Genomic DNA, 144,179 nt, shown 5'->3' on the forward strand with positions numbered 1-144,179 from the left:
CCTGAATCCATCTGTGAGAAGGACGTCACAGTATCTCTTGTAGGTGAGATGCTGGGATTCTTTCTACACTGATTAACAGAAACTTGCTCAGATTACTAAAAGTCCAGAGCAAATTATGGTAACCCACAAAATCTTTCTCAAATAAGTAAAGGTAAGAGGCTTGATGATATACAAAAAAACAAAGGAGTTTGGGCTTCTGAAAATAATGGCAAAATGTCAGCGGCATTCTTACAAAAACAAAGACTATTAAACATAATTTGCCAATCTCTTTGGTTTCAACCTTTTACTCCACTAAAAAACTTCTTTTCAGAGTAAAACATTTTCTTTTACCATTTTCATGGGTTGGAAAGTCAAAACACCTCATGAATGAAGAACAGAGGCAGAAAAATAAACACCAGCAGTTAACATTAGATTTTAACAACTGTTTGCTGCTACTGGGTCATCATAATGTCTTCCTTGAAGTCCACTGAGACTCTGTGAAGTGCTGCTCACTTCTACACCTTATGCCTATTTGAGTAGCTGACAAATAGGCATAAGTAAAAATAATTATTATAATAAATCTACCTGGTCTAGTTTCCTGACCTACTGGTGAGGAAAACAAAACAAAAAGAAGCAGACAAACAAAAGTGAAACTCTAGGTGATAACTTCATCTCTTGAAGTTTTAGGTTAGAAGTAGACTTATCCAACACTGTAAGGATCTAATTACTAGTCAACACAAATATCTGTCTGCAAATAGTTGAGTAGTAAAGTTACTTCATTTAAAATATTATAAGTAACTATAATATACTATTCATACACTACATATTTTAATTAAAATATTTAAAGCAACATATATATGCCTAAAACATTAAACAAAGCAAATTAGCTTGGCTGCCTCCTGAAATAAAAGGCTAGCTGAGTCTCTTGAGTTTACTCGTATTTATTTGTAATGTAGCAATTTGGTGACCAGCTTCAGTCTGCCCCTCTATGTTATTCTTCTGTACTGAGTATTTCCTAACATCCAACATCCACATGGACAATCCACCCTATATTCCGATCACTGGGTAGCACAGACACAGAATCATATTCTCTTATGTTAGCTATTCCTTACAGCCTTCTACCTGCTTCTTAAATTGTGAATGGCTACTCAACAGTCATAAAGCAGTTTTCCTAGGCCAGACTTCAGTACATCTCCTTCTCTTAGCTGTCCCCTGGTATTTTGTACCAGGGAACAAGTGGCACCTGGGGACAACACCTCAATTTCCTACTTCTGCTGCCTGTTTCTGTGTAGGGTCACCTAGGTCCCGCTCCTCCCGACCAAAAGTCTTCTGCATAAGGCCAAGTTCTAGAAGGCTTTCCAAACTTCAAAGAATAACTTGAAAAATCCCAGAGGCACTGCACATAAACAAAAAACTTAAAAAAAAATTTCATTAACTACATGATCAAAGGTAGTATCCAGAAATGTAACTGAGGGCAGAATTTGCAAGTGATATTTACATATTCATACTCACAACAGCATTATTCACAATTTGTCAAATGTTAAAAACAATCCAAGTGCTTCTCCCTGGACAAATAAGACATGCTATCTACATACCATAGAATATCATTCTGCTTTAAAGTAGAATGAAATCCTGTAAATTAGGTCAAGGAAAATAAGCCAGTCACAAAACAGAAAAAAACTGCATGAAGCATTTAACATAGCCAAATTCAGAAAAATAGAATGATGATTTCAGGAGCTTGGAAGAAAGGGAAATGGGAATTTATTGTTTCGAAAACATGGAGCTTTTACTTTTGCAACACAAAAAATTGCTAGAGATCTGCAGTAGAAAAGCATGAATATATGAATATGTAACACTGTTGAACTGCTTACTTACACATGGATAACAACACAATTTGAAGTTTTTTGTCCTTTAGTACAATTCAGAGTTCCTAGACCTGGCAGCGTCTCCTATATGCAACTTTTCAGAACTTTCTATATATACTGCCATCTTTGTCTCCTATGCCCTCTTTACCCCATGCCCATCTGGTTTCAATTACCTCTCCGCATTTCTGGCCTTAGTATACTCAAGGTATTGGAGTTTGTTCACCACTTATTTCTAGAAATTTTCTCATCCTTTAGCTTTGGGAGACTCTCTTTACATTTTCTTGATGCGTCTCAGTGACAACTCTTTTCATATTTAGTCTGTTTTCCTGCCTCTTCATAGTTGATTATGTCCTTGCCTTGTCTTTTTTGAGCCTTTACAGTTTTAACATTTTCCTCATGAAAAGCACAATTAAATAGTGCATACTATCACATTTATATTTCTGCTCGGGTCCCTTTCTGCCTTATCGAACTCAGCTCCTCAAATGACACTCATCTTTCCTCCTGTGTCTTCTTCTTTATTTTATTTTATTTTTTGGGGGGTGGGGGGGTTCGAGACAGGGTTTTTCTGTGTAGCCCTGGCTGTCCTGGAACTCACTCTGTAGACCAGGCTGGCCTCGAACTCAGAAATCCGCCTGCCTCTGCCTCCCATGTGCTGGGATTACAGCGTGCGCCACCACGCCTGGCTCCTCCTGTGTCTTCTAACTCAGTAATAGCACCCTCCTCCATGTTTTTGCTTGAAAGGATCCCAATTCTCCTTTATACTTCAAATCAAATTGTTCTAGAGGGCATTATTCATTCCACAACTGTCAGTGTTTTCTTTTTTTATCACCTACTACCTTCAAGCTGGTCTGCTTCTAATTTTGTCTTCAATTAAGGTTATAACCTTCCACATCTTTTTATTGATTGGGACGTCTCTTGAACGGTCCTGAGAAATAACTTGAAGGGAAGTGTCCCATGCCTGACACCAGTGATTTTTGTTAAGCACTCTGAATTGGAGGGAGCATTGTCACTACACATGCTGAAACTTCATTACATTTTCATTTACATAATTATATTATAAAACACATATTACAAATGTATTTTAAGCAAACATAAAATAATTATGTAAAGACTGCGGCTTTTTCTGTTTTTCTTTTTTTTTTATTGGATATATTTTTTATTTACATTTCAAATGATGTCCCCTTTTCTGGCCCCCCACTCCCCGAAAGTCCCATAAGCCCTCTTCCTTCCCTCTGTTCTCCCATCTACCCCTTCCCTCTTCCCTGTTCTGGTTTTGCCCTATACTGCTGCACTGAGTCTTTCCAGAACCAGGGGCCACTCCTCCATTCTTCTTGTACCTCATTTGATGTGTGGATTATGTTTTGGGTATTCCAGTTTTCTAGGCTAATATCCACTTATTTTAGTGAGTGCATACCATGATTGATCTTTTGAGACTGGGTTACCTCACTTAGGATGATGTTCTCCAGCTCCATCCATTTGCCCAAGAATTTCATGAATTCATTGTTTCTAATGGCTGAATAGTACTCCATTGTGTATATATACCACATTTTTTGCATCCATTCTTCTGTTGAGGGACACCTGGGTTTCTTTCCAGCTTCTGGCTATTATAAATAGGGCTGCTATGAACATAGTGGAGCATGTGTCTTTATTGCATGCTGGGGAATCCTCTGGGTATATGCCCAGGAGTGGTATAATGGGGTCCTCTGGAAGTGTCATGCCCAGTTTTCTGAGGAACCACCAGACTGATTTCCAGAGTGGTTGTACCAATTTGCAACCCCACCAGCAGTGGAGGAGTGTTCCTCTTTCTCCACATCCTTGCCAACATCTGCTGTCTCCTGAATTTTTAATCTTAGCCATTCTGACTGGTGTTAGGTGAAATCTCAGGGTTGTTTTGATATGCATTTCCCTGATGACTAATGAAGTTGAGCATTTTTTATGATGCTTCTCAGCCATCTGAAGTTCCTCGGGTGGCTGCAGCTTTTTCAGTTACTTTTAGTGCTCTTTATCCCCTTTCCTGACATTTTCCTCTGGCTTGCCCTTCCTCCTCCTAGATAAAACCTCTTCATTTTCTAAATGCCCCATTTCTTCTACTCTCCTGCTTTATAGCTCATTTTACCCTTCCCCATTCACTCCTTTAACTTTCATGGTTTCTATGTTAACTTCAGGTTATATACTCACCTCTTAAGATTCAGATATAGCTGTCTGAAATGTCATACAAAATTATGTGATCTGTGTACCTAAAATTATATAAAATACATAAAAGTCTGTGTATCCATAGTTTAAAAAAATGCATGCATATCAACTTTTACCTGCAAATTGATAATGATATATTATTAACTTATCACTATACTTTGTATGAGTGCCTTTTAAGAAAAAATGTACTTGTGCATATAAGCAAAAGAAAAAATATAGAAAATATTTATCAGACAATAGTTTGGAATGAATGACCTTGAAATTAGAATTAGATAGCAGAGATTGACAGACTTATATTCACTTAAAATATATATTATATATGCATGCATTCAATAAGTATATATATTATATATATGTATTTATATTTAAAATGTCAATTGTTAAAATATTCATTGTCAACATCTTTTAACAGATATGATAAAGAGTTGATACTGTTAACTTTAAAAAAAAAAGATTCAGCTCTAGCATCCACAAATCAGAGAGAGAAAGCAGCATTTGTCTTTAAGTGTCTGGACTACCTCACTAAGTGTAATATTTTCTAGTTTCATATACTTGCAACTTTCATGATTTCATTTTTCTCACCTGATATGGAATTCCACTGTGTATATGAACCTCATTTTCATTATCCTTCCATCAGGTGAAGACCATTTAGGTTGTTTCCAATTTCTAGCTATTATGAACGGAGCAGTGATGAATATGGCTGAACAAGTGTCTGTAAAACAGGACATTGTGTTCCTTGGACATAGGTCAAGGAATAGTACAGTTTTAGTTATATAATTTGGTAAGATTTCAGCACTACAATAATAATAATAGACAGTACAGTGATGGCACAAAAACAGATTAGTAAATCAACAGAACAAAATAGAAGTCCAAACACAAGTGCATGTAGTTTCACAGCATTCTGAATGCATTACCCTGAACTAGAATCACCTTGAAATGGATTAAATAGCTCAATGTGAAACTTGTAATGCTGGAACTGCTATGAGAATACATGGGTGATGCCCTCCAACAAGAGACTTTCTGAACAGGACCCCATTCAATTATGAATTAAGGCAAACAATTAACAAAGACCTCATAAAACTAAAATACTTGTGTATAGAAAATGGAACAATAAGTTAACAGAGAGGCTGCCCACAGAATATTTGGCAGCTATTTATTTGATAAATTATCCAGAATATAGGGAAGAAAAAAGCCAAGGATCCAGTTTATAATGGCTGGAGGGAGGGGGCAGCTCCAGATCTGAATAGAGAATTCTCACAAAACAAACAAGCAAACAAAAACAACAAAACAAAACCAAAAAAGCAAAGAGATGAAAAATTGGCTAAGGATTATCATTAAAGCTTTAGCATCTTTACCATCTTTAGCAATTAGGGAAATGCCAATTAAAACAACTCTGAGGTTCATATTATCCCAATTAGAAGGGTTAAGATCAAGAAAACAACTGATAAGAAATTCTGGTGAGGATGTGGGAATGGGAACTCTTGTTCACTTTTGGTGAGATTCCAAACTCGTGCAGCCTCTGTGGAAATGAGAGAGGAGAAGTCTCAAACAAACAAACACCAATCCAAACCAAAAACAAAAACCCCTTGGCTTGTTTTTTTAAATTGTCATCTCTTTAAAATTCACAGAACAAAACTCCTGACTGGAATCTGTTCCAGTTAGATTGTTCTTTGCAAGGTTTTATAATGCTTTTTCACTAATCATTGTTCCCTCCGTCTGAGTCTTTGGGACCTGCTTGGTTAAGCGCCCATCATGACTCAGCTCAGGTATGCTCCCACAGTGTATAATGATGCTCACCTCGTTGTTACCTCACTCTGCTAGTTCTTCCAAAACAGGTAGCAAATTCTTCTTCATCCCCGAATTCCACCGTTCTGTTTCTAGTACCTTGCTTGTAAATGGTTAAGGCGGGCACGCGTGTGTGTGCGCGTGTACGTGCGCTAGTGTGAACTGGGAACACGGCACACAGGGGACTTAATAACAGCATCATCTAATAAATGTTTAATTTTTTTCATACAGCTTATTTTTCTCATCGATTTACTGAATAGTCTATCACTTTGGCTAGAGAAATAGCGTTGCTAAGTAACAACACGCGTGCGCTGGCGCCTGCGTGGCCCGGATAAGGCGGAGCCACCGCTTCATCCAAAGGGCGGACGTACGCAGGCGCAGTGGGCGGGCGTACGCCTGCGCAGAGGGAGGAACTGGTCTCTGTTTCCGCCCTGTTGCTCTCAATTAACTGTTAAAGCAGCGCGCGCAACAGGTCACTTCCGGAAAGGGAAAGCTGCACTTACCTAGCGGCGACATGGATGCTGCCAGCGAAAGCGAAGAGCCGGTAAGATACAGCTCTGGGGTTGGTTAAATACCCAAGTGGAGATTGGGTGGTAAGCGACCCAAGGAGTCAGGGGATCGTTCACTCAGCGCCGCTTTTTTTCTTCTCAGGTTTCTGGGGAAGCGATGTCCATCGCCCATGCTCTTTCTTACCCTCCTGAGTCATACGGCAACGACGTGAGTATGACTCACTTCCCGCCCACCGAGCTATCCCAGGATGTCAGAAAGCCCTGGCTTTAAATTATAAGCTTCTTTACTGTTTGATATCTTCAGACTTCCCCCACATCGCCCCAAATTATACCTTCTCCACGTCAGTGTAATCATAGTTGACAAATGTAGTACTTTAGAACCTGTGAAAGTGAGTTCCTGACTTTCTACGATTTGGAACCACCCGGGAACCTTCTGAACACCCGGCATGTCCAGATTACAGCCCACATCAGATCAAATCATAATGTCTGGGGGAAGAGGAGCCAAAACATAGTAGTTTTAAAAGAGCATTCAAAATGAATGATTCCACTGTGCAGTAAAGTGACACTGGTTTGTGGTGTGCTTCATTTGGACCTTTGAGATTTAAAAAAAGATGGCAGGGATAGCAATCAGAATGTAATGTGTACTAGATGAGTGGCTCAAGCAATAGGATGGAAAGGGCTTACCAGAAGAGGGTTTTTTTTTTTTAAGATTTATTTATTTATTATTTATTATATGTAAGTACACTGTAGCTGTCTTCAGACACTCCAGAAGAGGTCGTCAAATCTCATACGGATGGTTGTGAGCTACCATGTGGTTGCTGGGATTTGAACTCAGGACCTTCAGAAGAGCAGTCAGTGCTCTTAACTGCTGAGCCATCTCTCCAGTCCCCAGAAGAGGTTTTTTAGGGATGGAGGCAGTAGATTTCATATGGGAAGTGTAACTTGAACTGGATCCTCAAAGTGTATGTGTTTATGTATATATGTAGACAGACAGAAAATACAGATTCAAAGGTAGGAAATTTTCTTGGTCTAAGGTGGGGAGGTGCAGATGTAGATTGATTTTTCTGGCTTCATGAAGGGGACAACAGGCAGGTTGAAAAAGGAGAGGCTAATGGAACAGCCTCTTGTACTTGTTGAACAGTACTTGTTCATTCATATATATATATATATATATATATATATATATATATATATAAAACTAGCTACATCATTTGTTCTGGAGTTTTACAGAATGGAAAATTGATTATCTGATAAAGACAAATGATGACTAAAACATTGCTACACTCGTGAAAGAAAAAAATAGTTTCACATGTATTTTTGTCCTCCCAACAACTCTAAGGTGTGTAAGTGGGTATATTAATAATAGGTTATACTTAAAATTTTAAATAATGTAATATATATACAATAATAAATTATATTTTTATTTTCTTTAGTGTAAACAGTTATCAGTTGCTGCTGGAAAAAAGATGTCCAGTAGTTCATTGTTTTTGTTATTCTGTATTGATAACTTCTTTTGGTCACTGTAGGGACAAAAGATTTATATCGCAAAATCCACTAGTTCAGTTTTTGTCCCTGACAGCAACATTTTCTGTAGACTTCTTGAGATTTGGCAAGATGTCTTTAACTGATTATCCACTGCAGGACTGAGATTTCTGAGCTGATGTTCTTCCTCTTTTACAGCCTGATATTGAAATGGCTTGGGCCATTCGAGCAATGCAGCATGCTGAAGTCTATTACAAAGTGAGTTATCATTAAGCCGAAGTCAACAAGCGATTTTAGTATATGATGCTACGCAGATCATGGTTCTCAGCAAGTTAAGTTGTTAAGTTTTGCTTGTTGTTTTAACTCCCCACCAATCATATGTCCGGGGAAGAAGGGTAGAAGTAAATTTGATGGTGAGAAGTTCTGCTTGTCTGCCCCTCCTGTTTGCTCCCGGGGGGGGGGGGGGGGGGGGGGGGGGAAGATGTGTGGCTCACGAGTAACACACTTAAATGCCTGTTGAATGAAAGAACAGTCACAGAACACTGAGCCAGGCAATACCAGGACTGAAGGGTTCATTCAGTTGTCAGAGTGGTAAAGGGGGAGGGGGGGCAAGAAAAAGGAAAAACAAAAAGAGAGAAGGGCTGTTGTTGTGGCTCTTAAGACCGTTTTAATGATTTCATGCAAGACCTGGTCTGCTAATACTGTCTAAAGTAATCATCTGCCCTGAGAACCATAGGTTTTCTGATGGTGTGGCACTGGAGGGTAGAAGTCTAAATTAGTGACTAGCGTCTTTATGTTTGTTTTGCTGTCTGCCAGCTGATTTCATCAGTTGACCCACAGTTTCTGAAACTCACCAAAGTAGATGACCAAATCTACTCTGAGTTCCGTGAAATTTTTGAGACACTCAGGGTAGATGTATTGGACCCAGAAGAACTCAAATCAGAATCAGCTAAAGAGGTAAGTATTCTCTTGAGCATTAGCTAACATCTAATATTTTTTTAAATTATTTATTTATTTATTATGTAAGTACACCATAGCTGACTTCAGACACCCCAGAAGAAGGCATCAGATTTCATTACGGATGGTTGTGAGCCACCATGTGGTTGCTGGGATTTGAACTCAGGACCTTTGGAAGAGCAGTCACTGTTGTTAACTGCTGAGTCATCTCTCTAGCCCCCGCTAACATCTAATTTTGATTATATGTTTGCATATAAGCTTCACATTTCTTCAAGGGACTTACAATAAACCTGGATTTTGTAATAATTAAGTCACCTATGGTATTAATTTCTGTCTCATGTGCTTTTGGTGTTTATTGAAGACTTTTTATCCCTCTCCTTGTCTTGGGCACTTCAAGTACCCCCTTAGATGCACCTTTAAGGGAGGGAGGGGTGAGTTTATTTTACCAGGAAATTTGATTGGAAGGGTTGGATGACAGAATAGTTAGTCGGGTACAGGGAATATAGGGTGGTATTTTGACTCTCTGGATTTTTGTTCCATTGATCACAGGTCCTATAGCAGTGGTGTTTCTGGTTTATGTGATCATCTCATGCTCAAACAGAGCACTGAGATTACAATAGGAAAAAGATTTTTCTTCAAGTGGGGTCTTACCTAACGAAGAATTTAAAGTGTGAAGTCCTAGCAGGTTGTCGCTATCTTTGAGAATTTGCCCCTTCTTGGTGGACATGTAGAACACTGCCTTCTGTGTCTCGTTGGCACTTTGGTGAGGATGAGCACCCACTTTGACTTGAGATGGCTGATAAGTAACTCAAAGCAAAGCACAGGTCCATTTTAGAAATCACATTTCAATTTTGTAGTAAAAAGATTGAGGTGGTTGGTTTCTTTGTTCTTTTGTTTTTTGTTCTCCTGATCAAAATATTGTGAGTAGGGGGAGCAGCAGTCTAAAACCTAACATATAGCACAGGAATGTGGTACAGTTTTCACCTCCTGATTTGTCTCTTTGACCCTGGTTCTTATCCTTCACGGGGAAGTTCAAACCTCTTTCCTGGCTCAAGTACATTAGACTCTTGAATTCATCAGTTAAGGTGTCACTTTTTGTATTTATAGAAGTGGAGGCCATTCTGCTTAAAATTTGAAGGGCTCGTAGAAGATTATAACTATGGTACTTTACTGCGACTGGATTGTTCCCAGGGCTACACTGAAGAGAACACCATCTTTGGTGAGTTTCTTGTCTTGGGCATTGTTTCTGTAAGAGGACCTGAATAAGGAGTCTGGGTTCACTAACAAGGATAGTTAGCTTGAAAGTCATCTTATTTTTTATATCTTTCAAGGTACTGTTCCTTAATATGACATATGTTTGAGTGGCTTTCGTGTCAGAGTTTGTTTTTAGTCAGTACACATAGTTATCTAAGACTAGGACAATCAATTCTATTTACCTTTCAGCACCCAGGATTCAATTTTTTGCCATTGAAATTGCTCGGAACCGGGAAGGCTATAACAAAGCAGTTTCCGTCAGTACTCAGGACAAAGAAGGAGAGGAAGGAGCTGGCAATAAAGAAGAGGAAGCTGAGAAAGGAGCCGCTAGTGGAGGAGACAAGGAGGAAGGAGTCAACAGAGAAGGAGAGAAGTAGAAAACTAACGAGGGAGGAGAGAAAGCCAAGAACCCCGTGACTCAGCTGAGCATGTCTGTGCTGCACACACAGCCCCCTTTGGTTCAGTGATGCTGTTGTGTAAGTGGAGGACTCAGATGGACATCTTCCTAGCTAGCAAGAGAAACTACTCTGGCCATAATAGCTTAAACAGGATTAGTGGAGTCTTAGTTCATTATTGTTTGATACCCTGTTTCTTGGCTGTAACTGTTGTTGAAGTAAGACATTTTGTAAATAAATTCCTTTTGGTTTATTTTACTTATGACTGACCTTAGAAAGTATTTACATTTATCTGACACTTCAAAAAGTCAGGTATATAATTTATCACTGAATCTCATAAAACTGTCTATTTATTACTTCTCACTGTTTTCAGTAGTGATGTTCTCTTAACCCGTTAGCTTGTACCTGGTCTCAGGATTAAAAGTCCTTATATAAGAATTGACTCTAAGCCAGAGCTAGTGACTCATACCTGTAATTCCAACACCTGGGAGGCTGAGGTGAGAGAGTGCCATGGCTGTGAGGCTAGTCTGACCTGCAGAGTGAGACTGTCTCGAACATGAATTGCTTAAACCAATGGCTTTTTCCTTTGTGGTGACTTTAGCTCTTTGATTTCCTTTACTGTATTGGAACAGTATGCATTCTTGAGGGATCTGTCAGGTTAAAGGGTGTGGCCCGTTGATTGGAGAAGAGCAAAAGCCTTTACTTCCTTCTTTTAGAGAATTGTTGTCATTTGTTTATTGGTTGGTTGGTTTTTCTGAGATGGAGTCTCACCTTATAGACCATTCTGGCCCAGTTCTCACTATATGGGTCAGACTAGCTTCCTACTTAGAATCCTGCCTTGTTCATCCTCTCACAGGTAGGTTGTTAACCTGAAACTTAGCCAGTAACAATAAATGTTAATATAGTGCTTATAATCTAATCTAAGACTGATAAAGTGGCTTCCCATATATAATGTTATAGGCCAGAGCATATCGTTATATTTGACATGTAAAGGTTTGTTGATTTGATATGGGAGGAAGGCGTTTCCTTCTCAAGTGAAGATGTTCAGAATGAAGACTTCTGGTATCTACTCAGGTATATGAAGATGGTTCATGTGCTTCCACAGACAAACTTACTTTGATCAGTGAAAATGAAAGGAAACCAGAACACCTGCGGTACATACACAGTATTCTCTCCAGTGGACTGTAAGATTCTTATGTAAGAAAGGATTGATGCCAGGTGGGGACCTGGGAGGCAGAGGCAGGGGAATATCTGAGTTTGAGGCCACCCTGGTCTATATACAGAGTGAGTTCCAGAACACCTAGGGCTTCACAGAAAAATCCTGCATCGAAAACAAACAATTCTATTTGAGGATAAATGCATTGGATACTAGGAAAATACCCCTTTCAATGTTTTTATTATTGGCAAATTCATAAGAGTATTTCAAACATTAAAATTTTCTTTTATAAAAATGTATAGTTTTGAAAGAGTAGGATAGTCCTTTATATATCATACTAGCCAGGCTGTTAAGAAAAATGTATATTGTGTAATTTTTTTCTAGTTGTTTGTCCATAGATACTATCTTAGAAGTTGAGGAAGAAAAAGTATTGACCACATAGACTTGCAGTTCCGTCCCAGAGCCTGAGGCAGCCTGCATGCGTCTGCACCATGGCCTCTGTGGATGTTATGATTTCCAGGTTAGGAGTTTATGGGATTTCTTAGTGTGAGAATAAGTGGGTCTCTGTTTCTTCTGCTTTGTCTTGAACTCTTTTTCTTCCCTTTGTTTTGCCCAATCCCAATGTGGTAGTTTTTATTTTATCCTATTTTATTTTTCTTATTATTCCTTAGAAGCCTGTTTGTTTTCTAATAAGAGACTGAAAGGGAGTGGATCCACATGGGAGGGGAGGTGGGGAGGAGTAGAGGGAAGGGAAGGGAAACCATACTCAGGATATATTATGTGAAAAAATACTTATTTTCAATAAAAGGAAAAAGTAGCTCTTTCCAGGTTATTCATTGACTGGACAGCTAGCTTAATGGCTGTTTAGATTTACAGAGGATAAGAAACATGACAACCGGAGTGTCTTGAAGCAAGTAATAAAAAATGAAAAGGAATAACTACAGAGTCTGCAGGTGGACTCTTAAGGGTCAGGAGCCAGCTTAGAGGGGAACAGTAAGTAGAATGGTTCTGTGATGCTTTAAATGAGTCATAAGATGATTTCAGTGTTCTCCCCTAGCCTTGCACAGCCCTGTGTAATCCCTGCTGTTTAGTGTGGACAAAGCCTGTGGATATGAAGAAACTTTATTCCTAAGTTGGAGATGATTTGGTTTTGAATTAGTCAAAGGAAACACCATCTCAGGTAGGTCCTTCTGAATAGGTCTTAACCGGATCAAGCCAAAGCACCAGGCATCCTGTTGTAGAAACAAACAGCCGTGTTTTGAGAGGAAAGGGTCATAGGGAAGATTGAAGGTGACATTTTTTTCCTCTGGCTGATGGCTCTCAAGAAAATGGCAATTCCACTTAGCTCTGCCTACTAGTGAGCTGGAAGGTGGGATTGCCAGTATGGTTTTGGGCCCTGGGAACCCCAGAGCAGAGGATTTAGAACAGCTTTCTGTGTACTCCTCACTCCTATACAATAAGTGGATGTTGTCTCAAGCCCAAAAACATGGTTATTGGTTATAGAGTATTTCAGAGCTACAGGTTGGGTGGTAGAAGGGAGGTGCTAGACTTCACCAGTAGCTAAAAGTTGGGACTTGGGTTTGGATCCCAAGTGGGTAGAAGCTAAAGAAATTTGAAGAACATGATAGAAAAGAATCTTAAACTGTTTTGAACAGACTCTTTGACTCTTTGTTGTTTAGGCTTTGTGCATGCATGCATGCATGCGTGCATGCGTTTCCCTCTCCTTTAAGATAGGATATCTATATAGTCCTGGAACTTCCTATGTAGATCAGACTGATCTCAAACTGCCTGTGCCTTCTGAGTGCATGTACCACTAGGCCCAGGCCAGGAATGCGGACTTTGAGGGTGCTGCTAGAAAGAGCTCAGAAGGAAATGGAGGAGCTTGTTACTGAAAACTGGAGGCAAGGGGAGTCTTAAAAGGTGGTAGTGTAGAGCTTAGAACCCAGGAAGTTTGAGATTTGAACTCTGAATTCTTTAAGCCAGACTTAATATGGAAATGTATGAATTATTTAAAATAGGGCAATATTCTAGTTATTTATCTCAGTATCTTTTAGAGGTGAGAAAAAGACAGTAATTATTTGTACTTGCAGGAGGACTAATGGTAACCAGAGATTGTGCAGTTCTTAAAGGAGCCATGCTGAGGCCTACACTCTTAAGTAAAGGCTTTCACTGTAGTGTTACCGTTTATTTTGAAACTATAGTTTAAATATACAGATTCCCCTTTACCAGAGGATTAGAAATATGAGGTACATTCAAAATGACCTAGAATCATTTTGAATCCACACTCTAAAGAAAGTCTTATAATCATTAATGGGAAATATGCTAATATACTTGAAATCAGTATATTTTCTTATATATATATTTTTTCTATATTCTTTGTTTACAATCCAAAAGCTTTCCCCTTTCCCAGTTCCCCCCTCCCCATATGTACCATAAGTCCTCTTCTCTCCATCCATTCTCCTATCTTTCCCCCTCTCTTTTCTCTGTCCTGGTACTCCACTACAATGCTGGATCAAGCCTTTCCAGGATTAGGGCCCTCTTCTTCCTTCTTCATAGGAATCATTTGATATGCTAATTGTATCTTCAGTATTCAGAGCTTCAGGGCTAATTAATATCTACTTATCAATGATTGCATTCCATGTGTATTCTTTTGTGATTGCATTACCTCGCTTAGGATGATATTTTCCAGTTCCATCCATTTGCCTAAAAAATTCATGAATTCGCTGTTTTTAATGCTGGTGGGATTGTAAGATGGTACAACCACTATGGAAATCAATCTGGCGGTTCCTAAGAAAACTAGACATAACACTTCTGGAGGACCCTGCTATACCTCTCCTGGGCATATACCCAGAGGATTCCAGGGTATGCAGTAAGGACACATGCTCCACTATGTTCATAGCAGCCTTATTTATAATAGCAAGAATCTGGAAACCCAGATGTCCCTCAGTGGAGGAATAGATACAGAAAATGTGGTATATATACACAATGGAGTACTATTCAGCCATTAGAAACAGTATATTTTCATATATATCACTCAACAGTAATGGTTTCGTGTGTGCATTTGCACGCATGCTTGCTCGTGTGGAGGCAGGAGGTGGATATTGGTGTCTTCCTCAATTCTTCTGCACCTTATTTTTTGAAATAGGGGCTCATTGAATCAGTAGCTTGCTGGTTCAGCTAGATTGGCTAGCAGCATGTCCAGGATCCTCCTGTCTGTGGCTGTCCTTTTTACCTGGGTGCTGTGGTTTGAGCTCAGGTCTTGTCTACATGTCAAACATTTGATCCAATTGAGCCATCTCCCCAACATTTCTCACAACAGTCACAATAACTTAAATTGTAAACAGTATTCTTTGGTACAATGTTTTATCATTCATGCACTTTAGAATTTCTAGAGCACGGTGTTAATTTAAGCAGCCCAGGGCTCTGGCACTTGGCTTCATAGAAACATGCCCAGAGTCTGAGTTCTTTGGGGACGGACAAGCCTGGAACTTGAGTTTGTGGTGGCAAGTCTGAAGGAGTTCTGTCTGGAGCCTGGATCTGTGGAAGCCAGAGATTACTGGAGCGATATGGACCTTAGATATTTTAGAGATTGGGGCCAGCCTGGCTAGGGTAGAGCCTGAAGCATAGGTCCTTAGACATTTTGGAGTCTGGTCTGTGAATGCCAGCCTAACATCTTACCTATAGAGACTGGGTCTTTTGGACTGGCCTGAACATTCTGGTTGCTGCAGCTAGCCTGTGTTTAGTGCATGACTGGAGGCTGTGTTCTTCAGGGCAGACCTAGAATCTGAGTTCATACAGACAAACTAGCCACCAAGGATTGGCCTCATCAGTGGGTTTGCTGAAATGAGTCTGGACCCTGAGTCCTCTCCAGGATGGTGCTCTGAGGACTACTGTGGATCCTGGGAAAGTAAGAGCTGGTATTTGTGGCAACCAGCTTGGAAACTGGGTCTCTATCATAATGACCTGTGCTAGTTTAGAGTCTGGTGCTGCAAGAACTATCCTGATGTTGAGATGAACCTGTACTGGGAATAGGGTACAACTCTCACACTGAGGTTAGCCTACAGTCTAAGGCTATGGAATCTGGTTTGTCGGTGGTCTAGGCCTGGTCTAGAATCTGAGATGGGCCTGAAACATGAGTGTGCAGGGTTTAGCTAGAGCTTCTTCCATGGGGCTCTAGGGCTTGCCTGGCTTTGAGTCTCATTGGTCCTTTTATGTGGCTTGAATGGTACATGTGAGGTAAAGCTGCGTGCTTCCTTCTGTTAATATATCTTTTAAAAGAGATTGGATATTTTTTATTTTTATTATTTATTTATTTAATATATGTGAATACACTGTCACTGACACACCAGAGAGGGCATCACATCTCATTACAGATGGTTGTGAGCCATGTGGTTGCTGGGAATTGAACTCAGGATCTCTGGAAGAGCTGCCAGTGCTTTTAACCACTGAGTCATTTCTCCAGCCTTAATACATCTATTTTTATTTCCATACTTCAGCCAGGTACTGCAAGCTGCCACCTGGATTTCTGAGTACTTGCAAAAAAATATTTTGATGTATGAATAGTAGTTGAATGTGATGTTTCTGGGAAGGTAGGAACATTGAAAAGTCCTACTTGGCCATCTTGCTGTGGTAACATGTAAACTTTCAATGGGTTTCCTTGAGGTTAGATTTTGCTTTATAGATGAAGTATATGAAGCAACATAAACTACATATACCATAGATGGGGAAATATAATTCTCTTCTATTATAAAAGTAATGTTTATGTCAATGATTATGTGTATTTTATTCAGCAAAAATGTTGCCAGAGACTAAAGAAAAAGTTTAGAAATGAATCTTCTGGGTTTGACTCTTAACCAGTCACCTTGTAATCCATCTCTAAAATGCTTTGAATTTGTGGTGATCTTCCTGCCTCAGGTTTCCAGGTGCTAGGATTACAAGTGTTTCTATGGTAGCTCTGACTGTCCTGTTATTCCACTGTGTAGACCAGGATAGTCTTGAACTCAGAGATCCATTTGCTAGGATTAAAGGCATCCACCACCATGCTGAGCCTGATTTTGATATTTTTATATAATGGAAATAATTTTTCTAAATTATCAATAACTAGAATAGAAAAGAGGCACACATGGGAGTCACTACTATATACAGAATCTTTGTACTTACTGTCTTATTCAGAGTCAGGATAATCCTAAAAGTGATATCTTATCGTATTTTTATTTCCTCTTTGTAGAGAGACTCTAAATTTGTCTAATCAGTATGGAAAGTAGTGTGGAGGACCTTCAAAATGTGAAAATAGAAATAACATGCTATACTGCTCCCAGGTATATACTCAAAGGAGTCTCAGCCAAGCAGCCTGTAGGAGAGACACTCGCACATCCATCTTTATTGCAGCATTATTTACAGTAGCCAAGATAGGGAAGCAGACTAGATCCCCATCAACAGGGGGCTGGAGCATGTACACAGTGAAGTTTTACTGAGAGGTAAAGAATGAAACCCTGCAGATGGAACTGGAGATCATTATGTGAAATAAGTCAGACAAACTATTACATGCTTTCTCTTATGTGCAGAATTTTTTTTTTTTGAAAGACCACTGGGGATAAGAAAAGGGATGGGGGTAGGGGGAGGCTGGAGAGATGGCTCAGCAGTTAAGAGCTATACAGAGAAACCCTGTCTCAAAAAAAAAAAAAAAAAAAAAAAGAAAAGAAAAAGAAAAGAGGAAGGGAAGGCAGAGGACCTCTAACATCACTTAGAAAAATTAAAAACAGCTCCAAAACTAAATGTATATCTTGAAATCACAAAACTCCATGAAGACAATATAGGGGAAAACCTCTTTGAAGTGGATCTTGGTGACAGTAGTTTGCTGAATATGACTGTAAAGGCTTAAGCAGCAAAGACAAAAACTAACAAGTGAGACTTCATCAAGCCAAAACCTTTGAAACAGAGGAAACAAGAATATTGAAAATGCAGCCTCCAGGGTAGAAGAGAACATTTGCAAATCACATCTGTTACAAAGAAGTTTCTTTGCTGAGGGGGGAGAACTCCACCTGGACGTGGGTGTAAGGACAAAGGTTTAGATTGTTGGTAGGGATTATGCTGGTTTAGTAAATTGTTAACAGCTATTGTGAAAAACAATATGGAGGTTACTCAAGATCTTACAAATAGAATCAAAGGGTTCAGAATGTCATTTCTGTATACATAAACAAAATGAAACAAGCATTTCCCTTTATTTCTAATAATTTATCTGTCTATTTTATTTGGGAAAGGATGTTACTAAGTGTATTCCTTGTTTTTAATTCATACTCATTTGTTCGTTGAGACAGGATCACACTGTGTAGACCTGGCTGGCTTAGAACTACCAGGCTCGCCTCACTCTTAACAGATCTGGCTGGCTTTGCTTCTGCCTTCTACACACTGGGATTAAAGGTATGCATGTGCCACCACACCTGTCCTTATTAATTTATTTTTTTTAAATAAAGGTTTGATTGTTTATATATATGGGGGGGCGCATATGCAGTTGCTTCAGTGCTCGTGGAGGTCAGAAGAGGGTGTCAGATCTTCTGAAGTTGGAGTTAACAGGGAATTGTGACCTATCTGATGTTCATGCTGAGAACTGACCTCGGTTCCACTAAAACAACTGCAAGCACTGTTACCTGCTGAGCCATCTTTCCAACCTGAAATCATATTTTAAAGAAATCATTACATCACCCTGCTTATTTCAGAATGGCTTACAGAAGCCATGATGGAGAACTGACCTAGTTATGTACCTATGTATGAGTGTATAAAGGAAAAAATAAAAAAGGCATATTTCCTACTGTATGATACAATATAGAAAAAACTAGAAGGTACTATACTAAGTGAAATCAGCCAAATAGAGAACACGTTCTTCTATGGAATCACTTTATATGTGTTATCTAAAAAGAATCAAACTAAGAAATCAATTGGAACATAGTAGTTGCCAAAATTTAAGGGTAGAGGAAACGGGGAGATGTTTTTGGAAAATGACCAATATTCAGTTATAAAATGAATTAGTTCTAAATGTTTACTGCACAACATGGTGACTGCAATTAATAATACAGTATAGCATGCTTGAAATCTGCTGACCAAAAGGCTCTTAAAATGTTTTTTAAAGTATTGAAAAGATGATATGATAAATGTGTTAATTCATTTTTACTTTGGTAATTATTTCATAGTATACAAATATAGCAAATTACCACATTGTCTATTTTTTTTACAGTTTTGTTAGTCATGCCTCAGTAAGTCTAAAAAATGAGTAGAAAGTAAGTAATAAAATATAATAAGTTTGGTTGTCATGGTGTACACCTTTAATCTAGTACTTGAGAGACAGAGTTTGAGGCCAGTCTGGTTTACAGAGTGAGTTTTGGACTGCCAGGGTTACATGCACCCAATGCCAGAAACAACCTAATAATAATAATAATAATAATAGTAATAATAAATGCAAGTTTCCTTTTTTCAGTTTTGTCAAGACTTTTAGAATACTACATATTTTCCGAACTGTGTTCTTCATTCCCCTGGCCCTCTCAGACACCCACACCTCCCCACCCACCCACCTTCATGCTCTTCCTTTCTCTCAGTGTACACACGCTCTGAACAGGTTTAAAGTAGACAAAACGCCTGCACTGAGAAGGGGAAGAGGGCACAAAGTCCACCTATAACCAAGAAGCTGTTTGTAATTGATACTTGCTGGGAAAAGGGAACTCAGTCTCCTACAGTGGCATGTCTTTGGATATGTTAAGTATCCTCCGGGGCAGACCCCTGGAAGTCCAAAACAACGTAGACATCATGGTTTTGTGTTTGTGTGTACAATTTTTGTTTCATCTCATTTTCTTAGGGAGTTTTGGGTTGTTTTGAATTCCATTTTGTTCTTTTATTTTGAGAGAAAATTAAGTTTGTTTCTTTGAGGCTTTGTCTACTTTAAACCTGTTCAGATCTTGTATATATTGAAAGAAGCTGAGTGAGTAGGGAGGTAAGAAGATATATACTATTTTTAAGGTATTAACAAAACTGAAAAAAAAAGAAACATTATCACTTTTAGTATTTCTATTTGAGTTGGAGCTTCTGTCTCCATAGCAACCATCTGTTTTTGTATTGTCTACTTTTTCATTACTGTGCAATACCCTGTTCATATTAATTGTATTTTTAACCTGTGATCTAAACTGCCAGCGTTCTTGAGTTACTGGAACCTCTTTTTTTGTTCTTTGAGACTAGGGTTGCTCTGAGTAGGTCTGGCTGTCCTGTGTATAGACCAGGCTGGCCTTGAACTCAAATATCCATCCATTTTCCCTTCTTAGTACAGGGGCTTTGTCTACTTTAAACCTGTTCAGATCTTGTATATATTGAAAGAAGCTGAGTGAGTAGGGAGGTAAGAAGATATATACTATTTTTAAGGTATTGACAAAACTGAAAAAAAAGAAACATTATTATTATTTGTTTGTTTTTGACATAGGGTCTGTGTAGGCCTTGCTGTCATACAGGCTGGTCTTAAACTCAGAAATCTGCCTGCTTCTGCCTCTCAAGTGCTGGGATTAAAGGTATGCATGCCACCACCACTGCCTTACAAGATGTTTTTTTAAGAGGGACATCATGTATTGTGAAAAGTGAGCAGTGATACAGTGGCCTTTAGAGATATGCCAGTAAGATGGTAGGGAGGAGAAATAGTCTAACAGCCTGCTGCATGTCCTTAGTCTCTCTCTCTCTCTCTCTCTCTCTCTCTCTCTCTCTCTCTCTCTCTCTCTCTCTCTCTCTCTCTTCCTCTCTTCTCCAGCTCCCTTTCTCTGTCTCTCTCTTTTCCACCCTTTCTTTTGGTGTTCTGTGTTTATGTACTTTTGTTTTGTTGGTTGATTTTTCTTGTTTTAGCAAGAGCCTTGCTGTGTACCCCAGGTTGGCCTGGAACTTGCTATCGTCTCTTGCCTCTGTATTTTGAGTGTCTGGATTACAGGCACGCATCCCTGCATGATAGCTTCACTTGAGCACAGAAATTGTTGAGAGTGAGTATTCAGATGTATTTCAAAGTAGTATGGTTCGTACCCTTGTCAGGAGCTTAAGGGGCTTTTCTCTAATCTGTACTGTGCAAATGTAGTGCAGCTCCCTGGGAGAAATCTCAGAAAGATATGGGCACTCTCTACTGTTGGTCCACACTTCTCAGACTCCTTTGGAATGAGCTGCCAAGAAATTCAAGACATGCTACAGGACGTTTATCAGGAAGAAAAAGATTATCAGAAACTTGTCTATACACGCACAAGGTAAAGTACAACAGAATTTGAACAAATGCAGCTAACATACAGGCATTTCTCAGTTTTGTTTCACTAAAAGATGTTTAAGTTTGCTTATTCAAATTCTAGTTTTAGAAATGTTCTGTTCTTTTCCCCATAGAAGTTGTTTCTCTGGATGTTTTATTTTCCATATGTTATACATCACTACTCATTTCCAGTTCTCCCATCTTGGAGGCAAGAATTTGGCCCTGTGATTTCAATTCTGCGACTGAACTAATCAGACCTGTTGCTTTCAATTTTGTTCAGCATTTTATTTAATCCTTTTGTTGTTGTTGTTGTTTTATGTATTTATGTTTTAACCCTCTGGGTCTAATTCACGCTTGTATGTGCATGGCCGTGAGCTCATCCATTGAAGTACAGACACTATTTCAATAACCACACTTCTAGAGAAAAAGAACTCTTCCCTCCCCCAGCAACTGTCAGTTGTCAATAGCTCCTCAGCTAGGGATGTAGCCTTGGAAGCCCTTTCTCCCTCCGTGCTAGAATTTTGAAGTGACTTTATCTTGCTGAGGGAGCCATCCACTGCTCCTCTTGGTTCCTGAGTACAAAGGTCACGCCATGTCCAAAGTAGAGTACTGTGCCCTGTCCTCAGGCTCTTATTCTGACCCGCTTCAGTATTCTCTTAGCCTCGAGGGAGTCGGCTGTTTGCTAGAGATCTAAAGATGTATCACCTCCACCTTCCTGTACATGCTGGGCAGAAAGCCCAAATACATTCACACAAAACAATTGCCTTTGTTGAGATTTAGTGTGTTCTTTTTTGTGTGCAAGAAAACATTATTTCTTGTTTTCAATTCAGGGATCTCTTAAAATGCAAGTAAAAATAAGATACACTTTTTATTATTTAAAACCAAAGTTCATCTTATCAGGTTGTCAATCATATTATATACCTTTAATCGCTTTCCTGTGTCCTGTCACTGAGACTGATATATAAATGTCTGTCTTTTTGTCTGCTAGAGCAGTACGCACTCTGTAGCCAAGTCATGTCTCCTTCTGGGTGTTGTACTATTTATGATTATATTTTGTACTTGTCGATAGATAGCTAGAGTTTCTTTGTTTTTTTCTTTTTTCTTTTTTTCCGAGACAGGGTTTCTCTGTGTAGCCCTGGCTGTCCTGGAACTCACTCTATAGACCAAGCTAACCTCGAACTCAGAAATCTGCCTGCCTCTGCCTCCCAAGTGCTGGGATTAAAGGCATGCACCACCACCACCACCACCACCGATAGCTAGAGTTTCTATCCTGTTTTGAACTATTATAATTATGACAAATTGCTAGGAAAATATTCATTTCAGTTCCTATGTAGATATATATCTTATTTCTTTTGTTAAATCATTCTAAATGGAATTATCTAATATATGCTAGGTTGTTGCTGAATTTTAAAAGACTATCTTTCATAAGTTTTTCAAAGTAATGTACTATTTTCCATTTCACAACAGTTTATCGGAATTCAGTTTGATCAATATTCTTACTAACATCTAGTACTGTTGGTTAATTTGAATTTAACCTTTCTAATAACTGCAATGTGATATCCTCATTTATATAGCTGTCTAATTTGAAAGGCTATGCAAAGGGACTGGAGAGATGACTCAGTGGTTAAGAGAACTTGCCGCTTTTACAGAGGACCTGGGTTTCATTCCCAGCATTCACACAGCAGCTAATAGAAGTCTGTAACTCCAACCCCAGGGAATATGACACTGTCTTCTGTCCTCCTGGGGCATGCATCCACATGGTGCGCTAACATATGTGCAGGTAAACACCCAAAAACACAAAGTAAAAATGAATCTTTAAAGATGCCATGGCGGATTTTTGGGGAGATTTTATTAACCCTCCAGAAGTGAGGCAGTCATTATTAACTGTAGAGTCCCAATTCTTGAGTCTGTATTTAAATAAGGAGTGAGCACTGAGAAGAGGGCCTGCTTTTGAAACTTCAAAGCCCTCCAATGACATACGGCTTTCAAAAAGGAGACACTTCTTAATCCTTTCCAAAACAGTCCTATTAATTGGGAACAAACATTCAAATATATAAACCCATGGGGGACAACCACACCAAGAGAATGTCAACAATTTTTTTAAACTAGCCTGTTTTGATTTGTTATTGGTATTTGATTTGTTATTGATTCCTGAAAATCAGAGTGTGGTGTGTGTGTGTGTGTGTGTGTGTGTGTGTGTGTGTGTGTGTATGCATGTACCATGCTGCACATATGGTCATCGGACAAGCTCAGGTACACTTCACCTCTACCTTTACATGCCCCACACTTTTTGATTGTGTAAAATACATTCTGATTATTATTTACTTCAGTATAAAATATCTTGATGTGGTTTGAAAGAGATGTCCCACATAAGTCTCAGGCATTTAAATGCTAGATACCTAGTTGGTTGAACTGTTTGGGTGAAGAGGTGTGGTCTTAGTGGAGGAAATATGTCACTGAAGGTGGACTTTGAGATTTGAAAAGCTATTTTCTCTTTCCAGTGAGTCTCCTGGCTTCGTATCAAGGTGTGAGCCCTCAGCTCTTAACTTCTGGCTCTAGTCCTCATGCCTGCCTGCTGCCACATCACTCTGGACCTGTAAGCCTCACATAAACACTTCCTTCTATGAGTTGTCATGTTATTTTATCATAGCAATAGAAAAGTAACTGACAGTGATGAGTATTTTTGTATTTTTTTGTAGTTCACATTAAGGCACTATAAGTCAAATTATACTTCCTGGTTTACTCTTACATTTAGGAAGCATATCTTTAATCAGCCTGTGAATTGTGTGTAATTTAGCATTACAGTAGCCTTCTGAGTGCTTTACACAACCCGTGGGTGTGTAACATATGATATTTTCAACTTTGGTTGGAAAACAGGAGGTTTTTTTATAAACTTGTAATAGTACCAGTGTTCCTTCTGACCCTGTTACATTTTCCTGTAGACTTAGCTTCCTCAGATAGAGTGCATTGATCCTCAGTTTTCTGGAGATACAAAAGGGTACCTTCTATGTGTCTCTATCTCTCTATTTGTATGTCTGTCTGTTTCTTTGAATCTCTCTTTTTTAGTGCTCAGTCTAGTTGATCCTTTTCTTCTTCTGTCCAATAGACTGCCTTGCTATTCAGGAGGGAGTGCTAAATTGAGATTTGCTTTAATGTATGGGCATCTCGTTGCTACCAGCATTGATACTCTTCCTTTACCAGCAAGGTCTTGTATGCCTGAAACCCAATCACTGACAATGGCTGCTTTTTTACTGATTCTTGTTTTCAGTTGTTTCAGGAAGGAAGGTAAAGCTGTGACATTATAGCCACTGGCAGCTCCCTCATTATTTCACATATTCAACACCAAGACTTGTATTTCTTTCTCTCTTTTTAGATTAAACAGTAACTAGACATACAAGAGTATCAGTACTATTCTCAACACATATGACAGACATAGAAATCAATAGTCTCAATTGTCTATAGTACTTAACGTGCTCAAAATGGTGACAAACAAGAAACCACAACAGCAAATCAGTAGTATGGAAGAGAGAATGGTAGCTAGAGAAAAATGTTGATTTTATTTGCAATATGCCAGTCATTTAATGCCATATATATCCATGGATATAAGCACAGTTGAGAGAAATCTCCCATAACGTTTTTTTGTATACAGTGATGGTATTCAAACCATTCCCTAACTCAACCTCTCTAAAAGAGCTTAAAATCTTATTTGAGAGCATTCTGAACTGGCTAATTCTGACAAAGAAAATTTGGTCTTCAATTAGACCAAAACTTTTAATGGGAACCAGAACATCACCAACTAATTGTTGAGTAACTGTCCTATTTGCTTTATTATTTTTTGGCTTTGATTTTTTTGTTTGTTTGTTTTGAGGCAAGGTCTTGCTATGTAACCCCTGACTGGACTGCAATTCACTATGTAGACCAGAATGTCCTTGAACATGTGGCAGTACATATACACAGTACATAAAGGAATACTATTAAGCCACAGAAAAAGGAAATATTGTCACTTGTAACAGTGTGGATAGAACTGAAGATTATTATGTTAAGTGAAATAAACCAAGCACAGAAAGACAAGTGCCATGTGATGTTACTGATAAGTAGACTCTAGAAAAGTTGAACTCCCTGGACTTAGGAGTAGACTAGTGATACCAGGGGCTGGGGAGTGTTGGAGGGAGGGAGGGAAGGAGGCTGCATGCATATTGACCAATACCTGCAAAGTTACTGTTGCTTCTACGACTAAAAATGACTCCCATCCTACGTTACAGTGAGGCAATTATACATGTCAACAATTTGCTGTACTTTTTGTAAAAAATGCTAGAAGAATAATTTTTTAATGTTTTAATCTAAAGAAATGGTCTGTTGGAAGGGACACTACATTTCTTCTGACTTAAACATTTCAGGACATACACATTTAATGAAATATATGTCATCCCATTAACATGCAGCAGTCTATATGTACCAGCTAATAAATAACATTTTTTTCTTTTTACTTAAAATGTCCTGCTGGGAATATAGGTCAGTATGATTGGAGCATTTGCATGGCATAAGTAAGGCCCAAATTTTAACCCCCAGTACTGAAAAACAAAACAACATCTCCACCACCAACAGAAAACTTGGCATAGTGGTGATGCAGGACAGAAAGACATGGAAAATTATGAGGACATGAAAATGAAAAGGAGCCCATCACGTCCAATTGGATATCTCTGGCTGCTAGAATCCCAGCATCATTAATAACACTGTTGGTGTCCCTGTCCCTCTCCCACTCCAGGCCACCCCCTTATATATGTTTTGTTGGGGTATGTGCACAAGTGCATGTGTGTGGAAGCCTGAGGTTGACATTAAATATCTTCACTGGCTGTTCTCTGTAGTATTTATAGACAGTCTGTCACTGAACTGAAGGTCCGTGATTTGGTCAGCCTCTGGGGTCCACCCACATATGCATGGCCCGATTTCAGTGCTATACCTTGCTTTTCTGTCAATGGTGTGGATCTGAGTGCAGGTTCACAGACTTGTGTTGTAGACACTTTTGACTGAGCCTTCTCTCTAGTAATCTTTTTTATAAAAATTATTTTATATTAAAATAGCATTGATCCAGGCTCAAGGTCTGGATGGCTATGATCTTGGATAGGGCCTCATTCCTTTTCCCAGACATTTTCTGGTTAACCTAAATGCAACTTCATGTTTTGTAATGATACCTTACATTTCTGCGATCTAGACTTTTACCTTAGCAACTGAGATCCTGACCCGCAGGAACCATCCGTTGATTTTATTTCATTTACATTCTTTAGCAACTTTTTAAGGATAATACGTTTCAAAACCTATCAAAATGGTATATATGATTATTAAAAAAAAAAAAAAAAAGTAAAAAACCTGTAGCAGAAACCTGGTTGGCAAGAACTAAGACAGAGGTTGTGGAGGAATACTGCTTTTTGGCTTGCTTTCTTCAAGGCTTGCCCAAGTCTACTTTCTTATTCCACCCAGTACCACAAGCCCAGGAATGTCATGTACCCCAATGAATTGGGACCCCCTACGTCAATCATTAATCAAAAAAATGCGGTACAGACTTGCCTGTCGGCTATCTGATGGAAGCATTTTTCTCAGTGAAGGTTCCTCTTCCCAGATGACTGTAGCCTGTGCCAAGTTGACAAAAACCCTACTAGGACTCCTTTAGCTGCTTTTCTCAGGATATATTAACATAGTGTTTTCGTCAGGGTTCTATTGCTGTGAAGCAACAACATGACCAAGGCAACTCTTACAAAGGAAAACATTTAATTGGGGCTGGTTTCCAGGTTCAGAGGTTTAGACCATTATCATCATGGCACAAAGTATTATTTCAGTCTGCAAGCAGATCTACATCTTGATCCAAAGGTAGCTAGGAGAGACTATCTTCTAAGCCTTCCTTCACAGTGACACACTTCTTCTAACAAGGCCACACCTAAACCAACAAGGCCACACCTATTCCTTATGAGCCAAGCATTGACATGCATGAATCTATGGGGGTCATACCTATTCTAAACACCATACATAGCAACAGGGAAAAACAAATAATATAGATTGTAGCTCAAAATGAACAGCAAAGTATATAACAATCACAAGAATATATGATCTCATCATTGGAGCACTTAAATATGTATAAAGTAAATATGGGATCTGAAGAGAAAGATGTCAGACAATAGTATAGTGGTTATGAAAACAAAAAGGAAACAGCTCAAAAGGGAATAGGAATTAGTTAATTCCAGATCCGAATATGATTGACCATGACCCCAAAACATAGATTTATGTTACTTCAAATACTACGTTCCAATGTGTTAATAATGTCATGAACTTTTATACTCACAGAACTCAGATTATAAATGGAGACATATACATAGGTGGAATTATGAGGTAAACAAGTTACAGCAATGTGGGAAATCTCTTCTATAGGCCTGTGCTATGTGGTGAAATCCTATATAATTTCACCAACTGGGTCCATGTATTCAAATATATGACCACATAGAGCCATTCAAACTGCCACAGGTAAGAACTTTTGATGACTGAGCCATATGCCCTGTTCTGTTAGTTTTTAAATAAGGAACAATATGGACTTAAATATACACAATAAACTTTACCTTTTGACCTTTTTGCTTTTACATAAACCTCTCAGTGGCTGTTTAAATGAGAGCAGGCCATATAGGGTCACATGTTTGAATAGTTGGTCCTTAGTGGGTGGAATGTTTTGGGAAGGATCAGGAAGGCTTGTTGGAAGAGGCATGACATTGGGAGCAGGCTTTGAGGTAGACCAATTCCATTCCCAGTAGCTCTCACTGCCTCCTACTTGCTGATCAAGATGTGAGCTCTCAGCTATTTCTGCCACCATGGCATTGCTCCACTGTTGCAGGATATTTCCTGTCCAGTCACATTGAGACAGTGAAAGGCCTGTGATTGGACAGGAAAGAGGAGGTGGAGCTAGGAGTTGTAGAGAGCAGGCTGAATGAGTGCTCATGAAGAGGAGGCACATGGGAGGTCTGAGATTCAAGATGGCTTCAGATGTTTTTCTGGTGTTTTTAAGAGGTTAGAAATTGGTTGTAAATTGGCATTTTGTATTTGTGAGTTTAATATACATAAACCTAATTGACTAACTAAGCATTAAGAGTTTTGATTTACTTGGTTACTATAATGTGGGTCCCCTGATTACAAGGTCTGTAACTGAGAAGAAACATAGCTGAGATGCAGTAGGAACTAGCTGGGAAAGATTAGCTCAGCAGCAAGAACCTCTGAGAACCATACTAAGCAGGACCCCAGCAGGACTTGGGGCTGAGGCCTAGCAGGGCAGGAGGGTTAGCTGGGCAGGAATTTTTTTTTTTTTTTAATATTTCCTGCTACACTCCTCCATCAAGGACTCTAACTCTCAGAAACCCAATCAAATGCTTTCTTTTGTAAATTGCTTCAGTCGTATTTTGTCACAACAATAGGAAAAGAACTAAGGAAGCTTATCAATCATATTTATAAGTTTGTCTTTGAAATGAAAAAAAATTTACCTTGTTTCTTTTTTTTTCAAAAGTCTGGTAAACCCTCTCATTCTCTTATTTTTTTTATTCGATTTATTCTTTATTTACATTTCAAGTGATTTTCCCTTTCCTGGATTCCCCCCTCCCCAGAAGTCCAATAAGCCTTCTTCCCTCCCCCTGTTCCCCAATCCACCCCTTCCCACTTCCCTGTCCTGGTATTCCTCTACACTGCTGCACTGAGCCTTTCCAGAACCAGGGGTCTCTCCTTCCTTCTTCTTGGGCATCATTTGATATGTGAATTGTGTCTTGGGTATTCCAATTTTCTAGGCTAATATCAGTGAGAACATACCATGAGTGCTCTTTTGAGACTGGGTTACCTCACTTAGGATGATGTTCTCCAGTTCCATCCATTTGTCTAAGAATTTCATGAATTCATTGTTTCTAATGGCTGAATAGTACTCCATTGTATAAATATACCACATTTTTTTTTATCCATTCCTCTGTTGAAGGACACCTAGGTTCTTTCCAGCTTCTGCCTACTACAAATAGGGCTGCTATGAACATACTTGAGCATGTGTCCTTATTGCATGCTGAGGAATCCTCTAGCTATATGCCCAGGAGTGGTATAGCAGGGTCCTCCGGAAGTATCATTCTAAGTTTTCTGAGGAACCACCAGACTGATTTCCAGAGTGGTTGCACCATCTTACAACCCCACCAGCAGTGGAGGAGTGTTCCTCTTTCTCCACATCCTCGCCAGCACCTGTTTTCTCCTGAGTTTTTTATCTTAGCCATTCTGATTGATGTGAGGTGAAATCTCAGGGTTGTTTTGATTTGCATTTCCCTGATGACTAAGGATGTTGAACATTACTTTAGGTGCTTCTCAGCCATTCGATATTCCTCAGGTGAAAATTCTTTGTTTAGCTCTGTATCTCATTTTTTAAGGGGGATATTTGGCTCTCTGGAGTCTACCTTCTTGAGTTCTTTGTATATCTTGAATATAAGCCCTCTGTCAGATGTAGGGTTGCTAAAAATCTTTTCCCAATTTGTTGGTTGCCGTTTTGTCCTTTTGACAATGTCCTTTGCCTTACAGAAACTTTGTAGTTTTATGAGGTCCCGTTTGTCAATTCTTGATCTTAGAGCATAAGCTTTTGGTGTTCTGTTGAGGAAATTTTCCCCTGTGCGCATGTCCTCAAGGGTCTTCCCCAGTTTCTTTTCCGTTAGTTTCACTGTGTCTGGTTTTTTGTGGAGGTCCTTGATCCACTTAGGAGATAAGAATGGGTCAATTTGCATACTTTTGCATCCAGTTGAACCAGCACCATTTGCTGAAAAGGCTTTTTTTCCACTGGATGGTTGTAGCTTCTTTATCAAAGATCAGGTGACCATAGGTGTATGGGTTCATTTCCCGGTCTTCAGTTGTATTCCACTGATTTACTTGCCTGTCACTGTACCTAACCAATACCATGCAGCTTCCATATGATTGAGAGTAAAGATTTAGCATTAAAGATTGCTTAGAGGTCCATGGGAAATCATTAGTTCTGACCTTTTGGGGGTGGGGGAGGGAAAGCTCTCAACTGGGAAAAGATAAATTTAAATGAAATCTATAAAATCCTTGGGCTTTTTGTCTATTCTCTGTCTATTATCTCTACAAGTGAGTGTATATTTCTGTGTTACCAAGTTGGTTTATAGTGAGTACTCATATAAATTAAAAAGGATAAATTAGCCCAAACATCTTCTATTTAACATGATATGGGTAAATCTTTGATAAATAAATGGATTTAAATTTACTGGTAAGATGAAAGTAAAGATTTTTTTTTTTTTCTGGGTTGATAACCAATCAGTATTGTATTTATCTCTGCTAGATGCTTAAGATTTGATGGTCAAGCACCCTAGGCCTTTTGGCTTAGATTTAGTGAAGATAAAATGACCAAGACACGGTATTGTAGCCAAGCCCTTTAAGAAACAGTATATTTGAGGTCAGGGATCCCTGTGAAAGAGTTAGGGAAAGGACTGAAGGACCTGAAGGGCATGACAACTGAGAGGGCTTAAGCAAAACCCAGGGTGTTTCTCATCTGAGTCACGACACCAAATGAGGAGGCTTAAAAAGAGAGGATGGGGGTTAAGGGAGTGTGGCATGGTGGCGTGGGGGAAGGGGTGCCCAGGCAGGCCCCTGTCCAGGCACTTCTCCCTGAGGGACCACACACACACACAGGCATGGTATAGAGTAGAGTTTATTCAGAGAGGAGGATGGGAGTTAGTGGTAGAGAGAGGCAGAGGTGGGGGGGGGCGAGAGAGAGAGAGAGACAGAGATAGAGACAGACAGAGACAGAGAGAGAGACAGAGAGAGAGACAGAGAGAGAGACAGAGAGAGAGAGAGAGTATAGAAGTGGAGTGGAGGCCAGCCATGACCACGTAGAGAGAGGGGGGAGGAGAGCCCAAGGGGCAGAGAGGTGAGAGTATGTGGGAGAGCAGAGAGCAAAGAGAGAGAGGAGGGGCAAGTAGCCCCTCTTATAGTGGGCCAGATGTATGGGGTGGGGCATACCTGGCTATTGCCAGGTAGGTGTGGGGTGGAGCTTAGACAGAATACCAATAACAACCCCATAGGAAGAACAACAGTGTCAACTAACCTGGACTTGGGACAGCTCTCAGAGACTAAGCCACCAACCAAAGAGCATACATGGGCTGCTCTGAGATCCCACAACACATTTGTAGCAGAGGACTGACTGCTTTTTCTGACCCCAGTGGAAGATGTGCCTAGTCCTGTAGAGACGTGATGCCCCAGAGAAGGGGGATGCCTGGGGAGAGGGCACGTTCTCAGTGGCCATCGGAGGGGGTGAAAAACTCTGGGAGGGGGAACCAGGTTGGGGGCAACATTTGAGATGTAAATAAATAAACTATTTTTAGGAAAGTATTTATCATTTTCTCCATCAAATACAGAAACTTATAGGAGTTTTCTTTGGCAGGGAAATAATTTATACTATCAGTCCATTCATCCTCCATTCTCCTGTGGGTACCTGCTGAGATTTACAGTTTGTTTGCTTTGGGGTATTTTCTTTTAAACTCTAATAAAATTGTTCTTGAGCTTCTGTTTTATTAATGAGACTAAGAACCTAAGAACGTTAAGTTGGAATTTCACCAAGGTAAAATTGGCTGATTGGGACTGCAGCAGATTCCCTGCCCCCCAACATTCCCTCCCCACTTCCAGCTACGTTTGTGAGTTCAGTAAATGAGCATGTGCTGACTCTGAGGATCCCACAAACCCCCTGTAAAACTGCTGCTGCACCACTGGCCTGCTAGCTGAGACTTGTTACCTCTCTGCATGTTCTAAGAAGAGAATAACCGTGTCCACGCAGATAACCTATTTGAAGATGTTTGCACCAGTCCTGGTTTCTGAGGAGGGAAGCTTGTTTCCAAGAGAGTGGTTAAAATCAGTGGCAGTGCCTCCTTAAGTAGTCCAAAGGCTGTTTCCTTGGTGAGGAGTTTGAGGGTCTTTGAAGCTAATAGGTTTCTAAGAACTCTTATTGTGAAAGGAATTTGCCTGCAGCTTTAACAGTTAGATTTTCAAGCTTGAAAAGAACAAACAAACCCAAGTTGGGCTCTAGTTCTCCTAGCAACCTACTGCTAATTCCCAACCTTCCTCTTACTTCCTGTGATGAAACCAAGTCTCACTAAGTTGCCAAGGCTTGCCTTGAGCACACACATAGCCCAGTCAGGCCTTGAATTTCCAAGCAGTTTGTGCTAGCAGGCTTGACTAAAACAGCTATATACCCAAGAAAATAAAAATAATAAAATAAAAATTAGACGTTAAAAATGTGAACTATTGATGTAATTAGCATTAGTCAGCTGTGTTTAAATCCGTGTGTTTATCCGTTTGGGGTAGACTATTTGCATATGGGCACATATTTTAAATTCACCTTACTTTGGTTCCAGACAGTGCCTGCTGAAGAGATTTCGGCCTGTCTTTATTTGCCATACTTTTTCTTTCGTTTGTTTTTCGAGACAAAATTTCTCTGTGTAACAGCCCTGGCTGTCCTATAGAGACCAGGCTGGCCTCCAGTCCTGCCTCTGCCTCCTGAGTGCTTAGATTAAAGGCATACACCACTATACCCAGCTATTTGCCATACTTTTAAATTCTAAAACTTATGCTTTTCAATACTATATGATAAGAATTATGGATTATTGCTGGGTTTTTTGCTCTTCACTGCACCACTCTTTTGGTTGATAATCCATTTTGTAGTCTTTTGTTTGTTTGATTTTTGTTTTATTGATTCTGTCATTCCCTTCAAGGTGTCTTCAAATTTCCAGTCTGGTTTCCTTGGAGGTGCCTCTGTGTCACCGTAAGTTATTGTTCACCAAGTGTTCGAACAGAGCTGGTGTCTAACCTCTGGGCCGTATGCCTGCAACCTTTACTTAGGAGATTAGTGTATGCACATTCAAAGTTCAGCCAGTTCATAATGCTGCTTTGACATTTACTTTCTACTTGGGCAAGGACATATTTTCATCTAGGGACTTAGTGGTGTTTGAAAATGTTATTCCTATAAATACTATTGAGGTTTGCTTTCATATTAAGTTAACTTATTTTAAAACAGTTTGATCTCTTTGGGCTTTACTTTTAAGCTTCTTTAGATGAAGGTAGAGTAACAATTATTTTAGAAAAAAAAATGTCCTGCTTCTGAGAGGGGGAAAAAAAAACCCTCTAGATTTCTTAACATATTTTTCAAGAAAATTTCCTACTTCTGGATGGTTGGCCATTTCTGCACCTATATTGGTTTCAGGGATTTTTTTTTTCTATTTTCTATTTTTTTCCAATAGAATCAACATGGGTACACTTATCAGTGCTAAGCTAAATAATTGAAACCTATTGCAAATTCAAGGTGTTCATACCTGGAAACCTGGCATTTGGGAGGTTTATATAGTTGGATATGCCATGAATTCCAGGTCAACCTGAGCTACAGAGTAGGGAGGGCCGTCTATCAGTCCTTCTTGTAGTTGGAGTTCTCTCTATGTACTCTTTTTTGCTCTAGTACTCTGCCTGACAAATTCTCCCTTGGCTTCTGCGAATCTATAGCATTCTCTAATCATTTATTCTCAAGTAATAAAACAGTTGTTTCTAGCCTTATGTAGTCTTAAGTAATTTCTCTTTTTTCATCAGCTGGCACATCTAATATAATGTTTGGTTGAATGTTGGAAATATACAAAATCTCGTTTGATCACAGCCAAAATAAATCTCATACTCATTAGGATTAGTCCCTCACCATTTCTCTGTCGACCCCTTCGGAGGCTATGATTAGTAGTTTTTAATCTTTATAGATTTATTTTTTTCTAGACACACACACATAGCTTTTCTTTATGTTGGTGAGAATACAAGAGAAATGCTTATGTACTGCTAGTGTGATCAAAGCACTTAGGAAATCACCATGGATGGTCCTCAGAAAACTGAAAGTGGACCTCTCAGAAAGAATCAGTCAGCTTACTTTAGAGGATTCTTCAGTGCCATGCTGTCTCTTCTACCTCCCTCTTCTATTTTTGAAATTATCTTGAGTCCTTTGGGATAAACTTTATGTTCTATGATCAGGTGATTAGCAACCTTAACTTTATGCACTATATTAGTTTCTTTATATCCATTACATTAATTTCTTTATTTTCCATGGAATATAATATGTCTGGAGGTCCTGGTAATTAGGATGAGGATATATCTGAGAGAATGTTATGCTGCTACCCTGTATTGTGCCAACTTTTGCTTAATATAAAATACTGTTATGCTGCTAAATGCATACAGAATTAGAATTGCTTCCTTCATAATGCAGTGACAATTTTATGATAATGTAATGTCTATGTGTATCTCTTATAATGTTTATTTAAATGAACTCATATTACCTAATGTTATTGTTACCACAAAACTTAATTTTATTAGTTTTTGTATGATGTGTTTTTCCCTCCCTTTACCTTTAAGATTTCTATAACCTCATATTTAAAATAATATTTCCTGTAGGTGACATTTTTATTTTTGTAATTTCATTCTATTGCTCTGTCTTGTTGTAGTCTGTAGCATAATTGCATTAATATAATCATTAGATCTTTCTTTTGTAAAATTCCCATTTACTACTTGCTTTCCATCCGTCTCACATTCTGTGTCTTGCATTTACCTTTCTAAAAATTTTGTTTCATTTAGTTGAATATTTTCCTATTAGTCCTTATATCTCTTTGCACCAGCTTTGATTTCAGCTTCTAGTGATGACCTTTACCAGTTCCTTCCCTCTATTTCTGCACATGTGTCTCCATTCTTCAAGAGTTTGAGCTGACACGAGTACTAATCCCAGCTGCCCAGGAGACTAACACAAGAGGATCACAAAAGGCCTGCCTGGGCCACAAAGTAAGTTTGAGATCATCCTTGTTAGCTTAGCGAGATTATTTCAAATTTTAAAAATAAAAAAGGGTTCTGGCACAATGCAAAAGCAAAACCAGTTACCCTTGTTATAGGTTAACCAAGTGGGCAGGGTTTGTTCAAAAGAGTTCTCATCTCTCTCTACTGCTCTGAACTCTTGGACAAAGACTGTCCTCTATTTATGGATAGCACGTGAATATGAATAGGACTTTCACAAGGGAGGAAATTAGTTTGGGGTCCTATTGACTCAGAACAGCACAAAAAAACCAGAAACATGTTATCAGTGTATGCCTATCTGTTGATTTCAGCATTTTTCTTGATGTTTTGTGAGGGTTGTTTTCAGTCAAATGGTCTTCGGACTAGCCACCACATGCTGTGCACACATACATTGTTCTGAGTCAGGGGTATGAACGGTTTACAAAGGAAAAATAGGGAACATGGTACATGACGGTGTTGAAAGCATAGTAAGATTGATTGATTATAGTGTTTTTCTTAGATGTCAGTTAATTTTGAACACGTTGAATACGTAGTGTAAACAGAATGTATGCATAGTTATAAGTGATCTCAAAGCATGTTATTAGCTTGGTTATGGGTTGTATGAAAGTTTGATCGTTTACAACAGCTTTTCTCAGGACAAACATTCCTACAGGGCCAGGGATATAGCTCAGTAACAGAACACTTGCCTAAGCGTATTAAGATCCTAGGTTCCATATACAGTATTATAGGAGGAAGAAAAGGAGGAGGGAGTCTCCTTTACACCTTTAATCTATGTTGTCTTTGTTACTTGCTTTAGGGGAATAAAAGCATAGCAAAAAAATATTACGGTGACTCCAGCCTTAGTCTTTTTTGCATCAATAATTTATTTTTTATTCACTTATATCCCAATTAAAACCCCCTTCCCAGCCCCACCCTTACAAATCCCTTCCTCAGTTAGCTCTTCCCCTTCTCCTTAGAGAAAGGGATTGCCCCCTCCCTTATACCACCCCACCCTGACATTTAGTCCTAGCAGGACTAGGTACCCACATCTCCCGCTGAGACCCAACTAAGCAGTCCAATGGGGAAGATCCTGAGGATCCTGAGAGAACAACCTATTGATGTTCAGAGTGCCCCATAAAATAGTGGAAGTGCCATGTAGATTGAGTGCTTCCCACAAAGACACCACATACTGTGGAGTAATTGCAGCCTATGTCCAAAAGAATTCGTCCCATACCCAATTATTCATGCCCACAGAATAGAGAGCTTCTAAAATAGTTGTTTTAAGCCTCTAATTTTGAAAGACATATGAAGCATTATTATATATTATACATATAACAGAAATACAGCCTCATCTTTATACTTACTATTATGTATTATTGACTTATCAGTTTAAATTGCTCCTTTCACTTCTTCCCGGATAGTGTGAAGACCTTAGAACATTTTATCTCCATTTCCCTCTCCACCTATTAATGCTATTCACTTTGTGATTGAGTTAAAGATGTGGCTTCTGTAGATTGGTTGTTTGTTATTTACTTATTCAGAAGAGTTTAGAAGCCATTAGCTCAAAAACTTGTTGGTTGTGGGGTAAGTTTTAAAAAGCCTGATAATTCTAAACACAGATATGTATATATCCAGTTACTACAGGTGTAGCACACAGATTTTTTTTTTTTGGCCACTATGAAACTGTACTGAACATTTGCTAACCCCAAATAAGATAAGCCTTGGGCTAGAAGACTCCAAGCTACTACTGGCCTCCAGAGATTCTCTCATGCTTCTGAACATCACCTAGACAGGTAAGTCTGATCTTCCAGCTTACTCTGATTCTCTTCTCCCATGGAGATCCCTTGTTCCCTTGCTTTGGGGTTGGTTCCCTTCTGTTATCTTTCACCTATAGCCCCTGGAAGGTTCCATGTTGGGACAGCCCACACCTGCTTTGGCCCAGTATTTTTCCCACTGCCAGCATGGAATCTATCTGCCTGTGTTGCTAACGTGAAGTTTATTGTGTGCTACTGCCACCTTGTGGTTATCTTTACTCTCTTTTAAACATCATTACTTCACTGAAACTAGCAAGTAGGAAAGAAAAAAAAAAGGAGAAAGTCAGGTCATGATAAGGAAGGAGTTTATCTGGTCAGAAGGAAAAATATTTAGCAGAAATGATAAATTATTGGGACTTACATTTTGGGATGTGTATGCATCAGTTCGATAAGTCTGTTCTGTGCTGCTGTGTACTCTGGTCTCTCCTTGTACCTCATGAACCTGGTAAGTAGTAGCACCATGTTTTGCAAACACTCACACAACTGGAATTGGCTTGAAGTGACTGTCTATAGAGGGCAGTCAGTAAGCCTGCCTAGGTTTCATACTAGGTAGGCAATGGGCCTGAATAGGATAGAGAATGCCTGCCCTGGAGAGATGACCCAGCCGTTAAAGGCTAGGCTCACAACCAAAAAGATAAGAATGCCACGCTCAACCAGGAGTGGCTTGCCTGCTGACCCCATAATGGACTGTGATGAGAGGATCTCCCTGTAACTGTGCTGATTCTTTGAGGCTCTCTGAAATGAGAGGAAATCCTCATCCCTATGGATATTGTGCCACATATCACAAAATAAAGCTGAGGCCAGTTTCCTAAGTTTAATTCGAGTAGGTACCTTTGTAAAATGTTGATCTAGGATTGGCTGCACATGAGTTTGCTGTTCCAGATGACTTCAGTCTCATCCTTCTTCCAGGGAATACTGAGCCTTCATTGATTCTGTCAAGCCTGAAGTTGACCAAAGATAACAGGTTTTCTTCCTGCCCCTCTGAAGACTCCATAGAGATGACTGTCCATCTGCACAAATGGTCCAGTTGTGTGCTGGGCTGTGTTATAGACTACGTTTTACCAGGGCGCTATGTGGAGATAAGGTAGGATCTTAGGCTTGGTATGGAAAACCAGAGGGGAAGGGTTGGCAGAAGAAAACTGCTGTCCTTTGTAGGAGAAGGCAGCAGAATATCAGCATGATAGTGATGAAGATAATTTATGCGCTTTCTCTCTCTCTCTCTCTCTCTCTCTCTCTCTCTCTGTCTCTCTCTGTCTCTCTCTGTCTCTCTTTCTCTCTGTGTGTGTGTGTGTGTGTGTCTCCAGTTATTTTAAAACATTTTTAAAAATATCAGGCAGGATTGTTAATGTCTTTACTCCTAGAACTTGCTCAGTTTTTTTTTCTTAAGTACTTAAATATGGAATCATGCCAAAAAGAGTTTACCCAGCTGTGTGGCATGCATCTAGTTAGGAGCAAGTTTCAATAACTGGAGTTGAAAAGGAATAATTGGTATTCACAGTGAGATATCTCCCCCTCCATTTCCCTCTCCTAATTTTTCAAGATTGCAATGAAATTCTTAGGCAAATGGATGGAGCTAGAGAACATCATACTAAGTGAGGTAACCCAGACTCAAAAGGTGAATCATGGTATGCACTCACTAATAAGTGGATATTAACCTAGAAAACTGGAATACCCAAAACATAATCCACACATCAAATGAGGTACAAGAAGAAAGGAGGAGTGGCCCCTGGTTCTGGAAAGACTCAGTGAAGAAGTATAGGGCAATACCAGAACGGGGAAGTGGGAAGGGTTGGGTGGGAAAACAGGGGGAGGGATGGGAGCTGATGGGACTTTCGGGGAGTGGGGGTCCAGAAAAGGGGAAATCATTTGAAATGTAAATAAAAAATATATCGAATAAAAAAATGGTCATCATGTTCTATAATAGATCCCTTGCACTTATCCTTTTATCTAGCTGCAATTATGTGTCATCGTTGTCCGTCCTTGCTCCACCCCACCCCCCCTTACTGCCTGACCCCTGCTAACTACTCTTCCACTTTCTACTTCTGTGGGTTCAGTTGATGTGATGGTAAAGTCTGGAGGCCTGCTACCTCATGTAAGGCCTCACAGGAGACTGTTCAAATGGCTAATGTAAGCTGCTAGCTAAAGTCAAAGTTTCCTCAGTCGGCTAGGTTGGAATGTGTTGTGTAGCATGATCATGTGAAAAGTCCAAAGGAGGCTGAATTCAGCCCATCTTTTTTTTCTCACAAGGGTTCTGACAAATAGAAGTCTTCTATACTATTAATGCTTCGTGCCTGCTCTGGATTCAATAAAAACTCATGATAAGTGAACTCAGAGTCAAATGTTGCCTGTTAGTTCATGTCTGGTTCAAATCACAGTTACTGCAAACAATGTACTATCCTACTCTTAGACCATTCACAGCCAAGGCTCTGATTACTTGTGAGCTTGGAGATGAAAGGGGAGGTAACAGGGCTTGGAGGGACAAAGAACAACTCACTTCCATGACACCTGTTAAACCAGTAGGCAAACTCCAGTATGTTTTGAGTTAGAGTATAATAGCAGGTTTCTATTTCAGAAAGTCTTCACTTCGTGCCTGCCTCTAATTTCCGCTAGTGGACCCTTTCTTCATTACTTACAGAACTGGTGGTAGCTGAGGTAAGCCTCCCTAGCAGACAACCACTTTTTATACCACATTATAATCGTAGTTCAGGTTCCAACATAGACAACACTGGCTATGTCTGTTGGACACAGATATCCAATCATCCTTAATCACAAGAAGTATTCATAATTTAAGTGAATCCTTTTAGGAATCCTCATGCTTGAGGAAAAGATAATAAAGGTGACTGTGTCCTGATTGTTGTCAATGAAATTATTCCCTTTCCAGTTATTTGAATGGACTCTCAGCTAGGAGGTGGCCTCTTTTGACAACATTTGTGTAATTGATAGTCACTGCCAGTTAGAAATCAGTTAACTGGAGCTGGGAAGACAGTTCAACAGTTAAGAAGTACTTACTGGCTGTTTTTCCAGAGGAAGATTCCGAGCACCAACATGACAGTTTTCAACAGTCCTTAAGTCCAGTTCCAAGGGATCCAGTGCCCTCTTCTGGCCTCCTCAAACCAGGCACATGTGCAGTCCACATTCAGGCAAAATGCTCAAGCACATAAAATAAAAATAAATATATTTTTATACTTAAAAAAAACAGTAAACATTTCAGACTGGCAAAAGTGACACGTATGCCACAGCATTTGCTAAGGCTGAGAATTAAGGAATGTGGTCTATCATGGGGGGGGAGGCATTTCTTATTACCTGACTATTCAATTCTCAGTATGGCCTGCCCTTAAAGCGACTAGAGGCTAACTATGGACAAGGAGGAATTAACCGGGATGTTCTGTTCACTACTGTACATCTACTGGATAGTGTTACCTTAGTAAATGCCAGTTTAAAAGTATTGGTAAATACTGTGTCTTAGTTAATATATTTGTTGTTGTTATTCTCTCATATATTACATCCTGACCACAGTTTCCCCTCCCTCCATTCCTGCCAGTCCCTCTCCCTACCTCCTCTCTCCCCTAGATCCACTTCTCTGTTTTTCAGAAAAGAGGACACAAACCCTCCTATCAAGGCTGGAGGAGGCAAAAAAAAAAAGTCAGAGATGCCCTCACTTCCCATGGTTAGAAATCCTACAAGAACACAAAACTATAAACCATAGCATACATGCAGAGAACCTAGGTGTTAACCACACAGGTTCCCTGATTGTCGGTTCTGTCTCTTAGCCCTGGCTAGTTGATTCTTTGGGCCATATTATCGTGGTGTCTTTGACCCCTCTGGCTCCTACCGTCCTTCCTCCCATTCTTCTACAAGATTCCCAGGGCTCTGCGTAATTTGGTTGTGGGTCTCTATGTCTGCTTCTATCAGTTTCTGGATGAAGTCTCTCTGGTCTATGAGTATAGCAAAATATCATAAAGAATCATATAAAATTTTTGTTTTTTTTTTTTCTTGGTGGATTCAGTTGTTTAAAGAGACAGGGTTTCTTGTATAGCCTTGTCTGTCCCAGAACTCAATCTGTAGACCAGGCCTCTGCCTCTCAAGTGCTGGGATTTAAAAGCCTGCAACATCATGTCCAGCTTAGGTTTTCTTTTTCCAAAACAGTATTATTTTAATTTACAAGTGATAGTTGCATATATTTATGAAATATGTTTTAATACATATATAAAGTATGGAATAATTAAATCAAGATAACAAAAGTCATTTCACTGTTCTTATTTTTATAGTCAGGTATTAGAAATTTAGTATATAAATTTAGTATATATATATATTTATATATATATATATATAACATCACTATTATTATAGTCGTTCTGCTTTGCAAAGTCTTAGAACTTATCCTCCCCTGAGAGTAACTATGTCCTTTGATCCCAAACTTACTGCTCCCTCTTCTGTCTGCCTGCCTCTAACCTCTGGCAGTTAGCATTCTATACTTAACCTCTGTGAATTCAATTACCAAATTATTGCATATGAGATATGAGTGAACTCATACAGCATTTGTATTTCAGTGCCTGGTTCATTCTACTTAGCAGAACAGCTTTCAGACTTCATATTTATTCATGACAAAATGTTATTCTTTCATTTTTGTGTGTGTGTTTGAAGACCACAAATGCAGACAAATAAACACATGCACACAAACTTTATCCATTTAATGAACACAGGCTGATGATTCTATATCTTGACTGGGAAGAGTAATGCTGCACTTATTCCAGTACAGACATCTCCTTAACATACTGATTTTTCTTTTGGAGCATGTGTATTTGTACGTGTAAATGCATGTGTGAATGCTGCTGTGCTTGCCAGTGTGTGCATTTGGAGAACTTGCCAGTGCACATGTCTGGTATCTTCCTCTGTCATTCTTGTTCTGGCTTCTCTTCTGTTGCTGTGATAAAACGTCCTGACCAAAATCAACTTAGAGGGAGAAAGTATCTGTATCGTCTTATACTCCATCACTGAGGAAAGTTGGGGCAGAAACTCAAGGCCGAACGAATGATGAATGCTGCTTGCTCACTTGCTCCCAGGCTTCTGCTCAGTCAGCATTTTAAATGCAGTCCTGGCCCCCCTGCCGTAGGGATGTCATACCTGCAGTGGGCAGAGTCCTCCTTCATCAGTTAGCAATCCAGATGCTGCACAGTAGACAAGCCACTCTGATCCAGACATTGCCTCAGTTGAGGTTCCCTCTTCCCATGTTACTGTAACTTTTACCAAGTTGACAATAAAAACTGATCAGCACAGCTGTCCACTTTAGTTTCTGAAGGCAGAGTCTCTCCTTGAACCTGAAGCTTGCCTTTTCAGCGAGGCTGGCTGATGAGCGAGCGCCCAGGATTTGCATCTCTACCCTGTTCCCACGCCAGCACCATAGTTAGAGGCACATGGCATCAGACTTATTTCTTACATGGGTGCTGGGGATCAGAATTCAGGTTGTCAGATGTGCCCAACAAGAACTTTTTTCACTGGAAAGAACCATTTTTCCAACTCATTTATATTGTGATGTATAATGTTGGTACCAATCTACTTTCCCACCAAAAAGTATATATTTTTTCTATGTCATCACCAATGTTCATTATCATTCATCTTTATGATAAAGACTATTTGAACTTGGATGGCATCTGATTGCTTTATTTATATTTTTAGACATTTTGTTTTAAATGTGAGTGTTTTGCTTGCATATAAGTCTGTATACCACATTCATGTAGTGCCTTTGGAAAACAAAAGAGGGTTTTGGATCCCTTAGAAGTGGAATTATAGATGGTTGTGAGCCACCATATGGGTCCTGAGAATTGAATCTATGTCCTCTGGAAGAGCACCAAGGATTCTTGGTCACTGGACCATCTCTCCAGCCCCCTGATTATATATATATATGTGTGTGTGTGTGTGTGTGTGTGTGATTTAGTTATTTATTTTATGTATATGAGTACACTGTAGTTGTTCAGATGGTTATGAGCCATCATGTAGTTACTGGGAATTAAACCCAGCACCTCTGTTCACTCCTGTCCCACTCACTACACCCAAAGATTTATTTACTATTATATATAATGCACTGTAGCTCTCTTTAGACACTCCAGAAGAGTGTGTCAGATCTTATTACAGATGGTTGTAAGCTACCATGTGGTTGCTGGGATTTGAACTCAGAACCTTCAGAAGAGCAGTCAGTGCTTTTAACCACTGAGCCATCTCACCAGCCCCTAATTATATTTTTATTTTGCTTTTTCTTAGCTTTTGAAGTGTTTTGGGACACACACACACACACACACACACACAACACACACATGGAGAAAGGAAAAGAAGAGTAGTCCAGGCTGTTCTCAAACTCCCAATATAGTGAGGGTGACCTTGAACTTTCCATCCTTTTGGCTCTATTGCCTATGTTTCTGGGGTTACAGAATACACCACAATAGGACACTGCTTAACCACTTCCATAGGGTTCGATGTCCACCCATAGGGGGAAAATCACATGTTTTTTAAACATTTAAAAAATTTAATCACATTTAAACTGAGTCAAAAGTTTGTAGCTAAGGTCATAACTTCTGCTGTTGTTTTGCTAAAAGGACATGATGTGCACATCAAAATTGCCTTGTACATAGTTATGTGTATACCCATACAATAGTGTTTTTGTCACTTATGGTTAGAGAAGCTATTTTTGCCCCAATCGTCAGTTGTAATTGTAGAGACTCATAGCTGGTGAAAATGCAGACAATATGTGACTTTTGAATGCTCAGCCAGAAACAGAGTATCAGTAACACCTTCTCCACAGTTCAGGGGATGTTGCAGAAGAAGGGATGGAAAGAATATAAGAGCTGTGATTAGGAGTGTGTAAGGCCAGAGAGTGTGGTGGAACCCTGACTTCTGGGTTTGAAATGGCTATTGCGGGGCTGGAGAGATGGCTTAGCGGCTAAGAGCACTGACTGCTCTTCCGAAGGTCCTGAGTTCAAATCCCAGCAACCATATGGTGGCTCACAACCATATGGTGGCTCACAACCATCTGTAATGAGATCTGATGCCCTCTTCTGGAGTGTCTGAAGACAGCTACAGTGTACTTACATATAAATGAATAAATGAATAAATCTTTAAAAAAAAAAAAGAAAAGAAAAGAAATGGCTATTGCACTGTTGAATTCACAGTAGCTGTGATTGTATTTCCACAAAATTGGCCCTAACAACACCCTGCCATGGAAAGGCGAGGTAATGTAGCCTCGCTCCTCCCTTAAGATATCTGTAGATAATGACTGATGAGAGAGTGGGAGAGGGACATTTTCTTCAGTGGTGTAGCCATAGGCACGCCACATTGCTCTACTGCAGTGGTTTTCAATCTTCGTAATGCTGCAGCCCTTTAATATATAGTTCCTCATGTTGTGGTGACCCCCAATCATAAAATTCTTTCATTGCTACTTCATAGCTGCCATTTTGCTACTGTTATGAGTGGCAATGTGGATATCCATGCTTTCCAATGGTCTTAGGTGACCCCTTTGAAGGGGTCATTCAACTCCACCCCACCTAAAGAAATCTTCATCTACACTCCTATAAACAGTATTAATGAAACCTGTTTGTTGGTGGTATGTACACAGCAGACATGAAGGTAGAAGAGTCCCTTTTAGAAAGAAGGGGATTAGCAGGAATGGGAGTGGGACAGGGAAGAATATCGCCAAATTACAATACATACATGTGTGCAAATGTCATAATGAATCCCATTATATACAATTGATATATGCTAATAAAACATCCAAATTATATACAATTTCTCTTGAATGTATTTGCTTTTCTTGCCATCCTTTTGGGTCGTATAAATATGTTGCAAAGAGTAATGCTAGATATTTTCCTCTAGAAGTTATATAGTTTAAGATTACATACTTTCTACTAGAAGTTGTATAATTTCAGATTATATATTTAAATCACCAGTGCATTTTTAGCTGAATTTTTAAACAATATTTTTATTAGCTCTTCGAGAATTGGCCCAGTGTCCTTTGAACAGATTCACCTGCCCTCAGCTCTTCCCCTTCACAGCCAGTCAGCCACCCTCCCATCCTTCCCTACTCACCTATCCTTGCTTTGTTTCTTATCTCATAGGGAAAGCTTTTCAACTTTTTAATGTTGAATAGGGTGATAGTTTATGTTATCATACACAGCCTTTACTGTGTTGAGGTGCATTCTTGATGTACCTAATGTGTTAAGCATGTTTTGTTGGCTGTTTTATGTTTTGTTGGCTGTTTTATGTTTTATTTTTGTTTTTGTTTTTTGAGTCATGGTTACATTCTATACTCTAGGATAGCCTGGAACTCGTGTAGCCAGGCTGGCTCAAACTCATGGCAGTTCACATGCCGTAGCTTCCTGAGGGTTGGTATTGCAAGCATGAGCTACTGCATCTTGCTACAAGTCTTTTTTTATTTTAACTTTTTTTTGAGATTTTCATATATGAGTAGTGCAGTGACATTATTTCCACTTGTCTTAGTCAGGTTACTATTGCTGTGAAGAAATACCATGACTGTGGCAGCTCTTAGAAAGGAAAACATTTAATTGGGAATGGCTTGCAGTTTCAGAGTTCAGTTTATTATCATAAAGGAAACATTCAGGCAAACAAGGTACTGCACAAATAGCCAAGAGTACTACATCCAAATTAGCAAGCAGCAGAAAGAGAGAACCACTGGGCCTGGCTTGAGCATTTGAAACCTCAAAGCTTACTAGCAGTGACACAATTCCTCTAACAAGGCCATACTTCCTAAATAGGCCACTGTCTAGGAGCCTATGGGGACCATTTTCATTCAAACACCATGCCACCCTTCCTTCTATCCCTGACTCCCTCTCTCATTATTAACCTCTTCTTTGTGTGTGTACATATATTTGTGTAGGTGCCTCATTCCTGGATTCTCCCTCTCCCACCCTGCAGAGGCTCTTCATCCAGGGGTGGGGTCTTGTGAAAATATTCCCTATTCATTTGCACATGTAGACTGGTGCTGTCACTATGCAGTTTTTGTTTAGGCAACAATATTATTGAGATCTTAATGGTTGTAACACCTGGAGTTTTTATCATGAAAATATACTTTTGAGCTGCCTGCAGATTATGTAGTGTGCTTTTGTGAGCTGATACCCATGCTGCGGCAGGCTTTAATATTTTAGCTGTTTTTCAATCATTTCTGCTCCTGTATATTGACACCTTACCCATATTTCTGTAAGTAACCCCGGTAACATTCATTGGCTCACTAAGTTGGACTTGGGTGATAGCCATACTTTGTTCTATTGTCATTTCCCCATCTCAGGTGAGTAGGCATTTTTTTCACATCTCCCAAGGAATAGTATCACACATTATAATGCTATATCCTAGAGAATGTTCTGCGTGTGCTTGAGAAGAGTGCCTATTGGAACCTTCTGTATATGCTTGATAGGTTCATGTAGTCTAAAGTATAATTTAAGTCCACTCGTTCCTTTTTGATTTTCTGCCTGGCTTATCTGTGTACTGTTGAAACATATCTATGTTTTCTAGTATTATTATATTTTCTTTTATATCTTCCATCAGAACATTCAATAATTGATCTCTGTAATAGTTGCTTCAACATTGAGTGCATTTACATTTACAATTGTTACATGCTTGGCCACAATAACGTTAGCTTGTCTCTTTGAATGGTTTTTTTCCCTTAAAGTCTATTTTGTTTGATACATTAGCCATGCCCACTCTGCTTTTCTTTCTATGTGCATAGAATAACCTTTTTTATGTTTTTACTTTTTAAAAAAAGATTTATTTATTTTATGTATGTGAGTACACTGTTACTCTCTTCAGACACACCAAAAGAGGGCATCAGATTCCCATTATAGATAGTTGTGAGCCACCACATAGTTGCTGGGAAGTGAACTCAGGACCTCTGGAAGAACAGCCAGTGCTCTTAACCACTGAGCCATCTCTCCAGCCCGTTTTCACTTTTAGTGTATCAGTGTATGTGTACCCTTACTAGTAAAGTGAATTATTTGTAGGCAACATATTATTGGATCTTATGCTTTTATCCATTTAGCCACTCTGTGCCATTTGATTTGGACAGTTAATTAAATTACATTTAAGCTAATTATTAGTAGGCAAGGATTCAATTCAGCTGTTTGACTCCTGGGAGTACGACTGAGTTTCTGAATCTTGTTCCTTGTCTTGGGCTTTTTTTCTTTTGTCTGTTAGTCTTGCCCAACTTCAATGTGATAGTTTATTTTTTACTATTATTATCTCTTAGAAGCCTATTCTTTTCTAAGGAAGGACAGGAAGGGAATGGATCTAAGTGGGAGGAGTGGAAGGAACTGAGAGGAGTAGAGGAAGGGGGAAACAATCAGGATATATCATGTGAAAATAGAATTCATTTTTCAATAAAAGAAAAAGTTATACATGCGCTCACGCACACACACATCTTGTGTGTGTATATTTTAAGCTTATTGAATGTACCATACATTAAAAGTAATTAAATTTTTGTCAAATAGAAATTTCTTAGCCAGGCAGTGCATGCCTGTAATCCCAGCACTTGGGAGGCAGAGGCAGGCGGATTTCTGAGTTCGAGGCCAGCCTGGTCTACAGAGTGAGTTCCAGGACAGCCAGGGCTATACAGAGAAACCCTGTCTTGAAAAATCAAAAAAAAATAAAAACAATACCAAAAAATTCTTTTAGTCATTCTAAAATTAGGATTCACCAATTTATCTTTGCAATGTAGAATGCATAAAGTTGAAGTACTGAGAATTAAGAAACTGTGTGCCAACCCTTTCTAAGTTAACCAAAAGCTAGGAAGTTATGAAAGATGGTTCTCATGCATGACGCATGACTACCTGGCACTGACTGAATGTGTTCAAACTTGATGCCTATTTGCCATTTTGTTATTACACTTGGTGTGTGTGTGTGTGTGCATGTGTATCTTATCTCAAGATCAATGTGTTAAAACAAAAGTGAATTGTAATGAGTCTGGCAGAGATAAAGATATTCTAAAGAGCCACCATATTTTTCAGTTTTGACTATCAGACTCTTCAAACAATGGATCTTCCCAAAGAAATGGGAATTTTCCTAGGAATATTATTCTTGGAGAAAAAAAGGTCTTAACTAGTGGGGAAACTTGTGTCTTAGAAAGAGGTTTCACGGTTGTAATTATTTGTCAGATCACCTCATGGGGTAAGACAAGGATGGGTTAGAGTGGACAGGATCACACCTTATCTTGAATTGCCTAGATATGCCTATCCTTGTTTGCACCTTTGTATGTAAGTGCATATAGAGAGATGGTAGAAGAATTAAAAACAAGCATCTTCGCATGTAATTATTTTGTTTTTGTTTTTTTGGTTTTTCGAGACAGGGTTTTTCTATGTAGCCCTGGCTGTCCTGAAACTCACTCTGTAGACCAGGCTGGTCTCGAATTTAGAAATCCACCTGCCTCTGCCTCTACCTCCCAAGTACTGGGATTAAAGGTAGGTGGCACCACTGCCCAGCATAATTATTAATTTTTAATTTTAGTCATTGTTATTTTTATAATTTTGCATATACAGCTGAGTTCTGCTCATTGACATTAAGACTGCTTTGATATTTTTAGAATAGGAACTGATTGCAATGATTTCTCTTAGCACACTGCATTGTTTTAATATCTTTATACATAATTTCAGCAACCCTTAAGACAGAATTTAATGAACTGGTATTTCCTGTTTGAAGAACATGCAATAGCCAGGGTTCTGCAAGTGAATCTAGTCGATCCTCAACCTGAACATTATTTTGCTCTCTGGGAGCTAGGTTGGCCAAAGTTATATATAACTATATTTGAAAAGCGTGGCATTTTCTGACATAGCAAGAAACAAGTGAGTGCTTCAGAATAGAATTCAAATTTCTTCTCTTAGCATGAGAGCCCCTTCACGGATGAGGTGCCATCCAGTTCTCTGGCTTTGTGATACACCTCTGCTGTCTACAGTCTTCCCCAAATATGCATGAATCTACTTACCATTTCGGAAAGCATGGCTCTATGTTGTTCTTGGTGTGAACTCTTTTGCAACTGCTGTATGCTGCTTAGAATCTTCAGAGTCGTTTGATTCAGACATGTCCTGTCCAGTGCATCCTGGCCTATTCATGTGAAGTGATTTTATTTTCTTTGCTTCCATTATACATTATACTGTATTAATTTACAGTTTGAAGTTTTAAATTTTTTGTAGTATTTGTCTCTCATTAAGCACTTGGCTTCTTTGAAACAAATTATCTTATTATTTAATGCTTCGTATTATATAAACAGTTGCACTATATAAAAAATAAACATTTCCACATGCTTTCTTAAAATGCTGTTTTGCAATGAATTTGTGGGTTCTATCTTCACTTCTTCCTTTCTTGTTCTCTCCTTGGACAGATTATCATCCAGGAAACAACCAAATCCCCCAGTGCTGGCTCTATGTGACTTCTGATCCTACTCTGTTATTGTATCCATTTCTTACTTCAGAAGATTGTACCGTGGCCAGTGTTGCGTACATATCCATCAGCAGATTGCCTTAGCAGAGCACTATTGACAAGACTCAGCAAGGGGGACATACAATGGTGGAATGTATTAGAAGATCACACTGTTGGGCATTTGGGTTGGACAGTCTTAATAAAATAACGATGGTCATCATTACTAAGGCCACAGTTCCTTTCTTTTTTCTTTTCTATTCGTAGCATTCAGGCTAGGCTGGATTCTAAGGTATCACTTTTGTTCATAACTACTTCTAAGTTCTATGGTCTAACTTTTATTTCAAATTAGAGTAAACTATTATTAACTACTGCTGTCAAATAAATAAAACCTCAGTACATTTCAAATACTATTAAAGAAATGTACATGCAGACTGTGTAACCAACGTTATAATTGAGATACTCTTGATTGGTCCAAGCATGTTAAAAATGCTATAATCCAAAGCAAACATGGTAGTACCTGTGTGTGACCTGAGCACTCTGGAGGCTGAGGCAAAAGCATCACAAGTTCCAGGTAAGTCTGGCCTATTATAGTAAAACCCTGTCTCAAAAAAACTATAGTCCAAAGCCAATACTAACAAAACCTGAAGAACTATCAAAAACAACTATAACGTTTATGAGATGATTATGATTATACACAATGTAAGCCTCCACAATTATTGCCCTTGTTTCTTGTTATATTTCTCTTGCTCTACCCCTCCCCTATAAGTCCCATTTATAGACACCAAAAAGTATTTAAGTAACTAGAGACACTTAATTATGGATTTCCACGGTGACTGACAATATGAATAGGTAAAACACTGCAGTGCATGGCAGCTTAAGTGTTCCTCCAAAGTCTAACTTCTCACACTACCAACTTTAGGTTTTGTATAATACTCAATCGAAACTGACTTACAACGGAAAAGCTGGCTGCCAGATTAAATAATCAAAGCTCTTAAATGTTACCACAAAGATGGCTGTTACGAAAAACCACATTAGGTTCTATGGAGAATTCTTAACAGCTCTCTGGTGTTAGGATAGGAGCTTTTTCTCTATAAATGGTCAACTTACAGCTATTTGCTAGGCCCACAAACCTTAATAGCACTAAAACGTTGGCAGGTACTTGAAGGGCATTTCTGATCAATGTTGCTTTCCTGGGGAGGGAGCGTGGGAAGGATCAAACTCAGGGCTTTACTTACACTAAGCAAATATTCTACCACTCAGCCACATCCCAGTTCCAATATGAGTGTTTTTTTGAGCACTCCTAAAATAATAAATAGTGGAAGCAATGAAGATCAAACAGTGTACAAAGAGTTATTATTATTCAGGGCATACTGTAGCAAGGAGACAACCACTGTTACTTTTGTTTTAGCAGAAACTCGATGGCAGATAGAGGAGTGAGAAGATACTATAGTGGGAAAGTCTGGTACACAGATTGTCACGAACAGATTGCTATCTGTACATTCTCGTATGTACAGATTGGCACTTGGGGAAGCTGCAGACCAGCTAACTGGAAATGGCGCATCCCGTGTGATTTCTCAGAGTTGTGCATTTGACTGCCTCTTGTTGGATCTAAGTTAAAAGAATACACAAAAATTATGGAAGTTGTTAATTATTAATCAAGTCCTAGTCATTTGGAGCTGATTGTTACAGAAGTTATTCTTTAGCTTCCTAGATCATTTCTAATGTTAGCAAAATGACATCATACAAGGTCTGGTTTGCTGCAGGTGTACATCCAGGGAGCTTTATTGTAGATTTACAGTGTCACTTTTCTGAAAAGCTTTCTGAAAGTTGTGCATTACAATTCTACTTTCATATATGGTCCAGCCCTTGCCAAGTAGTGTTTGCTGTTTCCCAGTACACACCTCACATAATAGTGCTCAAGCTGACCTGAGAAGAGGTGTGTAGGTGTTCTGGTGCTGCTCTACCTCCAGGGAAGAATCCTAAAGGCTGCTAAAACCATACAAATGAACTCTCTAGAAGAGTTTCCTTGTTAGTGGTTTATGATAGAGCAGGTGGTCCTTCACTGAAGTATAGCTGTGTCATGATAAGGAACAGAATTAGGCCAAATGTATGATAGTGTTTATTTTTAAATAACGTGACCACCTCTGAGTGTCCCATAAGTGACTGTTCTATAGTACATGGTATAGTCTTGTGTGTGGCTATTAAATTAACAACTTTATTTAAATTGTGATCTCTTTGAATCCTAGTGCAGGTGCATGGAAGAGCCCCTTTGTGTGTGTGTGTGTGTGTGCTTGACAGTAATTAGGGAACATGAGCTCTAATGCACACTAATATGAACAAGAAGGAGCACTCACTCAGCCCTCCAAACCTATGTGTGTCTTCAACTGCAGCAGAGCATATTTTGCCTGCATTCTGGGCTTGCTTCTGGTCAGCCTGATTTGACTAGATTGTGGCAGGAGCCATCTCTTTTGGAAAGCTCCTCCACAAGTCTCGCTTATGAATATGAGCCTGCTGTCCTAACCATGGACATTACCCAAGATGCAGAGCCTAGTCAGACACACATTATGTAGGTAAAGCTGCACTAGGCCCATAATCAATTTTGTGGACCCATGTGCTGAATGCAAGCTGGATAACATAAAATATTGTTGGAATATGACATCATTCTGTGAAAACCACTTGGTACTGCACAAAGCTACACAAGATTAACTTCACAGGAACATATAGACTACTGGCAGCATAGGTCACCATGAGGGCCTATAAGGAAACCAAATGTTTCCTTCTATCTATTATCCTTTTAATTCTGGACAGTTTCCTGTGCTTTAACTGTGGCTCATATTCCAGTAGCTCTTTACTAACTAATAGAAACCTTCCCAAAGATTTGCCTCCACAAACCATGCTAATTGCAGTTTTCAAAACCTGACAGTGAGTTTTCCTAATAGACCCCATGGTGCTAACTGTCCTAGGATAATTAATTTTGGGGGTGGTTGGAATAGCACTATTGCAGGACCCCACAAAAGAGATTACATTTTTCTATATTGATAAGGGTTGGGACTGTGCACGCTGAACATTTCTAGCCAGCTACAGGTTTCCTAAGTAGAGCTAAAGCCCAGCTCTTTGGCCCTTTGGAGAAGGGGCAGACTCTTATAGCTGGCAGTAATTTGAGAGGTGTTAGAGGTTTCGATAGAGAAAAGGACAGAGGAGACAAGGGAAGGGATGAAAGCTGCCCCCTTCCCCATGCACCACGCATATTTTCCCCAATGTATCCTTGGGATGCAAATCCTAAGGATACTACTAATTTTGAAAATAATAGTACCTGACACTGGGTTGTAATAGATACCCTAACTCTTGAGAAATACCTAGTATTACCTCCATTTACCCATCTGCTCCAAGCTCCTTGTCTCACCCTGCCAAAGCCTCCCTCCTGCCATTGCGCAGTTTTGGTGCAGAATCACCAGGTCCATTTTCGCAAACCCACGGGAGGGGCTGGGTGGGGCGGGGTCGCCTTGTCGCAGAGCCCAACTGCGCCTGCGCGGACTGCGGCAGAAGGCGGGGTGTGAGAGGCGAGCGTTCTGAGACCAGCTTTCACAGTTGGCTAGAACATTCGTTCTTCCCCACCACCATTTCTGCTCCTGCGACTTGCTCGGGCCTGGCAGCTGCAGCGTTCCTGCTATAGCGGCAGTTCCGTGCAGAGGCGCCTACAGACCTCTCCCCTTCGTCGGTGAGATCGCGGGCCTGTCAGTGTCAGCTTTCACACGCTGGTCGACAGGACCATGTCGCTGGTAAGCCAGAATTCGCGCCGCCGCCGCGGTGGAAGGGCCAATGTGCGCAGAAACATCGGGAGGGGTTTCCCTGCTGCCGTCCCAGGCCCAGACGTCCCTCGGGATCTCGGCGATCCTCAGATCCTCCAGGGCTTCCGCGCCTCTGAGGGCCCCGGCACTTCCATGCTGCCCACCCCCCGGGAGGGCCCAAGCACCTCTGTGCCGCCCACCGTCTCCGAGGGGCTGAGCACCTCCGAGCTGCCCACCTCCGGGAGGGATCCGGGCACCTCCCGGCCTCCTGCGGTCTCTGCTGTGTCAATCACCGCCTCGGAGGGCCCGAGTACCCCTGTGCCGCCCACTGCTCCTAGGGGCTCAAGGGCCTATGAGCATCTCTCTGTCTCAGAAGGGCTGACCTTCTCCGCGCAGCCCCACTCTGATGAGGGCCTTTACGTGCAGCCCACCCTGGGTGAGGGCCCCGGAACCTCGGTGCCGCCCACCTTCTTCGAGGAATCCGGCATTTCCGTGCCGCTGCTCTCTGATGAGGGCTTGAGCATCTCCATGTCGCCCACCATCTTGGAGGGACCGGGTATCAGCGTGCCCTCCCCCACTAGTGAGGCCCCAGGCACTTTGATGCAGCCCGCTGCCTCTGATGTATTGGGCATCAACCTGCCGCCCACTTTCGGCGAGGGCCTGAGCATCTCTGTGCTGTTCTCGGCTTTGGAGGATCCCGACATCTCCATGCCGTCCCCCTCCGCTGAGGGAATGAGCACCTCCATGCCGCCCCCCTCCGCTGGGATCTACAGTGCCTGGGAGCCGCCCATCATCTTGGAGGAATGTAGCATCAATGTGCCGCCCACCTCCGACATGGGACTGTGCACCTCGGCGCCATCAGCTGCCTGCGAGAGCCTAAGCGCCTCAGCCGAGAGCCTGAGCACGTCCCTGGCGTCCATTTCTGCTGAGGGCTTCTGCAGCTCGCTGACGCCCTGCGCTGCGGAGGGATCCGCCACTTGCGGGCTGCTTCCCTGCGGGGAGGGCCCGAGCAGCGCGGGGCTGCACAGCCTGGAGGAGGGGTCGAGCACCTCGCAGATGCCCCTAGCTGCCGAGGGCGCTAGCGCTTCTGAGATGCCCACTGAAGATGAAAACCCCGAGGAAGAAGAAAGCCGCGGTGCGTCTGTGGGCATGAACACCTCCAGTGCTGAGCAAAAGGCCAATGATCCATCTGTACGCCCAAAGCGCGCAGACCGCTTCCTGGATTTCCAGGTCCTGAGAGACAGTAATAATTCCAACTCAATTACCATTATGGGCCTGGGCACCTCCCGTGTTACTATTACGCTGAAGCCTCAGGAACCCATGGAGCACAACGTAGCAGAATTGTTGCAGTTTCTGCTGCTGAAGGATCAGACCAAGTACCCTATCAAGGAATCTGAAATGAGGGAATTCATTGACAAAGAATATCGCCACCAGTTCCCAGAGATCCTCAGACGAGCATCAGTCCACCTGGAGTACATTTTTAGGTTTGAGCTGAAGGAGCTAGACCCTGAGGAGCACACCTACATCCTGCTCAACAAACTGGGACCAGTGCCCTTTGAAGGGTTAGAAGACATCCCAAATGGGCCCAAGATGGGCCTCTTGATGATGATTCTGGGACACATATTTCTAAATGGCAACCAAGCCAGAGAAGCTGATATTTGGGAGATGCTCTGGAGATTTGGAGTGCAGCGTGAAAGAAGGCTTTCCATTTTCGGGAACGTGAAGAGACTCCTGTCTGTAGAGTTTGTGTGGCAGCGTTACTTGGACTACAGGCCGATAACTGACTGTGTACCAGTCGAGTTTGAGTTTTACTGGGGCCCACGATCCCGTTTAGAAACCACCAAGTTGAAAATTCTGAAGTTCATGGCTAAAGTCTATAACAAAGATCCTATGGACTGGCCAACACAGTTCAATGAAGCGATGGACGAAGAAGCTGACAGAGGAGTTGTTCATAACTGGCGAGTTGCTCGTCACTTCAGGAGGCCCCTTTTTGCAGAAGTTTCTCCAGAAGTTTCTCCTGATTCAGATGCTCCTGGCGGTTCCACAAAATATTCTCCCCATTCTTGGCCTGAGTCACGATTAGAGAGCAAGTCGAGGAAACTGGTCCAGTTATTTCTGCTGATGGATTCGACTAAGCTGCCTATTCCGAAGAAGGGAATCCTGTATTACATCGGTCGAGAGTGTACCAAAGTGTTCCCTGACCTCCTGAATCGTGCTGCTCGCACCCTAAACAACGTGTATGGGACAGAGCTAGTGGTCCTTGATCCCAGGAACCACTCCTACACCCTGTACAACCGAAGAGAAATGGAAGATACAGAAGAGATTATGGACAGTCCAAACAGGCCCGGCAGCAATTTCTTAATGCAGGTTCTGAGCTTCATCTTTATAATGGGCAACCATGCTAGGGAGTCTGCAGTCTGGGCCTTTCTGAGGGGCTTGGGAGTTCAAAATGGGAGAAAGCATGTGATTACCTGTCGGTATTTGAGTCAGCGCTACTTAGATAGTTTGCGGGTTCCTGACAGCGATCCGGTGCAGTATGATTTTGTGTGGGGCCCGAGAGCCCGCTTGGAAACCTCCAAGATGAAAGCCCTGCGGTATGTGGCCAGGATCCACAGAAAGGAGCCACAGGACTGGCCGGAGCAGTACAGGGAGGCATTGGAAGATGAGGCCAATAGAGCTGAGGCTGCGCAACGGCCATTGGCTGTTCGCAACGTGCGATAGATTGTGTCAGCAAGGCCTTGTATGTCCAGGCCTAGAGCCCTGGTTCTCATGTATTGGGAGTGAGGGGGTGGGTTGGAGGGGGGTACGTATTGTATTTGATATTGTGTTCCAGTTCCATTTATGTATTTTGCATATTTAGTTCTTGTTTGGTATCTTGAAAAGTTTCCATTGTTTTAATAATACTGTCCAGTAATGTAAATGTGATTGACTATTTGCTGTCTCTGCTGTACTTTGTGCTGTAAGCATTTTGATAGTGTTATAAAGTGTTTTAAGACTCTTTCCATCTTGTTGCATTGTCTGAAAGAATATATAGCATAGATATAGGCTTTTCCTTGAAAGCTTGGAAATAATCATCAGTAAAGTGATCTAGCTTCAGATGTTAAACAAACAAATATGTAACAACTAACAAAGCACTAAGTTGTGACTGGCTTCCCTTTTGTCTGCTATTGTGTGAAGAATACTAACGTTTACCTGTATTTGCTTTGCTGTACTAATGTGTATTGAAAAATAAAAGTGTAATAAAATAATGCTAATTCACTAATTTATTCAATAAATATATATTAAATTCCTCTCATATAATGGGCACAGTAGTATAGTCTGGTTATAGAGTGATAGACATAAAGAAGGCATAGCACCTTCTCTAGAACTCAAGGACCTGCAGTTTTATTATGATACACTGAGTGCTATGTAGTGCCCTATGTAGAGAGTTCTATGGGAGTTAAGAGGAGATACATCAATCGAATTCTGGAACCCAAATAGTCCGTGGTGACCATGATGGATGGGGGTGGGAGGACAAGACTGGCTTCTTGATACAACATGAGGTAAATGAACTCGAATCTGGATTTTAGTCTTCAGTGAGTGCCGGTGTGGATTGAAGTCAGTGATTTCAAGGTAAGAGGTTTCACATGTCATAAGCTATCTCTTTAAAATGGTTGGTTAGGTCCTGGGGTTGGGATGATATTTCGGTGGTTAATAGTACTTACTGCTCTCCCAGAGAACCCATGTTTGGATCCTGACATCCACTTTGGGCACCTCACAATTCCCTGTAACTCAAGCTCCAGGAGATCCAATGTCTTATGGCCCCAGGAGCTACTCACACAAAGATATACACATACATGTTAATAAAAAAGATATGTGAGTCAGCAGGCTGGAGATGCAGTTTGCACAAAGCCCTGAGTGCTGCCCCAAGCACTATATAAACCAGATATGGTGGCTTGCCCCTGTAACCCTGGTATTTGGGAAATAGAGGCATGGGGGATCAGAAGTTCAAAGTTATTATGAGCTGCATAGAGTTCAAGGCCAGCCTGGGATTGATGAGACCTTGCCTTAAAATAAATATTTTAGGAAAATGTTTGAATTAGCTTCCTCAGAGTTATATTTCAGTTTTACTATGCACTCACAAACTGAGTGTTTAGTCCTAAATGGTACGTTTCTCACCCTTATAACCATCAAGGTTCAGGGAACATCAAAGGAGGACTAGAAAGGGGAAAGCATTTAACAGCTGGATGACAGGGAAGAGAGCTATGGAATGCAAAGTTCTGCACTTGGCATGGTGATTACACTAAGAACTTAAACTAGCTGTGGTTTTCCCCCAAGACCTGCATAAGATCAGTGTAGCCAAAATTCTCACATAGATGGGGAAAGTGCTCTCCAGGCCCCACCTTTACTGAGGAGCTGGCTATTGCCAATGGAAAGCTGCTGTGGGAAGGAGATACGTCTTTTTTTAAATATGTGGCCACTGGTAGATTTTTTCATGCTCCAGTAGATGGCCCCCTACCCACGCACATAAAGGTAGGACAAATTGGACTTGGTAGGTTATTAAAAAAAAAAAGAAGAGGAGGACATAAAATTTGGAGGGGCCCATGTTGGGGAGGACTTGAAAGGATTTGGAAAGAAAATTTGGGGGGTGGGTGAATATGATCAGGGTCCATTGCACATATGTATGATGTTCTCAGTAATAAAAATTAATATTTTAAAAGGGGCTAGAGAAACGGATCAGAAGTTAAGAGCACTTGCTACTCTTCTAGGGGACCTAAGTCCAGTTTCCCAGCACACATCCCAAACAACTCGTAGTCACCTGGAACTCCAGCTTCAGTGATCGTACGCTCTCGTCTGGATTCCACAGGTACCTGCATACACGTGGCACACAGACACAAGCACATATGCATGCATGCACATGTATTTACATATAGTTAAGAGCAAATATTTAAATAAATGAAGACATGGAGAAATAAATAAAACAAATTTCAACTCTGAGTGGTATACACCAACTTTCTTTTTGAGCCCATTTTACATGATCTCCATGGGTTCCCCATCATTCTGTTTCTGTTGTCTTCATTCAGGTAAACAAGCTAAAGGAGGGGTCCACATTTATTGTATTCTTTTAGTAAATGTATTCTTTTAGTAAAGGTAAAATAGCCATACCAGAATAATATGGTGCTTTTTAGAAATTTCTGCTCTGGTGTATTATATAGTACATTGGCAAAATCCAAGTCAAATAATCAAGCTTTCTGTCAATGCAAGGAACGTATACTTCTTCCAAGGAAAGATATGGCCTAATTGAGAAGTTACACAAAATTTGAATACAAAAAAATTCGCTGAGCATATAAGAATTTAGTATTTATTGTGAGGTGGAAAGCTATTGAAAGATTTTGATCTGAGGAGTGGAAGGATTAGAATAGTTTTGACAGAATGATATGGACTCTTGTACTGAGACCAAGGGAAACAGATCCTCTAATTTCAGGATAGCATTTCTTCCCTAATGCTTTAACTGAAAGATGTAATTTTCAGGGAAATATTAACTAAAATAGTTAGAACTATGCAGCCTGTTAATTTTTTAAAAATACCTAAGAAAACAATCTTTTTGTATGAAGATATTAAGGGAAGTAATGCAGAGTGATTAAAATTACGTGGTCTAGAATGCAGTGCCTGGTACAAAAATCATGCTTCCCCTAATTATCAAATATAGGACATTAAATAAGTTACTTTGCACTTTTTATTTTGCACTTCAATAACCTTGGTTGCAAAATGGACACAATGATTTTAGCTGGCCCATGTATAACAATTAAATGTAACATGTAAAATACAACAGGACCAGATATGCTTAGCAATATATAGATGATGCTGCAGGTTGACTTTTTCAGGAATAGAATTGAGAAGTGGAAATTTCTGTGAAACTGTTACTGGGGAGTTTGTTGGGGTTTAGTCCCTATGAGAAAGCAAAGGAAGTAGAAACTTGCAGATATAGAGTGATAGTTACAGCAAATAGTCAGGGTTGATTTTACAGAGTTGTCCCAAATTAGGAAACTGGGACTGAATTTTTATAATGCTATAGTGCTTAGCCATTGGATGAATCCTGTCTCTCAATGAAGTGTCTTAGCTGTAGATAAGCCAATTCTCCTCAGGCAAAAGTGGTCTGTGTTAATTATAAACCCAGTGACTGTCAATACTACCAAGTGCTGGAGGAATAAGCACGTCAATCCCATAGAGCTGATGTAATAACACTCACTAAAGTTGTTGTTTCATTCCCTTTAATCTCAGCTTCTGCAATTTTTCTTTGTTATTGTTATTATCTACACTATGTTCACCAAAAGGGATTAAATAACTTTTCATTGTTTTTCATCCTCATCAATGAGCCATTTTTCTTTGGGCATGAAAGGACTTTTTATTAGTTAAGGGCTTTTATTAGTTAAGCTCTGTATCAGTTTTCCATGTTCTTAGTAGAAATGGGGGGTTGTAGTAGCATGTGTTCATCGTGTAAAATACTGGCTTTCATTATGGCATTCCCCTGCATATATAGATCATGGACTTTGATCTTTGTTACCTCATCACACTCTGTCTTTTCCCTTCCATCCTGCTTGTCCTGCTCCTCTCCCAAAGTAAGGCTCCTTCTGCTTTCAAGTCTTACTTTATTTTATTTATGCATAGATTATGCATGAAAGAAAGGGAGAAAACATGAGATATTTGTTTTTCTGGGCTTGGTTTATTTTGCTTAATATGATGATGTTCAGTTCCACCCATTTCCTGCAATAATATGTATACTTTTATGGTTCCATTTTATGTGTATGCCCATTTCTTTTTTTTTTGTATGCCCATTTCTTTATCTTGCCATTTATTGATGGACACTTAGACTGACTATATAACTTGATGATTGTGAACAAGGTCACAATAAACATGGATGAGCAGGCATCTCAGTGCCATGCTAACTTCAAATTCCAAAGATAAATACCTAGGAATGATGTAACTGGATTATAAGGCAATTTAAATTTTATTTTCTTGGGGACTAGCCATACTGATTTCTGTAGTGACATTGATTTGCATTTATAAGTGGTATATATAGGGTGCTTCCCCCTGCATCCTCACCGCACTTGTTATTTATTTTCATTATAGCCAGTCTGACCTGGGTAAGACGGATCAGAAAGTATTTTGGGTGCACATTTCTCTGATAGTTAAGAATGCTGGATAATTTTTTTTCTGTATATTTGTTTTTGTAACTCCAAGCTATCTAATAATACTTTCTTCTGGCCTCTTCCAGCTCTATGCATGTGTGTGCAAAACACACACACACACACACATACACACACACATGCAAATACAATTAAATAAGTCTAATGGAATTGATAACTGTCAATTTTGTTGATTATGCTGGTGATAGCAGAGTAGTCATTTTAAAGATCAATGTGATTTGCTGAGTGAAATAACTTTGTTCTATCTCTTTCTAGATTAGAATATTTTGATAAACAGTGACAGAAATTGGGTAAGTAAATGGCAGTCATTGAATTTGGATGCAAATATGTGATAGGATGAAATACATAGGTCTCAGACAGCTATACAAAATGCAGAGACTAAAAGAAATTCCAATTACTAAATGAAAAAATGTAGAAAATTGGGACATAACATAGAGTTTTTAAGAATCAGTTGCTTAATCTGAAGATCCAATAGTGTTTGTACTTCTTCCCTTCTTGACAGTAGTATTATTCACATTCAGCATTTAACTGAAATTATCTTCTTCTTTTTTTAATATAGCCTCCACATATGGGACTAGATTGTGCTGGGGGATTTTTTGTTTTCATATTTTTTATTCGATTTATTTTTTATTTACATTTCAAATGATTTCCCCTTTGCTGGATTCCCCCCTCCCTGAAAGTCCCATAAGCCCTCTTCCCTCCCCCTGTTCCCCCATCCACCCCTTCCCACTTCCCTGTCCTGGTATGAAATTATCTTCTAATGAGATCAGATTAAATGACTACTTTTCCAGGTAGAGCCAGCATATCATTCGTAGCAAAATCCAAGCTCTCTAAAAGAGTACATGTAATTGTCATTTCATTTTTATCTCATAATTTATTTCTAAACTCTGAGCAACCAGGGTTTTCTTCCACCACTCAACTTCAGCTGTTCTTCACAGTGGAGGTAATAACATATAAATTGATAAATTCACTGATCACTTAACAAGCACCGATTCTTTTTTTTTTTAATTTTTTTATTCGATATAATTTATTTACATTTCAAATGATTTCCCCTTTTCTAGCCCCCCCCCCCACTCCCCGAAAGTCCCGTAAGCCCCCTTCTCTTCCCCTGTCCTCCCTCCCACCCCTTCCCAGTTCCCCGTTCTGGTTTTGCCGAATACTGTTTCACTGAGTCTTTCCAGAACCAGGGACCACTCCTCCTTTCTTCTTGTATCTCATTTGATGTGTGGATTATGTTTTGGGTATTCCAGTTTTCTAGGTTAATAACCACTTATTAGTGAGTGCATACCATGATTCACCTTTTGAGTGTGGGTTACCTCACTTAGTATGATGTTCTCTAGCTCCATCCATTTGCCTAAGAATTTCATGAATTCATTGTTTCTAATGGCTGAATAGTACTCCATTGTGTAGCACCAATTCTTTTAGTGACTTTTGACATATTTTTTACTTCTCTAAACATATTGCACACATTGAAATCATAGTTTCCCAATCTTCCTGCTCCACTAATAACGGTTTTTTTCCTCTTCAAATTTTAGGAATACACTAGAATTATTCCTTGAACAAGTTTTCTTTCTTTTACTGTTCCTAGATCCCTCCTTAGTTATTCTCATTCATCTATTATGTTCTAGATTTAAGTTATTTATGATGCTGGAGAGTCTCAATTTTATTTCTAATCTCAGAGTTTTGGTTCCCACCATGAAGCCCTCTCTTATCCAACTAATTTATCAAAATTTGCACTTGTATGCATAAAATACATTACATTCTAAAATACTCAAATTTGAAATCAATTCTTATTTCTGTTCTTTCTGTAGATTGTGTTGTCATAAAGATTGGTTGGAAATAAAAGATGGTCATATTGGGACCACACCACGCTGACCTTTCATTTCATTTCAGTGATGTTAGGAAATCCAGCATGATAACAAATTCTGATAGTTCTGCCATGAAAATAAATCTAAAATCTGAAAATCAACTCCAGAATCACTATTGCGTGTAGCCTTCTTGGAGGAAGTGTGTCACTGTGGAGCTAGGCATTGAGACCCTCCTCCTAGATGCCTGGAAGACAGTCTTCTCCTGGTTCTCTTCAGAACAATGTGCAGAACTCTCAGCTCCTTCTCTGCACCATGTGTCTGTCTCCTGGCATCTCCCCAGATGAATCTCTCCTGCATGTCTGTCTCTATGCCAGAATATTTTCTGCTCCTCAGATGTCTCACCTTCTATTCTACACCTTCCTATAGGACATAGATTTTTTTGATTGACAGGTGATGCATCCATACAATACATAAAATATTCTCTCTACCCTTTTTAGTCCAATAAAGGGCTTTTTTCTTTCAAATATGAATTAAATACAATTATAATGATTATGAAACTATAAGGTATGATATACATTAACAATGTCTAGTCCATAGTATTTAAAAATTAAGGGAATTTTTATCTATTCTATCTTGTATTATCAACCTAAAAACATATTTTTCTTGTCTTTCTTCAAAATACCTCTTTTTTTAAATTGGATTTTTCCTTATTTAAAAACATCTTCTTAGACCTAGAACATCATCTTAAGTCCTAAACATTTTAAGCTTATAGTATAACTATAACTATCTAGTCTTTAACCTCATCAGAGACCTGAAAAGGAATAAATATTACCTGAGTTTTTAGGAAGTGTGGGGTTGCAGCTTCCAAAAATTATAGAAATGACAGGCAGCTGACTGCCTGAAGCGTCCCCAAATATTCTCTAAAATATTGGAGCATGATCTTCAGCCTTCTGATCCAGAATATCTGAAAGACTGTTTTGTGAAGCAAAAATTATGAAGGACTTGCTTAGCAGAGCTCAGCAGTTGACTTCCTTGTGTCCATTTGTCCTTTCTGGATAGCTTTCTGTCTGCAGAAGAAGTTAGGGCATATTCTTTGCCCAGTGGTTAGCTTGCCACAAATTAAGCCATCTCCAAATAGAGGTCTTTCAATGCTCATCTTCTTCCAAATTGAATGGGGTGCTGCCAGGAGCTGACTTGTCTCAATGTTAAGAAAGATTTTAAAGTAATAAAAAACATGTTTAAATGTCAGATTCTGTGAGTCTCTTATCTAAGCAAGTTAAGATTGCTGTTTCTAGCTACTTACTATCTGTTCAACCCAGGATGTATATTTCTGTGATAATCTAGACTAGTATCTGATAAAACCATGAGTTTGATTGATTGACTATTAACTTGCATTAGTTAATTATCCTAAACAGTTTGTAACAATGACTATTAAAAGGACTGGGACTAAACTTTGTATTTTTAAATGAGTTGTTCAGGCACAGTGCCTGTCTAAGAGTTGAAACATAATATTTTAGTATGTTGTAACATAATTACCCTTAAATTTTATCAATATACAAAGATCTATGTCAATTAAAACCTTAAACCTGTTTCATTGTACAATAATTCATATCCATGTAAACAAAAATAATATTTTTGAGAATAAGAGTAGTTCTAAGTTGAATAGATCCAATAATCTACCCTTTCATTCTACTATTTCTATATAATTCTATATTCCCATTTTTCTTCTCAACCCTCTTCCCTTTATCAAAGAAAGAAAAAAGTATAGAGAAAAGGAAAGGAAAGCTAGAAATTCCCAAGTCTAAGCTTCCTCTTTCATTTCCTCCCTGAACAAGACCATAATTATTTGTAATTAGCCTCTAAAATGACAACATGCTTATAACTCATAAAACGACCAACACCATTCACTTCAACTTTAGGGATGGCATTACTGTCTTTTTATAATTATTCCTACTGTATGTTGTTTATTATTATAAAAGAAATAGCCTTTTTATTTAAGCAAAAAAGGAGGAATTGTTGAGGTTTGGTTTTTTTTTTTTTTTTTTTTGTTATGTATGGTAATGCAAAATTCTGGACCTGAAGATCCAGGCCTACAAGTGAATTCTCATGTTTACCAGCTTTTGTTGCGGAAACCTTGATTTTTACATTTAAAACTATTGGTTTAATAAAGTGGTTACAGCCAATTACTGGGGGGACTAGAGCTAGGCAGGTTCTGAGTTACCTGGATGGGAGTTGCAGAAGGGGAGAGAGGTGAAGGATGCTGGAGTGAGGAGGAAGCTGTCATGAGAGATGGGCATGAGCGCATGGCCAGGAGAAACAGCTAGGTCAAATGTTAGAAAAGTAGATCAGGGGTTACCCCCAAGTAATTGTCAAAGCCAAATAAAATAATCATAGTCTGAGTCACATTGATTTGTAAGCGAGATGGGGATAAGTTTAAATTGGTTCAACTGCACTCAACATGGTCTCTAGCAGCAGGAAGGACCACCAAGCCCAACATGGCCTCTGGCAACAGCACATACCATAAAGGTCTTTTGAGGAGGCTCAATCCAGAGAATGAACCTTTGTCCAGGCTGCCATACACCACTCTGCTGGCCCTATTCACCAACGACATGCTCCCCTGTCCACCAGAGTCCTGCTTCTGCATCTGTCACTGCTACAGCTGCTACTGTGTCTCTAGTTCCACTGCTCTGTGCTGCTGCTGCATGCTGCTCTGTTCTGTCATTTCCCCACCTTTCCATCACAAGTTTATTCATTGGCGTAGCATTGCAAACTGCAGTGTGTCACACATTATATATTTTTCCCAAATAGATTTGCATGAAAATACTTAATGTAAAAGGGCATTGGTCTGCTTCAAGATTTCTGATTTTTGAAACACCATAAATACTGAACTATCACTGAGACTCTTCTCCATTATCCTATTGTTTGCCCAGAGTCAGCATGATTTTATGGCTGGGCAGGGTGTCCAGAGAAGGATCTTACTTAGCTCCAGGCCACTGCACAACCTCTCTGCCATCAACGCTGGCCACCCCACTGGGTTTGGTTGTTGTACCTGCAGCCAGCATCGTGGACCCCATGCTCTCTTCCCTGCAGTAGGGTTAACAGCTCCATTCTGTGACCTTGCTAGCGCACTCTGAGGACCTAACCTACTCAGCTACAAAGTGTCCCCTTGTCCTGAGGGTCAAGCTCCACGCACTTCCATACTAGAGGCACCGAGGCTCCAGTTTCTTTGCCACTCTTGCGTGGCTCCACTCCACCATCATTTCTTCCAATTTCATGAGACCACGTTTTAATAGCATCTTCCCATAAAACATGTCTTTTTTAAAAAAGTTGTTCCAGAGATACTGTGGGCTCTGCAGACTCCTCCTTCATTGCAATGTCGCCCCTTGGAGCTTCCATAAGTCTCTCAGGCTCCTCTGGGCTGCTCTGTGGTCTCTCGAGAGCTTGTGGCCACTGCCATCTTGTGCTCTCTCAGCCTATACATTCTCTTAATTTATATTTAAGATGATTCCAAGTTTTGCTTATTATAAACAAAGCTATGATAAATAGTTTTATCATTTATTGTGGGTATGTTTCTAAGTAAAATGGCAGAAGTAGAATTGCTAGGATGCACAGTAGGTGCTGCATATTGAACATTCATATGAAGTTGACTTTTTTCCAAAATGTTTACGCAGTTTTGACTCCCACCAGCAACACATAACACTTCAAGTTGCTTTGCATAAATAGCAGTGATTGGCATTAACAGTGTTTTAAAGTACCCACTGTAGTGTATAGAACCTAGTATTTAACTGTGATTTTAATTTGCATTTTCTAAGTTATATTGAGGATATTTTTCTGTGCTTATTGGCTATTTGATTTCTTCATTACATATACCCATGAAATATAATGTGACGTTTTCATATGCATGCACATTATGGAGTAAATAAAGCCAATTTATAAATCTATCACTTCATATATCACTTGTTTGTGAGAATATTTAAAATATTCTGGGAAAATATTAGGAATGGTCAAATAGATACTACATTATTATTAGTTATAGTCACCCTGCAGTAAAATATATCTTCAGAATTCATTCTGTTTGTCTAATTCAAACTTGGTAGTCTGTCAGCATCTTCACATTATCCATTATCCCCAAGTCCATGATAACCACTATTATACTTTTTACTTCTATGTATTTAATTTCTTTGAACTCAATATGAGATTGAAATCATGTGATACTTTTCTTTCTACATGTAGCTTATTTCTATTATCATAACATCCACCTAATTCATCAATATTATTACTATCTAAATAGCATTCTATTCTGTTGTATATGTGTACTACACTTAGTTTATTCATTGGTGGACAATTAAGTGGATTCCACATCTTGGATAATATGAACAATTGTTCAGTCATTTGTGGTTTCATACAAATTTTAGGATTGTTCACTCTATTTTTGTAAAGAATCATATTGTGATTTTTGTAGAGACTGGTTCAAATCTTTAGATAGCTCTGGGTAGTGTGGATACTTAAAATAATATTTATTTACTTTTATTTTGCATGTATGGATATTTTGCCTATATTATATATTACATATTACATATTATATATCATATATTATACATCATATATCATATATTACATATTATGTATTGCATATTACATATTATACATCATACATCATACATCATGTATTATGTATCATGTATCATGTATTATGTATTATGTATCATTCATCATATATTATATATCATATATCATATATCACATATCACACATTACACATCACACATTACACATTACATATCACATATCACATATTACATATCATATATTATATATCATATATCACATATCACATATATCACATAACATATTGCACAGTACATATCACATCACATATCACATATTATACATCATATATAATACATTATATATTACATATTATATATTACACAGTACATATTACACAGCACATATCATATTACATGTCACATATATATCACAGTACATACATATTACATACCACATAGTATATATCATATGTTATATGTCATATATTATATGTTATATATTATATATCACATGCCACATATCATATCATATCTTATCTTATCTTATATTATATTATATTATATTATATTATATTATATATAGTGTAAGATATATTATATTTCATATTATATATCTTATTACATGTCATTTATCACATATTATTTATGTTATATATTATATATCACATATTACATGTGACATATCATATATTATATTACATATTACATGTTACATGTTACATGTTTGTCTTAGTCAGGGTTTCTATTCCTGCACAAAATATCATAACCAAAAAGCAAGCTGAGGAGGAAAGGGTTTATTCAGCTTACAGTTCTGCATTGCTGTTCATCACTAAAGGAAGTCAGGACTGGAACTCAAGCAGGTCAGGAAGCAGGAGCTGATGCAGAGGCCATGGAGGGATGTTCCTTACTGGCTTGCTTCCCCTGGCTTGCTCAGCCTGCTCTCTTATAGAACCCAAGAGCACCAGCCCAGGGATGGCACCACCCACAAGGGGCCCTTCCCACTTGATCACTAATTGAGAAAATGCCCCACAGCTGGATCTCATGAAGGCACTTCCCCAACTGAAACTCCTCTCTCTGTGATAACTCCAACCTGTGTCAAGTTGACACACAAAACTAGCCAGTACAATGTTATATATTATATATGTCATATATCATATACTACATGTCATGTTATATATCACATATCATATACTGTATATCATATATCATATACTACATATATCACATAACATATTGCACAGTACATATCACATCACATATCACATATTATACATCATATATAATACATTATATATTACATATTATATATTACACAGTACATATTACACAGCACATATCATATTACATGTCACATATATATCACAGTACATACATATTACATACCACATAGTATATATCATATGTTATATGTCATATATTATATGTTATATATTATATATCACATGCCACATATCATATCATATCTTATCTTATCTTATATTATATTATATTATATTATATTATATTATATATAGTGTAAGATATATTATATTTCATATTATATATCTTATTACATGTCATTTATCACATATTATTTATGTTATATATTATATATCACATATTACATGTGACATATCATATATTATATTACATATTACATGTTACATGTTACATGTTTGTCTTAGTCAGGGTTTCTATTCCTGCACAAAATATCATAACCAAAAAGCAAGCTGAGGAGGAAAGGGTTTATTCAGCTTACAGTTCTGCATTGCTGTTCATCACTAAAGGAAGTCAGGACTGGAACTCAAGCAGGTCAGGAAGCAGGAGCTGATGCAGAGGCCATGGAGGGATGTTCCTTACTGGCTTGCTTCCCCTGGCTTGCTCAGCCTGCTCTCTTATAGAACCCAAGAGCACCAGCCCAGGGATGGCACCACCCACAAGGGGCCCTTCCCACTTGATCACTAATTGAGAAAATGCCCCACAGCTGGATCTCATGAAGGCACTTCCCCAACTGAAACTCCTTTCTCTGTGATAACTCCAACCTGTGTCAAGTTGACACACAAAACTAGCCAGTACAATGTTATATATTATATATGTCATATATCATATACTACATGTCATGTTATATATCACATATCATATACTGTATATCATATATCATATACTACATATTACATATTATATATCACATATCACATATTATAGTATGCATTATATATTATATATTACATATTACATATCATATATTACATATTTGCATTACACATTACATATTACATATCACACACTATATGCTACATGTTATATAATGTATCATATATCATGTGTTATATATTGTGTATCACATATCATATGTTATATTTTATATTGCATATCATATATTACATATATTATATACATCATATTATATACCATATATTAAATATTATATATGGCATTGTTATATATCATATATCATATATTATATATCACATATCATATATATCATATATCACATAGTATATATTATGTATCATATTTTATATATTATATATCACATTGTGTATCTTATTATATAGCATTTATCACATATTATATATATTATATAGCATTTATCACATATTATATATCATATATTATATGTTATATGTTATAGGTTATAGGTTATAGGTTATATGTCATGTATCATGTATCATGTATCACATATCATGTATCAGGTATTATATATCATATATCATATATTATATATTATATATTTTGTCTGTGTACCCTGTGTGTGCTTGGTATCCAGTGTCCAGAAGAGGGTGTTGATGCCTTGGAACTGGACTTACAGATGGTTGTAAGCCATTATATTGTGCTAGAAACTACCAAGATTAATATACAAATTTAGTACCATATTTATGAAAATTCCAATGTCATGTTTCACCGAGTAGGAAAAACAATCCATATGGAACCACAAAAGGCCGTGAATAAGGCCAAAGGAATTTAAAGGAGTAGGAACAAGGTTGGAGGTATTAAAACAGCCAGCTTCAAATTACACTACACAAATGTTAGATTTTACCAAATGCTATTTATGCACCTATTGATGTGATCATATGAGATTTATCCTTTTTGATTCATGTATGTTACATTATTAATCCCATGGATGCATTCCAGTGGGTAAATTAAACTTAAATCTGGTGAATGGCTCTTTTAATGTGATGTTGATTGCAATTAGTGAATACTTTTAAAAAAATCTGTGTATCTCTGCTTTAGGAACAACTGCATTGTGAGCTTTGTAACACGGTTTTTGAAACTATTCCCTAATATCTGAGGGTGGGGGAGATTGGCAAGGATTAGTGTTAGCTCTTCTTTCTATGTTTGATAGCATATACCTGTGAGGCCATCTAATGCTGGGCTACTCTTTGCTAGAGTCTACCTCTCTACTTTCTTCTAGTCTGCTTAGATTTTATATTTCATTTTCTTTCAGTCTATGTAGCTTGTATAAATGTAGGAATGTATCCATCTGTTCTACATTATCCACTTTGTTGCTGTGTGATTGTTCATTATTTTTTGTATATATGTATTGTCAATTGAAATGTAACATGTACTTCTTTTAGTTATTTGGATATTTTTCCTTTTTTCTTTGCCTACCTAAACATTTGCCAGTTACCTTTATCCTTTTTTATTTTATTTATTTACATTTCAAATGTTATCCCCCTTCCCTGTTAAACTCCTTATCTCCTCCCCCGCCCCCTTCCTCTATGAGGTGCTCCCAACATGCCCACCCACTCCTGCCTCAGAGCCCTAGCATTCCCATATCCTGGGAGCCTCCACAGGACCAAGGGCCTCCCCTCCAATTGATGCCAGATAAGGCTGAAGCCATGATGCAGCTGGAGCCGTGGGTCCCTCTATGTGTACTCTTTGTTGGTGCTTTAGTCCCTGGGAGCTCTGGGGGTACTGGTTATTGATATCGTCATTCTTCCTATGGGGCTGCAACCCCCTTCAGCTCCTCAGTCCTTCCCCCAACTCCTCCATTGGGGTCCCCATGCTCAGTCCGATGTTTGGCTGTGTGCATCTGCATTTTTGGTCAGGCTCTGGCACAGCCTCTCGGGGGATAGCTATACCAAGCTCCACATTTATCTTTTTTAAAAACCAAGTTTATTTTGTTTTATACTGCTCTTTCAGTCTCTAGTTTATTAGCTTTGGTCTGATCCCATTTTATTCCTTATAGTAACTTATGCTTATTTATACCCTGTTATAGTTTTAGACATCAGGTTGGTTGACAGCTTGCCTAGCTTGCTTTTTTGATGGGGGCACCTACTGCTGTAATGTTCTTCTTATAATTACTATGATTTTTAAATCCCATTAGATTTTAAATGTTGGGTTTCTATTTCATTTTCTCAATATACCTTTTTACTCTCACTATGCCTTTTTATTTTCTTTAAAATATTCTTTCTTGTCTCATTGATCATTTCATACCATATGTGTGAATTTCTCTAAATCCTCAGTGTTTCCAGTTTCTGAACCACTGTGTTCAGAAAAGATGTTTGATATGTGCTCTATCTTTTGAAATTTATTAGAACTTTTGTGCCCTTCCTATAGAGTATTCCACATATGCTTGAAAATAATATGTATTTTGCTGCTATTGGACAGAATGATTGCATATTTGTGTTAAGTAAATTTTACTTGCATTGTACTAAAAGTCTTATGTTTCCTTATAACTACTCTGGATGATATATCCATTGTTGAAAGTGGAATATTCCCTTACTTGTATTTCTACTTCTCCTTTTGCATCTATTAATATCTACTTTATACATTTAAGTATACCCATATTGGGTATATATACATTTGCAATTTATGCATCCTCCCTCTTTAAGGAATTGAGAGGGAATTTGCTACAAAACAATGCTAACACTCTCAAAGGGTGAGTACAGGCTTTTCTTTTTTTCTTTTTTCAAAATACATTTTTTTCTTACAACATATTCTAACCATACTTTCCCTGTCCCCCAGCTACTCCTAGATCCTCCCCTACCCAATTCCATGTCCTTTCTTTCTCTTTTTCTCTTTAGAAAACAAACATGCAAAGGAACAAATAAGCACAACAACAACAACAACAAAAACCAAGCAAGCAAACACCCCCCCCCACAGGACACACAATACAAAAACACTAAATCAGAGATCATAATATGCAAGCAAAAGACCAATAAGACAAAACAAAGAAACAGAGGGGGAGGGATGGAGGGGGAGGGAGGGACGGAGGGGGGGAGGGAAGGAGAAATGCCTGGGGTATTGGACAGTTCATTTTGTGGGTTCAACTTTGCTGGAGGAGAGGTGAGGAATTCCAAGAATGGATTGAGACTTTCCTGGAAAAGAAATTACCTTCCTTTTTTGTCCTTTTATGGGATTTTCAAATATGGGATAAAATCAGACGTTTAACAGGGTGGACAACGTTGCACTGCTAATGATATGGAGCAAAGCTGATTAGCAGTCTTCTCAGTTGGCCACTTTGTTATTACCTGGTTTGGTGTGGTTTTGTGTCTTTACTGTTTTCCTAGTCACATGATGTCCTATTGTAGGACAGCTATCAGACTTTAGTCATTAGCCATCTGCCTCTTGCCCCTTTGTGCCTCTCTAGCTTCTTCCTTCCCTTGGAGACTTCTATTCCTTAATCTTGAAGTGAATGACAACTATGACACTGTGTTGTTGACTTTACCTATTGAGGGAAAGAATGATGCTGACCCACAGCAGTCAGAGGAACTGCAGGTGCCTTTGAAATCTTGCAGGATCACATTTTTAGCATGAAACTGGTAAAGTCTGAAAGATTTGCATTTTATAATAAAAAAGTGTAGGGACCAAAGATGAGGAGCAGAATAATAGTTACCAGGGGCTTAAGAATGATAGGATCTAGTTTAGACCCTGGAAGCAAGACAATTTTTATGGCTGTCCAAATGATTGTTTATGCCTGGGCAATATTACGCTAAAATAGTGTAGACATTTTGTCATAGACTAAGAATTATGGTAAACCATAATGCACAGAACAGAAAGAAATGTAGCTTGCGATGAAGCCAAATGAATATATCTATCTTCTTATTTGACTATTGGGCCTTTAAATAGCACAGATACCTTGGAGGAACCTCAATTATAGGGCTTCCATCTCAGGATCTGATCTCCCCTTTGTAACACTAAAGAGAGACCTTTGTGATTATTGGCTTCAGGAAACCCAAACATAGATCACAAGCCTGAAGTAGACAACACAAAATTTGTTTACATAATTGAAAATACACTGACTATATATTAAAATAACGTAATGGCAGTGTTAAGAAGGGTTGAATAATACATTATGGTGAGAGCTAGCTGGACTGAGAATCTAAATGTTTTATGGCTCTTTGTTAAGATACCAGAAGTGTGTCCAGAGACTGTTAGAAACCATTGGCTTTTCTCCCTGAACACTATATCCACTGGTGTCCTTTTTCCTTTTTCTTCTTTTTCTTTCCTTAGAGAAATCCTGTAACAGCTGTTGTAGTAAGCACTGAGAACCTTCTCTTTTGTATTATTACTTTTATATTTTTACAGTCCAGCTGTTACCTCTCTCCTGGTCCACTCTCCCACAGTTTCTTATCCCGTTCCTTCTCCCCTCAACCTCCTCCCCTCAACCTCCTCCCCTCAACCTCCTCCCCTCAACCTCCTCCCCTCAACCTCCTCCCCTCAACCTCCTCCCCTCAACCTCCTCCCCTCAACCTCCTCCCAGGGGCCTCAAGTCTTTCCAGGATTAGGCACATCTTCTCTCCCTGAGACCAGACCAGACAGTCCTCTGACGTATATGTGTTGGGGGCCTCATATCAGCTCATGTATGCTGCCTGGTTGGTGGCTCAGTGTTTGACAGATCTCGGGAGCCCAGGTTAGTTGAGACTGCTGGTCTTCCTATGGGGTTTCCCTCCTCCTCAGTTTCTTTTAACTTTTCCTTAATTCAACCACAGGGGTCCCCAGTTCCTGTCTGTTGGTTGGGTGCAAGTATCTACATCTGACTTTTTCATCTGCTGGTAGAGACTCTCCGAGGACAGCCATGCTAGGCTCCTGCCTACAAGAACATCATAGCATCAGTAATAGTGTCAGGCCTTGGAGCCTCCCCTTAAGATGGATCCTAATTTGGGCCTGTCACTGTACATCCTTTCCCTCAGTCTCTTCTCCATTTTTGTCCCTGCAGTTGTTTTAGACATGGACAATTCTAGGTCAGAGTATTGACTGTGGGATGGCAACCCCATCCCAAACTTTATGCCCTGTCTTTCTGCTGGATGTGGGCTGTACAAGTTCCCTCTCCACACTATAGGGCATTTCATCTATGGTCCCTCCTTCTGAGTCCTGAGAGTTTCTCACCTCCCAGGTCTCTAAATTAATTTGTTTTTTCAAGATAATCTTGACTCTGGATTCTGTATTTCCATTTATCAACTTCTACAACAAGCATTGGGAATTTTACAGTTACAAATTCATTTGAGTAAAAACAACACGTTTGGAATGAAGTCTTCTATATAAATGAAACGTATTGCTGATAAATAAAATTTTCAGAAATAAATCAAAATAAAGTGAAAAATAGTACAGGGGCTGGAAAGATTGCTCAGTGTTCAAGAACACTTGCTGTTGCAGAGGACCCAGGTGTGGTTCCAAATACTCACATTAGGTCGCTCACAACTGCATATAACTCAAGTTCTGGTGGAAATGATGCCCACTTCTTGCCTCCTCCACACCTACACACATGTAATATTCATAGAGGGAAGCATCCTCTTGGAGATGGGGGTGGGGCAGAGGGATGTGATGTGGAACTATTGGAGGGCAGGCAGGGAGTGGAATAATGACTGGACTGTAAAAAAGATTAAAGAATAATAATACAAATAAATAAATAAAAATTAAAAAGTAAAAATAAGAAGCAAAGGCCTACAGTCTCACAGCTGAAGTCAGAGAAACTGGGTAAGCATTTGTTTATCTTCTCTTTATCACATTGTTTTTTTAAAGAGGTAGAGGACAGCCTGGTGTCTACCACCTAAAGAAAGCAAAGCCAGAGAAGCAGAGGGGAAATCTAATGCAGGGTTTCATAAATAACTCTATAACTACTTCTAGACAATGGGAGAACTGAAAAAACCTACTGGGTTCTATAAGAAAGCAGGGTGAGCAAGTCATGAACAGCAAGCCAGTAAGCAGCTCTGCAATGTGGCCTCTGCATCAGCTCCTGCCTCCAGCTTCCTGACCTGTTTGGTTCTTATCCTGACTTCCTTCAGTGATAAATACTGATATCAAAGTGCAAGTCAAATAAACTCTTTCCTTCTCCGTCCAAAAGATTAAAAAAAAAAAAAAGCCGTGCCAATGAGAGAGAACAGAATATCTAACAAAGATTTCCTTATAAATATGATGTTGCAGAAAATGTTGGACATATGGTTATTTTAATAAAAGATACTTGAACATCAAATATTAGTATCACAAAAGGATGTTTATTCTCTCCCTACCAATCACTAAGAAATCAACCAATTTACCTGTCACACTCAATTGATTGTGACAGGTAAAATACTTTTTTTACTTTCTGAAAATTCTTGTTTAATATTTATCATTTTTATCATAGTCTTTTAAATATATTTATTTATATGTACCTATTGATTTTATTAGCTTTTGCTAATGGTTTCTATTACATACTTTTCCTACATGCTTCAGTTTTATTGGTTCTCCTCTTCCCCTCCCAATCACATCATACTTCTTTCTTCTGTTTCTCATCTCTCTCTCCAATAGTGCCCCTTCTTAGATGACACATGTAATTTTCCACTTTTAAACTTCTTCTCCTCTTATGGTGATCTTTCTAGTTCTATGACCTATAGTCATACTCACTAGTGCATATTCAGGTATACTCAAAGTCTAGAACCAACATATGAAAAAAAAAACAGTCAGGGCTTGTCTTTCACAGTCTGGTTCATTTCATTTATTATAATGATTTACAATTTTATCAAATTTCCCAAAAATGTTATAATTTCACTTCTCTCTTAAGCTGAGTAATATTCTGTTGTGTATATTATCCATTTGTGTGTTGGTGGATATCTAGCTTGTCTTTGTTTCTTAGCTATTGAAAAACATGAATGTGTGGGTATCTCTGTGATAGGACTTGGAGTTCTTTGGGTACATGCCCAGGAGTGATTATAGCAAGCGGTTCTACTTTTGGTTTTATGAAATTCCTCCATACTGATTTTCATAGTGACTGCACCAGTTTGCATTCCTACCAGCAATGTATATAAGGGCTGTTTCATCTTTGTCTGCATGGTTTCTGTCACTTGTTTTCTTTCTCAAAAAAATATTTTATTTTTAATTACATGTATGTGAGTGTGTTTGTATGTAATCAGGTTCACATGAATGTCTGTGACCTTTTCAGTCAGAGATGTCGATCCTCCTGGAGCTCGATGTGAAGGCTATTATGAACTGTCTGATTTGGGCACTGGAAATGAAACATAGCTCCTCTGCGGAGTAATAAGTGCTTTCTACCCTGAAGGCATCAGATCCCATTACAGATGGTTGTGAGTCACCATATGGTTGCTGGGATTTGAACTCAGGACCTCTGGAAGAACAGTCAGTGCTCTTTCCCTCTGAGCCATCTCTCGAGACCTGTTTTTTAAGTTTTTCTTTTCTGTCTTTCTTTCTTTTGTTTAACTCTTTACACATTCTAGATGTCAACCCATTTTTTTGATATATAGTTGGCGAAACTTTTATCTTAGACTGCAGGCTGTCTCTTCATTCTGGTAATAGTTTCCTTTACTGTGCAAAGCTTTCTCATTTCATGTAATCTCATTTGTTAATTCTTGGGAGTATCTTCTATGCTACTGAAATCACTTTTTAAATATTTTTGTCTATGAATATTTCTAAAAGTATTTTGCACTTTCCATTAGCAGTTTCTATGTATTGGGTCTTATTTTAAGGTTTTTGGTTAGTTTTTAAATACTTATTTTGTGTGTGTGTGTGAGTATTTTGAATGCATATATGTATGTGCACCACATGGATGCAATGCCTGTGGCAGTCAAAAGGAAGCAATGAATTCCTAGAGCTGGTCTTATGAATGGCTATGAGTCACTAAATTAGTGATGGAAACTGAGCACAGGTCTTCTGTAAGAGCAATACTGAGCCATCTCTCCAGCCCCTCTTTGATCTATCTACAACAGATTTTTTTTCCTGTAGAGTGAGAGATATCGAGTCATCTGGATAGCCGGTTGTCTCGGAATCATTTTATTTTTTTTCCTTTTTTTATTGATATATTTTTATTTACATTTCAAATGATTTCCCCTTTTCTGGGTCCCCACTCCCCGCAAGTCCCATAAGCCCTCTTCCCTCCCCCTGTTCCTCCATCTACTCCTTCCTGCTTCCCTATTCTGGAATTCCCCTATACTCTTGCACTGAGTCTTTCCAGAACCAGGGGCCTCTCCTCTGTTCTTCTTGTACCTCATTTGATGTGTGGATTATGTTTTGGGTATTCCAGTTTTCCAGGCTAATATCCACTTATCAGTGAGTGCATACCATGATTGATCTTTTGAGACTGGGTTACCTCACTTAGTATGATGTTCTCTAGCTCCATCCATTTGTCTAAGAATTTCATGAATTCATTGTTTCTAATGGCTGAATAGTACTCCTCGGAATCATTTTATAATGACTGTGTTTTGTTTTTACATTTTTGTCAAAGATTAGACAGCTGTAACTGTGTCGGCTTATATCTGGGTCATCTATTCATCTATCGGTCTATGTTTTTTGTGTTTGTATGATACTGTCTTTGTTATACAGTATAATTTAAAGTTAATCTTCTGGCTCTTTTTCATTCTCTTATTTGTTCCATCTTCACCTGTGTTGTTCCATCTTCACCTGTGTCTAGCTTGTTCTATCTTTGTGACCTGTATCTCTATAACTGGCTTGATGAAACTGCCCCCCTCCACTGCCCCTCAAGTAGCTGAGGATGAGCTTGAAGTCCTGATCCTCCAGCTTCCATTTCTGGACCGGCTAAGACTACAAGCCAGTGTGCCTTTACCACCTCATTTTAGATGGTGCCAAACACAGGATCTTGGCTGGCTTTCTACCTACTGAACTGTATCTCCAGCACAGAATATACTCTTTTAAAAGATAAAGTGATTAATAGAGCAATCATGTGAATTCAACTAGAAAAGCCATAAGAGTGTGACTTTCCAGGGCTTTAGATAACTTCTGCATTGTGTATAGAATGGCTAGGTCTTCCTTTCTGTTTTTTTTTTTTTTTTTTTTTTTTTTTTTTTTTTTTTTTTTTTTTTTTTTTTTTTGTCTTGCTTTGAGCTAGTTGCTCCTTCATATTATTTTACTTCTATTTTGCTTTAAAATGGTGCTTACTACTTATTATATATTTAAAAATCATAACTCAGGGCTGGAGAGATGGCTCGCAGTTATAATCACTTGCTGCTCTTCCAGAGAACCTAAGCTCAGTTCCCAGAACCCACAACTGCCAGTAACTGTATCTCCAGATCTTTTCTGGCCTTCATGGGTACCCATGCACACGTGGCATACATTCTCACAAACAAAGACACCCCCCCACATGCAAATCTTTCAAACTAATAACGCATTATAAGTTAAAAACAACATGTACTATATGTAAGTAACTGAAATAACTGTCACTTTCAGAACAAACTACTGAGATAAATCACACTTGTATTTTTAAAATCTGTTTATTGGCAGATCCTAATATTTCATTCTGTATTTATTATATTGTGATCAGTTCCTTAGGTTGAACTCTCAGAAGAAACTCTGATCTCTTGCACATAGGTAGCTGAAAAGGGGAAGAATATGTTAATATCTTTTCTATATAATTATAAATATTCTTATTGAACCCTGTAACCTATTGAAATGTAATTAAGTTGCTTAATGTAATTAAGAGTGGTGCTTCTTTTTACAAGGATTAATTCTGGTATCACAGCATGAGTTAGTTTTCTCAAAAATGGGTTCCTTTATAATGTTGAGACTGACTTTTGAATCTCTCTGGCTTCCTGTCTTTTCACCATGTCATGCCACTTCACACATGGTCCTACCATCATGCTGTCCTTCCGTTTCAGAGACATCAAAACAGGTCCTTGACAGAAACTGAACAGATTAGCATAACTGATCTTGGACACTCATCTCCCATAAACTGTAAGTATCCAGCCCCAGGCATTTGTTTATAGCAACAGAAAATTGACTAATACATTTTAATATGCGTGTGCATATGAGTGCCTTCAGGTGCCAGGTTCAGGGTATCAGAACTCCTAGAGCTGGAGTTATAAGAGGAAAAAGACATGGAGAAAAAGGATTATTAAATGAAACAATGATTAAAATATCCCCAAATTTAGGACTAGAAATATATACTCACCATGAAGACTAAAGGTTCTCAGTATTTGACACTGTATTATATATATTTGTACTGTATTAGAATTGAATTATCAAAGTTGAAGTCAGAGAATTATAAAACAAAACAAAAAAATAAAGCCATTTGGAATCCCTTCCAAAAAAAAATGAGTGGATTTTCAGGAAAAAGAAAACTTTGTAGACCAAAAGACATTTGATAATATATCAAAATGAAACAGATCTCAAATCAAAAAAGGGAAAGGCAGCAAAGAATGCCAATTCATCAGGAAATCAATTAAAAAGATACAGCTATAAGTATTTAACAGTCATAAAATACAGTATGAGGAATATATAATATATAAATACAATATAAGGTGTAAAACAGTATTTGTATTATAAACAAAATGCATATTTTTAAACATATATTTAAGAACTTTGATGAAAAATACAATTTTTTAAAGATTTTAAAAAAGTTTGGTGTGTCTGTGTGTGGGGATGGTGTAGGGTGGGGTGGGATGAAATTCTTTGAGAATTTCATTTGGTATATTTTGATCATATTCTTTCCCCTCCTTCAATCCTCCCAGACCCACCCCCACTCTCACACATACATTAAGCCACATCCATCTCACCCTAATAAGGTAAATCTTAAATGGAAGACACATGGTGCACAAAGACAATTGCCCCCTGCTCTAGCCATTTTTTGTAGTCAGCATGGAGCTTGTCCTGGAAAAATGAAAAGCAGCCTGTTAAAAGTGGAGTTATGCATCATATAAAAATATTTCAGAATTCAGGTTTAGCTTATTACAAATTTGTCTTTCATAAGGTGATTATGTGTAAACTTAAAATTGTTTTTGGAAAGTTCTTATAGAAATTTAAAGAGCCGAGAGTAGGTGAATTAAAAAGATAGAAACTCGATCATTTACATGGATCATTATCACAACCATATTATAAGGTATAATAATAAAAATGGCATGTTTATATGCACAAATAGAAAGCAAGTGGCCAACCAAACAAAATAAAACTCAGAAGTGCATCTTCATATATATGACCAGTTGGTCTTGCAGCAACATTGACAAATGAAGAAAACATATATCTTGTTAGCAGCTGGCGCTACTTCATTTGTGTATCCATAAGAAAAATATCGCCATATTAACCTAAGCTCATTTTCTTTTATATTAATTTATATTTCAGTTTTCATATAAGTATAGTTTTTTGTTAAACGTATTATTCACATACTCCTTTCCCCTTCTAAGCCTTCTTCCCATTAATCTTTTCGTTTCTTAGACAGTTTCATTTTACAGTCATGTCATAATTTTATATATGTATATAAAACTGAGGAAGAGCAATGAGAAAATATATAATATTTGTCTTCTGAGACTGTCGTAATTCACTTGAATGCAATTATCTTTAATTGAATTCAGATTACAAGGCTTCTTCTATACTGGAAAAAAATATACATGCTAAAGTATCCAACTTACAGGCCATAGGCCACATGTGGCCCAGGATAGCTATATGAATACATCCAAACACATAATGATTAGCATTACAAGATTTTTGTGATTTTTTTATAACTTGATTGCACAGTTGTCAGGCACGATTTTTTAGGTGACAGTCAATAGAGTACACAACTGTTTCCATGTTGACGTATGTATGTGTTTATTATTGCTTTTGATGTTTACATTTTATTACCTTTTTCTTTTCTTTCTATGTATGTGTATTTATGTAGGTGTGACTGTGGGGATTAATATGCCATGGTGCTCCTGTGGAGGTCAGAGAAAATTTTCTAGAGTCAGTTCTCTCCTTCCATCATATGGATCCACAGATAGAACTCAGATTGCCAAGTCCCTTTCTTTACCCAGCGAACCATCATGATAGCAGGGCTAGCAAAATGGCTCAGTCAATAGAGCACTTGTTGCTTTTGCAGAGGACCCGGATTTGGTTCCCAGCGTCCACAAAACAGTTAACAACAATCTGTAACTACAGCTCCAGGAGATCCAATAGCCTTTTCTGACCCCTGTGGGCACCAGACATGCATCTGGCGTATATATGCATGCAGACAAACCACTTGTACACATAAAAAACTTCAAATATTAGCATAAAATAATTTGTTTCATTATAGCATTTGCATTCCCATGTGTCATCATACTGGTTAGCAATTGTTCCCTTCTCCACTGCCCTGCCCTGTGCCCTCTTCCTCTTCCTCTAGCCATTTCCCTTCCTTCTTGCAGACTGTGCCCTCTTTTGTTTGCACACGACACATGTTCATTATTTTAAGGCTTTTGAGACAGGATCTTACTTTGTAACCCTGGATGTTCTGGAACTCACTAAATATACCAGGCTAGCCTCTAATTTGTGAATTCTTGTCTCTGCTTTTCAGCTGTTGAAACTACAGGTGTGTCCCACCACTATTATGCTTCTGCATTTAAAACAATGTTTCTGGAGGATTATTGATTTCACTTACCACAGCACTAGATCACTTGTCCACCACATAAGAGGTCTTGGGTTACTGTCTCAATACTCTTTTAAAAATAGTTTATAAAATTATCTTTTTTTGTTTGTTTATATGTGTGTGTTGATGCCAGAGCAGATATGTGGAGGTCAGAGGACAACCCTCAGGAACTGATGCTCTCCATCTATCATGTGGGTCTCTAGGATTGAATATAAACATACGTACATAATTTCAATTTTGGTAGATAGTTTTCCAGATACTTCCATATTATTTCATAGTTTTTTCCATCTCAATTCATATACTTTTTGTTTTCCATCCACTATTTTAAAAACATGTATATTTATCTTTCTAAAAAAAAAATAGCATTCCCTCCAGTCAACTGGTTTCATCTACCATTTTCATTTTGCTGTCATCCTGAGGAAACTGAGACCATATTTGAAATCAAGGATAAGAATTTTTTAAACCTAAAACTGTTTTAATAAATCAACATTTTAGGCTGGAAATGTGGCTCAGTAATACAGTGTTTGCTTAGCCTCAAGGAAGCCCTGGGTTCCATTTCCTGCACTGCAAACTTCATAGTGCACACCAGTAATCTCAGCAGTCTGGAGTGGAGGGGAGAGGTTCACGAGTTGGAAACTACCTGAGCTATATAGGACCCTGTCTTTAAGACAGATAATAGGGCTTACTTTTAAAACTACACTATACAAATGTGTTACTAAGAAGAGTCCTACAGCAATATTGTACATAAGATGGACTGCTTGCTCTTTGCCATTCAAATAGGAATTTAGCCTGGGTAATTAGCAGAAAACCAAACCCAACAGAAAGGCTTTTCATACAGAAAGGAGGCCAGGACTCTAAGCTTGCAGGCTATTCCCACCCTGGCTGTCTCTCCACAACAGTTTTGAAGCAGAAGTGTTTGAAAAGTCTGTCTCCATCTTGGATTTTTAAGTTCAACAGAGAATTGTGAGAATTCAGACCATTGTCAACAGCTGGCTTTAGCTTCGGCAACTAAGGCATTGAACAGACAATGAGGAATGAAGCATCGAAGCAGAGAGAAAGCTGTCAGCAAGGTGCTGGTACATGTCTCTACAAGATGACAACAGCTGGTGAGGAGAGTCAGGCCACTATACCATTCTGTCCTCGTGTCTGTAATTTTAATCCATTGGCAACAACTGAAATTCAGAGGTAGGGACAAGGACAAAGTGTTATCACTTGCAGAATCAGGAAATCACAACCTGAGTTTTCCATGTGCTTCAGGGAGAGAAAGGAAAACACACACACACACACACATGCGCGCGCGCGCGCGCACACACACACACACACACACGTACGCACGCACGCACGCATGCACGCGCGCGCGCGCGCGCTCAACTGACAAAGGGGTCATTTGTTTCTCATCAGCAAGCAAAGCACTGGCAGGGAGGAGTGGGTGAGACAGCTGAAGCTCCAGCTCCCAGGATCCAGACGTCTGGCCCAACCAAAGCAAATTTCTTTAAACTTTTGTGATGTTCCTGAGGCCCATATAGGGGTAAAGTGCTTTTAGAGGGTCCAAGCTCTAAGGAATGTTCCTCTGTACGTCTTCCACCTCCAGTTCCCACATGCTTTTGTGGACAGGATTGTCAGAAAGATCCATGTCTTCACAGCCTGCAGGCAGGGCTCGGAACTGCAGGCTTGAACCACGCCCACCGCCGTCAGGTCCTTGGAGCAGGCAGGGCCGGCTGCGTGCTACACGCACTCCAGGCCGCTCAAGAAGAAGGCTGCGCTCCAGTTGCGCAGCCACCACGCCTGGCCGCCTTCCGCCACCCGCACAGTGCCCTGCATCCACACGGCCTCCAGTTCTAGCGGCGCAAGGCCCACTGTCGCCCGCGACAGCCGCCAGGCGCCCGGGCCACCCTTTGTGTGCACCGCGGCTGTGCTGCCTGCACCTTGAATGGCAACGCGGCAGCTACACAGGCCTAGGGGCCAGTCGCAGCCGCCATGCTGCACGCCACTTTGCCACCAAGGACAAGAATTTTTATCCTTTCCTCCTCCCTCCATGTTATCTATAACTATCCGGAATCAATTATCACTGCTCAAGTCTAGTGTCCTTATCGGCTTACTCTTTTCCTTACCCTTGACCTATTTATCTATGTTAATACTCTTTAGACTAGCATCTCAACGATGCAACTTCTAGTACTCAATGACTTCTGTTAAAAATTTAATTTCTTTATTTAAGAATTTGTCCTTTTTTCTGTGTTATTTATTGTTCTTTCATATATTGTATACTGACCACAGTTTCCCCTCCCTCCTCTGTTTCCATTGAGAAAGGGCAGGCCTCCCAGGGATCTCAACCAACATAGTATAACACGCTACAATAAGACGAGGCATATCCACTCATATTAACGCTGGGTGAGAGAATCCAGTAGAAGAAAAGGGACCTCAAGAGGGGGCAAAAGATTCAGAAGCAGCCCCAACTCCCATTGTTAGGAATCCCACAAGCATCCCAAGCTACACAAGCATACTAGATGTGGAGAGGTCTTAGATCAGACCCATGTAGGTTTCCTGGTTGTCAGTTCAGTCTCTGTAAATCCCCATGAGCCCCGGTGAGTTGATTCTCTGGCTTTTCTTGTGGTGTCCTTGACCCTTCTGGATGCAACATTCTTTCCTCTGTGCCATTCCCTGAGTTCTTCCTAAAGTTTGCCTGTGGGTCTCTGCATCTGTTTCCATCAGTTACAGCATGGAGCCTCTCTGAATGATGATTATTCTAGGCTCCTGTCTCTGAGGTCTCTGAATATAGCAGAGTAGAAGGAAAAAATTCCTTGACTTCTTTTTTGCCAGTCATGTTTGCCTCTAAGGTCTCTGGGCTATCCAGCCTTTGGCTCCTGGTGTTCCAGGCTCTGTCAAGCATAGGATCCTTCTCTTTGCATGGCTATCAACGTGGACCAGTCATTGGTTGGCCATTTCCAGAAGTTCTGTGCTACCTTCACCTCAGCACATCTTGTAGGCATAACAAATTTTGTGTTGACGCTTTTGTGGCTGGGTTGGTATCCCAGTCTCTCCACTGGAACCCGTGTCTGCTTGTGGAAGGTTGACAGCTCAGTCTCCATATTCCTAATTACTAGGAGACTTTGCTAGGGTTACTCTCATAGATTCCAGGGGGTTTCCATTGCACTAGGCTTTTACCTTGCTCCTGAAGTGTTCCCCATTTCTATTTGTATCTCTCATTACTCTCTCTACTAGCTATGGGAAGGGAAGCCCATAAATCCATAGCCACCAACTCCCATATTGGTCCGCCTGTTATGAACTATTGAATCAATCCAGAGCTCATACTGGTCAATTAATTTCATGTTTTACCACTATTATTTTTTCCTAATAGCATGCCAAGAGCAGACATTAGACAACTATTACAGGTCCTAAAAATCTGAGTCCGGTGACATTATACATAGTAGTCAGTTCTAAGTCACTTACTCTGCCATGCTTAGCCTTTCTCACTGAAAAACTAATAAAAACCTATGGCACATTCCTCCTTTCTTACTAGATCAATATTGACATTTATGTGGCCCTTTGAAGCATATTGTACCATATTCCCTTGGGAATTGAAAGTAACTATCTTTAATTCCCAAGATATTTGTCTTTATCACCTTTCTGAAATATCTGGTTAAAAATAATGGATACATTTTAATAGGGCAAAATTGTAGTCAAATATAGAGAAACCTACAGACTGGAAGTATTTTCTGCCTCTCAAGGTGATGCCTATTCAGCATGATTGTTTCCATCTATTTTCAAGATACACGTTAAAATACTGAATTTCTTGCCAATTTTTGTATCTATCTCATGAGAAATAGCCCTGTACTACAAAATGTAAATGTTTGAAGGAAAGATTAACATCACTTAAATCCTCATAGCTATACTGCTGAGAAAGAGAAAATTACAGTTCTATGAGGATTTCCAGCGATGACAAGTCATAATAAAATAATACTGATGTGATTCTGATAGGTCTTCCTTTATAAGTTACTTGCCCTTTTTCCCTTACTGCTTTTAATATTCTTTATTTAGTGAATTTGGTGTTTTGATTATTATGTGCCGTGAGGATTTTCTGTTCTGGTCCAGTCTGTTTGGAGTTCTGAAGGCCTCTTGTATGTTCATGGGCATCTCTTTCTCTAGGTTAGGGAAGTTTTCTTCTACAATTTTGTTGAAGATATTTGCTGGCCCTTTAAGTTGTAAATCTTCACTCTCATCTATACCTATAATCCTTAGGTTTGGTCTTCTTGTTGTATCCTGAAGTTCCTGGATGTTTTGGATTACCAGCTTTATGCATTTTCTAATTCCACCTTCAATTAATTCAGAAAGAGCTTTTATATCTACCATTCTTTATGTAAAATTTTCCATGAAATATTCAATTTTAACGTGTTTGTCTATTTATTTCTTGAATTTTATCAGAAATATTTTCCATGTAAATCTTCAATGTTATCTGAAAATGTTTATAATTCCACCTTCAATCAACTTAGAATTATCTTTATGCCTTTCATTTTATCTATATAATTTCCATGATGATCTTTAATTTTAACATGTTTTTCTATATATTTCTACAATTTTATCAGAAATATTTTCCATGTAAATCTTCAAGTTTATCAGCAAATGTTTATATTTCTACTTTTAATTAGCTTAGGAATACTTTTATGCCTACCATTATTATATCTATATAAAAATTTCCATGATAATCTTCAATTCTAACATGTTTTTCTACATTTTCTACAATTTTATCAGAAATATTTCCCACATAAATCTTCAATCCTATCATAAAATGTTTCTATCCCATATTTCAATTAATTTAGCAATGTTTTACAAGTCTACCACTTTAATCCTTAATTTTCCATGAAAATTGTCAATTTTAACGTGTTTATCTGAAATATTTTCCATGTAAATCTTTAATTTAAAAAAAATACTGAAGTGCTGAGCCTTTACATGTTTTGGTCTCCATGGCGATAGTGATAGAACAGTGTACAGATGATGCCATTCATGACCAAATAATGGACCTTGGGAGAGGAAGGGTCTCACCTGAGTTCAATATCTGTTCAGCTCAGTGAGCAGAGATGTTTTTAAGAAACCTGTGTGTATTTTCTCCTCCCCAACCACTGGATGTCAAAACCAAGTTCTACAACTCAGACAGGGATGACTTATTTCTTGAAATCCAGATTCAAAACATTTCACCTGCAACTGTGTTTATACAACATGTTTCTTTGGAGCTACCTGAAATGTACACCCAAAGACCATTAAATACTCTCAACGTGGATGGAGAATATCAGTGTACATTTGGGACCAGAACATATTTGCAGACAATGGAAGGACGCTACTACTTGTACCACCTGCAGGTCAAAGGGGAATATTTGGAGAGAGCAAGAACCCTTTGTGGAGTAGCGAAGATGGGAAAGTTAAACATCGTATGGAAAAAGGAACTTGGTGAGATGGCAATGCTGTATACAGTCCCTCTTGAAAGAAAAATTGAAAGTTTTGGAGACCTAAAGCTATCCTTGGAGAAAATTCCAGATACTGTAGTCCTAGAAGAACCATTTCAAATGACCTGCAAGATAACAAATTGCTCTGATAGGAAAATGAACCTGATCGTGAAAATGCACAATACAACTTCTGTTCACTGGTTTGGTCGTTCAGGAAGCTACCTTGGAAAACTGATTCCAGGTTCATCCATTTCATTTACCCTGACATTAATGTGCCTACAGCTAGGCCTGAGAAGAATTTCTGGCTTACGTATAATAGACACAACACTGAAGACCAAATATCGCTATGACGGTGCCATTAATGTCTGCGTTGTGCCCTCAATGGACAAAATGGAAAGCTAAAGAAACTTCCAACGTTCTCAAGAGTTTTCACAGAAAAAAGCTTTAAGTTTTTTTCAGCCAAAATCTGACCAACCAACAAGTATAAGGGAAGATAATTACTCTTGAGACTCTTGAGACTTTTGTTGCCTTTCAAAATTAAACAATTGCTGATTTGAAAAAACTAATCTGCCTATGTGTCTTGAGTCATGGGTAACGCCATGTGTACTATCTGGTTGATGGTTTTGTCCCTGGGAGCTCTGGGAGTACTGGGTGACTCATATTGTTGTTCCTCCTGTGGCGGAGCTGCAAACCCCTTCAGCTCCTTGGGTTCTTTCTCTAACTCCCCCATTGGGGACCCTGTGCTCAGTTCAATGGTTGGTTTGAGAGTGTCCCCCTCTGTATTTGTCAAGTACTATGAGATCATCCTAGGCGGAGGATGGCCTTGTTGGACATCAAAGGGAGGAGAGGCCCCTGGTCTTGGAATGGCTTGATGCAGCAGTGTAGGGGAATACCAGGACAGGGAAGATGGAGGGGGTTGATTGGGGAACAGAGGGAGGGAAGAGGGCTTATGGAACTTTCGGGGAGTGTGGGGGGGAAGGGACCAGGAAAGGTGAAATCATTTGAAATGTAAATAAAGAATATATGTAATTAAAAAGAAAATAAATACATAAATACATAAATAAATACATAAATAAAAAGAAAAATTGGGGCTGGAGAGATGGCTCAGCGGGTAAGAACACTAACTGCTCTTCCGAAGGTCCTGAGTTCAAATCCCACCACATGGTGGCTCACAACCATCCATAATGAAATCAGATGCCCTCTTCTGGTGTGTCTGAAGACAGCTACAGTGTACTTACATATAACAATAAATAAATAAATCTTTAAAAAAAAGAAAGAAAAATTAATCTACCAGTATTCATCTTATATTTTTAATTTAAATAAATTTAACTTAATTTAATTTTTTATTCAATGTATTCTTTTTTCTTACGATTTTAAAATTATTTTTCGATATATTCTTTATTTATATTTTAAATGATTTTCCCTTTCCATGATCCCCCTCCCAAAAGTCCCATAAGCCCTCTTCCCTCCCTGTGTTCCCCAATAAACCCCTTCCCACTTCCCTGTCCTGGTATTCCCCTACACTGCTGCACTGAGCCTTTCTAGGACCAGGGGCCTCTCCTTCCTTCTTCTTGGGCATCATTTGATATGTGAATTGTTTCTTGAGTATTCCAAGCTTCTGGGCTAATATCTGATCAGTAAGTGCATACCATGTATGTTCTTTTGTGATTGGCTCACCTCACTCAGGATGACATTCTCCAGTTCCACCCACTTGCCTAAGAATTTCACGGATTCATTGTTTTTAACAGCTGAGTAGTATTCCATGGTGTAAATATACCACATTTTCTGTATCCATTCCTTCGTTGAGGGACATCAGGGTCCTTTCCAGCTTCTGGCTATTATAAATAGGGCTGCTATGAACAGAGTGGAGGATGTATCCTTATTTCATGCCAGGGAATCCTCTGGGTATATGCCCAGGAGTGGTATAGCAGGGTCCTCTGGAATTATCATTCCCAATTTTCTGAGGAACCGCCAGACTGACTTCCAGAGTGGTTGTACCAGCTTGCAACCCCACCAGCAGTGGAGGAGTGTTCCTTTTTCTCCACATCCTCGCCAACACCTGCTGTCTCCTGAATTTTTAATCTTAGCCATTCTGACTGGTGTAAGGTAAAATCTCAGGGTTGTTTTGATTTGCATTTCCCTGATGACTAAGGATGTTGAACATTTCTTTAGGTGCTTCTCAGCCATTCGATATTCCTCAGGTGAAAATTCTTTGTTTAGCTCTGTACCCCATTTTTTAAGGGGGATATTTGGCTCTCTGGAGTCCACCTTCTGGAGTTCTTTGTATATCTTGGATATAAGCCTTCTGTCAGATGTAGGGTTGCTAAAGATCTTTTCCCAATTTGTTGGTTGCCGTTTTGTCCTTTTGACAATGTCCTTTGCCTTACAGAAACTTTGTGGTTTTATGAGGTCCTATTTGTCAATTCTTGATCTTAGAGCATAAGCTTTTGGTGTTCTGTTGAGGAAATTTCCCCCTGTGCCCATGTCCTCAAGGGACTTCCCCATTTTCTTTTCTATTAGTTTCAGTGTGTCTGGTCTTATGTTGAGGCCTTGATCCACTTGGACTTGAGCTTAGTACAAGGAGATAAGAATGGATCAATTTGCATTCTTTTGCATGCTGACCTCCAGTTGAACCAGCACCATTTGTTGAAGAGGCTATCTTTTTTCTACTGGATGGTTGTAACTCCTTTATCAAAGATCAAATGACCATAGTTCTGTTAGGTTCATTTCCAGATCTTCAATTCTATTCCATTGATCTACTTGCCTGTCACTGTACCAGTACCATGCAGTTTTTTTAACACTATTGCTCTGTAGTACTGCTTGAGGTTGGGGATACTGATTCCCCAAGAAGTTATTTCACTGTTGAGAATAGTTTTACCTATCCTGGGTTTTTTTGTTATTCCAGATGAATTTGAGAATTGCTCTTCCTAAGTCTATGAAGAACTGAGTTGGGATTTTGATGGGGATTGCATTGAATTTGTATATTGCTTTTGGCAAGATGGCCATTTTAACTATATTAATCCTGCGAATCCAAGAGCATGGAAGATTTTTCCATCTTCTGAGGTCTTCTTCGATTTCCTTCTTCAGAGACCTGAAGTTCTTGTCGTATAGATCTTTCACTTGTTTGGTTAGAGTCACACCAAGATACTTTATACTGTTTGTGGCTATTATGAAGGTGTCATTTCCCTAACTTCTTTCTCAGCCTGTTTATCCTTTGAGTATAGGAAGGCTACTGATTTGTTTGAGGTAATTTTATAGCCAGCCACTTTGCTGAAGTTGTTTATCAGCTGTAGAAGTTCTCTGGTGGAGTGTTTTGGGTCCCTTATGTATACTATCATATCATCTGCAAATAGTGATAGTTTGACTACTTCCTTTCTAATTTGTATACCTTTGACCTCCTTGTGCTGTCTAATTGCTCTAGCTAGAACTTCAAGTATTATATTGAATAAATATGGAGAGGGCAGTCTTGTCTAGTCCCTGATTTTAGTGGGATTGCTTCAAGTTTCTCTCCATTTAGTTTGGTGTTGGCTACTGGTTTGCTGTATATTGCTTTTATTATGTTTAGGTATGGGCCTTAAATTCCTGTTCTTTCCAAAACCTTTAACATGAAAGGATGCTGAATTTTGTCAAATGCCTTTTCAGCATCTAATGAAATTACCATGTGGTTTTTTTCTTTGAGTTTGTTTATGTAGTGGATTACATTGATGGATTTCCATATATTGAACTATCCCTGCATCCCCAGGATGAAACCTACTTGATTATGGTGAATGATTGTTTTGATGTGTTCTTGGATTCGATTGGCAAGAATTTTATTGAGTATTTTTGCATCAATATTCATAAGGGAAATTGGTCTAAGGTTCTCTTTTTTGTTGGATCTTTGTGTGGTTTTGGTATCAGCGAAATTGTGGCTTCATAGAATGAGTTGGATAATGTTGCTTCTGTTTCTATTTTGTGGAATAGTTTGAAGAGTATTAGCATTAGGTCTCCTTTGAATGTCTGATAGAATTCTGCACTAAAGCCATCTGGTCCTGTGCTTTTTTTGGTTGGGAGACTGTCAATGACCACTTCTATTTCTTTAGAGATTATGGGTCCATTTAGATGGTCTATCTGATCCTGATTAAATTTTGGTAATTGGTATCTGTCTAGGAAATTGTCCATTTCATCAGATTTTCCAGTTTTCTTGAGTATAGGATTTTGCAGTAGGATATGATAATTTTTTGGATTTCCTCAGTTTCTGTTGTTATATCACCCTTTTCATTTCTAATTTTGTTAATTTGGGTACTGCTTCTGTGCCCTCTGGTTAGTCTGACTAAAGATTTATCTATCTTGTTGATTTTCTCAAAGAACCAGCTCCTACCTTTGTTGATTCTTTGTATGGTTCTTTTTGTTTCAACTTGGTTGATTTCAGCCCTGAGTTTCATGATTTCCTGCCTTCTACTCCTCTTGGGTGTATTAGCTTCTTTTTGTTCTAAAGCTTTCAGGTGTGCTGTTAAGCTGCTAGTGTATGCTCTCTCCAGTTTCTTTTTGCAGGCCCTCAAGAGCTATGAGTTTTCCTCTTAGCACTGCTTTCATTGTGTCCCATAAATGTGGGTATGCTGTGCCTTCATTTTCATTAAGTTCTAAAAAGATTTTGATTTTTTTTCTTATTTCTTCCTTGACCAAAGTATTGAGTAGAGAATTGTTAAGCTTCCATGTGTATGTGGGCTTTCTGTTGTTTTTGTTGCTATTGAAGACGACCCTTATTCCATAGTGATCTGATAGGAGACATGGAATTAGTTCGATCATCTTATATCTGTTGAGGTCTATTTTGTGACTAATTATATGGTTAGTTTTGGAGAAGGTACCATGCGGTGCTGAGAAGGTATATCCTTTTGATTTAGGATGAAATGTTCTATAGATATCTATTAAATCCATTTGGTCCAAAACTTCTGTTAGTTTCACTGTGACTCTGTTTAGTTTGAGTTTCCCTGATCTGTCCATTGGAGAGAGTGTGATGTTTAAGTCCCCCACAATTATTTTGTGGGGTGCAATGTATGCTTTAAGCTTTAGTAAGGTTTCCATTATGAATGCAGGTGCCCTTGTATTTGGGGCATAGATGTTCAAAATTGAGAGTTCTTCCTGATAGTTTTTTCCTTTGATGAGTGTAAAGTGGCCTTCTGTATCTTTTTTGATGATTTTTGGTTGAAAGTCTATTTTTTGGATATTAGAATGGCTACTCCAGCTTGTTTCCTGGGACCATTTGCTTGGAGAACTGTTTTCCAGCCTTTTACTCTTAGGTAGTGTTTGTCTTTGACACTGAGATGTGTTTCCTGTATGTAGCAAAATGTTGGGTCTTGTTTATGAATCCATTCTGTTAGTCTATGTCTTTTTATTGGGGAATTGAGTCCATTGATGTTAAGAGATATTAAGGAATAGTGATTGTTGCTTCCTCCTGTTTTTGATGTAATTTCTATGTTTGTGTCGTTATCTTCTTTTGGGTTTGTTGAAAGGACATTACTTTCTTGCTTTTTCTTGGGTGTAGTTTCCCTCCCTTTGTTGATGTTTTTCATTCATTATCCTTTGAAGGGCTGGATTTGTGGAAAGATACTGTGTAAGTTTGTTTTTGTCAGGAAAAACCTTGGTTTCTCCATTTATGGTAATTGAGACATTTGCTGGATATAGCAGTTTGGGTTGGCATTGTGTTCCCTTAGGGTCTGCATGAGATCTACCCAGGCTCTTCTGGCTTTCATAGTCTCTGGTGAGAAATCCGGTGTAATTCTGATAGGTCTACCTTTATATGTTACTTGACCTTTTCCCCTACTGCTTTTAATATCCTTTCTTTGTTTAGTACATTTGGTGTTTTAATTATTATATGATGGGATCAATTTCTTTTCTGGTCAAATCTATTTGGAGTTCTGTAGGCTTCTTGTATGTTCATGGGCATCTCTTTCTTTAGGTTAGGGAAGTTTTCTTCTATAATTTTGTTGAAGACATTTACTGGCCCTTTCAGTTGGAGATCTTCACTACTCTTCTATGCCTATAATCCTTAGGTTTGGTCTTCTCATTTTGTCCTGGATTTCCTGGATGTTTTGGATCAGGAGCCTTTTGCATTTTTCATTTTCTTTGACTATTGCATCAGTGCTTTCTATGGTATCTTCTGCATCTGAGATTCTCTATTCCATCTCTTGTATTCTGTTGTTGATGCTTGGATCCATGACTCCTGACTTCTTTCCTAGGTTTTCTATGTCCCGAGTTGTCTCCCTTTGTGATTTTGTTATTGTTTCTACCTACTTCTTTAGATCCTGGATGGCTTTGTTTAATTCCTTCACCTGTTTTGATGTGTTTTCCCTTAGTTCTTCAAGGGCTTCTTGCTGTTTACATGTGTTCTCTTGTATTTCTTTAAGGGAGTTATATATGTCCTTCTTGAAGCCCTCCATGATGCCCTCCATCAGTATCATGACCTGTGATTTTAAATCCAAACCTTGCTTTCCTGGTGTGTTGGGGTATCCATGACTTCCTGTTGTGGGAGAATTGGGTTCAGATGGTGCCATATTGCCTTGATTTCTTTTGGCAAAGTTCCCATGTTTGCCTTTTGCCATCAGGTTATTTCTGGTGTTAGTTGGACCTGCTGTCACTGGCTGGAGCTTGCCCCTCCTGTGTGTGTGCCTGTAGGCCTATCTCAGCAACCTTGGGTGAGCTGCTTTGTCCTGGCACAAATTGCCGTGGTGCTGCAGAGTTCCTGGGTGCAGGTGGAGTCCAGGTGTGATATGTCCCAAGCGATCCTCTACTCTGGTGGAACCTGCCTACCAATCTGTTGCACAGTCACAGAAGCAAAGATGACAGCCGAGACCCACTCTCTTGTAGTTGTATTTGGGTATGTACCTCTGTGGCCCCGATCAGCTCTGGATGCAAGCTGTGCAGGCAGATCCTCTGCTCTATAGGGCCGGACTCACCTGTGCAGGCTGCCTCTTCCTAGCTGGATGCTGGGTGTATAGCTAGCTTCCTGCACTGCTTGGAGATGGCATGCTGTGGCCGGGGCTGTTTCCTATCCTGAGGCAGATTCTGGAAGGCTCTTGCTAGAGGCCTCCGGACTGGATCCTCAGCTCTGCAGGGCCAGACTCACCAGTGCAAGCTGCTTCTTCCTAGCTGGCCTCTGGGTGTATCGGTTTTTATGATTCTTCAATATTGCATGACAATTTTTGTTGTTGATGATGAACCTTTGTTGTTTGTTTTTTTCAGGCAAGTTTCATATACCCTTTCATCTTGCTTTGTGGCAAAGGCTGATCTTGAACTCTTGATCCTCTCTACCTCCACAGGACTGAGATTACAGGTATCACCACACCAGGTATTGTTTCAGTTTGAATAACTTCCATTAGCATTTCTTGTAGAACAGGCATGGGGAGATATGTTCTTTCAGCTTTATTTTGTTTGGAAGACTGTCTGTCATATCTTCATTTCTTTAACATAAATAGCTTCACTGGATGTAATATTCTCAGTTGACTGCTTTGTTGTTGTTGTTTTTGGTGGTGGTGTTTTGTTTTTTGTTTTGTTTTGTTTCCCTCTTGGTACTCTGAAAACCTTATGCCACTTTCTACTGCCCTGTGGAGTGTCTGTTGAGAAATATGGTATTGAACATCATCATGTGCTTTTTTCTCTTCTCTTGTGGCTTTGAGTGTTTCTCTCCCTTTTGTTATTATTACTTCTTCTTTCTTTCTATTGAAAATAGATTCTTTTCTCATACAATGCATCCTGATTCTAATTTCCCCTTCCTCTACTCCTCCTCATTCCTCCTCTCCTTCCCTCCCCTCTGGATCCATTTCCTTTCTGACTCTTATTAGAAAAGAACAGGCAGTCTGGCCACTGCTCTCCTGGCCTCAATTAGGCCTGCTGAAAAAGGACCAGCCAGGTCAGATCTTTTACTCCCATTCCCCTGCCTGTACCCCTGGGGCATGCCCAGCTGCCCCGAGCCAACCGCTGGCTCTCCCTGGAGCATCATTCTGCCTACCACTCTGCTGCCCTCCATCAGTCCTACTGAAAAACAAAGGACACCCAGGCCTGCTAAATAAGGAAAAATCAGGTCAGATCCCTTACTCCCCATTCCCCTGCCCATTTCTGGGAGTGTGCCCAGTCACCCTGTACCAGCTGCTGGCTCTCCTCAGAGCACCACTGTCTGGCCACAACTCTGCTGGCCTCCAGTAGGCCCACCTAACAAGAACAACCAAGTCAGATTTCCTTACTTCTTATCCAGCCACATTTCTCTTGCAGCATGCCAGCTACCCAGAACCAGCTGCAGGCTCTGCATGGAGCTCCATTGTCTGGCCACTGCTCTGCTGACCTTCGCCAGGCCTGCTAAACAAGAGCTATCCAGGCCCATTGAAGAAGGAACAACCAGGTCAGATCCCTTCTTCCCATTCCTCTGCCCATCTTTCAGAGTGGGCCCGGCCACCCTGAGCCAGCTGCAGGCTCTTCCCAGAGTTCTATTTTCCAGGCTTGCTACATCAAGAACAACCAGTACAAGGCTGCCCACAGGACGCCTTCTGCATCCAGATTAGGCCAGCCTTCTTGATACTTGCTACACCAGAAACATCCAGGGACAACCAGAAGGCTAAAGGCCCAGGTAAGAACACAAACAAGTGCCAGGGCAACATGGCGCCTTCAGAGCAAAGCGATCCCACTACAGCAAGCCCTGGATCTCCTAACACAACTGAAGAGGGGAGGGAAGTGTGAGTACAGACTTGCCTATTTTTATTTTAGTTTCCTAATGAATTTTTTTTTATTTTTAGTTTTTATGTAAAATGATGATAGAACGTGCCAAGGTTTTCCTTTTTTTCCCGCATTGGCCCTGTACCGATAATGAGTGGTCTCTCTTTAGCTTTATACATGGTGAGACATTGAGAAACCTAAGCAAGCATTTTAGCCTCCCAGCCTGTTCAACCCCACCTCTCACTGCCTGGCATACATTTTCCCTCTTCTGTCTGAAATTAATAGGCAGGCTGTTGACTTGAGATTTAAGTCACATTTCTGCCAAGAGTGCTGTGCTCACATTGTGCTTCATAGTTTGCTTGCTTTGTAGAAATTTTCTTAATTTTTTTGTAGTCACAGAGAAATTACTGAGAAAATGATTTTTCATTATATCTAGTGCATCATGGGAATGTTACAATTTTGTTGAACTAGGAAATAAAATTAACAAATACCAGGATGCTTAAAGCTCCCATTAGTAATGCCTGTATCTCTAAACTGCTTTTATGTTTAGTTGTAAAGTATGCTTATATATAATTAATGAAGCTTTTTTATTATTGTTTTTATGTCCGCTGTAGTTTTAAAGTTAAAAGGTGCATTTGTTTTTACCAAGTAATTAACCTTTAGAATTCATATTAGGAAAAATGTATAATTTCTGGAAACAAAGAATTGCAATTTTTTTGAAGCTATAATTTTTCTTTCTAAAATACTACCTCTTATTTTTGGTTTCTTATTCAAAGCTGATAATTTAGTGGGTACAGTAACACTGCTCTTTGGAAAGAGGACTCAATTTTAAGTCTGTATTAACCATAACTTGGTTTGTTATATTTGTGATGTTGGGTTTCTTTATTGTTGTTGTTTGATATAAATACATTTGCCAACTTAAAAGAAAGAAATGGGGAAGGATACTTCATACTTATCAAGGGACAAATCCACCAAGATGACATTTCAATTATTCATGTATATGTCTTAAACACAAGGACATCCACATTCATAAAAGAAATATTACTAAAGCTTAAACAGGACGTTGAACCCCGCACATTAATAGTGGGAGACTTCAATTCCCCACTTTCACCAAAGGACAGTCCATTGAAACAGAAACTAAACAGAGAAATAGTGAAACTAAGAGAGGCTATGAATCAAATGGGCCTAACAGATCTCTACAGAACATTTCACCAAAACACAATAGAATATACCTTCTCAGCACCTCATGGATTCTTCTCCAACGTTGACCATATAGTCAGCCACAAAGAAAGCCTCAATGGCTACAAGAACATTGAAAGAACTCCTTGTATCTTATCAACCCGCCACAGATTAAAGCTGGACTGCAACAACAGACACACCCGAAAGCAAATAGATCTATATTTATCACCCTGCACAAAACTCAAGTCAAAGTGGATCAAAGACCTCAACATAAAACTATTCGTACTGATTATAATAGAGGAGAAATTGTGGAATAGCCTTGAATACACTGGCACATGTGACAACTTCCTGAACAGAACATCAATGGCTCACATGCTCTAAGAAAGACTATTGACAAATGGAACCTCATGAAATGAAAAGTTTCTGTAAGGCAAAGGACACTGTCAATCAGACAAAAAGGCAGCCTACAGATTGGGAAAAGATCTTCATCATCCCTACATCTGACAGAGGGCTAATATCCAAAATATATAAAGAACTCTAAAAGTTGGATACCAACAAACTAAACAACCCAATTAAAAATGGGGTACAGAGCTAAACAGGAATCTTAAAAGTCCATGAAACATTTAAAGAGATATTCAACATCCTTAGTCATCACGGAAATATCAATCAAAACATCTTTGATATTCCATCCACCTAACACCCATCAGAATGGCTAAAAACCTCAAAGGACAACACATGTTGTGTCTGAGGAGAAAGAAGGGCCATCGGGAGATGGAATTTTAAGGGTTGGACTTGGAAGAGAGGAAGAAGAGAACTGTGATCAGGATGTAAAGGGAATTAAAAATAAAATAAAAAAGAGCAGGCTTCTAAGATATAATAACCAAATATGACAAAATAAAAATACTCAGATGAATAAAAAAACTTTTATATCAAAGTTGGACATGGCAATCTAACATGAGAAAAGTAGTTCCAAGTGCAGGCATTGATTCTTGGGCACCTCCCCATCCCAGGAGTCCATCTCTTCCTGGAGATATCCCTTGTCTCCTCCAGCTATCCCCCATCAGTTGCAGATTTCTATTCATTCTCATGGTCTTTTGTGAATCCCTCTGCACCTCCCCACACCTGACCCTGAATCCTCCCACTCCTTTCCTAATCCCCTTTCCTACCTAGTCCCCTCCCTCTATCTGCCTTCTAAGACTATTCCATTCCTCCTTCCACGTGAGACTCAAGCATCCTTGCTTATGCCCTCTTCCTGTCCAGCCTCTTTGGGTCTGTGTAGTGTAGCATGGGAATCCTGTATTTTATGGCTAATACCCACTTGTAAGTGAATACATACAGTGTGTGTCATTGTGGAACTGGGTTACCTAACAGGATGAAATTCTCAAACTTCATGTAGATGTATTGCAGTTTCTTTATTCATTCTTCAGTTGAGGGACAACTAGGTTGTTTCCAATTTTGGGCTATTATAAATAAAGCTGCTATGAACATAGTTGAGCAAGTGTCTTTGTGGGATGGTGGAGCATCTTTTAGATATATACCCAACACTGGGGATATTGAGCCTGAATAAGCTGCCTCCTATAGTCAGGCAGGAATTCTGTTGGAACAATAGGGACAACAACCCATCCTCAAAACTTACTGCCCCAAACTTATCTTGTCTACAAGAAATACAGGGATTGGGGGTAGAGCAGAGACAGAGAACAGCCAACCAATAACTGGTCCAACTTGAGACCCATGCCATGGGCAAGCACCAGTCCCTGACACTATTACTAATACTGTTATGCTTGCAGACAGGCAAGGCTGTTCTCTGAGAGGGTCCACCCAGCAGCTGACTCAGACAGATATAGACATCCACAGCCAAACAGTGGGTGGAGCTTGGGGACTCTTATGGAAAAGTAGAGGGAAGGAATGCGGCCGGAAGGGGATAGGAACTCTGCAGGAAGACCAACAGAGTCAACTAAGCTGTACTCTTGGGGCTTTCAGAGACTAAACCACCAACCAAAGAACATACACAAGCTGGACCTAGACCTCCCTGTATATATGTACCAGACATCTTGGTCTTCATGTGGGTCCTGAACAATTGGAGCGGGAGCTATCCCAAAAGCTGTTGCCTGTCTGTAGGATACCTTATAGTAGTTGGGCTGCCTTGTCTGTCTTCAGTGGGAGAGGAAGCACCTAGCCTCGCAGAGGTTTGAAGTGCTAGGTTGGGAGGATATCCATGGGCACGTTCCCTCTCAGAGGAAAAGGGGTGGGGAATAAGGGAAGGATTGTTGGAAGCAGGTCAGTGAGTGGGATGTAAGGAGAGTAATAATAAATGAATTATGTAATTCTCAAGAGTTTAAATAGAAATGTCGATAGTAATGGGGAAAAAAGAAAACACTCAGAGACCCACTTGTTTTCATAGTCAGGAGTTCCATAAAAATACTAAGCTACTAACTGTAATACATAAGTGAGGGCCTCCTGCAGCCCTATGGAGGCCCCGTGCATAGGTCTTACACTATTTCCACTTCCTCTTGCACAAGATTCCCTGAGCTCTGAGAGGAAAGATTTGGTGGAGACCTCCCATTCAGACTCACCCTCTGCATATTGTCTGGTATGGGTCTCTGCATCCACTCCCATCTGCTACCAGAAAAAGCCTCTCTGATGCTGACTAAATATATTCATATTTAGCAGAATATCATTAGGAGTTATTTTATTAATTTTTTTGGACCAGTCGTGTTTAGTTTCTGAACTATCTAGTCTCTGGTTTATGGCTACCTAAGCCATGGATTCTTCTCATGGAGTGGGCCTTAAGTCAAATCAGGTTTTGGTTAGCTACTCCCACAAGTTCTGTCCCACCATTATTACCCTAGGATATTTTGAAGGCAGGACAGATTGTAGGCTAAAAGTTCTGTGGCTATGTTGGTATCCATGTTTCTTTTAGTACCTTTCTGTACCAGAGACTAGAATATAGGGGTGAGGTCTCTCTGTAGGCACCAGCTCAACTTCTCCATGTTCAATGAGTTGGCTGAGTGTTGTCTTTCTCAATGAGATCATGATGTGAGTTTTTGGAGTGCAAACTTTGTCTGAGCAAAAGTTGTTGTTTGAGGGAATTTAATGGGAATCCCTTGGCCAGCAACTCAACTGAATGCAACCTAGTCCCAGCACTCGAAATCCTCTCCTGGCTAAAAGAGATGGACAGCTGAGATTCTATATTCCCCCATTACTAGGAGTCATTGTTTTTATAAATTTATATTTATATTTTTTGATGTTAGTATTATATTTATATCAATTTCTACACCCATCTTTCCCATCTTCATCCTGTGCATAGTTCATCCTATGAACTCAGTATTGTTCATATTCATAACCCCTTCTTTAACTATTATTTCACACACATGCATATACATGCATAGACATATACATACACAACTTACTGATTCCATTTAGAGTTGGCCATATGTGTGTGTTTTTAAAGCTCACCAGTTGGGATTGGATAAGCATTTAGCAGGGACCTCATCCTTGAATCTTAATTTTCCTTTAGGCAACCATTGACTCAATGTAGCTCTTCATTGTGGGATGGACCTTGTGAAATTTCCCCTATTCATGTTGGCATCATCTTTTACCTCTGAGAGCATGATTTCATTATGTTGAGGGACATAGTCAGTTAGATTAAATTTCACTGGTAATCTTTGTACCTGGATATTTGCATCCTTCTCTAAGCTTAGGTATGTATCATATCATCATCTTATATCATCATCATCATCATCATCATCATCATCATCTCTTTAAATAAGCTTTTGGTACCCTAGATAAAGTTCTCTAGAGTGGAACAGATAGAGTGTTCATGTGTGTGTGTGTGTGTGTGTGTGTGTGTGTGCGTGCGTGCACATGCGTGCCCGCGGGGGCTGGGGCGCATGTGTACTGGAATAGCTTTCATATCAGGAGTTGGGTAGTCCAACAGTGGCTGTCTGCATGTTAAAGAAACTGAGAACTCAGCAGTGGCTGCTGATGGCCTTGAAGATTCTTGGGGATCTGTTAGTCTGCAGCCTACATGGGAAGGTCAAAGAAGCTGCTGTCAGTGCAGGGTGGCAGCAGAAGCATTGGCAGGGGAAGAGGGATGGAGAGAGGAAGGAGGAGGAAGAAAGAGGAGAGGTGGATGGAGGAGGGAGAAGGGATGAGGAGTGAAGAGGAGGGAGAAGAGAGGAGGAATGAAGAGGAGGGAGAAGGGAGGAGGAATGAAGAGGAGGGAGAAGGGAGGAGGAGTGAAGGGGGAAGAGGGAGAAGAGGGATAGCTACGCTCATCAGCAACCAAAACTGCTTTCTTCTTCAGTCTTCTTTATAGCCTGGTCCTCTATGGGAAGGGGCTGTCCACTTTGAGGGGGAGTTTACTTTCAGTTCTATCTGGAAATGCTCTTACATATGCACCCAAAGACACATCTTCTAATTCAGTCTTCATTCCATTAAGCTGGGACTCAAAACTATTTATTATACTTGGGTATTTGTTCTTCTAAATACTGTCTTAAAAGTTTTCACAAGCTTGTAAAAATTCCTCTCCGCTCTCTCCTATTGTGTATTTTCACATAGCTTGTCTTTAAACTCACTAATTCTACATTCTGTGTTTAATCTATTGGCTACCAAGTCTTCTATAGCATTCTAAATGCTACTAGGTTAATTTTTCAGATCAAGGAATTCTCTGATAATTACTTATATCTTTGTCTTAAGTTTTTTTCTGTGAAAGTACTGAATCATTTTCGTGTTTTCTTGAAGCTTACTGAGTTTCTTTTAAATTCCCAGAATTCCATCTTTCTGCTTCCTATCTTGCCTGTTTCTTAGTACCTCATACCTTATTTTGACAAATAAAAAACTTGCTCCCTGAAAGTTTTCTGCTTCCCCTTCCTCCTCCTTTTCTTTTGACACAGGGTCACTTCTACATTTTGTAGTCCAGGCTGGCCCAGAACTTATGATCCTCCTGCCTCAGCTTCCTGAGTATCGAGAATACAAATGTATGCTATTATACCTGATACTTGTTGGTATTCATTGTCATCTACACACTGATGGGTTAAATATTACCACCTGGCTTTGTGTATGTGCATGTCTTCTCTTAAATTCCAACAGTTTGCTTAGTTTCTTACTTATTTCTGCAATTTCAGCATTTGATTATGCTGTGAGTCCAGGTTTCCTGTCTGTCTCTTGTGGTGTGTTACTGTTTTGGCACTAGAGGGCAACCCAAGCTCAGGTTTTTCCTAAATTTGCCATTGGTAGGCTATTCAGCATGCCCTAAAAACCAAATTCCTGCTATCTAGGTAGGCCAAGCTGTGTCATTCACAATCATACAGTGTCTCAAGCTTTGTGGTTATGCTATGTTCTCACAGCTGATCTTGGAGGAATCAGCTCCAGTCTCCTATGTAATGCCAATGATCATAAACGCTGCAATCACACCTTGAGCCCATCGCCTACTGAGACATGCATGGTACTAGGAAGCACCAAGAACCATGTGGATTTGCACTGTCTACTGCTTCAGTAAATTTATGGTCTAAGACTGCTGTTTCCTGCCACAAGTGAAGTGATCTGAAATAGAAGCACAACTCACTGGTGTTATTGTCTTACCTGATGCCAGGGCTCATCCAGAGTCTACCTGTGAGCATGGGCCTGATGGTGGGGGACCATGAAGACCCTACCACTACTAGCTTTCTTTAACTTGGGTTCCAACACAAAGATCTATGTTTACAGGGGAGTTCTGTACAAATAAAGTTTTATTATTTGCTGTGCCATTCAAGGTGGGGAGATTGCTAAGGATTACAGACCTTTGCCCACCATATATAGGTTATTACACAAAATGCTTGTTATTTTTCCCTGTGGATCTCCCCTGCCTAGAATAAGTTTATACTCCTATCCCATAGACATCAGGGTTGGCTTGTAATTACAATGGACAATAAGAGGCATGTACAAGTGATGCAGCTGACTTAGGGGAAATGCTTAATGTTTGTGTTTTCAATTTCCCTCTGCACAAGATCACTAATAGCTTAGCTATCAGATCCTTTTTCAGCTTAGATTGTGGAGTGAAGGAGACAACAGAGCCACAGCTCGCCTGACAGAAATGTGTGTCCCGAACAAGAAAGAGATATTAGAGGTAAACTATTGAAAACTTTTTCTGTCTTAGTACAGCTTCATGTAACCTGACTAATTAAACTGCTTTAACCAAATTTTGATACATTAGCAAGAATTATCATCCATTTTGTTGTGACTGTTGTAGTCTCTAGTATAGAAATGCCTTAATCTTGTTTAGTCTATCTTATATTATCATTATACTTTATGCTGTTTTATGATTTTATGTAGTCAAATATCAGTCATTGCTATTATAGTTTTGACTTTGTGTCATTTAAAAGAATAAACCTTTCCACAAACCTTAATTATAAAAGCTATATTAATTTTTGTTATCTAGCATTTTAATATATTTGTACATATGTATAAATAAATCTTATGTTCACAACCCTCATTACACTCTGTCTCAGCTGCACCAATCCCCTCCTTTTTTCCCACTAGCTCCCTTTTAATCTGTTTTTTTTGGTATGATCCCATCACTTTCATTAGGCTTGTTTACAGGTGCATAGGTGCCAACCATTAGAGAGGATGTCTTAGAGAGAGATGGGGTTTCATCTCCTCCCTTCATGGTAGAATATTGATGGAGCAGATCGATCAGGTGCAAGTCCTAGCCGGATAGTCATGGGTGCTGTGATTTCAAGAGTGCAATGGCTGTGTTGAGCCCAGAAGACAGTGTTCCAAAATACTCCATTCATTTCCCCAGCTCTTAATGTTTCTACCAACTTCACTTCTATGATGTTCCATGAGCCTTGGAGGGGGTGACAGAAATGTCCCACTATAGGCTGAGCATTCAACAGTTATTCATTCTCATCTCTTGGACCAGTTATATATCATTTATATATAACAGTTGCTGTTACTCACTGCAATAAAAGGAAATTTCTCTAACCAAAGTAGACAGCCATGTTAATCTTTGGGCTTAAATCTAATTATTTAGAAAGCAAGTTGACAGGGCACATTATGTTCTATCTGCAGAACAGCAGCAGTAGCTTCTCCACTAGGAACTGTGACATCCCAGATAGGTCACTATTGTTTCTGAGCTCCAGTAACCAGGCTTGTGGAGCAAGCACGTTTACCTCCTGAGCCATCTTGTCAACCCCTGGCCCCCTTCACTAATTTGCACATCTGCTTCTCTCTCAATACCATGTTCCCAATTTTGATGAGAACTGCATTGAGCTTGTGGATTGCTTTGTATAGAATAGCCAATTTTACAATATTACTTTTCTTTTTTTAAATTTTCTATATTCTTTGTTTACATTCCAAATGATTTTTCCTTTCCCGGTTCCCCCCTCCCCATAAGTCCCATAAGCCCTCTTCCCTCCACCCATTCTCCAATCAACTCCCTCCCACTTGTCTGTCCTGGTACTCCCCTACAACGCTGCATCAAGCCTTTCTAGGACCAGGGACCTCTCCTTCCTTCTTCTTGGGAATGATTTGATCTGTGAATTGTGTCTTGGGTATTCAGAGCTTCTGGGCTAATATCCACTTATAAGTGACTGCATTCCATGTGTGTTCTTTTGTGATTGGGTTGATATTTTCTAGTTCTAACAATTTACCTAAGAATTTCATGAATTCATTGGTTTTAATTGCTGAGTAGTATTCCATTGTGTATATATACCACATTTTCTGTATCCATCCCTCCATTGAGGGACATCTGGGTTCTTTCCAGCTTCTGGCTATTATAAATAAGGCTGCTATAAATATAGTGGAGCATGTGTCCTTATTGCATGCCAGGGAATCCTCTGGGTATATGCCCAGGAGTGGTATAGCGGAGTCCACCGGAAGTGTCATGCCGTTTTCTGAGGAACCACCAGGCTGATTTCCAGAGTGGTTGTACCATCATGCAATCCCACCAGCAGTGGAAGAGTGTTCCTCTTGCCCCACATCCTCGCCAACACCCGCTGTCTCCTGAGTTTTTAATCTTAACCATTCTGACTGGTGTGAGGTGAAATCTCAGGGGTGGTTATAAAATCAACTCAAGCAAATCAGTAGCCTTCCTATACTCAAAGGATAAACAGGCTGAGAAATAAATTAGGGAAATGGTACCCTTCACCATAGCCACAAACAATATAAAGTATCTTGGGATGACTGAAACCAAACAAGTGAAAGATCTATATGACAAGAACTTCAGGTCTCTGAAGAAGGAAATCGAAGAAGACCTCAGAAAATGGAAAAATCTTCCATGCTTGTGGATTGGCAAAATTAATATAGTAAAAATGGCCATCTTGCCAAAAGCAATATACAGATTCAACGCAATCCTCATCAAAATCCCAACTCAGTTCTTCAGAGAGTTAGAAAGAGCAATTCTCAAATTCATCTGGAATAACAAAAAAACCCAGGATAGCTAAAACTATTCTCAACAGTAAAAGAACTTCTGCGGGAATCAGTATCCCAGACCTCAAGTTTTTTAATACATGGACATGAAGGTCCTGTTCATCTACTGTCTTCCTTAATTATGTTTTTCCAAGGCTTAATGTTTTCACTCTAGAGGTCTTTCAATTCCTTGTTACGTTTATTCCAAAATATTTTTATGGTATTATAAATGGGATTGTTTCCATTATTTGCTTTTTGGTGTGTTTGTCATTACCATATAGGAAGGGTACTGAGTTTTCTGTATTACTTTTGTATTCTGCCACTTTACTGTTTATTAACTCCAAAAGTTTCTGGTAGAATCTTTAGGGTCTGTTATGTATAAAATCATATCACCTGAAAATAAGCACATATTTACTTCTTCCTTTCCTATTTTTATTCATTCTGCATTCTTCTTTTATTGCTCGAGCTAAGACTTCAAGCCTTATATTGAACAAAAGAAGAAAGAATGATCACGTGTTAATCTCAGTAGAAATGTTTTGAGTTTTTCTTCATTTAGCATGATGTTGGCTTTAGGATTTCATATATAGCTTTTATTATGATGAGATATGTTCCATCTATTTTTAGTCTCTTTGAGGATTTTATCATAATATTTTTGCGACAGGGTCTGACTACATAGCTCCGTCAGTCCCAGAACTCACTCTGTAGACAAGGCTGGCCTGGAACGTAGAGATCCACTTGACAGCCTCCCAAATACTGGGATTAAAGATGTTTACCACTGTGCCTGGTTTTATCATGAATTTTGTATTTTGTCAAAGGCCCTTTCTGTATCTAGTTAGAGAATTGTGTAATTTCTCTTCTTGAGTCCACTTATTTATTTTATACAGGCATTGATATTAAAAACCTCACATATAACACAATATATTTATTGATTTGCATGTATTGAAACATCCCTGTATCTTGGGAAATGAGTCATCTTGATCATGGTAAATTATTTTTTTAAAATGTATTCTTGAATATTTGGGCCTCTGTTAGTGAAACTGGCCAATGATTTTCTTTTCTGACTTACCAACATTAGATCATATGTGGCTAGAAATTTATCTGTTTCATTTAGATTTTGCAATTTAGTGAATTATAAGTTTTTATGGTCTATCCTTACGATTTTCTGAATTTTATTTTTATCAATTATATTGCTTTTTACTCCTAGTTTTGTTAGTTTGGGTCTTTTCACTTTTTTTTTCATTAGTTTGGCTAAAGGTTTGCTTATCTTGTTTATCTTTTCAAAGAACCAATACTATTTCTTTGATATTTTGGGTGTTTACTTCACCTCTCTTTCACTAATTTATACACTTATATTATTTTTGTTCTACTGCATTTGACTTTAGCTTATTTTTATCTTCCATTGACCAAAGGTGCACCATTATTTAAAAATATAGGCCCTTATAAATTTAAACTCTCCTCTTAGGACTGCTTTTATGGAATCATATAAGATTTGGTACATATTAAAAGCTTTTACTTTATGTTCCAAGAATTTTAAAATGTCTTGATTTCCTCAGTGATCCATTCATCATTCAATAGGGTGTTGTTTAATATTTTTGAATTTCTGTAATTTTTCTTGCATTAATTTCTTTGTTTCATCATTTTAATGATAACAACTACTTGTAATTTTTTTAAATAATTTATAATTGTTAATGGTGGTAATAAATTTGATGGTAATTCCATCAAATAAAATAAATATAAGAAGTTATTTCAGTTTGCCTATATTTGCTGAAATGTGCATTGTATCTTCATGTATGACATACTTGAGAGAAAATTTTTTGGGATGCTGAGAAATACTATACTCTGAAAGTGTCTAGATGGGATGATTAGAGCTGTGTTTGTATTAATAGATTATGTTAGACTACTTTTATCTTGGATTTTTTTCCTTCAACTATTATAGGTTCTTGCCTTGGTGAGATACATGGAAAGTATGCTGGGAACAAAACTCTGCTCCTCTGCTTTGGGTGGCAGCTGTAATATTTCAGAACTTGAACTATATAATTCCAAGTCCTTCTAGCATTTATATTCTCTTTCTTTTGCATATTTGGCACTTTAAATGTAGTAGATGTGGGAGCTTGCTTTTTAGTCTTGTCATTTTGTGTTCTATATGTCTCTTGCATTTGTATGGGGACCTCTTTTCATAGATTTGCAAATTTTTCTGTTGCTATATAGCTAAAATTTTTTTCTATGCTGTTATAATGGACTTCTTTTCTGCCCACAAATTATAGATTGTGTATTTTTTTAAGATTATCATGAAAAATAACACAGGTAAAATGGTAGACATAAAAACATTACTAAATTGAAAGAGGAATTACAAACATCTTCTGATAAAATTGAAGATTTACATGAAAAATATTTCTGTTAGTCTGTCTTTTTATTGGGGAATTAAGTCCATTGATGTTAAGAGATATTAAGAAATAGTGATTGTTGCTTCCTGTTATTTTTGATGTTATTTTTATGTTTGTGTGGGTATCTTCTTTTGGATTAATTGGAAGAAGATTACTTTCTTGCTTTTATTAGGGTGTAGTTTCCCTCCTTGTGTTGGCATTTTCCATCTATTATACTTTGCAGGGCTGGATTTGTGAACAGATATTATGTAAATTTGTTTTATCATGGAATATCTTGATTTCTCCATCTATGGTGATTGAGAGTTTTGCTGGGTATAGTACCCTGGGCTGGCATTTGTGTTCTCTTAGGGTCTGTATGAGGTCTGCCCAGGTTCTTCTAGCTTTCATTGTCTCTGGTGAGAAGTCTGGTGTAATTCTGATAGGTCTGCCTTTATAAGTTACTTGCCCCTTTTCCCTTACTGCTTTTAATATTATTTCTTTGTTTAGTGCATTTGATGTTTTGATTATTATGTTCTGGGAGGGCTTTCTGTTCTGGTCCAGTCTGTTTGGAGTTCTGAAGGCTTCTTATATATTCATGGGCATCTCTTTCTCTAGGTTAGGGAAATTTTCTTCTATAATTTTGCTGAAGATATTTACTGGGCCTTTAAGATGTAAATCCTCGCTCTTGTCTATACCTATAATCCTTAGGTTTGGTCTTCTCATTGTGTCCTGGAGTTTCTGGATGTTTTGAGTTATCAGCTTTATGCATTTTGCATTTTCTTTGACTTTTGAGTCGATGTTTTCTATGGTATCTTGAGCACCTGAGGTTCTTTTCTGCTATCTCTTGTATTCTGTTTTTGATGCTTACATCTATGACTCCTGAATTCTTTCCATGGTTTTCTATCTCCAGAGATGTCTCACTTTGTGAATTCTTTATTGTTTCTACTTCCACTTTTAGGTCCTGGATGGTTTTGTTCAGTTCCTTCACTTGATTGTTTGTGTTTTCCTGTAATTCTTTAAGGGGTTTTTGTGTTTCTTCTTGAAGGGCTTCTGCCTGTTCACCCATGATCTCCTGAATTTCTTTAAGGGATTTTTGTGTTTCCTCTTTAAGGGCTTTTACCTGTTGACTGATGTTCTCCTGTATTTCTTTAAGGGAGTTATTTAAGTCTTTCTTGAAGCCCTTTATCAGCATCATGAGATATGATTTTAAATCCAACTCTTGCTTTCCTGCTGTGTTGGGATATCAAAGACATGCTGTGGTGGGAGAACTGGGTTCTGATGTTGCCACGTTGCCTAGGTTTCTCTTGGTAGGGTTCTTGTGCTTACCTTTCACCATCTGGTTATCTCTGGTGCTAGTTGGTCTTCCTGTCTCTGGCTGGAGCTTGTTCATCCTGTGGGCCTGTAAGCCTGTGCCCATACTCCTGGGAGACCAACTCTCTTCTGTCAGGGTCTGTGCACAGAAGGCTGTGGAGTCTCTCAGATCCCTGGTGCAAATGGCAGCCTGAAGACATCTATCCCAGCTGCTCCACTGATCATATGCCCTGTGTGCTCCTAGCTGTTCCCGTTCAGAGAGAAGGTGTAGATCTCACCTCTGCTTTCAGAAGGCAAAGCGCTGCTGGAAGATCACTCTCTCCTGGTGGATCATGCACAGAAGGCTCTGGAGTCGCCTGGCTCCCTGGTCCCCAAAATACAATTCTTTTTGACTTCAGCTGAGGTTCAGAGAGAAGGTGTAGATCTCACCTCTGCTTTCAGAAGGCAAAGCGCTGCTGGAAGATCACTCTCTCCTGGTGGATCATGCACAGAAGGCTCTGGAGTCGCCTGGCTCCCTGGTCCCCAAAATACAATTCTTTTTGACTTCAGCTGAGGTTCAGAGGTTCAGTCCATTTGCATCAAGGAAAGAGCATGGCAGCATCCATGGTGCAAGAGGAGCTGAGAGTTCTGCATCTTCATCTGAAGGCTGCTAGTGGAATGAGAGTGCATATTTTTATGGCGTCCCAAAAGATCTTACATGTTCTGTTAATGTTTTTATTTATTTATGTTTGTTCTTGGCTGAATGTTCCAATTCATTGACCTTGTCATCAAGCCCAGTTAATCTGTTTCCCTCACAATTCATTCTGAGGATTTTTATTGAATTCCATTTTTATATACAGTATTACATTCTCTGTATTAAATTCCATTTTTATATGTAGTATTACATTCCTTATTTCATTCATGTTTGTATTCTTTTGAAATTCTTCCAGAAGTTTATGTACTCTTTCACTTATCTACTATCATATCTACTATCTACTATCTACTATCATCTTTTGAATTCTTTGCAATTTGGGTTAATTCACTATTATTTGGACCACTACTGTGGAATGACACATTTTGAGGGGAGATATATTTTGCCTTGGTTTTTCACTGTGCTTGTTATTTTCCCACTGAGATGCACACATCTGGCGTAAGAGCATTGGTAGAATTTCATTTTATTTAAGTCAAATTTATTCTTTTCAGTAGATATGTTTTGGGATGGACCTAGTTGTAGTAGGATTGAGGTACAGTTTTTCTCTGTTATATTCGTGCTCAGAGCACCAGACTCCATCTCCAATTCTTCTGTAAGAGTATAATGTTGCCTACAACAGTTACTATGCAGGTATAGCTCTACTCTGTTAATAGGGTAATGCCTAAGTACAAAATAATCATTTCTTAAGCATTAATCATTTTAGGGCATGTAGAGATATGCTAGTTCTACAGTAACATACTAGTTACTGTGTGTAGTAGTGGAAAGAAAAATAAACAAAAAGGAAGAAAAACAAGCATTAGCATTGGGTAGATACATAGAAGGTAGAGGAGAAGAATGTAAACAGAAGAGGGTACCACAGGGTCAAAAAACAGAGGGCTACCAGGGCATTTTGGCTAAAGGAGATTGAAAGGAGAGTTAAAGAAAGATATGCTATATATTCTATAGCATAGAAGAGTCTCATCTCTTAGGATATAAAGTTACAGAGACTTTGCAAACCTGTGTTCTATGGGAGAGGAAAAAGAAAAAGGGAAGAATACTGAGGAGGGGGAGATGAAATAAAAGAGAAGAATGGAGCAGAACTGAGCTAGTCTGCTAAAAATGTTAAAAAGTATTCATTTTATTTTATGTCTGTTTATATGAATGTCCATGTACATGTCAGTGCCTACAGAGGCCACAGGGCATTATATCTCCTGGAGCTGGAGATACTGGCCAAGGTGAGATACATGGGATGGATGCTGGGAACCAAACTCTGCTCCTCTGCAAGTACAGCAAGTGCTCTTGATTGGTGAACTCTCTCGTTAGCCCTTGGCCTGCTAAATTGACATTCATTGTTAGATAAGAAAGGAGTGAATGTTGGGGAAAGAGATAGATCTGTGTGGCGATACATGATATGAAAGCTGACCTACCTGATTGCTGGGTTCTGAGCAGTCTCAGGACTTTCCCCTATCTCCTAGAAACCTTTCTTGCCACTAGGATCTCCTCCATGATAGGCTCTTCTGTTCTCTCTTTTGAATGGCCAAATTATTAATGTCATCCCAGACTGTGGGCAATACTTCCTAGGCAGATGCTGGTGATGCTTCTGTGAATTCCTTTTGGTTTCTAGCTATGGATGCTGGCTCTAGTGCCATGCAGCAGTTTTAAATGTTCAACATTGCTGCTTGGAGTCTGTGACAATTCTCATGTAGATTTTGGTTCCCACTAGATTTTAGTTTCCTGAATGCTGTGCACACCTGATTTAAAGAGTTTTTCCCATGGCTAGGCTGTGTTTTGCTGGTCAGTTTTCAGCATATGGTTTGGCAACACTGGTCTGAATTTCTCGGAGAATTTGATCCCTAGGTCTTGAGTTACAGAGTGCCTGATTCTCTGTCTTTACCAAATGACTGTTAGTTGCCTAATGCTAAGCAAGAAGGGGAAAGGGTTTTTTCTCAACCTCCTGCCCGCTGATTCTGCTGCTGCCTTATCCTCGGCCACTCTTTAGTTGTTCAGAGTCCACTAGTGTTCTGATAGTTGTTCTGCAGGGTTTCTCAGGATCATTCCCTAGGAACTTTGCCAGACCATACCAGAGTATCATTTGCCATCTTGAAGAGACAGCTCTTGTGGCCTACATTTACTTTGTAACAGTTGCTTAAAATGCTTTACTACATGGGTTTATTTATGTATAATAAAAAGGTAAATGAATTTATTTCAAATGATGCAATGATCTGTTACTTCAAACTTTCATTAATAATTTGAAATATTTATTTAAATTATGTAAAATAAATTATATAAACACACATGCATTTTATATCACTGTTTCCATATTCTGTCAGGCCAGCTCTGTATTTATACCAAAGTTTTCATTTGTGGATTAATGCTTTCATATTTAGTAGGTTTGTCATTCATAATTCCTGTTTATATTTTGGAACCGAACCATTATTTTTAAATGTTTCTTGTTGCAGTTGAGATTTGGACACCATTAAATAAAAATAGAATCCATATCATGTCATAACTGCTTCTCAAAAGCAGTGAAGACTTTCCTCTCAGTGATGCCTCCTCTGCCTACTAATAAGGAAAAATCTTCTCATCCACACAGCTTCACCCAACTTGACTTTTAAAAAAGAACAATTTGCATGAATAATGGAATATTTTCGTGCTATATTGGACCTTGCTGATGCTTTTCTTAGGCCATGTAATAGCTTATTCCTGAAACAGTCAACAGTATCTTATAGCCTTTAGAGTCCATCTATTATTTTGTTGCTGTTTTTGAGACATGCCCTCTCTATGTAGCCCTGGCTGTCATGAAACTCTCTCTGCAGACCAGGCTGGCCTCAAACACAGAGAGCTCCTCCTGCCTCTGCCTTCTAAGTACTGTGATGAAAGGCATATACTACCATGCTTGACCTTCTAAAGTTTTTTAAATTAATGTATGTATTTACTTTACAACCCACTATCAGTTCTTCCTCTTCCCTCAGTAACCCTCTCATGCAAGTCCTCTTCCATTCTACCTTCCCCTTCTCTTTGGGGAAGGGGAAACATTCCTCTGGGTGTCACACCCCCCACTAACAGCCCTGCGCCTCACAACACACACACACATTAAATTGCTGTAGGACTAAGCACATCCTATCCCACTGAGGCCAGACAAGGTGGTCCATTTAGGGGCACAGGATCCACAGGCAGGCAGGCAGCAGGCTTAGGGACAACCCCTGCTCTAGTTGTTGGAAGACCTACATGAAGATCAAGCTGCTCATTTTCTACATATGTGCCGGGGCCTAGGTCCAGCCTGTGTATATTCTTGGGTTGGTGATTCATTCTCTGGGAGCCCCCAAGGGTCCAGGTTAGTTGACTCTGTTGGTCTTCCTTTGATATCCCTGTCCTCTTTGGATCCTCAACCCTTCTCTCAACTCTTTCATATGACTCCCTGAGCTCCACCTAATATTTGGGTGTGAGTCTCTGCATCTTTTTCCATTGACTGCTGGGTAGAGATTCTCAGATGACAGGCTAGGTTCCTATTTTCAAGCATAACAGAGTATTATTAATAATGTCAGGGATTGGTTCTTGCCCATGGGATGGGTCTCAACTTGGGGCAGTCATTGGTTGGCCATTCCCTCAGTCTCTGTTCCATCTTTATCCCTCTACATCTTGTAGATAGGCCACATTTTGGGCTGAATGTTTTGTGGGTGGGTTGCTATCATTATCTACTGGGGCTGTCCCCTTCTTCTAACCAGTTCCCTCCTTCCATTGACCTCTGATGTTTATTTTGTTTCACCTTCTGAGAAAGATTCAACCATCCTTCCTTGGGCCTTTCTTGTTATTTGGCTTCTTTGGGTCTGTTGATGATAGCATGATTATCCTGTACTTTATGGCTAATAACTTATGAGTGAGTACATACCATGCACGTCCTTTTGGGTCTGTGTTAGCTCACTCAGGATGATATTGTCTAGTTCTGTACATTTGCCTATGAAAGTTATGATGTCCTTGTTTTATATGGCTGAGTACTATTCCATTGTGTAAATGAACCACATTTTCTTTATCCATTCTTCAGTTGAGGGACATTTAGGTTGTTTTCAGTTTCTAGCTATTATTAATAAAGCTTCTATGAATATAGTTGAGCAAGTGTCTTCATGGGATGGTAGAACATATTTTGGGAAAATGCCCACAAGTGGTGTAGCTGGGTCTTGAGATAGAACTATTCCCAATCTTCTGAGAAACAACCAAATTGATTTCCAGAGTGGTACAAGTTTGCACTCCTACTAGCAATGGAGGAATGTTCTCCTTGCTCCACAACCTCACCAGCATGTACTGCTCTTTGAGTTTTTAATCTTAGACATTCTGACTGGTATAAGACAGAATCTCAGAGTCATTTTGATTTGCATTTCCCTGATGACTAAGGACAGTAAACATTTCTTTAGGTGCTTCACAGCCATTAGAGATTCCTTTGTTGAGAATTGTCTCTTTAGCTCCGTACCCCATATTAATTGCTTTATTTGGATGGTTGGTATCTAACATCTTGAGTTTCTTATATATTTTTGATATTAAGAGATGTAGGGTTGGTGAAGATCTTTTCCAATTTCTAGGCTGCTGTTTTGTCCTATTGACAATGTCCTTTGACTTAAGGAAGCTTTTCAGTTTTATGAGGTTTCATTTATTAATTCTTGACCTTAGTACCTGAGCTATTGGTGTGTTCTGTTCAGGATGTTGTTTCCTGTACCAATGAATTCAAGGCTATTCCCCACTTTCTGTTCCATTATATTTAGTGTATCTGGTTTTACTTAGAGGTATTTCAACTATTTGGACTTGAGTTTTGTGCAGGGTGATAAATATGGATCCATTTGCATTCTTCTACATGCAGACATACAGTTAGACCAGCACCATTTGTTGAAGATGTTCTCCCTTTTCCATTGTATGGTTTTGGCTTCTTTGTTAAAAATCAAGTGTCTGTAGGTGTGAGTTTCTTTTTGGGTCTTTGATTTTATTTAATTGATCCACCTGTCTGTTTCTATACCAATACCATGCAGTTTTTATTACTATTGCTCTGTAGTATGGCTTGAAGTAGGTGATGGTGATACCTCCAGACATTCAGGATTGTTTGGGCTATCCTTGGTTTTTTGATTTTTCATATGAAGTTGAGAATTGTTCTTTCAAGATCTATAAAGAATTGTGCTGGATGTTTTAATGTATGTGAGTACATTGTTGCTCCCTTCAGACACACCAGAAGAGGGCGCTGCACTGCATTCCATTACAGATGGTTGTGAGCCACCATGTGGTTGCTGGGAATTGAACTCAGGACCTTTAGAAGAACAGTCAGTGCTCCTAATCACTGAGCCATTTTTCCAGTCCCCTGTGTTGGAATTTTGATGGGGATTCCATTGAGTCTGTAGATTGCTTTTGGAAGAATGGTCATTTTCACTATGCTAATCCTACTGATCCATGAGCATGGGAGATCTTTGTATCTTCTGATTTCTTCCTCAGTTTCTTCAGAGACTTGAAGTTCTTGTCATACAGCTCTTTCAGATGCTTGGTTAGAGTTGCACCAAGGCATTATATATTATTTGTGGCTATTGTGAAGGGTACTGTCTCCCTAATGTCTTTCTCAGCCCATTTATTTCTTGTGTAAATGAGGACTAATGATTGCTTTGAATTAATGTTGTATCTGGCCACTCTGCTCAAGGTGTTTATCAGCTGTAGGAGTTCTCTGGTAGAATTCTCAGGGTCACTTATGTATACTATTAGATTATCTGCAAATAATAATACTTTGACTTTTTTCTTTTCCAAATTTTATCCTTTTTATCTTAGTTGTCTTATTATTGCTGTTCTAGCTAGAACATCAAGTACTATATTAAAGAAATAGGGGGAGAGTGTACAGCCTTGTCCCTGGTTTTAGTGGAAATGCTTTAAGTTTCTCACCATTTAACTTGATGTTGGCTACTGGCTTGCTGTATGTTGCCTTTACTGTGTTGAGGTATGCCCACTGTATCACTACTTTCTCCAATACTTTTAACCTGAAGGGGTGTTGTGTTGTGTAAAATGCTTTTTTGACATCCAGTGAGATGATCATGTTTTTTTTTCTTTTAGTCTCTATATATGGTGGGTTATATTGATGAATTTTCATATATTGAACCACCCCTGCATCCCTATAGTGAAGCCTACTTGATCATGGTGGATGGTGTCTTTGATGTATTCTTGGATTTGGTTTGTAAGTATTATATTGAGTATTTTTGCTTCAATTTTCTGACTCTTTCTTGAGTATTTTTGTAGTTTAGATATCAGGGTGACTGTGGACTCAGAGTGAGTTTGGCAGTGTTCCTTCTGTTTCTATTTTGTGAAGTAGTATGATGAGTTACTTCTTTGAAAGTCTGGTAGGATTCTGCACTAAAACCATCTGGCCCAGGGCTTTTGTTTGTTTGTTTGTTTGTTTGTTTGGTTGGTTGGTTGGTTGGTTGGTTGGGAGACTTTTAATGACTGCTTCTGTTTCCTTAGTGGTTATGGGACTATTAAGATAATTTACCTGATCTTGATTTAGGTTTGGTAATTGGTATCTTTCTAGAAAACCATCTGTTTCATTTAGATCTTCCAATTTTGTGGAGTATAGGTGTTTGAAGTAAGACCTAATGATTCTTTGAATTTCCTCAGTATCTGTTCTTATGTCTCCCCTTTTCAATTCTGATTTTGTTCATTTGGGTACCATCTCCCTGCCTTTTAGTTATGATGGATAAGAGTTTATCTATCTTGTTGATTTTCCCAAAGAACCAGCTCTTGGTTTCATTGATTCTTTGTATTGTTCTCATTGTTTCTAATTGATTGATTGCAGCCCTAGTTTGATTATTTCCTACTGTCTACTCCTCCTGCATATGTTTGCTTCTTTTATTTCTAGAGCCTTCAGATGTATGTTTAATTCGTTAATATGGGAACTTTCTAATTTCTTTATGAAGGCACTTAGTGCTATGAACTTTCTTCAGCACTGCTTTCATAATGTCCCATAAGTTTATATATGTTGTACTCTTATTTTCATTTAATTCTAGAGTCTTTAATTTCATTCTTTATTTCTTCCTTGACCTGGTGATCATTGAGTAGAGAGTTGTTCAGTTTCCATGAGTATGTAGGCTTTCTGTTGTTTCTGTTGTCCAGCTTTAGTTCATGGTGATCTAATAAGATGTATGAGGTTATTTCAATCTTCTTGATTTTGTTCTGTTTTTGCATTTTCTTTTTTTAAATTTTTAAAATTTTTTTACAGTCCAGTCATTGCCCCCCTCCTGGTCCATCCTCCCATTGTTCCTCATCCCATTTCTCCTCCCATGGTCTTCAAGAGGTTACGCCCCACTGCTAGGGCCTCACGTCTTGAGGGTTAGGTGTATCTTTTCTCTGCTGTATATGTGTTGGGGGCCTCAGATCAGCTCATGTATGCTACCTGTTGGTGGCTCAGTGTCTGAGAGATCTCAAGGGTCTGGGTTTGTTGAGACTGGTGGTCTTCCTATGTGGTCCTCCTCCTCCTCAGCTTCTTCTAGCCTTTCCCTAATGCAATTACAGGGGTCCCCAGATTTCAGCCCAAATGGTTGGGTGTAAGTATCTGTGTCTGTCTCAGTCAGCTGCTTGTTAGGCCTCACAGAGGATAGCCATGCTAGGCTCCTGTCTTTAAGCATGCCATGGCATCAGTAATAGTGTCAGACCTTGGAGGCTCTCCTTGAGCTGGATTCTAAGTTGGGCCTGTCACTGGACCTCCTTTCCAGTCTTTTCTCCATTTTTGTCCCTGCAGTTCTTTTAGACGGGAACAACTCCTGGGGTGCAAGAAGAATGTATATTCTTTTGTGTTTGGGTGAACCATTCTCTCTATATATATACATCTGTTAGTTCCATTTGAATCATAACCTCTGTTAGTTTTGTTCTTTCTCTGTTTAGATTTTGTCTTGACAACTTGTCCATTGGTGAGAGTGGTGTGTTGACATCTCCCACATGTGTGTGGACTGATGTGCTGTTTAAGCTTTAGTATGTTTCTTTTACAAATGTAGGTGCCCTTGGATTTGGGGCATAGATGTTCAAGAACTGAGACGTATTCTAGGTGGATTTTTCATTTGATGAGTATGAAGTGTCCTTCCTTGTCTCTTTTTATTTCTTTTGGTTGAAAGTCTATTTTATTAGATATTAGAATGGCTACTCCAGCATGGTTCTTGGGTCTGTTTGCTTAGAAAACTTTTTCCCAGCCCTTTATACTGAGATACCCACTATCTTTTTTGCTGAGATATGTTTCTTGTATGAAACCGAATGATGGATCCTGTTTACATATCCATTCTGTTAGCCTGTGTTTTTTTTTAAACTGGGGGATTGATTTCATTGAGGTTGAGAGATATTAATAACCAATTATTGTTCCTGCTATTTTGATGTTGGTGGTTGTTGAGTGTTTCTCTTCGTTTGGTTTTAATCATGTGAAATTATTTATTTCTTGTGTTTTCTTAGCTATAGTTAGCCTCCTTGTGTTGGAGTTTTCCTCCTATTATCCTTTGTAGGACAGGATTTATGGAAAGGTATTGTTTCAATTTGGTTTTGTCATGAAACATTTTGGTTTTTCCATCTATGGTGATTGAAAGTTTTTCTGGGTATAGTAGTATGGGCTGACCTCTGTGCTCTCTTAGGGTCTGCAATTCCTCTGCCCAGGCCCTTCTGGCTTTTAGAGTCTCAGATGAGAAATTGGGTGCAATTCTGATTACGTCTGCCTTTATATGTTACTTGGACTTTTCCTCTTCCTGATTTTAAAATTCTTTCTTTGTTATGCATATTTAGTATTTTGATTATTATGTGGAAGGTGGATTTTTTTCTGGTCCAATCTGTTTGCTTTTTTGTAAGCTTCTTGTACTTTTATAGGCATCTTTTTCTCTAGCTTAGGGAAATTTAGTTCTCTGATCTTGTTGAAGATGTTTTCTGGTCCTTTGAGCTGGGAATCTAATATTTTCCTTCTTCTATTCCTATTATTCTTAGGTTTGGTCTTTTCATGATGTCCCAGATTTCCTGGATATTTTGTGTTATGAACTTTTTAGAGTTTGCATTTTATTTGACTGATATATTGATTTCTTTCTCTCCTATCTTGTACACTTGAGATTCTCTTTTCCATTTCCTGTATTCTGTTGGTGATGCTTATGTCTGTAGTTCCTTTTTTCTTTCCTAGGATTTCCATCTCCAGAATTTCCTCAGTTTGCATTTTCTTTATTGCTTCTATTTCCCTTTTTTGGTCTTGGACAGTTTTATTCATATCTGTCACCCATTTGATTGGATTTCACTGTATTTCTTTATATTTATTTGATACCCTTTTTATTGCCTGTACCAGTTTGAATGTATTTTCCTGTATATCCTTAAGGGATTTGTTAATGTCCTCTTCAAAGACCCTATCATCTTTATAAGATTAGATTTAAGATCCTTTTCTTGTGTTTTAATTTAATTAGGATATCCAGGGTTTGCTGTAGCAAGATAGCTGGGCTCTAGTGGTGCCATATTGTCCTGGGTCTTGTTAGTTGTGTTTTCATGCCATCCATCTTTTAGGCATCTGGTTTTGGGGTCCTTCAAGAGTCCTCTGGAGTGAAGAAAGAACCCAGAGCCTTAATTTTTTTATTCTGACACTTTTTCTATTTAAAACATGGATATATATATATCCATGTATATATATCCACAAATTTACTTTGCCTGAGTACTTTCCTATTGTACACATGAGATATAACTGCATACATTTGTTTGTATTAAATGTCAATATTCCATAAAATTTTAAAGATTTATTTATATATATGTATATTATATATATATATGTAAGTACACTGTAGCTGTCCTCAGACACACCAGAAGAGGGTATCATATCTCATTATGGATGGTTGTAAACCACCATGTGGTTGCTCGATTTGAACTCAAGACCTTTGGGAAAGCAGTCAGTGCTCTTAACCGCTGAGCCATCTTACCAGCACAATATTCCATAAATTTATAAGACGTATAAATTTTATGCTGGGTAGTGGTAGCATATTCCTTTAATCTCAGGACTCAGGAGGCAGAAGTAGGCAGATCTCTGTTAGTCTTAGGGCAGCCTGATCTATGTATTGAGTTCCAAGAAATCCAGGGATACACAAAAAAATCCTTTCTCAAAAAATGAACAAAGAACAAAATAAAATAAAATAAATTTGAATATCAGTGCTATTGACTTGTCCTACTAAACCAAAGCTTATAAACTTTACTTTAAAAATGAAACAAAATTAATATCATATTTATGGATACACACACACACATACAGGCACACACACACACACACACACACACACACACACACACACACACACGCACACACACACCCACACACACACCATTATGGTTGAAATGTAGGGTTTCCTGAAAAGTTCTATTGAATCCTAGCATTCATTTTTTTAAGCAGTTTCAAAACTACTTACTGTTCACCAATGTACCAAAGAAGTTCCTAGCCTGCTTACCTAGCACAACCAATCACCCTGTACACTTGCTATACAGTCTGTTTCTTCTAGGAAAAAGGTTTCAGACCCTTGGAACTCTACTCACTTCATGCTCCCAAACAGCTCAGTGCCAGGCCATCTATAACCATTCTTCTTACTGAATAACAATGATTCCTTTATGCCCCTGATGAGTGACTTTTGCAAAGGCAGGAAATCAATGTGTCTACATAATACTTTTTCTTTCTTCTATTTTCTTTCCTCTCCACTCTACCCTTCTCCCTTTTTGTCTAACTTAGCTTTTACTTCTATGGTCGTGGCTGTTTCTTCAACACTTTTTCTTTTGGTGGCAGTATTGCTCTACTAAAGGACAATAATTCTTTCCTCCCACCCTTGGATTTTGAAAAACACCTACTTTCTGAACAAGTGTATTTCTCTTGGAAAAAAAAAACTTTCATCTGGGTCTGGGATTTGCATCTAAGGGAGATTTCCTGGAACCTACTCCTAATAATTCTCTGTCCAGGCTTTCTTAATTATATAGGAAAGGAAGGTCAGGCAGCTCCCATGATCTTTTTGTTTGTTTGTTTTTTCATATATTTTTTCAATAAGTTTTCCTTGGCTATAAAATACACACCTGCTCATTATAGAAAATGTGCAAGCTTGTAGAAAAAGCTAAATAAGAAGATAAACATCATGTATAATCCCATATACATTAGAGAAGTGCTACTGTTAGCAATTGAAGCAGTTCTCTGTTTTCTTTTTCCACAATTTGATCTATTTGCAATCATGTGCTACATATAACATTTAGTATTGTCAGTTCTGTTACTTATATTTCATAGGTATGCGTATGCTTTTTGAACTTTAAAACCTAATTTCTATCTTAAACTGCTTTTAACATATCTTTTTAATTCTTGTAGAATAATCTGCATGTATATGTAGCATGTGCTAATTATAATTTCCTTTACAATGAGATACTTAAATTGCTTATAGATACTATTATTTTAATTAACATTTCTCTCAATCAAATAAATACACTAGGGGATCCCTTCATTGAATGTGCAAAATATATTTCAGAAAATAAAGCCCATTGTAATATGAACAGCAATAGGTTTGAAACTAGTGGGTGTACTTCCTCTATCTGGGATGACATGGTATGACCCCTAATAATCAGCTAACTAGTGTCCCAGAATGGATCAGAACATTTCAACATACAAATATGCAACCTATTTGTTTAGTGCTTGGCTTAGTTCTTAGTTTAGTTATCTCAAACTCAACCATCTGGTCTTCTTATGGTGTGAAGAACCTACTCTTCACTGATCATTGCCTACATATATCCAAAGATAATATACTAAGTATGTTTTAGAAAAGTATCTTCTTCAAATCATGCCTAACTATAAAGTAAGGCATCACTACCTATCTCCTGTCTCATTTACCAACTGGTGAACCAGCTCACTGATTTTTTTTGGGGGGGGGGGTTAAGTCTATTTACCATTTCAGAAATGGATGAAGGAAAGAAAAATAGCAAATAGAGGCACTGACAAAAATTGATATTCTTAACAAAACTTACAAAATTCTGGGGTAGTTTCTCTAACAGGAATAACATTTTTGATGTTTCTTATGAATGGCACAGTATCAATCTGTATTGCCTGGTTTGCAATGCTTGCTGAACATACAAAATCTCCTTTTACTATTATCCTGGTACTGCTGCTATACAGCTTCGCTCTGGTATGTCCCTCGAAGGCCATGTTTTAAAGTTTGGTTCTCAGTTTGGTACTATTAAAATGTAGTGGTAACTTTTAAAATATGTGTCTTTATGGTAGATCAGAGGTTATTAGTGGCATGCTTTTAAATTGAATTGTGGGAACCCAGTTCCTCCTCTGCTGCTCAGCTGTCATGAAGTAAGTAAGCAGTTTCTTCTGCCATACACTCCTGCTTTCGGTGCTATCTCTCTACAGGGTCAAAAGTAGCAGGACCAACCAACCATGCACCAATCATCTCAAATTGAAAGCACAAATAGACCTTTTTTTTCTTAGTAAGTTGATTTATTTCATGAAATCACTACAGTAATAGAAAATTAGCTAATACATGTGGAGATTCCCCTGACCTTTGCATATATTACATTCTCCCCTTTTGCATCCTGAGATTTTCTTTTTAATAATTTATTACCTAATGTTAGTGAGTTCCACAATGTGTTACATGAAGATGGTAGTAGTAGATAAATATTTTTAAGACACCATGCATTCCTTTGCTAGATATAACATTGCCATAGTAAAATACACTCTTTATGAGTGAAGTCTACAACAGAAATTTACTGTCTCATAGTTCCTGAGGCTACAAATCCCTTTGTTTATTTCTTTGGTTATTTCTGAGGGTTGTAAGGGAGAACACATTTCATAGCTCCTCACTAGTCTCTGGTGGTTTGTTATAGATATATCAGTCCTGTCTGTGTCTTCTTGCCCAAGCATCATTGTCATATAAAAATGTGTTCTTTATATAAAGTACAAATTATGTTGGATTAAGGGCTCAACTTGCCTCAACTTACCCTGATCTTAAATAACAATATATACAACAATGTTATTTCCAAGAATAGTCAAGTTTTGGTAGATTGGGATTTATAGCTTCAACATATACATTTGAGGGGGCATAACTCAATAATATTTCACACATAATGGAAGTGGTTTCACTCATAACTAAATTTTGGCTGGTGTCATGATTTGAATGAGAATGACCCCCTGCACTCATAGATTTAAATACTTGGCCACCAGGAGTAACACTATTTGAAAGGATTAGGAGGTGCTTGGTCTTATTGAAGGAAGTGTGCCACTGAGTGTGGACTTTAGGGTTTCAAACACGCTATTCCAAGCCCAAAGTCTCTCATCTTCCTGCTGCCTGTGAATCCAGAACTCGCAGCTCTTTCTCTAGCACTATATCTGCCTAAGTGCAGCCATACTTTCCATCTTCTGATATATATAGATAAATAGAGGTAGAGATATATATCTTCTAATGTTTCCCACTGAGAAATCTATATTATTAACTTCTTATGTCTCAACTATTTATATTTTTCTAGAAGCTTTAAAATGCATTTATTACTGTATTTTTAATTTTACAAAATATTTCATCTTCATTCTGATATTATATATCTAACTAGAGTTTTTGATTATATTTATCTCTCCTATTATCTATACTTACTGCTATTCCATTCTTCTATTGGTACATTTCTTATTCCCTAATAGTTGTCCTTCTACTTTTATGTCTTTTTTGAATATAGTGCCAACAGCTTAAGGAATAAAAACAAGAACTCATAGATGTGTTGTATCAAACTCAAACACTTCTGTATAGCAAAGGAAATAACAGAACTTCTAATATTTTTTTTTGTCCCAAAGACTCTAAAATTTAGCATTAATACTTGGTGTGGATCTATTTTCATTCACAGTTATAGGTCTTCTATAGGTTTGTGTGAGGTGATGGACTATGAGAGGAAGCCTGGTGCTGGGACCAGGCAAAGCTCTTGCTGTCCCTTCAGGGTCTCTGGGGCTTCAAGCCTTTAGCTCAATTCTACCAGGCTCCCTCTCATGGTCCATGACCCTGCAGGTCCATTTTTGGTCTACAATTCAGATGTTTCAGTCCTGAGATACCTTACTTTTTAAATTTTTATTGATTATATTTGAACTTATAATATAATTATGTCATTTCACCCTTTTTTCCTTCTTCCAAACCCTCCCATATGCCTCTTCTTGCTTTCTTTCAAATTCATGGGCTCTTTTTTATTAGTTGTTGTTATGCGCACATACACACACACATATATTTACATTTCTAAAGATATAAATACTACCTTCTCAGACCATATAGAGTAACTTGTACGTATGTGATTTCAGGAGTGACCATTTGGTATTGGATAATGAATTGGTGTGCTCTTCCCTGGAGAAGGCTATTTCTTCAGAACCCAGCATTCCTTAGTTGCTTATAGTTCTTTGTGTAGATTTGAGGTATAATGGTCTTTCCCACATCTACATTAGTGTGTCTATTGGTATCATTCTCATTCAGCTCATTTATAGCCAGTTATGTTGATAAGAGTTTATGGGGTGTAGCTTCTGAAATTCCTAGGAGACACAATCTCATAGCAAAATTTCTGATCCTCTGGATCTCACAATCTCTCTACCACCTCTTTCACAATGTTCTCTGGGCCTTAGGTGTTGGACTTGCTTTGTAGCTGTATCTGTTGGAAATGGACTCTACATCACTGAAATTTCGTTAGTTGTGGTTTGCTGTAATGGTCCCTGTCTTTTGCAGAGAGATGACTCTTGATTAGGGATGAAAATTAGTTATTCATGGATATAGAGGCAAGTATTTACACTGTCGTTAGGGATTGTGCTGGTTTAATTAAGTAGTAGTTGTAGGTTGTCCTCCAAGATCCATGACTTTGCTAGTCCTCAGGTATTTTAGTAAGGTTACCAGTACCAGGTATTGTTTCCTGTGGTTCTGTTTTCCTGCTTCTTCCCTTGGGATGTCCAGGTACTGCTAAACCAGGTGGGACAGGATGAAGTAAAGTCCTGAATGGGTGAGTCAGCAGGAACCCAGTGTGATAGTGAATTCTGAAGAGAGGAGGTCTTCTCATAAGATTTCAGTATAATGACTCTTCAGTGTTACAGCTCTTTTAGAAGACATTCAATGAAACAGCTCTCTCAGACGGCGATCAACAGCTAGTGCACAAAACAGCTAGTGCACATACACTTTATTTGGGTAAATGTTGGAGAGTGGGAAGGGGTTTTTCTTTTATGCTCTTTTTATTGAATATAATTGTCATTTACATTTCAAATCTAAAACCTTTCCCAGTTTTCCCCCTCCCCCAAAATCCCCAACCCCTCCTTCCACCCCCTGCCTCCAAGTATATGCCCCCCCTCGATTTCCCCACACTGGGGCATCTATTGAGCCTTTACTGGACCAAGGACCACTGCTCCCACTGATGCCCAACAAGGCATTCCTCTGCCACATTTTTGGCTGGAACCATGTGTACCCCTTGATTGATAGTTTAGTTCCTGAGAGTCTTGGGGTGTCTGGGTGGCTGACATCATTGTTCTTCCTATGGGGCTGTAAACCCCTTCGGCTCCTCCAGACCACCCTCCAGCTCCTCCATTGGGAACCTTACGCCCAGACCAATGGTTGTCTGCTAGCATCTGCCTCTGTATGTGTAAGACTCTGGCAGGGCCCATCTGGAGATAACCATAACAGGCTTTTTTTGGTATGCACTTCTTGTTGCCCATAATAGTGTTGGGGTTTGATGACTGTTTATAGGATGAATCCCCAGGTAGGGCAGTCTCTGGGTGGCCTTTACTTCAGTCTCTGCTCCACACTTTGTCTCCTTTGTTTTTCTTTTGTTTTAATTTGCCAAAATCACACTATTTTATAATAATTTTGTAAAAGAAAATTTCAAATGATGAAGAGTTTACTCCTTTTGTGTGGCAAAAGCTAGGTTGATTTTGAGATTAGTAGGAAGAAAAAAATGCACATTTTAAAGACATTACTGAGTTTTATTTGAAATAATTCTTTATTTGACAGAAGTCTAATATTATATTCAAGAAGTAAAATGCTTCCATTATGATTAAGTATTGATGCTCCTGAATTACTTAGTCAGATATCATGCACTTCTCTGGAGTCCTACTGGAAAATAATAAAGTACAATAAAATATTCTGTCTTTGATTAGAATTGAATTCTAAAACATTTCTTTGCTGATACCTTTACAAGAGAAATGTACTTTCCTTCAAGTATGTAAATGAAAAGTCAAAGCCTAAACAAATGAATTTACCTTCGTTTTTACTTTTTATTCTTTTTTTTTTTTTAGAGTTTTTTTTTTATCATATTGCTTTGTTTAGGCTTTTTTTTGTTTTATTGGGTATTTTCTTTATTTACATTTCAAATGTTTATTTACATGTCAAATGTTTCCAGGTCTCCCCTCCAGGACCCCCTTACCCCCTCCCCCTGCCTCTATGAGGGTGCTCCCCAACCCACCCACCCACTGGAAGGGGTTTTTCTTAGGGTGACGTTTCATTGGCTGAGGTTTAAGGTTCTGGGGATGCTTCATTTGCATGGAGAACCATTCCAGGAAGTTGAACCCATAATTAGGACTATGTGACATTCCTCAGGTAGAAGATTAGAGTCAGGGTTCCCACATCAGGTGGAGAAGCCCACTAAGAAAAAGGAGTCTTCCATCTTGTGCTGATCTCAGGAAAGCTGTCCAGATATGGTAGAGTACAATGTTAATAGTGAGCTGCAACAGCTACCCTCTTGTTGAGTGAGTCTTAAGTCCAATTAGAGAGCTGCTGGTTATTTTCTTGAAGTTTTAAGTGATATGGTTGTGTATCTCCTGTAAATTTTACTTTTTTCTTTCTGTGGCACCAATTATATAGATGTTAGATCTTATTAACTTGTCTTCTAATTTATAGAATGGTTTTATATATGTTCATAATTGTCATCTCAAAGGAACAGCACATGTTGGAGTCTTCTGGAATGCAAAAGGTGTTCTTTCTACTTCAGTACACAGCAAGCGGAATTCACATATCAATCACAGGGGAAACAATAAAACTAAATGAGAATGTGGTGGCTAGGGGTATATTCTCTACCCTTCTTTGTGACTCATGGACCCAGACTCATGGACTCTGTCCTTCCTCATTGCCTACCATTTAAAAATCTTACTATTACGGAATTGTTTGAAATTCCAAGACTGTTGTTCTCCAGCTGTTCCAGCTGTATAAAATCTTGTCCTTATTTTTTTTCAGACCTCTCGTTTCACAATCTGCTTTTTGCTTGACACTGCCTTTCTTTCTTTCCTTTCTGTTTTGGTCAGTCTCTTCAGTTCTCTCACAATTCTTAGATGACCCTATTCGATTTAAGATTACGGGATTCCCTGTCTGATCCTGAACTTTTTCTTAAACATATAGTACCGCATAAATTGTCAGTATGGTTGTACTTTCCTTTTTAAATGTCTACTCCTAAAGACATTTCCATTTTCCCATTGCTGTAACGATGATAGACCTGTCTGCTAGATTTCTCGGAGTTAGGTGGAGGAAAGCTTTGGAGAATTTCAGTTGATTCATTAGTTCGATCCTCAATTGTACCAACTATTCTTCATTGAAGACACATTTTATTTTGCCATCTTAAGAAAAGAAATGTTCAGATTTCTGCCGTGGTGGAGTGGAGTTGTCTAGTGCCATGGGGATGCTGGGGGAGTGGAAAAGAGGAGCTACCATTTACCCTTCCCATGTATTCAGAGGATAGCATCATCATATGGGCTATGGACAGAGTCTGTTTGGGCTATGAAATGTGAGCTTGTAGCCATTTTGTGAGCAGATGCTGTATTCCCCACCACCACCTCAGAAATAGCCATCATAGAAATGTTTCAAGATAGATCCCTTATAAGTCTTGGCACCTATGTGACTACATTGGATGGCCAGCATAAATAATAAATAATGTATTAAATGTATTTTGTTTTAAACCTATTGTATCACCTGATCTATTATAATATAATCCCCTTATACTTTTAAACTTATTCTTTATTTTATGTATATAAGTGTTTTGCCTGTGTCTGTATATGCGCCACATGTATGCCTAGGGTCTGTATAGGCTAGAAGAGGGTGTTAGATCCTCTGGAACTTGAAGTACACATAGATGTGAGCCACTATGTGGTACTAGAAACAAAATCACAGTTCCTTTGAAAGAGCAGTAAGTGGTTTTAACTGTTAAGCCATGGTCTGCAGCCCATATACTTAATTTTAATTTATCATTGCCACTAGTCCTCAGCTTTGGGGACTCAACTCAGCACAAACTTACTTGTTCAACATAGTCTGATAGCTGTGTATATTATATTTCCTTAGGCATGCTAAATTGGTTGCTATGCCATCTTCACCCTGTCTGTTAAAACTAAACTGCTTCTATCTCCTGTCATTCTTTTAGGTTTATAACTCCATAAAATACCACTTTGTTTTACTTTTACTTTTAAAAGCTACATTGGAGTTGATTAAGAAAATATTATGATATATATTTAAGCAGATACTAAGAGTGGGGAGAGAGAGAGACCTAAGAAAAAGACAATCATGCCTTTCTTTTAAAGCAAAGTTGTAAGAGATAATTAAATTAGGTAATTATAGTCTACCATTTGTACTCAGAAGTATCTCATCTACTGTCAATATTTACATATGCTACTCCAAACTCTTCTTATCCCCAATGAACATAAAACTCCCAAAGAAGAAGAAAAACTAAAAACCATGTTTAATCTTTTCAGCTTGACAGGATCTGGTATCACCCATGAGTCAAATGTCTGCAGACTTGTGATTAGGTTAGCCTCTAGGCATCAATAGGAGGGGGGTTTTCTTAATGAGGTTAAACAAGGGGGGGCAACTCTCGCTACACATGGGGGTAGCACCTTCTCCAGTGTCCAAGGTACTAATATCTCCATAGTGGTCTGAGGGAAGGGGAAAGGCTTTTTTGCTTTTTTGACTACTTCCCTTTGCATCTGATTATAAGTGCCACCACACCAGTTGCCACCATCCTTCCCTGATACTAGAACTCAGTTTCTTTGGCATTCTGATGTAGACTGAAGAACAGTGCTCTCCAGGAATCCTTCAGACTTTCACCACCAGAGTGAGGAAGAGGACGTATCAAAGATTGTGGACTGGGTAGCTCCTCTCTAACATGAAGACAGCCATGGGAATCTACCCAGACTATATTTTTCAGGCAAGTCTAATAAATTCCATTTTAATATATATTCAATCTATCAGTTCAGTTCCTCTGAGAACCCTGGTATGAGGTTCTGACACAGAGTATACTGCTTCCTAGAGCCATGCTGTTATAAACATCTGCCTGAGGGTCCCTTTGCTCTGTCGGGATGGAAATCACAAATTAGTAAGACAAAAATCACAAGAGTTGTCAGCCTTGAATTCTCAAAAGCCAGACATTTATAGGCTAAATTTGGAAGCCTATAAGTTTGTATCTAGGTCCTGAGAACTAAAGGCTTATGGTCCCAAGTTTTAAAGTCCATAGACATATATCTCTAGGTACTCAAGGCAGAGTAAGGTCTTGATATCAAAGTCATAAGCTTTTTATGAATCCTGAGAACTGAAGGCATATTGCTTGTCTTATCTATTTTTATATTGCTGTGATAAAACATCATGACCAGTGCAACTTAAGAAAGTGTTTAATTTGGAGCCTACGCTTCATGATGGCAGAGTAAAGGCATGGTGGCAGCAACAGTTGAGAGTTTCTATCTTGATCTGTAAGCTGGAGGTGGATAGGATGTATATGTGGTAGTTTGAATGAAAATGCCCCCCCCCACAGGCTCACAGAGAGTGGCACTATTCAAAGGTGTGGTCTTGTTGGATTGGTATGACCATGTTGCTGCAAGTGTCACTGGTGAATTTTGAGGTTTCAGATGCTCAAGCAAGGTGCTTTTTTTTTTTGGCTGCCTGCTGATCTAGATGTAGAATTCTTTCTTTCTCCAGCACCATGTTTGCCTGTGTAGCAGAATGCTTCCCAACCATGATGATAATGATCTAAGCCTCTGAAACTGAAAGTCAACCCCAATTAAAGGCTTTTCTTACTAAGGATTGCTTTGGTCATGGTGTCTTTTCACAGCAATAAAAACCCTGATTAAGATGGATGGGGTAGAAAAGAGGGAGGGAGAGAGGGAGAGAGGGATGGAGGCAGGGACTGAGACTAGGAATGATGTGAGTCTTTGAAACCTCAAAGCCCACCCCCAATGACACACTTCCTCCAGCAAGGCCACATCCTCTAATCATTCTCCCCCTATTCCACCAACTAGGGCCAAAGCAGTCAAATATATGAGCCTACGGGGGCCATTTTCATTCAAACTACCAAATTCCACTCTCTGCCTCCCGTAGGCTTATGGCCATATCATAATGCAAAATGCATTCAGTCCAATTTGAAAAGTCCCCATAGTCTTTCACAGTCTCAATGAAGTTTAAAAGTCCAAGACTTTTGATTGCTGAGACTCAAGGCAATCTTTTATTTATAAGCCCTTGTAAAATCAAAAAGCAAATTACACATTTCCAATATACAAACACACAGAACATACATTTCCATTTCAAAAGAGAGGATGGGAACATAGTGAGGAAATACTGAACCAAAGCAAAATTGAAACTAAACAAGGTAAATTCAAAATTATGTAGCTCCATATCTGATGTCAGAGGGCTTAGATGGGTTTTCCCTACCAGCTTTGCTGCTTTGAACACATTTCTTGCTCTTGGGCTGGTTCCATCCCTGAATTAAGCTTTCCTGGCAGATATCTCGTGACTCTGGCATTTCCAACATCTTAGGGGTCTCCAACACAATCCAGGCTCCAATTTTCCAGCTTTGCTCAATGGCATCCTAGGGCTTCTTGCCATCTCAGAGCCCTCACGTAGGGTCTGCTCTGCTACATACTGCCTGACTTTAGCTGTTCTCAACCATGGAATAGATTCCACAATTGTTACTCCAGTATTCTTTATGACTCTAAAGCCAGAACCATGTAGACAACACAGCCAGGGTTGGCTGAGGTGAAGCCTGCGCCCCCTTGAATTACATTTGCATAAGACTTTCTTTGTTGGTGGTTTTTAGGAGCACAAATTTCCTCAGATCTTTCCTGTTTTGCAAATTTCAGGATTATCTGGGCAGGGTCTTGCCATGAAGACACTACTTCCTTTATTCCTTTTTTTTTTTTCCTATCAAGCTGCTCATCAGTTCAGCAAAATCTTTGGCTTCAACAGTAAATGTTCTGGTACTCATTTTTGCTTCAAACTTTGTACTTTTTGTTCTGCTTGTTCTATTTCATTATAGCACTGCATACAAGTGATTACTAATAACCATGTAACAGAAATCACCTCTACCGAAGAAATTAGTATAAAACGTTTCAATTTAGCTTCAGGCAGACTCTTAGGACAAGGGAAGAAAACAGCCACATTCTTTGCCAAAATGTCACAAGAATGTCTCTAGCCCAGTTGCTAATTTTGTTCTTTGAAACCTATTGAGCTTGATTCCATAGTCCACATTGCTGTCAGCATTACCGTCTTCCAAGATCCTACTAGGATGTCCCATTAAACTCTGCTTACAGTGCTTAACCATTTTCCAGATACAAAGACCCAAAGTCTTAACTGGGGGGTGGTGGCGTACGCCTGTAATCCCAGTACTTGGGAGGCAGAGGCAGGCAGATTTCTGAGTTGGAGGTCAGCCTGGTCTACAGAGTGAGTCCAGGACAGCCAGGGCTACACAAAGAAACCCTGTCTCAAGCCCCCCCCCCCCAAAAAAAGACCCAAAGTCTTCTGTATTATTCCAAAACAGACAGGCAGGCAGGCAGGCAGGCAGGCAGACAGACATTTTCAGGTATGTCTTTGCAATAGTTCACTTTCTGGTATCAGTTTGTTTTAGTTACTTTTCTATAATAAAATATAGTGAGCTTGACAACTTATAAAAGGTGCTTGATTGGCATTTCAGAATGGTAATGGAACCATTGGGCATGGTGGAAGGAGCATGTAAGAGATCATATCTAACCTGTAAGTTAGAGTCAGGGAAAGAGGTAGGAGGATGTGAATGGTACAAAGGTTTTGAAATCTCAAAGCCCACCCCCCAGTGACAGTCCCTCCTAATCATCCTCAAAAGGCTCTACCAACTGGGGACCAAGCATTCAAATATATAAGTCTATGGGAGACATTTTTATTTAAATCACCACATTGCTCTAAACTCCAAAATCCTCCCAAGAAGAATGAAAACTAAGCATTTGTATTATACACTTATTGCACTGATCTTTGAATTCTGGTGGCCAGTTACCCAGCAGCTAGTGTTGTAGCACCATCATTTGGGTATTAGAACCTTCCATTTCGTTTTGTAAAATGAATTAATTTTTATTTTATATTCTTATAGTTCATTTATGTTCATGTACCATACGTATTCAGTGTGCCTGTGCACACTAAAAGTGGGCATCAGATCTCCTGAAACCAAAGTTACAAGCCATTGTGAGTGTGGTGACTTGAATATGCCTGGCCCAGGGAGCAGCACTATTAGGAGGTATGGCCTTGTTGGAGTAGGTATAACCTTATTGGAGGAAGTGTGTCATTCTGGGGGTGGGCTTTCAGATCCTTCTCCTAGCTGCCTGGATGATAGTCTTCTCCTGGTTCCCTTTGGAACAAGATGTAGAACTCTCATCACCATGCCTGCCTGGTGCTGCCATGCTTCCCACCTTGATGATAACGGACTGAACCTGTAAGCCAGCCTCAATTAAATGTTGTCCTTTATAAGAGTTGCCTTGGTCATGGTGTCTCTTCATAGGAATGGAAACCCTAAGACAGTAAATTATCACGTAGGTGTGGTGAACTGACTCATTTAACTTCAGAGTCATCTCTACAGCTCCCCCCCCCCAATCTTATATTCTCAATCTCTGTGGCTCTCTGAAACTTTTCCACCAAAGGATTTCATCTCTTACTGCCTTTGCCTTCTACATTCTTTTTTTTTTTAATATTTTTATTTTCTATATTTTTGTTTACATTCCAAATGATTTCCCCGTTCCCGGATACCCCCTCCCCATATGTCCCATAAACCTTCTTTTCTCCATCCCTTCTCTGATCACCTCCCTCCTTTTTCTCTGTCCTTATATTCCCTTCCAATGCTAGATCAATCCTTTCCAGGATCAGGACCCTCTCCATACTTCTTCATGGGAGTCATTTGTTATGAAATTTGTGCCTTGGATATTCAGGGCTTCTGGGCTAATTAATATCCACTTATCAGAGATTGCATTCCATGTGTATTCTTTTGTGATTGGGTTACCTCACTTAGGATTATGTTTTCCAGATCAAACCATTTGCCTAAAAAATTTGTGAATTCATTGTTTCTAATTGCTGAGTAGTATTCCATTGTGTAAATATACCACATTTTCTGTGTCCATTCCTCCTTTGAGGGGCATCTGGGTTCTTTCCAGCTTCTGGCTATTATAAATAAGGCTGCTATGAACATAATGGAGCATGTGTCTTTATTGCATGCTGGGGAATCCTTTGGGTATATGCCCAGGAGAGGTATAGCAGGGTCCTCTGGAGGTCTCATGTCCAGTTTTCTGAGGAACCGCCAGACTGATTTCCACAGTGGTTGTACCATCTTGCAGCCCTACCAGCAGTGGAAGAGTGTTCCTCTTTCTCCACATCCTCGCCAACACCTGCTGTCTCCTGAGTTTTTGACCTTAGCCATTCTGACTGGTGTGAGGTAAAATCTCAGGGTTGTTTTGATCTGCATTTCCCTAATGACTAATGATGTTGAGCACTTCTTAAGGTGCCTCTCGGCCATCCGAATTTCTTCAAGTGAAAATTCTTTGTTTAGATATCTACCCCATTTTTTAATAGGGTTATTTGGTTCCCTGGGGTTTAACTTTTTGAGTTCTTTGTATATATTGGATATTAGCCCTCTATCAGATGTGGGGTTGGTGAATATCCTTTCCCAATTTGATGGCTGCCGTTTTGTCGTTTTAACAGTGTCCTTTGCCTTACAGAAACTTTGTAATTTTATGAGGTCCCATTTGTCAATTCTTGATCTTAGAGCATAAGCTATTGGTGATCTGTTCAGGAACTTTTCCCCTGTGCCCATGTCCTCAAGGGTCTTCCCCAGTTTCTTTTTTATTAGTTTCAGTGTGTCTGGTTTTACATGGAGGTCCTTGATCCACTTGGAGCAAAGTTTAGTACATGGAGATAAGAATGTATCAATTCGCATTCTCCTGCATGCTGACCTCCAATTGAACCAGCATCATTTGTTGAAAAGGCTATCTTTTTTCCACTGGATGTTTTTGGCTCCTTTGTTGAAGATCAAGTGACCATAGGTGTGTGGATTCATTTCTGGGTCTTCAATTCTATTCCATTGGTCCACTTGTCTGTTACTGTGCCAATACCATGCAGTTTTAAACACTATTGCTCTGCAGTATTGCTTGAAGTCAGGGATACTGATTCCCCCAGAATTTCTTTTGTTGTTGAGAATAGTTTCTATGGTGCACAGCTTACCTCCTGCACTGCCTGGAGATAGGGTGCTATTGCCCAGGCTGTTCAGATCCTGAAGCAGACACCTGAAGGCTCCTGCCGGGCCCTGCTGGATTCACCAGAGCACACTGACTTTTCCCAGCAGGCCTCCCGGAAGCCCCTCTTGCCTCTTGCCGGACCTGGAGATGTGGCATTGCTGCCCAGGCTGATCTGGATCAGGAAGCGGAGAGACCTGAGGGTTCCCGCCAGAGGCCTCAGGACTAGAATCTAAGGTCTGTGCCACTGGAGCAAGCTGTGTGCTCCCAGACTGCCTCTGGGTGCACACCAGGTCTCCTGCACTTCCCGGAGACCGAGCACTGTGGCCCAGGCTATTCAGATCCCGAAGCAGACACCTGAAGGCTCCCGCAGGGGCCAGCTGGATCGCCTTCTACATTCTTATCTGTCCACTTTCTTATCCAGCTGCTCTGTTCTCTGGAACTAATGTAGTTGCTGTCTAGTTGCTTAAGTGGTCCCAGGGATGATACTATAGGAGTATTAGGGGCTTATTTCTTAAAACAATTATTTATTTTATGTATATGAATCCACCATTGCTCTCTTCAGACACACCAGAGAGGGCATCAGATCCCATTACAGATATCTGTAAGCCGCAATGTGGTGGCTGGAAATTGAACTCAGGACCTCTGGAAGAGCAGTTGCTCAGTTAAGAGCACTTAACTGCTGAACCAGTTCTCCAGCAGTCACGCTCTAGTTCGTAATAGTGCTTGCTGCTAGGTGCCTGCCACTGGAAGCCTGGTATTTTAATCTATTAGTCTTACCATCTCAGTCCACCAGTAGTCTTTATTAGAATTTATTATTGGAGCACAGGGCAAAGGTAGGAAGATCTCAAAGTGGTTCTTTATCTAGGGGTGAAGCCTTGTTAGTTTTCTCCACTCATGTTGGCATATCAACTAATGTTGCCATTGTGAAGGTCTTATTTAAGCAACCATAATGTTGAGCTTTCATGTTTGTAGTTGATTCAGTTGCTATATATATTCTGGTCCTCTAGCTCTTAGAATCTTTATGCCCCTCGCCCCCATTATTTTTCCTGAGGCTCAAGTATAGGGGTTGCATTGAAGATACACCAAATGTGATTTAGTACCTCAAGGTCACTTATTACCTTCATTTTGGCCCATTGTGGAAATTAGTAATAATCACCATCTGCTGTAAAAGGATGGTTTCAAAATGTTTTAATTTTATGTTTTATAAATTTTAATCAAAATATAATGTTTATGTAGCTATATCGATTGTGCCTGGGACCCCCATGATCTGTTTGTCTCTCCATACAATGCATGTATGCAAAAATATATAAATATAATCTTCTGACTCTTTTTGTTGTCTGTGTGTATACTGTTTTAGGGCTGACCACTTTGTATTAGTAACCAATTAGGGGTCTCATCCCTGGGAGAGGTTAATTCTCCCTTTCAGAAGTCATTAATTGCCTGTAGTTCTTTGTTTAGAGATGAAACTATGAGATTTCCACACTTCCTTATTAGTATGTATAGATGTTGCCATTGTTTTGTCTTGTTTTTGTAGGGATAGGGAAAAGTGTTTTCCTGCTGGCCTTCTGGTAGTCTGGTTCTTACAGTCTTTCCTCCCCTCTTCAGAAATGTTCCCTGAGCCATAGGTGTAGGAGTAGCTATATCGATTGTGCCTGGGACCTCCGTGATCTGTTTGTCTCTCCATTGTACCCATTTGTTGTGAAAAGACACTTTATTGATGGAGTGCTAAGTTAAGTGCACTTAGCTGTGTGTATAAGGATAAAATTCAGAATGTAGTAAGGGATTATGCTTGTCTAGGAAAATGGTGGTAGTACATTCAAAAGAAACTTTAATGATGATGGTCAAGAGCTATACTTGTAGCTAGATTTAGAGCTAGAATCCACAAATACACTTTTCTTTCTGGGAGTGGGTTACCTCACTACATATAATATTTTCCAGTTGTGTCTATTTACAGGCTGTCAGACCAGAACTAGTCCTGGGAGTGTGGGCATGGAATGGGTGAGTACTCCATTGCACCTCTGAAATGCTTAAAGCAGATGGGCACAGGAGAAGGGCTTAACAGTTCTCAATTAAAGAGTTAAAACCATATACCCAAAGCAGCTTAACTGATTTTAAGGAAAAATAAAACATTTAAGAGTGCTTATAGTAAAGACCAGCTATGATATTAACATTCTTAACAGTATGTAACAGTGCCGAAGATCTAAGTAAGTATTCTGAGGAAAGGGAGTGTCCCTCTAATCTATCTCATTAACATGACGTAGTCTGGGATTCTCCCACCTACTAAAAATGACTATTCAGAGAGTCATCATGTTCAAAGAGCTCATATCCTGGTAAGGTTCTATGTTTGGTATGCAGGTTCTAGGTTTGACGGTCGTCATACTCTAGGGTTTAGCTGAACTTTCCTAAGAAATATTCAGATCTTAGCCCTGGCACTAGCCTACAGAGCAAACAGCGAATCAACTATGATGAGTCTCCCAGTTTTTCTTATAACTCTATGAGCCCATAGGCTCATGCTTCCCTGGGCTTATCTAGGTTCTTTATTAACATACCTCCAAATTCTTTCATGTTTTGGCTCATCAGAAAGACAGACACTAATGTATAAGACATGGGGAAGGTGTTGGGTCAGAAGACATATTTAGTGGCTTTTAAAAATGATTTGTTTATTTTTTTATGTGTATTGGTATTCTAAATGCATGCTTGTGCAAAGATGCCAGATCCTTTGGAACTGGAGTTATAGACAGTTGTGAGCTGTAATATGGGTGTGAGAAATTGAACTTGGTCTTCTCATTGTGCCCTGGATTTCCATATCTAATAAAAAGATTCTACGTTAAAATAAAAAAAAAATATTTATCTTATCTTGAAACCTTGGCAAACACATTTGCTGCAATATTTTTTCATTGTTCTTTTTGATACAGGCTCTCACTGTATAGCTTGTCTTAAAAATGAAGGCCAGGTTGGCCTCAAACTCAGGATCCTCCAGCTTCATTCTCCAGCGTGCTCAAGTCATAGGCATGTGTCGCAATGCAAAGCTTAGCTAGTAATTTTACTATTTATTACTCATTTATGTGTGTGTGTGTGTGTGTGTGTGTGTGTGTGCCCATGCCACAGCATGTGTGTAGAAGTCAAAGGACTATGTGTGGGAGTTGGTTCTTGTAGTGACAATTCTGGGATTTTTGTTTCTTTAAAAAACACAGAAATATTGTAAGAAAGTAATTTGTTTTAATCCCAGGCATAGGGATATGAAGCTGCTTTGGACTGATGGCAGCAGCTGACTATGATTTGCCTCGAGCTCTAGCAGAGGCATGGTTTTGACAGCTGCAGATAGTTTCTGCAATTGTATGATGCTTGGAATTCTGGGAACTTTTCAGAAGGTATATAAATGCCCCAATGCCAGAGGAGGGATGGGTCATTGGTGGTTGTTTAGGGAGGTTGGCTGCAGTTTGTTAGTAACTGTGGTCATAGAAGAAAGAAAAGGAAAGAAATTAAGTTCAGGAAGTCAGTCTGTAAGTCTGTCAGTCTGTCAGTCTCTCTCTCTCTCTCTCTCTCTCTCTCTCTCTCTCTCCCTCTCTCCTCTATCCTTTATTCCTTTACTTCCTATCTAGTGTTGGGGGGTGAAACCAGAAGGATAAACAGTGGAAAAATGAAGAACCCACAAAATAGCAAAGACCAGTCATTGGTTCTCTACTCCCTCTATGAGGATTCTGTGACTGAATTCAGGTTACCAACCAGGTTTGGCAGTAAATGAACCCACTGAAGCATCTCACAAACCCAGCTAGCAAATGTCTGTATTATTTTTTCTTTTAAAAATGGGTATATTTTTCCCTGGTTTATTCCATCAAGTATGATGTTGAATAAAAAATTACAAAGCAAACCATTAAAAAAAAAGAAACTTTGTAATTTAATGAGGTCCCATTTGTCAATTCTTGATTTTAGAGCATACGCTATTGGTGTTCTGTTCAGCTTTCCCCCTGTACCAATGTCCTCAAGGGTCTTCCCAGGTTTCTTTTTTGGTTTTGTTTTGTTTTAATTTTTACAATACTTCATTTTTTATTCGATATATTTTTTATTTACATTTCAAATGATTTCCCCTTTTCTGGCCCCCCACTCCCCGAAAGTCACATAAGACCCCTTCCCTCCCCCTGTTCTCCCATCCACCCCTTCCCACTTCCCTGTTCTGGTTTTGCCCTATACTGCTACACTGAGTCTTTCCAGAACCAGGGGCCATGTCTCCATTCTTCTTGTACCTCATTTGATGTGTGGATTAGGTTTTGGGTATTCCAGTTTTCTAGGTTAATATCCACTTATTAGTGAGTGCATACCATGATTGATCTTTTGAGACTGGGTTACCTCACTTAGTATGATGTTCTCCAGCTCCATCCATTTGCCTAAGAATTTCATGAATTCATTGTTTCTAATGGCTGAAGACCCTTGAGGACATCAGTACAGGGGGAAAGTTCCTGAACAGAACACCAATAGCGTATGCTCTGAGATCAAGAATTGACAAATGGGACCTCATTAAATTACAAAGTTTATGTAAGGCAAAGGACACCATCAAAAGGACAAATCGGCAACCAACAAATTGGGAAAAGATCTTCACCAACCCTACATCAGATAGAGGGCTAATATCCAATATATACAAAGAACTCAAGAAGTTAGACCCCAGAAAACCAAATAACCCTATTAAAAATGGGGTACATTGCTAAACAAAGAATTTTCACCTGAAGAACTTCGGATGGCTGAGAAGCATCTTAAAAAAATGCTCAACTTCATTAGTCATTAGGGAAATAGAAATCAAAACAACCCTGAGATTTCACCTCACACCAGTCAGAATGGCTAAGATTAAAAATTCAGGTGACAACAAGTGTTGGCGAGGATGTGGAGAAAGAGAAACACTCCTCCACTGCTGGTGGGATTGCAAATTGGTACAACCACTCTGGAAATCAGTCTGGTGGTTCCTCAGAAAACTGGGCACCTCATTTCCAGAAGATCCTGCTATACTTCTCCTGGGCATATACCCAGAGGATTCCCCAGCATGTAATAAAGGATACGTGCTCCACTATGTTCATAGCAGCCCTTTTTATAATAACCAGAAGCTTGAAAGAACCCAGGTATCCCTCAACGGAAAAATGGATGCAAAAAATGTGGTATATTTACACAATGGAGTACTATTCGGCCATTAGAAACAATGAATTCATGAAATTCTTAGACAAATGGATGGAGCTGGAGAACATCATACTAAATGAGGTAACTCAGACTCAAAAGGTGAATCATGGTATGCACTCACTAATAAGTGGATATTAACCTAGAAAACTGGAATACCCAAAACCTAATCCACACATCAAATGAGGTACAAGAAGAAAGGAGGAGTGGCCCCTGGTTCTGGAAAGACTCAGTGTAGCAGTATAAGGCAAAACCAGAACGGGGAAGTGGGGAGGGGTGGGTGGGAAAACAGAGGGAGGGAAGGAGGCTTATGTGACTTTTGGGGAGTGGGGAGCCTGAAAAGGGGAAATCATTTGAAATGTAAATTTAAAAATATCGAATACAAAAAAGAAAAAAAGAAGAATTTGAACTTGGGTCATCTGGAAGAGCAGACAGTACTCTTAACAGCCAAGCCATCTCTCCAGCCCACATATGTAGCAACTTTAGAGATCTGTGTTTATACTTGTGGGATGTGGCCTAAAAGACAAGGACTATAAAATAAATATGTTTAAGTACTTTTTAAATCTTGAAAGTTTTATATTAGTGACAAACTATATTAGTGGATAGAAAATTTTATTCATGAGGTCTGAAACTCAATGTAGGGACACATATATAGTACTATTTACAAGGCTGCTTCTGCCCACTGACCACTGAACAAATGAGAAATTTCCATATTAAACATGGAGAGATTTTATTATTGTTTGAGTAGAGCTCAGGGATAGGGTGATTACCTACCATGCACATTGTCCTTGTTTCATTTCTGAGCAAGCAGATATCTTTTTCAACTTGATTGTGCTTACCTGTTCCCTCAAAATGTAAACTAAATATTTGAATCACAATATCACAATATTCTTGAGTTTGAAGTTTTTGAATGTAAAGGTTTTCAGAAAGTTACAAAGTGCCATCAAAAATGGGGATTATTATTTTCTTATACTTGGTAGCATGATGACAGTTGGGTCTCTGGAAGTATTTAATGGGAATTTTTCTAATTTAGAAAAGAAAGATTGAAGAGTGAATCCTTCTGTAGCCTCTGACCTTTAAACTTGTCTCTATGGGCCAGCAAGATGGCTTAGTAGGTAAAAGTGCTTGTCATTGACTCTAACCACATGAGCTCCATCTCTAGATCCAATGTAAAAATAAAAGGAGAGAACTGATTTCCAAAAGCTTTTCTCTGACCTCCTCCCCAAGGCTCCATAGCATATGTGCCCCTTATTACAATTGATGATGATGATGATGATGATGATGGTAGTGGTGGTGGTAATGATGATATGCACTGAAGTCACCTACTTACCCCCTGGAACAATGTAAAGAGAAGTTGGACAGATATGGAGGAAGGCTGTGAGTAGTTTGAGTTATGAGAGAAAGCAGGAGCTACATGAAAAGTTGAAGAGGAATAAATAAAGGAGAAAATTGATGACAGACCATATACAAGCCAAGGTAACACAGATAGTATCATGTGCAAATGTTTCTAATATTTTCTAGAAGAAAACTTTTAGAAATGGATTATTTTTTTGAACAACAGTGTTTAGATAGCCCTACTTACATGTAAATAACCTTAGCCTAGGCCTGGAGGCCCTCAAGGAGTACAAAAGTCTTTTTCCTTTGGCACAGGTAGGATGGGTGGGGAGCTTTGTCTCTGCAAATGGGTTGGCTAAAGAACCAGAGTGATGGGAAAGGGATTTGGATCCCTGGAATGAATTTTGGGGCTGGCAAGAGCAGATGATATTCTTCCCATACTCCCAACTGTTTCTAGGAAACAAGCATTGTTTACCTTTTGGAAAGCAGGGAAAAAATGACATTTCTTTCACCGGGAAGGAAAAAATAAAAGATATCTCTGTCTGATCATTTTTGGACTTAGGCTTGTTTATCAGCTGCTAGGAATCAACTGTTTTCTGAAGCCAAGTCCCAGTTCACAGGCCTATGTAATGGGAGTATGCATCATTACTTAACAGGAGACTAACACCACTCTGCTGGTGACATCTCTGTATCCTTGGTAGAAGCCCTTCTGCTATCCACTTCTGCCTCTCCTTCCCTCTGATCCCTTTTGATTTTACCTCTTCTTCCTTTTCTTTGCCTTTTCTTAACCTCTTTCCTGATTCCCTCTTATACTTTCTGCCCATGTTCCTTCTTTATTCTCTCTCCTTCATATCTGTGTGGTTCTTTTAACTGTTAACCATCCCTATTGGCTCAGATTCTAGGCAGTTGTGCATCTAACAGACTTTTCCACCCCTGACTTAGAGAAAAGATAGATGTAAAACCAATATTAGCTCATCTCTTTGGTCTCCCAGCTGCAGAAGAACTGTTTGCCAGGACTCTGTTTTTGCCTTACTTCAATATAGTATAAAATAACTCCAACCAAGGAACTTCCATAGTTTCCCTTGAGAAAAATCTTTCTACTATTTAATACAATTTCCTTTCCATTTTTTTCTATTCTGTGGTTTAATATTTCCTTTGCTTGAGTTCAATTCATTACTCCTGGTAAGATTATCTGGGGCTCCTCTAAGTCTTTCTGCTCCCTCTGTAGTGTTTATTGCCTAAGTGTACTAATTTCAGTCTTTTAGAATAATGATATAGACCATTAAAAGTTCTGTTCTATGTCTACTTCTCTTAGCAGTAGTAATTATTGGGACTTTAAAAATGTAAAATCTGAGTCCTAAAGGGATTTAACAATTTGCAGGATCACAAAGTTAGAAAGTAGTGATTTGGAGATGCCAAACTAGATGTACTTTATGCCAAAAACTATGGTCTTGCCACTACATCAAAACAGGGTTCCTGATAGCATATGATGAACTTCAAAGACCATTTCTCTAATTACTTGATTGATTTCTAGGTGTAGTTCAAGTATCACATGATCAAATGGATTTTGGAGTGCATAAGAGGTACTATGTTTTGTTACAAGAATTCTTGGGATATATTTACACTCATCAAACTGGTCTGGGCATTTTATGTATAATAACTCACTTTGTTACCTGTAATTGAGACACAGTATTATAATACTCATAATCACTCAGTACTAAGTTATACAATAAGGTGCATATCTGAATAGTCTCAACTCAGTATTATTCCTTGATAAATCCTTTGTAACCTTGGTTATATTTCTTTCTGTTCTTTGCTTTCTCTCTGTATACAGTGAAAGTAAGTTAGACTGGTACAGAGACCTGTAAGCTGTGCTTTCTTGAGCTCTGCTGTTTCACAGAGATATCTGGGAAGGGGGCAGAGCAATCACCAATGCTGTCTTAGTTAGGGTTTTACTGCTGTAAACAGACACCATGGCCAAAGTAACTCTTGTAAGGACAATATTTAATTAGGACTGGCTTATAGGTTCAGAGGTTGAGTCTATTATCACCAAGGCAGAAGAATGGCAGTGCCCAGGCAGGAGATGCTGAGAGTTCAACATCTTGTTCTAAAGGCAAATAGGAGAAGACTAGCTTCCAGGTAGCTAGTTAGGAGGAAGATCTTAAAGACCACATCCACAATGACACACCCACTCCAAGGCCATGCCTCCTAATAGTGCCACTCCCTGGGCCAAGCATATACAAAACACCACAAATCTCCTAGCTTACTTTCAAACCAGACCAGATCTTCTTTTTACCAGTTTTACATATCAGAGTTCCCCTATTTCAAAAATATATTTAAATGATAAAACAAATCAGTATCAGAACATCTTAGAGAACAACAATTCTCTTTCTTGTCATTATGGAATTTACCCTTATTAAACATTAATCCACAGGTCACTCACTAGAGTAGATTTTAGTTATAGAGCATTTTGGGTTTGCTCCACAATACTGACAGCTTTGTATAGGTTTCCACATGAATTCATTTGTATACTGCACATTATCTTTAACTCTTTCTCACCAGGACATTGGTTCTAATTTTTTGACCTGGTTTTAGCACCATTTAAAATTTTTACCTCTGTTTCGATTGTTCCACAAACACTGGATACTCTTTTGACTTTTAGGGCCATAAAACAATTTTTAGTGAAGTAAATTGCAACATTTATTGGTCAGGGACCCCCAAAGTTTTATTGCTCTAATATACTACAGCTTATTCTTAAATTCAAACTTTGGTTGTATTCAGATATACTCAGTACTTCTGAGTACTAAGGGTATGTTAAGGGTAGTTAAACATGGAGTTGTACAGGATATTTTAAAAATTAATGGGAATGGAAGAAACAGGGAAAATCATATGTCAGCCCTATCTTGAACAACTAAGGTCTCCATCTTTTACTTTTATTTCCTTATTACTTGTGAGATAAGAAGGTCCTATGTGCAGGAAGACTAGATTCTTCTCCATTTGGAAAACTTTTAAGCCCAGTAAAATAGTGGTCTGAAGTGGAAGTTTCTGGATATGTCAGGCGATACAGACTCACATGTTTTGCTAAGGCAAGACCCATGGGAGGGCATGTGATGTTTGAAGAGAGTATATATAGGTCTCAACAGACAGTGATGGTGCACTTGTATAGCTAGCCTCGCGATGATTTATTGGTCCTGAGTCTCTTCTCTATCTTTGCCTTTGCTTTCTATCTTTCTTCACTTCATTGATAAAGGCACTGCAGAGAATTTCTGGCATCCAAGCCTGCTTCAGCGGAGGCCTGACTGTTTCTCCTGGATTGTGCCACCACTGCTGATTTGTGTTTGTTATCCTGAAACTGCTGAACTGGACTTCTGGAGTCCTGACAACAGAGATTGGAATCACCCCCAAATAACTTCTTCTAAACAGGTCCACATCCCCTTGTCCTATTTACCATCTTTTCTCCCCTACCTTTGGGTGGTGGGCCAGAAGCATTTGAGAACCCTTGTTAAAAGTAGGTTTAAAAAAACTAAGCCTACGTTGATCTGACATCTTTGTAGCATATCTATGAATTATAGACCATGTTTGGAGTAATTTCTCTAAGCTATAATTTTACTTCAAGTTAAACTTCAAATCTCATGGAACCTTATGGGAGAAAAACAATTGAAAACTGTAGCTATTATTTTAATGGCAATAAAGTAGCTTCACATATGAGCCATATGCATTTTACTTAACAGTATAATATGTTCCATATCTGATACTTATCTAGAAAGTTACTTCATAATAAAGTAATGGTTGACTTTCTCTGGGTTACTAACATTTGCCTGGCACGATCATTTTTGGCTTACCTATTATAATATATTCAATATAACAAAAACAGCATAAAGCCATAGCCAACATGGGGCAGCAAGCTTTAGTGTTATATGCATAAATAAAGGATAGGCTGACTGCAAAATGATTACTTTGAGGACCTTTGAGTTACACTCTTGTATTTCTTTTATTTCCGTTGTATCATTGGACCATCACATAAAAAGTGTTGTAATGCCTTCCTGGTTCTGTACAAAGAATACTGTCCTTCCAAGTGAAGAAGAAATAGGTGTCAATGTGATACTTTTCCGATCACTCAGAAAAACTGATCATGATTTTTTTTAACCTATTGTTTACTTCAAAGCCTATCGTGACTCTTTTTGAAGTTCTGGAAAGCCTCATAAAATAAAGTGGGGCATTCAGTCTA

General features: G+C 39.1%; 3 protein-coding genes, 2 long non-coding RNA genes and 1 pseudogene across 5 annotated transcripts; 5 read left to right on the plus strand and 1 right to left on the minus strand.

Annotated features, from left to right (window-relative positions):
* Window positions 1–6,255: 6,255 nt before the first annotated feature.
* Window positions 6,256–10,677, plus strand: Pbdc1 (polysaccharide biosynthesis domain containing 1). Its single transcript, XM_052170655.1, has 6 exons — window positions 6,256–6,366; window positions 6,474–6,539; window positions 8,012–8,071; window positions 8,630–8,770; window positions 9,878–9,989; window positions 10,214–10,677. Exons 1-6 carry the CDS (start codon window positions 6,337–6,339, stop codon window positions 10,399–10,401), a joined length of 597 nt encoding a protein of 198 aa, XP_052026615.1. The 5' UTR covers window positions 6,256–6,336; the 3' UTR covers window positions 10,402–10,677.
* A 6,586-nt stretch (window positions 10,678–17,263) lies between these two features.
* On the plus strand, window positions 17,264–49,115 carry LOC127674869 (uncharacterized). Its single transcript, XR_007975382.1, has 6 exons — window positions 17,264–22,608; window positions 23,330–23,424; window positions 32,597–34,682; window positions 36,306–36,463; window positions 37,394–37,568; window positions 48,855–49,115. It is a non-coding gene; the product is annotated as an uncharacterized LOC127674869 (long non-coding RNA).
* Window positions 49,116–52,441: 3,326 nt separating this feature from the next.
* Magee1 (MAGE family member E1) lies at window positions 52,442–55,922 on the plus strand. The gene has a single exon (XM_052171421.1). The coding sequence runs from the start codon at window positions 52,663–52,665 to the stop codon at window positions 55,399–55,401; it is 2,739 nt and encodes a 912-aa protein (XP_052027381.1). The 5' UTR covers window positions 52,442–52,662; the 3' UTR covers window positions 55,402–55,922.
* Window positions 55,923–57,432: 1,510 nt separating this feature from the next.
* LOC127675714 (uncharacterized) lies at window positions 57,433–78,311 on the plus strand. Its single transcript, XR_007975512.1, has 3 exons — window positions 57,433–57,526; window positions 60,123–60,157; window positions 78,252–78,311. It is a non-coding gene; the product is annotated as an uncharacterized LOC127675714 (long non-coding RNA).
* A 4,212-nt stretch (window positions 78,312–82,523) lies between these two features.
* Window positions 82,524–83,005, minus strand: LOC127674522 (recQ-mediated genome instability protein 2-like; annotated as a pseudogene).
* A 3,035-nt stretch (window positions 83,006–86,040) lies between these two features.
* Window positions 86,041–86,805, plus strand: LOC127674524 (trafficking protein particle complex subunit 13-like). The gene has a single exon (XM_052170264.1). It carries the CDS (start codon window positions 86,041–86,043, stop codon window positions 86,803–86,805), a length of 765 nt encoding a protein of 254 aa, XP_052026224.1.
* The last annotated feature ends 57,374 nt before the right edge of the window (window positions 86,806–144,179 follow it).

This window comes from Apodemus sylvaticus, chromosome X (assembly GCF_947179515.1).
Source record: "Apodemus sylvaticus chromosome X, mApoSyl1.1, whole genome shotgun sequence".
Taxonomy (NCBI): domain Eukaryota; kingdom Metazoa; phylum Chordata; class Mammalia; order Rodentia; family Muridae; genus Apodemus; species Apodemus sylvaticus.

Coding starts and splice junctions, on each gene's coding strand:
- Pbdc1 (XM_052170655.1), top strand. CDS start 6,337: ATGGATGCTGCCAGCGAAAGCGAAGAGCCG. Junction 6,540..8,011: donor CTGAGTCATACGGCAACGAC/GTGAGTATGACT, acceptor CCTCTTTTACAG/CCTGATATTGAAATGGCTTG. Junction 8,771..9,877: donor AATCAGAATCAGCTAAAGAG/GTAAGTATTCTC, acceptor TTGTATTTATAG/AAGTGGAGGCCATTCTGCTT.
- Magee1 (XM_052171421.1), top strand. CDS start 52,663: ATGTCGCTGGTAAGCCAGAATTCGCGCCGCCGCCGCGGTGGAAGGGCC.
- LOC127674524 (XM_052170264.1), top strand. CDS start 86,041: ATGTTTTTAAGAAACCTGTGTGTATTTTCTCCTCCCCAACCACTGGAT.